We start from the raw sequence: 139,577 nt of genomic DNA on the forward strand, positions 1-139,577 counted from the left end.
AGTATTTTTTAATGATGTTGTAAATTTTTTATTTTTTTAAAAAATGTTTATGATGATTAAAAATATACATGAAAAAACAAAGAAAAGTAAAAAAAGTAAAATATACATTCAGGACATATTTTCGGATTATAAACTAAATTTGATAGTTTATGTATTATATGCTATTTAATATCTAAAAAATATTTAATAATGACTTAAAATATTTATCTAAGGATTTAAAAGGAGGGGTTGAGATTAATTTCTTAAAAATATATAATAAAATTTGATTATTTATTTAATGATGAAATATTAGTATTTTATAAATTAAATTTGATAGTTTATATATGATTTGTTATTTATATTTTAATTATTTTAATTTTAAATTAATTTAAATCAGTGTTTTAATAAGAGAAATTATTTATATATAAATTTTAACAAGAGAAATTATTTATTATAGTAATAAATTTTTAATTTTAAATTAATTTAAATCAGTGTTTTAATAAGAGAAATTATTTATATATAAATTTTAACAAGAGAAATTATTTATTATAGTAATAAATATTACAATTTTATAATTATATCTCTAAATTTTAATAGAAATTATTTATTTAATTTTAAAGTGTATAAAATCTGCATAATTTAAACAAATTTTAGATCCCAAAATTTATATTTTACCGTAAAACCCTTGCCCCTCTCTCTTCCTCCCTCACTTTTCTCCCCCCGATTTCTCTCTCTCCTCCCTCTCCTTCAGCGTACGCGGTACGCTCTCCCCACCCAATTCCTCCACTGCCCAGTCCGGAGCCGCCGTGCGCCGGTGAGTCTCACCGCCCCTTCCACCGGCACCACCTCATTCCGGCGAGTCCCTCCACACCGGTCTCCCTCTCTCACGCTCTCTCTTCCTCTCTCTCGGTAGTGCACAGCCCGAATGGGCTTAATGTTGCTGCGCCGCCGTGCGCCGTCCTCCGATGCCACCACCTCCACGGTAGCCTCCCCTGCCACCAGCCATCCTCCTCCAGCGAGTTCGGCCTCCGTCTCCCTGCCGTTTGCCCCGAGGAAGTCCACCTCTCTCTTGCACGGGTTCTCCACACCCACGGCGGAGCTCCACCTCCTCTGGCCACCGCACCACCACCGGGACCTCCTTTGGCCACCGACCACCTCTCGTAGCCATCCCCACGTCCAGCCGAGCCACCGTGCATCCTCACCTCTCTCACGCTCTCTCCCTCTCACACACGGCCAGTTTCGCCTCCACCACCGTGATTTGTCTGGTGATTTTTTTATTTTGTGGTAATTTTGTGGTGAATTTGCTGTATTTTGTGGTATTTTTGTGATGAATTTGCTGTGATTTTGTGGGGATTTTGTCGTGATTTTGCTTTGAGGATGCAGAGAGAGGGAGGCGGTCTTGCCTTGGTTTTGCCGTGCTTTTGTGATCACTTTGTATGTATTTTTGTGATCACTTTGTTGTGATTTTACCGTGATTTTGCCGTGATTTTACTTTGAGGACGCAGAGAGAGCGACGCGGTCTTGCTTGATTTTGCTGTGGTTTTGGTTTTGCGTTTTTGCGTGATTTTGGTTTTGGACGGTACTATTCACTACTGTTCATCTTATAGACACTTTTAAGTAATAGGAAAATATAAATCGAGCAAGTTGTAAGATCATTAGGTTCATAGACAGATCCTGGTGACTATGACTTCCCCCAAGTCAAAACCTTTATCCCTTGCACTTGCTTGCCCTACAAATAATATTAATTCTTTTTTAACCCAAAGACGTCGTCTCTGCTTGTTAATTAAAAAAGTCAGAAATGGTGCTAACAAATTTATTTTATTTTATTTTATTTTAAATTGATTAATGACTATGATGTAATTGGTTGAATTTACAACACCTTTTTTATGACCACTTGACAAGTTCCATTTTTTAGTCAATTATTTTATAGCCGCCTCTGTTTTACTGAATTAGAGATCAAGTGGTTCACAAAAAAAGACTTTTCAAAATTAAAGCTAAAGAAACCATCTTTTATATATATTAAATATATATATATATATATATATATATCTCAACAAATTATTACCTACGAACATACCCCAATAATACCCGAACTTGGTTTCGTGATCGAAACGGAAAAATCGGCCATCTTTCTCGGATACACGAGTCTGAATCTCCATTAACATTAGATCCCTTTGCTCAGTGGCAGAAGCAGCAGTTTTTCTGAGATTGACTCTTGAGATTCAAAACTCATAAAAACATAATTATATATAACATTAGATTTCGATAATTTATAATATACACGTAAAAATAATTTTTTAAATATATATTTTAAATTTTTTACGATATTGTTTCATGAAATAATATTAATAAATTATTAGTTTTGTAATGAAATACTTAGAATTTATTTATTTTATACAAACTGTCGAGTGAACTTTTAAAATGTTATATTTCATTCTAGTATGTTAGCTAATATATTAAGTTTCATGTAAATTCTATATATTTTCGTATCATATTAAGCATATAATACTATAATAGAGACCTTAAATAAATTTTTTCTTGCTCAATAAAGTCTAGAGGATAAAATCTCTCAACTATTTTTCATATAGATTACTAATCTTAAATTATTTTTCTTGTATTTTTATTCTAGATTCCATATTAAGAAGCCTAATATTATGTAATAAAAAATTTTGAGATCCATATTAATAAGTTTCTTATTTCTCTTAAACTTAATTTTGATTTAATTTTGGTGAGACCACATTCTTAAAAATAAACAATATTTAAAAATTATACAAAATTTTGAAACTATAGAAAAAAAGTTGAAGAGACATTTATAAGTATATTAGAATTTTATTAAATTTTACAGAGTATATAAAAATTATAAATTTTTTGAGAGAACTAATTCTGTATATATTATAAAATTATGATTAAAAAATATAATATATTTTAATTTTTCAAAACATTTTGGGGGCCATGACCCCACTTAGATAAACGTAGGTCTGCCACTGCCTCTGCTTTTAAATGCGTGTTAGTACAAAATGTTGACCACAAATGTACTCAGCTTGGAACATCCAACATTTTTTTTATTCCATTGACCTCTTAGAGCATTAGTAATGAGTTCAATAAAATTAAAATTTAACCAAGGTTTAATTAAGGTGCACAATAAATTACTGTAATAGATTTAATAAATAAATAGTAATTATAATTTAAGATTATTTGGCTGGCCAAAGAGGCTGGCTAAATATTATTTTCATAATAAAATAAGTATATCTTATTGCTACTTTGGTCTCCCGCTCAAGAGAAAAGGTGAAAAAGATGAAAAATTCGTGCTGCTTTCCTCTATGTGAAACTTCTGCGCGCAGTTGCAACGCTTCTAATAAAAAAAGTTTCAAAAAATAATATGAAATTGGATTTAATATGTTAATGTAAATTGTGATTTGTGATTTGGAAAAAGTTCAAAAAATATATCAATTAAAGAATATGGTCCTTGTAAAAAAAAGATCGTTAAAAAATTATATCCGTTAAGGAATAATTTGAATGTTAGAAAATTAATATGTAATTTTTTAATAACGAATAAATATTCAAATTATAATTAAAATAAATAAAAAGTTTAAAATCAATATTTTAACAGAATAGTAATAGATTTGTTGAGCCTGTTATTTGATGTTGTTGAAAAGTAGTTAACTAAATTTATAAAAGTAAATTTCCTAATCAAATTTTAGTTAAAGTTTGTTGAGCCCACTACTAATACTCTTAAAGCAAAGTAATGGGATAATAAAGAATTCAAAATGGGCCGACCGGTTGTTGAGCACAATTTATATCCCGGCCCATTTATTGTGCAGTCTGGACCTGAGCTTATTAGAGAGGGCCTGCTCCGACCTTTTCTCAAAAACTAGGTTTCAGCTCAACCCCGAAAGATTTGCTTATCTTTTTCTTTTTAATTTTTAATAACGTTGGACACAGTCTAGAGAATGCAAATCTTTTATAATCTTTAAAAAGAAAGTAGAATTCTATAATTAAATAAATAATTTTTCAAGTAGATTTCATATTTATTTATTTTTTTAAAAAAATAAATATAAATTACACACCTTAAATATCAATTTTTTTGAACACTTCCTACTCACGTTGACATTTTATTTTTTAGCTTTTTAGTTTCCTCTTTTCGTTTTTTCGACCCCCTTTTTTGTGACAGACCATATTGACTCATTTTTGTTAATTTTGTTTTCTTAAAACCTAAAACCTTGGACTTGCACACTTGAGCCTGTTTGGATTTAGAGATGGTTTGATCTCATCTCATTATTACAATTTTTTTAAATACTTACAAAAAAAATATAATAAACAATTCAATTTTTTAAAATTCTAAAATAATAATATTAAAAAATAATATTTTATTCAACATATCTAAAATTATCACATCTCATCTCACTATCCAAACCAGCTTCTTCGAATACGAGAAACTTTCATAAATTTCTGAGCTCACAATATTTTAATCGTGAAATCTTACTTTGAGGGATGATACGAAAATGAAATACGAAAGGACATGTTATAACAGTTATCAAAGATGAAGAGGACAAGAAACATTCACAGGTATCAGAGCGAAACCATACAATATTTTGGCAGGCAGTTTTGTTTTCAGAGATGGGATAAATAAGAGGAGCCCAAGGATAGATGCAAATTGGTAAAATAAGATATCAAAAACGCCAAAATTCCAACGACCCATATTAACAAAAGCCAAAAAAAAAGACATTGAAAAGTAACAACATTCAGGTTGAAGTTGATAGCACGGATTTTCCGGACGGCTTTGTTTCCAAGAGACATTTTTTGTCCATTTTCTGATAGGAATTACCTGTTCTAGAATATGTTTTCTCAAAATCACATGTCGGGGTTACATTTTACAATTGTGTTGGAATCTGATTCTGAATGGGCAGATTCACGTGTGGAGCATTACCCACTTGCCTAAGCCCATTCCTTTACCCGTCTTAAGTTTCGTCTTGAAAAATAAATAGCTGCTTTGGAAATGGGGGCATTTAATTTGAGTAGTATTGCTAATAAACAAAAAAGAAAAAAAGAAAACAAATCTCGTAAATAAAAGGAAACCTACATTTTACATAGCAAGAGTTTAGTACAAATAATAAAAGGCCAAATTCCTCCATCAAAATCACTCCAGGTCCTCTGCTCGCTCATACAAGAACCAGCATCATACCATTCACAATTTCAGTCATTGAGGGCAATAACTCTACTGTTACAAGGAAACATAAACAACTAAGAGCTGGGGCATCAGTCAGCAGTTAGTAAAAGCCTTCATCATCTATCACTCCTTTTTGTCTTTGAACACCAAAGCACGAAGAGAAAATCAAGAACTGCCAATAGGACCACTTAGTTCTTGCATCACACTTTCCATGGATGGCCGTTGGTTACTAAATTCATGGGTGCAAAGCACTGCGATTCTCCCAAGTTTTGCTGCTTCTGATTCAGAGAACTTCCCTTCAAGGTTCATGTCAACAAAATCTTCAAATTTGCATGATTCTGCCCCATGGCGAATTGACTGGGTGATTATACGCTTTCCGGCAAGGATTTGAAATATGATCATACCAAATGCATATACATCGCTCTTTTCGGTGAAGCGACCGGTGGTTGTGTATTCTGGAGCCAAGTATCCCATGGCTGCACTGACTTTGAGCATGGAGAAGACAACATCATCTGCAAGGAGTTTGTGCAGGCCTGAGTCTGAGAGCAAAGGATTATGCCATCCATCGATGAGCACTTTCTCAGCCGATATATTCTGGTGAACTATAACAGGTTTGTTTCCTCCGTTTCTGTGCAGATACCCAATACCTGACCAAGAAGGGACATCAAATTTGAGAATGCACAATGTAAGCCAAGGCAATGAATCTACCTGTCCCCAGAAATACACAAATAATTCTTGAGCGTAGTTTCGGGAAGCAACACAAATGCAGCCTGGAATATGCTCAAACAAGCTGGTGATTGTGCCAATTCTATGGAGTTCTTTGCTAAAACTTTGAACTTGTTTTAAAATCAGATAGTATCAATGATTCAATTCCTATTAAATGTAATTATGTTTCAAATAGCTTAAACAAATATTGTAAAACTTAAAAGCACCATTTTAAATTAAACTATAATTACTGCTCTATGAAACACCCACATCCAAGCTTTTAATTGCATTTCAAAACCAGAGTTCGTTACTTGTGGATAAAGAAATTCCGAATGTACAGCAAGAATCAAACAAGCATAAGATGTTCCCCGTGTGTGTGTGTGTGTGTGTGTGTGTGTGTGTGTGTGTGACAGCAAATAATAATTTCATCAAGCAGGAAGCCAGAGCTAGAATAACCTTTGGCAACACCATTGATGATAGATACTCTGGCAGACCATTCAAGAACCTTCCCACTGCCATCCTTAACATCAAGATACTCTGATAGACTGCCATTTGGGACAAAATCGTAGATAAGAAAACACTCTCCCCTGCCTTTTGAACAGCAGAAGCCTCTCAACCTAACAAGATTTTCATGTTTCAATGAGGTCAATATCTTCAGCCCCTTCAAGAATTCAGCTTCATCAGACTTGCAGCTTGTCTTGGCAATGCACTTTATAGCAACAACAGACCCATCTCTAAGTGTCCCCTTGTAGATAGCGGAGAAATTGCTCTTCCCCAACAAATTGGCCTCAGAGAAACACTGGGTTGCACGTTCCACATCCTCTAAATTGAACATAAAGCTTTCAAGAACTTCCTGAGAGAATCCACTTCGACCTTTCGACAGAGGGTCCCATCCATTACAGTATTCAAGACTTATTAGAGGAGACGCGCTCTTCCTACAAACTTCCTTAACCTGGTCAGTACTAAGCCGGCTATCTGAAGTGTCAAAGGTACTTCCAATTTTCTGCTTTTGTCTTCGGTACCATGCAAATGTGAATAGTCCACTAACAGCCACAGCAATAATAAGCCCAATCACCCCCAAAACTATACCAACTTGTGGGGATTTTGATGGTTTTGAACACAGGTTTTTGCTGCAATCAGACGTTAAGGGCGCTGACACCGGGAGAGTTTTTGTAGAAACACTGCCAGGTTCAAATGGTTCTGGTCTATTTGTGTTTAGACCGTCAGTAGGTTTGCAAACATTTAAGTCAGAAAACCCAATGCCGCATAGTCCTGGATTGTTCTTGTACTGGAATCCGCCATTCAGTTTCTTCAGAGCTGAGTTTTTATCCACAACGCCATTCAAATAAAGATAAACATTTTCGACCACCTTGATTTTCCAAGAAAACATAAATACGGAAAGCACAAGAGCATGTCAGAGAGAGATCTTATTACCTGGAGGGACGATGCCTGAAAGAGAGTTGTTTTGTACGTTCAGAACTTCCAGAATGGGAGCATTAACTAATCTTACTGGAATTGAACCAAAAAACCCATTGAAGCTCAAATCCAACCTCGTTAACATCTTCAAATCACCCAAACTTGCAGGAATTGCACCGGTTATTTGATTATACTGTAAAGCAAGAACACTAAGCCTCCACAAATTTCCTAGCTGTGTTGGTATGCTCCCAGTCAACTTGTTGTAACACAGCTGCAAAACTGCAAACAAAGTAAAAAACAGGTTGAGATTTTGCCAGTTACAATTATTTGTATAGTTTTGGGGGAAAACCATGAGATGGAGAGTGCGCTGAACAAGATATTCACCGCACCCAGTTTCTAGTTTAATCTCGAGTCTCCAAAATTTAGAGTACATAAAAAATGACCCAGGACATGCAAATGCCAGATCAGGTAAAATTCAACGCAGGGAATCAAACGAGATAAAAAAAAAAAATACCAAATTGTGAAAGAAGATAAAGAATAAGAAAAGATTGAAGCTTTCAATGCACAAAGCTAGACCTCTAAATTCCCAAGCTTAAGAATACCCAAATATGGCATGCTGAGGAAACAGAGCGGTGTCGAATAATTAACTGCAGGCCAGTGAAGATGCTGAAGAAAATCCAAATAAACTGAAGACTAAACAGTTTTTCACGGCATTCAATTCCCTACATGATGAGTGAATAAATGTTGGCACTGGATAAAACGACAAAGGAATGTAACAAAAAATGTAGAAGAATGTAGCTTTCCCTCGAAAAACATAAAGGGCCATAACCAAAAAATGCAAATTTCCTTCAAGAATCACGCCAGGCTCCGAATGGGAATGTAAACATTTGAAAATAAAAATAAAAAACCAACCTTGAAGATTAGACATGTTGCCAATCTCGTGAGGAATCTCCCCGGAGAGATTATTCACATTGAGATACAAATCATTTAGCTGGGTCAACCGGGAAATCTCCTTTGGTATTTTTCCAGTCAGAGCATTGAAGTGCAAGTACAGCCCAGTCAAGCTCTTGAGCTCGGCCAAGGCTGCAGGTATTGTACCAGAGAGGCCCTTCCCTTGCAAAGAGATATTGGCCACAAGACCTTGCTCGTCGCAAGCCACGCCTTCGAAAGAGCCACTGCAGGGGTCAGTATTTGGGGACCATGAAGTCAGGAACTGGTGTTGAGGGTCTAGAGAGGCCTTGATGGCCATGAGAGTGGGAAGCTCGGTGAGTGAGGAAATGGTCGGAGAGGAAAAGAGGAAGAGGATGGAGAGAGGGAAGAGGAGGCTGAAGGAAGGAGGCATGATTGTTTTGAGGGAAAGTGGGATGGAAAAGTGTGAGAATGTTCGACAGGCTTGTAGAAACTGATGGAATTTTTTCTGGGGAAAAGTGAAAGAGAACTTGAAGTATTTGAGAAAGTCCGGAGACTTTCTAGTCCTACCTTTCTTTTTTTGGGGGGGAGACGTTGGGTTTCAAATTTTGGAAGTCAAGAGTAGCATCGTAGAGAGAACTCAAATCTCAGAAGAACGAGAGAGACATGTTTGGTTTGGAGGAAACTGGAAGAAGATGGGAGGGAAAGTGTGGTTGCGCCTTTCTATTTTCTTGTTTTTTTAGTGCTTTGCAGGGTGCGTGGGGAAATGTGTAGGATTTGAAGTGAACGTGGAGTGAGTTTTTCTCGTGGGTTGAGTGAAAGTTGTGAAACTGAAGGAGGAGGCTCCCAATCCCATCGCAAGGGAAATAAAACTAAAACTAAAGAAGACAAAATGAAGAGCCGGTGAAAGGTTGATCAGTAGTAGGTGGTGTGCTTACTGTTTACTGCTTGCTGGGATTCACCGGCACAACTCTTCTCAGTTTTTACGGTGTAAATATCGACAAACTTTTTTTCTTTTTATTTTCCGGATCCAAGGATTTATCCGTACGAGCGGTGCTATCGCTCAGAATACACCGTTACATCTTATCGTTTTTTAAAATTTTTTTTATTCATATTTTTTTATTATTTTAAAATATTTTAAAAAAATAAAAAAATAAATACACTCACTTCCGTAATTATTAAATAAAAAATATTAAAATATATAAAATATAAAAATGAGAAGAAAAATAAAATAGACAAAATAGTATTTTTCTCCTCAAATAATTAATTTATTTTGTAATTTTTTCCAAAAAAATCAAACCTATCACTCTATTTTCCAATTTCGTTAGAATTTACTCGCGATTCACATATCACATTTCATTTTTTCATTTTTTTCTCACTTATCAAATATATGGCATGTGAATAATAAATAAATAAAATTAATTAATTTTAAAAAATAAAACAAAAAAAAAATTTTAAAAAAAATTTATAATATATAAAGATGATAAATAACAAAACTCTTATCTTAAATAAAAGTAAAATTACAAAACGGTAACATGGAAGGAAGGTCAGCTACTAAAATATAAATTCCAAATCTTGTGATAATATTGCAAAGGATGCAAATTGTTTCAATGAAAATATCAGCGAATTAATACTCTACATTCTTATTAGAGTTTTGTTATATAATCTCCACCACACTTCATATTTTATATTTTTTAAAATTTTTAAAATTTTTTTAAAATTTTTTGAATTTATTCTTTTTAAATTATTTTAAATTTTTTATTCATTATTTATTATTCATATAATAAAAATTAAAAATAATTTATAGTGTTAATAAGTTGCAAAGATTTTTTATTGTATTATTTCTCCCCTTCCCAAAGTAGTAATTTTTGAAACGAAACTCGTGAAAAGAAAAAAAAAATCAGAAGAAAAAGGTTTAAATGAGGACAGAGGAGCATGACAATATATATATATATATGATACAATTTCCTCGATAACTCTGCACATTTTCAAAAACGTAGTTTGATGGTTGGTGGTAATCAATTTTAGATCTGTTTTTATGTAACCTTTTGAGATCTGTATGGATAAGAACATTAATAACGTACTAAAGAACAAGAATTTGAGAAAATTAAGTAAATGTGAGTTGGTGAAAGCTTCGTAAAAAGGTCTATGCTATTTTCGATACATATCCATCAAGTGCAAACATCTCCTGCTGGAAGTTTTTTTTTTTTTTTCCTCAAATTTTAAGGTTAGTTTTGAATAGTGAGTTGAAATGAGATGAATTAAAATAAAAATTAAAAGTTGAATAAAATATTTTTTTTATAATATAATTATTATTTTGTGATTTGAAAAAATTAAATTACTTATTTTATTTTATGTGAAAATTTATAAAAGTTCTCGTTTGTATTCACAGTCCATCTCAATTATTCTCAATTTATTTTATTACTATTCACAATCCATCTCAATTCATTTCAACTCATATTCGAATCCAAACGACATAAGGTTGAGAGTGTTTTTCAATCCAAACTTAGCCGGCCTCGTTTGTTTTCAGGAAACTTCTTAACTCATTTCATTTCATCTAATTATTACAACTTCTCCACATTCTCATACAAAATAAAATAAACAATTCAACATTTTCAAATCCTAAAATAAAAATAATATTAAAAAATATATTCTAACAATATTTTATTTAACTTTTAATTTTTATTTCAATTCATCTCATCTTATCTATAAAAACAAACGAGGCTAAATTTGAATTTTATAATTTTTTGGACAATAATCCACCACCAACTATATCACAATTCAATTACTACTACCCATTGAAACATTAATATTTTTGTACTTTAATTCGAAATTTATGTCCTTGTAACATTTCAAAATAAATAAAATAATAAACTTTGTTAGTTGCAAACAACTCGTAGTATAGTTGTTCTTCTATCATTTTCCTAATTTTTTTTTTTAAGGGGATGATGCTACTCGTTTCTTAGCACCACTCACAGTGCAACCCCATGATTTTTTATTTTTTAAGGTAGATGATATTATAATTTTAAAATGATAAATTTACAGTAATTAAAAAAAAACAGATAAATATAAGACTCATATAAAAGGTTATTATTTTAATAGTTGATTTTTTTTTTTCAAAATAAACGTGTGAGCGTTGTTATTTTAATTATACATAACATTATCCTTATTTTAATTATTCAATTTGATATAATACAATATAAATTATATAATCAACATGGGTTTGAAGAGTACTATTTATCTCACTCCTGGCAAACTTCTTTCACCAAATCAATCTGCTGCAGTGCTGTATTGGGTGGTCACATCCCTCAAGTCTTTCGTGATAAAATAGCATCATTAGTTATAGCTCATTATCAAACTCCGTACCACCATATTTCCCTGTAAACCCCTTATTCCTTTTGAAAAAAAAAAAGGTCTGAACTCAATTCGTAGCATGAGGATCATAAAATCATTTTGTCTTTGGGAATTACAAACAAACGTGATAATAAGCGGCCAAATAGATCATGAATAAGGAGAAAATTTGAATAAAAAGAGACCAGAGAGAGTCATAGGCGATGGCTGTAAATTTTCATTTTCAAATCCAACATGATGCAATTCCCAGATCATCGTGATGTTGCTTTTCACAGCTAACTTTAACGTGAAGGAATGGAGGGAGGAAAAAGGTCATGTACTGGCCCATACCATGATGGTATGATTAGATTCACTGGGAACTCAATCAACTGGAAAAAGTTTGTTGAAAAAATTAAATTAAATGCTTTGTCGTGCACCAGTACATGAGTCACTCTCCCTTCCATTTATTTCAGAAAAAGTATATTTACAGTGTTTAAGACATGTTAAATTTAAAAAATAAAATAAAATAAAATTTGAATTTTAAAGGTAAATTATTATCACGTTAATGGCAGATTAATATGATTAATCATTATTAATAATTACAAAATATATAGTGATCGAGTAGTATTATCAGGGGACCAAACTGCAGAATGAATCACGAGACAACCCGACACGTTAATGTTGTTTAGTCTTTCCCTCCACGGAGAGAGAGAAGATCACAGATATAGATAAACATATAAACATAACAGTACGTTCAAACATGTGAGGTGTTCTTGCTGAATAACACATGATATGCAGCAGAGAAAAAGACGAAGAATAGTACCTGTACTACTACTTCATCTTTGTATACAGGAATGGTCAAGTCTTGTGATCTTTTTTGAACATATTTGCATGGCCCATTAACCATCCTTGAGCAACATGTGAACTTTTTTCTGTTTTTTCCATGTTTTTCTTTAAATAAAAACAAGTAAATTACTAAGGTAGGTAGCTCCATCATCCATGTGAACTCGATCGCTTTTATATATGTTTGCTGGCCTGTCTTTTGGTTGCAAGGACGAAGAAGGAATCCTTATGAAGGATCAGGCTCATCAGTGGCATCTGTGAAACATTTTAGGATTGTTTTCAATAGTTAGACGAGATGATTTAAATAAAAAATATATTTTTTAATATTATTAATATTTTAAAAAATTAAAAAATTAATTATATTTTATATAAAAATTTTAAAAAATTATAAATATAAAATGAAATGAAACGAAAGGAATTAAATTTGAAAGGATTTATATATTCAAACGCTGTGAATGCATGGGACTGATTTTGTGGTGGGCTCATTCACTCTGTTTTGTACTTCATTTTCATATTTAATGGATGACACCAGGACACTAGCTAGCTAGGGTTATCAATGGAATCCAGACCCTGCAGGTCCTCTGTCTTACTGTTTGGTTCAATGATTGTGCAAGTATAAAGCTTTTTCGCAACAGTTAAAATCAATCAGAGTCTCGTATAAAAATCAAGCAATTAATATCATTTTTGTTTTTTTGGTAAATTCACTGAAGTAAGAGTTATCTTCGAACCTGCTATAATAAGTTAATAACGATCTGAGCTAAATTCAAAAGTCCTGGTTCTAATAGATAACTTGTGTGCTAGAGGATCTTGCAGCCCAAAATACGCAGGGAAATTTACCCTTTTCTCTTTATCTTTTCAGTAGGAGAAATCTGAGGGTACATGGATTTCCTGTTTTAATCATTCCAAAACTTGTTATAACTACAATGGAAGGGTTATCATGCAACCTTTTGTCTGAAGGAAGTCAGATACTCTAACATCCTTGCTGGATTGCTCATTTGCTTATAAAATCATTTTATTTTATTTCATTTTATTATTATAATTTTTATGAATTTTCATATAAAATATAATAAATAATTTAATTTTTAATAAAATATTTCATTTTATTTCCACTTAAACTGCATAACCAAATTATAACGAGACTAAAGGATGCTTGATTCTCTTCTACAAACAAACCATGAGAGTGAGACAGAATGCACTATGAAGTTTGTCTAAATTTAATATAATTGTTCGGAGACCCAACTTCCACTCACTTTTATTGTATTTGAAAATATCTCTTTCATTCTCTGGCCTTTCCATGATGCCTACTATTTGTGCATGAATGAACAGAAAAAATCCCATTTAATTTCTGTGGGGGTACGTACGTAGTCTTAAGGACTTTGCTACAAGTGTCAAATCTGCCAATCTATAATCTGTTGAATATTCTGACTTATCTATATAACAAGTGATGAGCTATTTTCCGTCAAATCAGCATGAAAAGAAAACAGTAGATTTGCCATTACAATGAAAACAGCAAGCAATACCATCGAGGAGGTGGAAGAATCACGTGCTTTCTTTATCCACCATTACACTTTTTTCCGAGCTCCTTGCAGAGGGACAGGATATCCCCACTTTTGACAGCACCTTTCTTCGCAAAGACAACGAATAAGTACGTACGTAGCACAGATCAACCAAGCATCGGCAATTACAGAAAATTTCGAGACAATTCCTTCCTAATACTCCCTACGGTTCGATTATTGTTTGTTATAAATAAACTGGCAACATAAGATGGATTCAGTCCAGTAAAGTAAAATTTCTCATTGGGTTTAATTATTATTATTATTAATTTTTTTTCCTGAAAAAGCCATTTCTATACTCTAAATCGATTAAGATTTCTTACAATTTTCTTTTAAATTTGTGTATACAATGTGAGAACCTAAAATATATCTGATAACATTATTTGTTATTATTATTATTATTATTCTGATAAATTTATCGTATAGCTTTCAGATCGAATAAAAAAAAAATTGTTGTAATATCTAAGTTACTTAGACCATGTTAGATAGTGAAAGTATTTTATCTCATCTCATTATTATCACTTTTACAAATTTTTTTTAAATTTAAAAATAATAATAATATTAAAAAATAATAATTTATTTAATTTAAAAATTTTTTTTTAAACTATCTATTTCATAAACAGGCCTTAGTACATACCTGCGGAAGGTTAGAGGTTGGGCCAAGGTGTGGATCGAAACGATGTTGCGACTCTAATAAGAAGGGAGCTGGTTGTGCAATGGCCTTATGAGTTAGGAACAGTAACTGGACCTATACATCCAATGGCCCAAGAGGCAGCCGAACAATACTCATTGGGCCAAGTACCATATACAAAGCCCAAAGACTCCTTTGCAAATTATCTAAAACAAATAAAAACCCTAGCCTCCTGAGTCCTGTGTCTTACTTTCTTCCACCTAGGGTTTCTCTTGTCTTAGAGCACGAGAGAGAGAGGCACCGCGACAGTGACGGACAGAGACTCTCATTGTTGTAACCATGGGTCGCATGCACAGTAGAGGGTTCGTTCGTTCTTATTTGGTTTCCGTTAATCCTATGATGAACTCTTGTAAAACCTCTTTGTATAACTGTCGAGTTGATTGATTTTTTTTTTTCTCTAATTCCGGTTATTTTATTTTTATTTTTTATCAGTAAGGGTATTTCGGCTTCTGCTCTTCCGTACAAGAGGACTTCACCGAGCTGGCTGAAGATCTCTTATCAGGATGTAAGTGGACCCCTGTCCCTTTGATTTATCTGTGATAATGTGATTGGATTAAAAAGGATTTCCGTGTGATCGCTGAGAATGAGCAAGTACAAGTATTTGTACAAGGCCTTATTGGGTTGAGCTCTTTAGATTTAATTTCTGGGTACTTGATTTCCATTAATACGATAATAGCTGAAGATAATGTCAGTTTGGTTGACAAGAAAATGCAGTGACAAATTTGCTTCTTGTTAAACTATGACATTTTTTATTTACTCAATTTCATTAAATTAACAAATTTGCCCCATCCTATTGTATTATGCTCTCTGCGTTGAGACTAAAGATGTATGTTATTCTCTTACAATATGAAGATTTATTTGAAGTTCTTCATTGTTTAGCTGAATTTGTTTTGCCGTAATGGTTATCAAAGTGTTAAATTATGGCATTTCTATGCCACTTGTTATGTCATAATTATATCACGAGATATCGGAGGAATATAAAACAACTCATGTTATAAGAATGACTCGCATCAATTTCTTCTTTTAAGAGTGATTTGGACAAATTTCTTTCCCCTTGGAAATACTTTCTAATGTAACACAATGAGATACTTAAAGAAAATGTAACACAGATAATTGTTAACAAAAAACTCTGTAATTTACAAAACTCAAGTAATAGAATCTGTTTTCTACCACGGGGTACATTTTGAAATGCTAGCAAATGTTCTGAGGGTTGGTGAGAATGTCCCAGGCTTGTTGATACTTTGTGGCTTAAACTGCTGTCAGCTCATGTTGAGTGTAAGAGATCATTAATTTATTGTATTACATTTTATGCATATCGGCTCTGTTCTGATTCTTCAGGTTGAGGAAAACATCTGCAAGTTTGCCAAGAAGGGTCTGTCACCATCTCAAATTGGTGTCATTCTTCGTGATTCTCATGGGATTGCTCAGGTGAAGAGTGTTACAGGGAGCAAGATTTTGCGGATATTGAAGGCCCATGGTGTGTAGATTTTCAATGCTGTTCTGGTGTGTGTTCTGCTTTTAGAATGGAAGAGAAATGTTCGGTTTTACATTATTATTTTTTCCATATTTTCAGGACTTGCTCCTGAAATTCCTGAGGATCTGTACCACCTCATCAAGAAAGCAGTCTCCATTCGCAAGCATTTGGAGAGAAACAGGAAGGATAAAGATTCTAAGTTTAGGTTGATTCTGGTTGAGAGCAGGATCCATCGCCTAGCTCGCTACTACAAGAAGACAAAGAAGCTGCCACCTGTATGGAAATAGTAAGTATCTGTACCTTTTCCCGATTCATATGACCATCTTATTAGAGAAGCTCAATGTTCTTAAATATAAATGCTGAAAAGGCTGTAGAGTTGTAGAGAATTGTTCAGGCAGAGGCATTATTGATGGCCAGCAATGTGTATGCCTTGATCTGTTGCACATGTTATTCCTGAGCAAAAGTTCTAGTTTCTATTACACAGATTTCTTGTAGTTGATTGATTGTGCATTAATGCTTCTGCATTCAATTTATTTATCTATGGACTATGCTATTTTAGTTTCTGAAACACTATTTGCATGTGCGAGACAAATGTTTTGAGCATTGTGTGAGGAAGTTGCTGAATTAATGGAGTCAAGAATGAATGGTTGTAGCGATTAGAGTATATGGTCTTTCAATTCTTTGAAATGATTTAGTCAGAATTGGTTGTAATGCTTGACGATTTTCTGAATCTTTTCTTTCTCCCTTCAGTTTATTTTGAATTGCAAGGATGATCAGTTGCTTACTTGAACATAAACTTCTTTTCCTTCGTGTACTTTCGTTTTCAATTTAATGTTATATTTCTGTTATGTGCTTCAGTTTGCAAGAGTATGTTATTACTTTCTTCTTACTTATAAAAGATGTTATTTGCTGGTTATTTTGGCAGTGAATCTACCACCGCTAGTACTCTTGTGGCTTAGGGGAAATATGGTTGGTAAAAAGTTTTGAATGCTGCTCCCATGAATGTGCTCTTTGGATGAGGAACTCAGTTTTCGGTTTTTCAGTTTCTTATGTTTTATCAGATTTTGATTAAGGAACTTTCTTCAGATAATTGTTATGGTTGAACAATTTGGCAGTTGAGTGCGTTTGAGTAATGTCTTGTACTCTTGTTCTTTCTTCTTTCTTGAAAAAGTACATCATTATAGAGGAACCCATTTCGGATAAGCAGATTTGCTAGATTAAGGGGAGCACTGGGCATCAAAGACTCGAAAGGATTCTGTTGTTTCAATTTGACTACCGATTGCCACTTAACTTTGGCTCGTTTTCTCGTTCTATTATATGCGTTGTGGTGTCATGTTGCGGAGTGGCATTCGAGATGATTTAACAGGCTGTTGAATCCGACGATGTAAGAAGAGGCTGTTAAATTGATTTTTAGTAGCGGCTGACCGCACGCCGTTTGGATGGGTTTTGGGTGCGCTGACGGTGATTAATTGTTTTTGTGATTTAAAAATAATGTCTGACTTAAGAAAATAATTTTCCAATTTGAGAATACAAACCCCACCACCTCTGGATTCGCATGAAAAGAGGATTTCTATCTGGAGTTTACCAACTTTTTTGTTTCAGAATGAAGAATCGATCTCAAAAAAATCAGATGTGTTGCTATTTTGGTGAAGTATTGTTTGTTTTTACTGCTTGGCAAAATTTTCAATATTTTCTCCTCAACCAAACAGGGTGTCTGGACTGTTTTATTCTTGTGCGTAAGAGATATCCATAGGGCATGGTGGGACTGGCGAGGACAAGATTGAAGCTCTAGTTAAGCTATTACAATGAGCGTTTGAATATGAAACACCCAATTAATGCATTTGCAAGATAAAGATAATAGACACATGCAGACTTTGAAATATCTATAACCACGTGCGTAAATATTTGAGACAATCGTGTAGGCTCAATTTTAAGAAGGAATACTTCTACTTGTTATCATCACTTACCATATATATATATTTTTCTATAATAAATATGTAATGTATAAATGATAAATTGAATTTTAATAATAATAAAATAAAATAAAATAAGAAATAATATTTAAATATTTAAAATGTGTAGGGTAAATGTTTAAGAAAGAGAGTTTGCCACTGCTAATATTTTAACTGCGTTTTAAAGAGGCAGTAGCGTGTCTTTCATCTCTCTACTGGTGCAAACTGAGCCTTTGGATCTTATTTTTTTGATTACACGAGTCTTTTCATCTCTCTACTAACCGGTGCAAACCGGTCCGAGGAAAACTGGAGCAGAGCCGTCTCCGTATCTTTTTTCACCCATTTCTTCGCTGGTGCATCAAGATTCGGAAATTGTTCCCCTCTCTCTCTCTCTCTCTCTGTGGTATGTCACTCTCTCTGTCTCAATCACTACTTTCTCTCGTATCACTTCTAACATATTTGTAGCTATATATTTAACTTGGAAAATTTTTTAATGCCCTGAAAGTGATTTTTTCCCCCTTAAATTATGCTATGAATCTATCCCCTTGAGATCACAGACGAAAATGCACGCGCAAATTCCAACACCCAGAAGTACTTGAGGATCTGCTCAAGAAAACTTCATAATAGGATGGAGGAAATGCATATCTTCACTCGAATATAAAAAAAAAAACCCAATGTATTTGTCTCGGCATGCTGTAATCTTTTCGTAATATGGCTCTTCGGAGTCATCCTCTTCATTTGCTAAGAAATAACGGAGAAGTTGATTAATTTTAGGCTGTATTAGCCAAGGGTATCCGTTAACTTGATCTGATGCTCCATGAGAGTGCTCGGTTCAGCGAGTTGAGGCTTTTAATTTGATCTGGAATAAAATTTTGGATTCTGGGTAAACGTAGAATTCATAAGTATAGATGCAGTGGTGGGTTAGTTTGTGATTTGAAAACATAACGAAATTTCTTTGTTTTTGAGGGGAGGATTATAAAGGGGTTCTTTTAAACTTTTAAGTGACTCTTATAAGCTAGCAGAAAGTTTCACTAGTCCAATCTGGCAATTTGTTCGTGGAGTTTGTTGCACTTCACCCTTATTGATTTGATTTTTATCTCTTCCATTATGTTATCAAGGTAAGTATTTTCTTAATTATTACTCCGTTAATCGTGCAGTCCTAACAAAGCACAAGGTCACTGTTACAGCAAACGAGCACCTTAAATTAACAGATCTTTAAGACAGCAAGTCTCTAGGGAGGTTTGTTAGCCATGAGAAGATGCAGTGGGTGGCGTCGTTTTCTCTTTTGTCTTCCTCTCATTTTCTTCCTTCCTCATTTGTTTTCTGGTGATTTTTCCTCCCTCTACTATTCCTTTTCAGTTTACATGTTTGCAGAGCCTTGAGTTTTTTATTTTAATATTAGATCGGCATAAATGAACTTAGTTATCTTTCTGCCTTTCGAGTTAAACCTTTTACTCCCTCTTTCAGTAATGGAATTGCATCAGAAGAAAAATAGCAAGAAATCTGATCATCTGGTTCTAGGGCCTGCTGCTGGACAAGGCTTGCCCAATCGTTTGCAATGTGAAGGTTCTTGCAGTCCCTGTCTTTAATAATATAGGGGTTTGTAACATACCCTCGCATTTTGTTGATCTTATATGTATGAATATCGTTGAAGCGCCATCATGTCAATGGTTTTGTAGATGATATCAATCTGATTTTATTTGCATTTGAGCTTTACTTTTTTGACCTGTTATGTATAATTAATTGTCTGATCAGCTAGTTGGTGATAATCCTCATTAAAACACGCCCTTCATACACCCAATCCAATACTACCTTGACGTTTTAGGAAACCTGCTGATGCTTGGAATTTGATCTGGCTTGTTGCAGATTTGACTGAGATATAATCATGACCTGTGCAGCTTACATTTGGAACTTGTTTTGGACATGCACACAAAACTAAGTGGGTCTTTTCAATATTAACAATATGGTATACATGACTTGTGAACACTTTTAATGTCGTTATCTTGAGCTGTTTGTTCTTTACACAGGATAAAGATAATGTTCTTATTAAAAAAAGAGTTGCATAGAAATAATGTAATGATCATATCTGTTTCCTTCTAAGAATTGTAAATTCATGTAGGTTTGGTCTCAAAATACGTTGTAATGTTATTTAAACTTAAGAAAATCTTGCTTTCAATTCCTATATTTAGTTCACTGCTTTTATGTTGTAGGGTCTTATGCATGTTTCACGCTTGATTTATGTTGCAGGAATTAAAGCTCTCAACAAGACCGACTCTTCAACTTCCCATATATCCATAGGCAGAGAAACTATTGCTTTTGTCACTGTTTTTGCCATTCATAATTCTTCCCCAAATACTCATGTAGATGATAGATCATCAAACTTGGTTACTGTTGGGAATTCTTCATATAATAAGGTGGAGAGGTCAATGGCCATATTGAATGTCTTCATTAACTTTATTCAGGTAATTTCCTGGTAAAATATTAGCAATATCATTTTACATGCGCGTATTCAAATGCTTCCAAAAAACATTACAAAGTTCAGTTGAAGCTTTAGTATTTTAATTAGTTTTTAGTCCCTTTACATATTGTATCTTCAGGTGAGAATGCCCCAGAGCAGCATTATTATTCTTACCGACCTGGTATCTGACCTTCGCATGCACAGAAATATGGTCACCGTTCTTCCCATTCAAAATGAATATTCGCGAGACAAGTTGATGCTTCAACGAATCAGGTCTTACATTGTAAGTGCACACTGCATTTACTCTTCAAAATCAATATTTGCGAGACAAGTTGATGCTTCAAAATGAATAGCTACGCTTCCTGAGTATTGTTCCACGTCTTCTAAAAATAAAATCCTGAACTTTCTATGTTTTCCCTGTGCTTAAGTGCTCTTTATATCCTATAACTCTGTACCCATGCTTATGGTCACTTTGTGTTTCCTATGATTTTTTGCATTTTCTCTCAATTTATCAGCCTCACGACCTTATTAAAGATATATGTTTTTACACAAAACAATTTCAAATCAAAAGAGATGATTGTTTACTATATCCAATGTGTAGTTTTACATGTTCTGCCTTTCTTTCTTTTGTGCCTTTTTTCATTTTGAAATTCAGGCTTTTCTAGAAACAAGGCTTGAGGAGCTTTCTCATATGGAAGGGCACATCAGTCATTACATCTTCACTGACTCGGATATAGCAGTGGTTGATGATCTAGGACAGATATTTCAGGATTATTCAAATTTTCATCTGGCTCTCACCTTCCGGAACAACAAAGCACAACCTTTAAATTCAGGATTTATAGCAGTGAGGGGAACCTCAGATGGGATTTTAAGGTGCATTAATTGAATTATCTTTGTCTACTTTTTATTTTTATGATCATTTTGGTTGGTTGCGACTAAGCGAAGAAAAAGCACATAAACAAATCTGGACCTTGTTAAATAATTTGAATCAGTTGCATAGATTGTGTTCCGCCATTCTTCTCTCAACAATGATCATATTGATTATTTGGGAAAAAAAGCTGTTTTAGTTGCGATCTTACTGCTGAGAAAATAAAAGAAAGTAAAGCTGGTGTATCTGGGGTAGGGAGGGTCTGATGACCATACTCTATTTGCATATTGTCAGTTGTGCCCTTCATGTGGGAGGACTACCTCTTGCATCTCATGTATGACATCTGCAACATTTCTTTTGAGATCTCTGCCAGTACCATTTATGGTGACTGTTATTATTTTTTAATTTATTGTTTTTTGCTGTCCCGTTGACAGACTAATTTTTTTTTTTACAAGTGACCCGTCGACAGACTATACCCACGCTGTTGTTGGTTTCATCTTTTTCCTTTGTTTCTCTCCATCTTTTTTCTTTCATTTTTCTCACCTTTTCTTGGCAACAGTAAGAGGAAATTAAGATGTGAAGTTGGATGCAGGGCAAAGCTTTTTCTACAAAAAGTACTGGAAGTTTACGGTTCAAAGTACATGAGTGCCTCCAGAATGCTTGGGGACCAGTTAGCACTTGCATGGGTTATTATGTCTGACCCTTCCTTTGACAGAAGAAAATTTACCAAAGCGCAAGTTTTTCTAGAGAAAATTGGCGGTGCCTCAGTTCTATTTTTACCTTGTGCTATATACAATTGGACACCACCAGAAGGTGCAGGTCAATTTCATGGCATGCCCCTGGATGTTAAGGTATGTTGTGATATAACCACTTATGATCTTGATGACCAGATAAATAGTATATTTTTACTCAGATTGAGTCCTGCAAGAGCAAATTGGAAAAAAAAAAAAAAAAAAGACAAGAGATGCCGAAGCTGTTAAACACGATTTTATCTCATATCTACCTACTGGATGCAGGTTGTTCATTTCAAAGGATCGAGGAAACGGCTAATGCTCGAATCTTGGAACTTTTTCAGTTCGTACGGTAACATATCAAATATGTTATGTCTCATCTTAAGTAGTGGGAGAACAAAGTATGACTTTTAAAGCATGATTTTAAAGGATTTAGATTGGTGGAACAACCAATTGCACTCGAGTTTGGAACTGAGGTGGTGCTAAATCTACCATCTAGCCTGCTTCATCCATCCACCCATGGTATAATTTCAGTTTTGCCGGCAGCAAATGGAGCTTTAATGATAGAGAAGCTCAAGATTATGGATAATGATTTCCTGTTACCAACGTATTTTCCTTTTACATCTTGAACACTTATTTTTTATTCAAGGCATATATATTTTGGAACCAATTCGTGAAGATGTTGCGTGGTCAAAGAAGGCTTGCTATATATTTTATATGCCATAGCTAAGGTTGTGTTACGAACGAAGTTTTTGGTATTAAAAGCGCCGATTACAAAATTTCTCTTCCTGCCGTTTGCAATCTGGAAAACCGCAAACTGCATCGCGTCTAGTTAACCATCGGGTCAAAAAGAGGAAACTGAAGCAGACCATCTGCAATTTCAAATTTACAGACTTCATTAGACATTTTGAAGTAACGAAAGGCCTAAATAAAGTAAAGTACTGCAATTGATGTACCAAGCCGTGTTCACAGACGCAACAACCCGAAGGTAAAAAGCTTCACAGAGCCAAATTGCCCCCGATGAGAACCACATCTAAAAATGCTTAAAAAAGTTGGGACTGAGATGTAGGAGCTCTTCCACAAGGAAGAACCCCTCCAAAAATAGGCGTATGCCGCTATCTGCGGCGCGCACACGGTATTCTTTAGTAAAAGGCGAAAGAATAGTTCGCTTTGAGCTCACCGCGCGGCTGCGTGGTTTGTAGAAGCATTGTGCTTCTCCTTTAATAGTTGTTTGGCATGCGGAGAGCCGGTTACTCTTTCCAGTGTGGGACTCGTAATTATACAAGAGTGTGCTTCGCTTTGCACCGCCAATGCCTCTAGACTATCACTACCGTTAAATATCTCTACCCTTGGATCTAACGGCTGCAGTTGCGTGAAGTTTGATAATTCTGAATAGGTTGGTGGAATCACTTTGGGCCCATAGGCTACAAACCTAAAGTTCAACCACAGGAACAAAGCCCAATCTCCAACGATGATGGCTATATTTTGAAATATCCTTCTTCGAAATAATGAGAAATGCGGTTTTGATGCAGAATATATACATACATATATATATATATATATGTGGTATAAACTATAAACCGTTTGTTTCATGGCTTTTTTCGTTATAATTTTTTTTCCTTCTTTTCCCGTTAAAAGTGATTCGAACTTATTAATGTAGCGATGTCTCATTTTAAAATAGCTCTGTAGCTTATAATGACAAATACCTTTCTTTCCGGTCTCTGTTTTTGGGTTAAACAGCATTACTATTTTACTAAAAATCTTTGGCTTCTCTGGTTATCTATGCATGAAAACATATTACTGTTCCTTTGAACAGAAGTAATGTCAGGCTGGGGAAGGAATTAGCGAGTAATAAAAAGAGATAAAGTGGCAAATATGACGAGCATAATAAATCACAGATAAAGAAAATAATAGCCAAATCACTTGAAACTCTTTCCAGCCCCAGACTTACCGATACCTACCAAGTCTTGATTACTTTGATCGTCTCTGCTGCAGACTCTTCAATCAGGGATGAGGAAGACTGCCTCTTTTTCAATTAGCAAATTTGGGTTGATTTTGGAGGAAGTTTCTTGGAACAAGAGAGAATAAAAAAAGAAAATGCCCTCAATGGGTAACTGGTTATATATACCAATATATGTTCACCATGGAACTTACCTGCTTAGGCGACTGGTAAAATCCTCCAAGATACTGTTTTTGGTGAGACTTACCAACAGACTCTGACTATGGGTAGTGTTACCCTAAAGTTTCATTTTTCTGAAAATATAAGACTTGCAAAGCAATCTCTTACACTACAAGTCTACAACTAGGGATAATCATCAAAAGAGAAAACTGCACGCTACAGTGCATCAAGATCTGTTGTAAAAGACATCAATTAGATAATGAGCAACATGCCTCACACCAAACACAAGTTTTCTGAACATGAAGTTAATGCCTATCCAATGAAGAAACGGGTATTATATTAATTTATATGGATACTGCATCAAACTTAGAATCCCATTGGAAAAATAGCAGCGTGGTTCGAAATGCCAAGTACACTATGGATAAAAATGTTCTTTAGAAATCTCTGCAAGAGTCATGAAATTGAAGCTCAAATCAAGGCATCTCTATTTATGGTGTAACTTGGGAGAGAGTAACAATTCCAGCTTTAGACATAGAAATAATTATTTTCCCCACAATTCTCAAGTCAGCTTTAAAAAAAGCCTCGCCTCTAATATAAAAGTTACTCAGAACTAAGTAATCAATCTGTAGGGATATAAACACAGTAAACATTAGCCATATCAAGATGCAGCTAAGTAATGACCTACCAATGATACATTAAATAAAGTTCAAACTATCGTGTGAATCTTATTAAATTGCACAAAAAATTATACATGTCTGCTAATCAGCATATGCTCTATCAGCCATGAATTCTACAATGCCGAAGCTACAGAAATTACCTAGGCGAGAAGAAAAAGATGGTCCTAATTTTCTTTGATACAGCTTAGGAGTCCCAGCAAACAATGTACCCCAGCCACAAAACTTCTCAATGTAGGACACTAGGTTCCTCATTATATGGCATCATTAAGATTTACAAAAAGAAGATAATCGTACGCCGAACATTGAAATGCTAAAAAACAATCATAAGAATCATGATGAACAGAATTAAAGGATCCTACCACAATCAAAAGAATTTGTCAGCCGGTGGCCATTTTACCACCAGAATGATAATTGAGATACCATCTCACAAACTTCTTCAAACCTGTCTGCAGATCTGTAGTGGGCTTATAACCAAGTTCCCTTTGAGCCAGGCTGATATTGGCGTGAGTAAACTGAACATCCCCATTTCGTGGCAGCTTCATACTATGTCTCTTGGCCTTCACTTTCAAGAGCCGCTCCAAAATGCTCACAAGATCTGAAACCGGCACAGGTGAAGTATTCCCCAAATTGAAAATCCGCAATTGAGCCGGGCCCCTCTTCTTCCCACCACTCCCAGTGCTCTTCTCCGCGGTATCCAATGCTGCTAAACACCCTTTCACAATGTCATCGATATAGGTAAAGTCCCTAGCGACCGTGCCATGATTAGGCGCTTCAAAGATCGGAATTGGCTTCCCCCTCAATATATCCCTCGTGAAAAAGAAGTACGCCATATCCGGTCTCCCCCACGGACCATAAACCGTGAAAAATCTCAACCCAGTAAGCGAAAGGCCATAGATATGATTGTAAGTATGTGCGATTTCTTCACCGGCCTTCTTAGTAGCCGCATACAGGCTAGCAGGCTGGTCAGTTCGGTCTCTTTCCGAAAATGGCACCTTAGTATTAAGTCCATAAACCGAACTGGACGATGCCCACACTATCGCGGGTTGTGGGTTAGCGGATTTACAAACCTCTAAAAGATTAACAAGGCCAGCAATGTTACTATGCACGTAAGAGCTAGGATTTTCCATGGCATACCTCACTCCAGCTTGAGCAGCCAAATGCATCACATGAGTAAATGCCACAACTTCGAAAAGCTTACTCAATAGCGCTGAATCATTGATGTCTCCTTCAACAATGAACACGCCGGTGCGCTCCAAATGCACTTGGCGTGCTCGTTTCAATGAGGAATCGTAATAGTTGTTGAAATTATCGAGACCGAGCACGCCGTCTCCACGGCGCTTGAGAGCAGTGGAGACATGGGTTCCGACGAACCCAGCAGCTCCCGTGACGAGCACCGATATGCCGTTACGGGAGCGAACTCGGGCGGAAGAGCGGGCCCGTTTTTCCCAGGCGGGTCCGCCCCAGTTGTAGGTCCGGGAGGAGCGGCGAGAAGGATCGGACGGTAAAGAAGAAGGTGAAGGGGTTCGGAAGAAGAAGAGCAAGATCAAGCCCAAGAACACAAAGGACCAGAAGGTGAGCTTGGTAAGCGATGAGTGCCAGCGATGTCTGTGAATGAACATGGATTTGTCCATCTTGAGTTTCCCTGGAGTTGAGGGAATGTTGTTGAGGTGGGACATTTTCTCAGGAAAATGTGGGAAAATGCCCCAGATAAACGGAGGCTCTTGGTGATCTTGGGATTTGGGTTGGGAATGTATTAGGGTTCGAGGAAGGATTCCCGTGGCGATGGTGTTCAAGATAAAGCAAGTGAGGGGGTGGGGGAGGGGAAGAGCTTTGGTTTGCTTGGTATTGGTGTTCCTTTCCAGCTCTTTTTTCTGCGTATGGAGGGGAGGGGAATCTTTCTGGTTTCTTGGAGGGATGGGCTGCTGTGTCGGTGGTGGTCTTTGATTTTGCGGATGCTTGCGGTGAGAAAGGTCAAGAACTTGAGTTGGATCAAACACCAAGTAGAGAGAAAGGTCAAAGTAATGGAGGATGATGGGAAGAGATCAATACCTCATTGACTCGTATAGGATCATAATTTTAACTCCGAGGAGGAAAAGAACACCAAAAGCTTTCTCCAACGGTGAAGTATTTGTGAAGTGTGGTGGGACTCAGAGAATCAAAGGAGATGCTATTTATTAGATGAAATTAGAGGCTAATTACGAAGGGGTTTTCGGGGTAATTACTCTCCGACTTTTCCAGTCTCCTTTTTTCCAATTGTTTTCATATACAGCTTTCCCCAGGCATTGGAAGATGTGAGAGACCGACTCCCGGGCCTTTGAAACTTCGAATTTGTCCAAGTAAATTCCCCATCTTATGATGACATCATCAAAGTGCACGAATTCTTTTCAGAATAATTTCTTACAACCTCTCAATACTCTACATTCAACATTTTTATTATTTTTTTAATTTATCAAATATTTATTATATTAATAATTTAAAAAAATTAAAAAAAATTTAAAAAAAAAATTAAAAATAATATAAAATGTAGAGTTTGATAGAAGTTGTGTAACAAAACTCTTCTTTACAATCGGTTTTAAGTTTTTTTTCTTTTATTTTTCCATTTACATAATGATTAGTGAAATACGGATAGAAATGCACGATAAACTTAAGCTGAAATGGAAAGGAAGCACAAGCAAAGCAGCATGTGATGTGGGTATGAAAGCTTTTTGGGACTCAAAATGAAGAGTGATATTGAAGAAACTATAACCCAAGGTTCAAAGTTGTGCCCCTCACGGCTCACATAGACCCACCATATGCTCATCGTTAACGTGTTCCACTGTCCTTGTGAGGAATGATATATAAGTCCTAAATGCACAATTTTTGCACAAATTCTTCACAAAAAAATATCCCATCATAAAAAAGTGTGAAAAATCCATATTTTCTTTATAGGGCCTACATTTTTACAAAAAGTTTGTACAAGACTTATACATTTGAGACTTATACTTAATATTATTCTATTCTTATAATCCAAAATGTTGCAGGTCGAAGGAATATTATCCTAAATTTTCAAGAAAAAAACATATTTCTCATAAAAATATCTGGATTTTTAAATTTTATAAATTCACAACTTATTTTTCATCCATATTCCATGAAGATAAATGTTATTTGCAGTTATAAGATATGTAAATCACATGCATTCATTTTGAAAAAAATGAATAAATCTGAGACTCATATGAAAAAATCAAATGGACTACACTTTATTTTAAAGAAATTGCACGGACTTGCACATTTTAAAACTGTATATAACATTATTCTAATCCTAAGTTATTCTTATTATGATTATTATTTCATTTATAATTAATTTTTAAATTCTATTAATTTAAGTTAATGTGGCAATTAAGCCAAAAATATACCTAAAGTAAGATCGGAGGCATTGACCGTATAAAATTCAAATAACAAATCTGGAGGCTTTTAGAAACTACAACTGGTATCAAACTTTCCTCTTCTTTGCTTCAAATTCTCAGTTGCCAATTGCGTCGTTGTACCTTTGAAAGAGCCAATGAATGTACTAATAATAGTTATTTGTTCAACAATCTGGCATCGAGTTCAATGCTTTGGGTGTTGATGCAAGTTCCACCTGGATAAACGATTTTATAGATCCATATCTCATAAATTATAGGTTCGAACACCGAATATTCCACAATCATACTCAGTCTCCTAAAATAATAGATCCATAGTTTACGTTACAGTCGTACAAACAAGCTCAATTACCCAAAAACAAACTAGTTATTGGAATCTTGACTTACAAATATAAATCATAAAAAATACGAAGAAATATAGAAAAATAAGGGGAGTTAGCTCCCTGCTTCTTTTTGTTATGGCTGATGGGCACATTTTTATTTAGAAGAGTTGTTCAATGCTTTGTAAACCTCTGGAGGACTTCAAAGTAGTCTGGGAATGTTTTCTTGGTGCAACCTGGGTCGTTGATGGTGACACTAACATCTCCACAGGCAGCAAGTGAGAATGCCATGGCCATTCTGTGATCATCATATGTGTCTATAGCTGTCACGTTGAGTTTTTCCGGGGGCGTGATCACACAGTAATCTGGTCCTTCTTCAACTGTCGCTCCCAGCTGAAATATCAACCCCATGTGTTAATGCAAGGATGAAGTTTAAGGTGCAGGGATTTCAAATGTACAGAAGCCCACAAGAAACTTTTACCTTCCTGAGTTCTGTGCAGACGGCCACCATCCGTTCTGTCTCTTTTACTCTCCAACTTGCCACTGGAAAATAAGCACGCCAAGAGATCAAAGGGGTTGTTTCAAACAAAAATGTAAATCTCAGAAATGTGTATAACCTAGACCTAGAAACAATATAATGTAATATGAAACCAGCTTAAAATAGATACAAATTAGGTCATTGCAAGTTCCATCTACTGGAGAGGAGATTTCAAGATGCTGTGCATTTACCTACACCGCCACTAACAACTAGAGACTAAAACTCATTTTCTCATGCCCCACAGTAAAAAGACCAGCATACCATCTCTTATGGCAGTGGGTCCATCAGCAAAAAGGGCAACTACAGCAAGAGTCATGGCAACATCTGGCATTTTGTTCATATTGACATCGACAGCTCGTAAGTGCTTTCTTCTGGGAGAATCTCGTGGTGGTCCAGTGACGGTGACACTGTTCTCCGTCCAGGTAACTTCAGCACCCATCTTCTCAAGAACTTCAGCGAATTTGACATCTCCCTTAATTAAGGAAAAGTACAGTAAGAACATAATGAAATTTGGCCTATCTAAATTTAACACATACATTAGCTAAACTCATCCAAGGCATAGCAATAGATCGCGTTTAAAAGAATTTTCTTCTTTTAAAAAAATAAGTCGAAAAGCTTGGCACAATATAAAAAAGTAGTATTGGCATAAGTAATTACCTGCAAACTGCTTGTCCCACAACCTTCAACAGTAACAGTTCCCCCAGTGATTGCTGCACCAGCTAGGAAGTAACTAGCACTTGAAGCGTCACCTTCGACATAAGCATTTCCAGGAGACCTAATAATATCATAAAATTATCTCAGACCAACCAGCTTTCACAAACTTTTGCAATTCTATGCTAGAGAAACCTACTTGTACTTTTGACCACCTCGGATCAAGAACCGATCCCAGCTATCAGTATGTTCTACTGTGACTCCAAATCGTTCCATCAACTTCAAAGTCATCTCAACATATGGAATGGAAATCAGTTTGTCAACTATCTGAATTTCCACATCTCCCAAAGCCAAAGGAGAAGTCATAAGCAAAGCAGTCAAGTATTGACTACTAATTGACCCAGAGAGCTTCACCTGCAAATGAAGACACGAAACATAAACTAACATTGGTAAAGTTGGCTCAATCTTTGCAAACAACGATCCGGAGGCTTATAACATTTTCCTTGACACAATAAACTAGAAGGTATAGTCAATGGCAGGAGCTAGAATTTCAGGCATTATATTTGAGTAAAAATTTCAAGTTTCAATATCAAGGCTACATTTAAGAAAAAGTAAATCAGACACACGAAAAACGCTATCAACATCTTTGTTTCCAGAAATTGCAAGAATTGGAGAATATCTGTTATTTTCCAAGGAAAGCCAAAGGATGGCAGGTGGGTGAGCTGAAATATATACTTGAAATCAGTTTTCTCATTTTTAATTCTATAGGTTCAATTCTTTCATATTTCTGTACATAAATAACGGATGCCTAGGAGCTTCAAAAGGCTTTCAAGCAGCAATAGGCCACAACTCACCCAGCAGGTTACAAACTCATTTAAGTCCATTCTTCCAAGATAAAGGCAAAATCACCAGTTGAAATATCACCATAGTCATGCAGCCTAATGTTTCTTGACTCAGCATTATGTCTATCGCAGGACAGCATGATACTAGTTGGTGTCTAATGGTAACATTCCTCTTTCCACACAAAAGGTGCAATGACTAGTTGAAATCTCACAGTACTTCTGCATAATCATGTCTCTTGCATCAGCACATCAAACTTTAAAGCTGGATTGCCACAATTATTTTTATACCTCTAGCTGTAAATATTGATACCAGACTTGAGAAGACCTTTGGGAATGACAATGTTTTCTCCAGTATCCCACATAAAAAGGGGTAAAAGGGAATGTCGACAGTATATTGAAAAACATTAAAGTACCAAGTACACAAAATATTTTCTTATACGAATTGCACACATTATAAGAAAAATAATCTCACCTTACCCCCTGGAAGCCCCCCCTTTCCAATCACTCTCACAGGAGGACAGTTTGTGCCAAGAAAACAATCAGCATCAGCACCAAGCTGCTTAAGACCAGAAACCAAATCCCCAATTGGTCTCTCTCTCATTCGGGGCACCCCATCAAGTACGTAACTGAAATGTATTGAATAGTATAAAAGGGTCAGTGTAGGGTACAATAACATCAAATGGCACAAAATATATAACTAGAGGCTGCAGAATAATTTTGTGGATTCAAGGAGAACACTCAAGGTAGTGCACTTATTTTACAGAATTTATTCAAAAGCGAGCCTTTAATAGCTCAATAAATAGTCACATGCCATCAAAATGAAATAAGATAAGAAAAAAACTCCAATAGATCCAAATAATGATACTCGCGTCTGCAATAATCAAATTCAACAAAGGCTTAGAATCTATTCCAGATGGTTGCCACCATACAGGAGTCCTAAATTCTTGTGGATATGCCAACTCTACAGCATAGACAATATTGTATGAACATGATACACTGCTTAAGTTATATTCAAGAATTAGAATGTTCAAAAAGCAAAATCAGACAGACCTTGAATTTCCACCAGCAGCAACAACTGCAGCTGTCAGTGGACGCATTGCTGTTCCTGCATTTCCAAGGAAAAGTTGAATTTCATCCCTCGATTCTTTGCCCACTGGAAATAAACCACCGCAGCCTTCCACAATTGCTCTTTTAGCTGCCTTGTCCTCTTCGACACTTAGCCCAAGGGTTCTCAATGCACCGAGCATGTAATGAATATCATCACTATCTAACAAGTTGTCTACAACAGTTGTTCCCTGGAGAGTAAACAAAAATAATTATTAATGACTGCCAGCAGACTGCACTGAGTAAATAATTAGAATAAGAATCAATTTACAATCAATAACTCGATGCAACTAATTTTTTTTTACCTAAATAGCTACCAAAAAGAAATAATGAAAACAAAGATTGGTTCAAGCTTTGGAGGAAATGGCCCGACTTTATAGACCTTCCTAGGAAAATAATAATGTATTTATAACCCAAGTCTATAAAGGGAATAACAGGAGGTGAAATACTCTAAAACCCTTAAACTCGCAACACCGACATTTTATCGTGTGTAAGCTCAATCTATATACTAAGAAGTTAAATTAGTCCAGAACAAGGGAAAAAGGCCTAAAGAATTCTCCTCTTTCCTCGCTCCTTTTCAGATCCAACAGGAAATTGTTGCAAAGTACAAGTACACAACCAATATATCGAAACAAAGACCTATCTTCAAACCAGAAAAATAAGTCATTTCAGTCCCAAGTAAAATCCACATACCCGAAGTCTCATCGACATTCACAAATTAGATTCGTCCAAAATTCTTATATTAGGCTCACAAGCCATGAGAATGAGATGCACAAGTAACTAACTAACGGAGATGCAAATAATTTTTTTAAATTTCCAGCAATTTCTCCTAACGAATATATATAGCCCAAACCATATTCCTCCACTGCGAAGCGAGAGAAACTAGAGCTACCCACAAGACCGCACCGGTTGTATACCTCAGAGAGAGCAGCCAGGAGCAGAATCCGGTTTGACAGCGACTTGGACCCCGGCAACTTGATAGTACCGGAGATCTCTTGGATGGGTTGCAAGACGATCTCTGGCGCCGTAGACGGCTTTTCTGTTGTGGCAACCGAAGCTGAGACCATAACTGTACCAACTCTACCAGTACTAATCAAGCACGCATTCTTGTGCTTCAAAGTCAAAGAATTTTTGGAGCCGCCCAAGAACTGTGACCTGAAAGTTAGAGAATCCACAGATTTGGGTTTGTGGGATTTAGAATTATTGAGAAAAACTTGGGTGTTATGAGATCGCCCATTGCAGATTCTGCTAACTTGAGCCATTTCTCTCCCTCTCTCTCCCTCGTACTCCTAACTTTCTCAAATGGGATTTGCGGGAATTGGAAGATGGGGGGCTTTTGTTGGCGATGGTTGTTGTTAGACTGACTCTCTATCTGAAGTGGGAGGTTTACCAACCCGACTCTGCCACCAGAAAATGGAAAATGGAGAGAGAGTGATGAAATTATTTGGTCGAAAAATAGTCTAATATAAGGGAAAAAAAAATGTTTATGCCCGATTTATTATTATAATCTTTTTAAATTTTTATATAAAATATAATAAATAATTTAATTTTTATAATTTTTAAAATAATAATAATATTTTATTTAACTTTTAATTTTTATCTCAATTCATATTATTTCAAACTCACTATTCAAATCAAACTTTCTATAAATTTTATACTACTTACAAATTTTATGCAGTTATAAATATTAGATATAAATATTTTAAATTAAAAATATGTAAGCTGATTAACATAATCTCCAATTTTTGAAATTGAGATATAGAGTTTCAAACCCCTTTCTTAAATGTAAAAAATAAATATAAATTCACCGAGCCTATTTTTAAATCTTTAAAATATTTTATCGTCTTCTAAAAGTAAATCATGAAGAACATCTCTTCTAAAAATAATGAATATCCTTGTCTTGTGCCAAGACCGATTGCAGGTTGTGCTTGAAACACGTGGTGGTTGTAACTAGTATTGTGTTTTTCTTTTTCTTGGCTTTCAAATGGACTATGGAGAAAGGTATAATTATCGATGGGGGTTGTTGGGAGATTTCTCCGGTTGGGGTTGGTAGTGGTGGTGGCTGCTCCAAATTGCAGTGTCACTTTCTCGCACCAAACCCCTTGATGGGACCCAATTTGTATTATTCACCAATCAAGTCTAATACAGGAAGACCTATAATTTTTTTTAATATTATTTATAAAAGTGATTAGAAATATGATACTTTAATTAGGAAATAAAAATATTATTATTTTAAAATTTGTATATAATTGTAATGAATCTCACAGTAAATAATATATTTATATATTGACTTATATACAGTATATTTTTACTTTTTAGTACCTAGAAAGTAAGATCCACGGTGTCTCTTAATATGAAATGAAACTTAAGTTATTTTGAAAATACCTTTTGTTTAGATAGTAAAAATATTTTATTTTTATTTTTATTTTTTTAAATATATATAATATAATAAATAATTTAATTTTTTAAAATTTTAAAATAATAATAATATTATAAAATAATAATCTAATAATATTTTATTTAACTTTTAACTTTCATGTAATATTATCTCATCTCATCTTACTATTTAAATCATATTAAAAATTATTCTCATCAGTCATTATTCACTACGCCACATCCACATTCTATTAGAAAAAAAAAATTATAAGTGTAAAGTGTGAAAATGAATAGTAACTCGTGCATAGAATTTTTCGAATCTCAATCCAAGATTTCCCACCTCAGACATCCCTATGATAAACAATTAAATTTGGCGTAGAGTGTACTTATGGGTGTTGAAAGCTTCCCAAGATCCATCCATGTAACATAGACCCCGGTGTGATACTAGAAACAAGGGATTAAATAGCAATCAATATTAGGGATGGACAGAACATTGGTCAAGCAAAACCGGCCGTTGAATACTGAAATCGGTCAAAACTAGTAGAGAACCATATAAAACGATGTTATTTAATTTAAATAAGTTATACTGAGTCGCTTCATTAATTCGAGTAAGAAAAAAAATTCAAAATGACTTCGTTAATAAACCAAACAACCCCATTTTGGTTAGGGCTAAAATTGAAGAGCTCAGCTAGCTATATATCAGTCGGTATTCTTTACGCATAGTGATTATTTTTTTATTTATTTTTATCTAACTTAATATACTAAATGTGTTGAATATGCAACTAAATAAACTGATGTAAATAATTTTTCAAAGCCTTAAACCCATCTATCTCTATCTGATCTTTGGCTCTTATCTCTCCCTCCACAGATCGAAGGTCCCACAAGCTGCTCCTCGTATCTTGTTGTCCTCGTCACGACCTCGATAAGTTTGAATATTAAGGTTTAATATTTTTTACTCCCAAGCTATTTCCATTGGCCATCTCTTGTCGTTGTTGTGGATGGTCCAAACTGATGAGTATTAACATAATATATTTTATAATATATATTTTTAAATGAGAGTGTTTTTATAAAATATTTTACTAAATTATTTTTTATTTTAAAATATAATGATATAATATGTTGTGAAAAATAATATAGATTTATAATTTTTTTTATTTAAAATAGGCGATCGGTCGGTATCAATTATCACAATCACTCAAAATATAAAGTTCATGATTTATATGCTTGAAAACTAAATATTGCGTCTCCAAATTATTACATTTCATTAATTTGTACCCTAAATTATAATGAGTGATAATTTGTCTCTTAAGTTCTCAGAACTATCAAATTTTAATAATTTTAATATGAAAATTAAGAAAAAACAATTACTCAATCGATTCAATAGTTCATGATTTGAGAGGCTTTTAGATGCAGGATAGACTTGGGCCTCCAGATCCAAGTCCAATTAAAAGAAACCCATCTTATCCACGTCCATCAATCATACACGGGCTGAATTTCATTCAACCGGTTCAACCAGGCCAGTCTTCTCAAACCGCCCGTTCCCAGGCCAAGGTTTCGAATTCCTCTTCCCAGCACTAGGTTTTAGTTTTCGTAATTCGTCTTCCTCGAATCCATGGAGTCTCTTTCTAGATTTCACAATTGTCACCAAACTCTATACCTCTCTCGCAGTCACCGCCGTTCATCATTCCCTGAACCCATCTCATATCTCTTCCTCAAAATCCCATCATCATCATCCGTCAGATCTGCATCATCATCGCCATCGCCATCATCGTCATGGCCGGAGCCAAAACTCGCACTCTCTCAGACACTCATGTCCCTCGTCAGAATCACCTTCCCGACCATGGCCTCCACAGCCACGGCAGCATTGCTCTTCACTCTAATGCGATTCGACCCCAAGACCCTCGTTGCTCCAGCGTCCACCCTAGAACCCAGCGGAGAGAGCAGCGGTATGATTATTAGGTACTTTGACCTTAAGGTAAAGATGAAAGTTGTAGACTACGTGATTGAGGTGAAACCCGACGACCAGGCTTGGCACTTGCTGAAATTCCAGATTCGTGGCTATAGTCAAGAGCTCGACTCCGCTAGATATGGGTTCCAAAAAATATTGGCAAAAGACTTGTTATGCCACAAGGCCCATTCTTGCAACATTAGGGGGTGTTTGGAAATGGTTAATGAACTCAAGGACTTGTCCACGGAAATCGAGGCGGCCATGGAAAATTGCACCAACAATGATATCAAGTATTATCTGAGGGATTTCAAGGACTTGGTTGCCCGAGTGAAGGATTCGAAGGGGCAGGTGTTTGGGGCATTGACATATTTTCAGGAGCTGGACCAGGAGGAAGACAACGAGTCATAGCAGAAAGCACTTGTCTCGATGCTTTATGGTTTGTGAGGACTTCATTGCTTTTGTTTACGTTTGGTTAATGCCTTTATTCACATTCAAACAAATTATAGTTGGCATTCAAACAAATTAGAGAGAGGTCTGAGGTGGAGTAGTTTTTTGTGAGTTGTTCACCCGCATCTCTCAATTTCTGTGGTAGATGATAGTTAGAGGTTGGTGAATTTGTCTATACTAGTTACTTGGGAGCGGAAATAGTTACATTTCCGCTTTTCTCTTTATCTAAGGGCATATCTGTAGATCGAAAGAGTTTAACGAGTTAATATGTTATCAAAGCACACTTGATCATTTGGAAGTTTACCTTCCCAGCTTTGGTTGCCTCTGCCTTCTTACCTTTTTTACTTTCCTTTTTCTTTTAAATTAAGTTATACATCCCCGTGTGCCTATCGTTCAATTCCGTGTTATCATTTCCATCGTAATTCATTGAATTATTACGAGTTTGTCGTTCTTACAAAATGCAAGCACTTGAACTACTATGAAGCCATTTTTTCAAAGTTGTGGGTGCAACGAAATGGGGGTGGAAGAGTGGGTTTATCAAGATCATTAAAAAAAGGTTGTGGAGGAAGTTTGAATAAGGATTAGATTCTATGTGATGAGTTGGTGGGAACGAGGTCAGTACCTGGGCTGGAAAAGCACTCTGCTTAGGGCTAACTGGTATTTGATTCAAGGGTAAGCTAAGCCTGCCATTGATAATAGTTTCCACATGAAAAGTAGTAATGCCTATGCGAGGAGCATAATTTGGCTATGTTACTCGTTGTTGAGCATCTTGGAAGAGACATGCATTTGCAGCTAAACAAAGTTTGCCTGGATGGTAGTTTCCCTTTGTGTGGCCATGCTAAACCAGATGACCTCCATTCAGGTAAACTATCCCTTGTAGGATGAAATTCTGAGTTAAAGAAAAATATCTTTATCTATCCTGCTGAAATCCTAGATTGTATACTACGTTTTTATGAGATCCAATCCAACCTAGGTGTACTATCAGACAGATTGTGGCATCACTACACAATCTTGCTGAAAGTTATAAAATGTGAAACAACTGAATGTCAATGTCAATGAATAGTAATATCATATCTTCATTTAAATTAATTTCTTGGGTGGACCCATATTTCACATGATGTATTTTAATCTTTTAGTGCCTGGTGAAACACCTTGGTCTTTTAATTTCATGGCTTGTTCAAACACCACCACTAGCATCATCTTTACCAACAAATCTACTCATATCAAAAGCTCATAATCTGCACTCCGGATGATAATTGTAATTCTAGGCTCTAGCTCATATAAACAAATGAGAAAAGGCAAAGCATTTGTTTTAGGTAATAACAGTACAATAGGTAGGCCCGATAGTGTATAAAGTAACTTGGAAGTATTTATAGAAGTTGTTACCCACAGAAAGAAGTTCGCATAGGAGTTTGTTTTAAGAAGCTAAAATAGTGCTGGAAGTGAGAGTTTCCGTTCAAGTACACTGCTTGCTGTGGCTTCCCATCAAGAACTTGGAAGTTTAATCATTCCTTGATGCACTGCAAGATCAATGCTTCCAGCATACCAAACATATTGGTTCAAAAGCAACATGTTGATATATTAAGCGAGTGCTATAAAGTGAATTTTAAATTTGAATGATGAACGACTTCCCGTTGTTGCTATGTTTTTGTTTTTCCGTTTTCGGCTCTAAACCTCAAATCTATGGACGCGGCATGTCGTTATTTGGGCCTGGGCGCCTTTCGCTTGATCGAGGGGCCTTTGATTTGGGCTTCGGGCTTAAGTTGTTCTGTCCAATAGCAATTAATCCAGAGGGTGTTCAATTAACTGGATCCCGAATGAAATGGAGAGTTGGGCTTACATTATTTGTTGTTGAAGTTAACTTTTCAAATGCTCATAATAAAACACAACTTTTTTTTTTCTTTTTACTGTAATTAATTCACAAATCCATATCTAATCTAACCATTTGGAAATCTTGTTGAATACTTTGCTTCGTAACTATAATCGAAGCGACCAATCATCCGTGAATGGTTGGTGAACAGCTACCGATGCAACCCCTCTTCTGTTCCAGCTCACAGGATTCAGTGAATCGTTATTATTCTTGCTTTTACTTATATACTCAATAAAGATTTTTTTTTTTTTTTTTGGGTTTCAAACAACCGATCCCCGCATTAAATTGATGTCAGAATAAAGAATTGAATATAGGGAATGCTAAATATAGTCGTAGAGTGTGTAAATATCGTGCAATCTTTTTTAAAAAAAGTACAATCTATTATTAAAAGAATTGTGCTACCCATAAGTCTCACATCCTGCAGACTCACTTAGAAACATGTCATTTAGAATTATTTTTGTTACGTGGGTAAAAAAGTAAAATGACATATTTTTAAATGGGTGTGTAGGGTGTGAGACTTATGTCTAAAATTTTTCTTCATGTAGATTCCTTATTAACTCACTTTTTTCAAAATAATTATGCAGCGTTTACACACTTTACGATTATAAATATCATTTCTCATTAAATATTATTGTCGAAGTTCGTTGTTACCTAAATTTGTGAAGAGGCAAATTATTTTCCTCTGATACCCATGTAACTAACAACTTGACCAAGAAGTAGGCATGCGTATCTAACCATATTGGAAGTACCCAACAACATTGTCACCAAATCGTTCTCAACCTAATATTGCTTGCTTATCAAATAATATTGTATATCACCTTGAATTTCGTGATCCCACATGAATAGAGACTTAGTACCCAAATTGAGAGAGAGAGAGAGTATGTTGGATCTGCTGAATATGCTAATATACTCCTTATAGTGAGTGATATTTTCTACAAACAAACAATTACAAACTCAGCCGTCAAATGCCCCCCGTGGGGTGAGGGAGGGGTGTAGATATTGGAGGAAAGGTACGCACTTTCTGTAACTTTTTGGTGTATTTGGCAGAAGAAGCATTTGATCGTGGATCACAATATGTATAGGTAAGGCAGAGGACTGGATCTTATACAACAACCACAAACTTAGCAATAGATCAACATCTTCCCTTCCCCTTCCCACTGGTGGACCCCATGAACACAAAAAAAAGTTTTTGCACTGCTCCAAACTCCAAAGTTCATCGGACATTAAAACTCCAATCCATGACTGGGTAGGTCCCATTCCATTCATTGAAGGGAGTGGATTGCCATACTCTTCTTGAATGGATTGAAACGATTGTCCGATTCGATTTATCCATGACGTTCTCATGGCGGGGCACAAAAACCCTTTTCAACAACCCATCCACGTATTCACTTATTCAACTTCGTTGATAACAACCATTTGTCTATTTAAAACAGTTGTTCCCAAATTTACCAATCAACCATAGAGGAAGTGATTTTGTTTCTATGGCCAATTTGAAAATCCTTGACCGGCTATTTGAGGAAAAATAACTGTCATAAGCAAATTGATAAATGATTCCAGATCCTCCCACACAACATACGATCCAGTTACTTCAAAATGTAAAAACAACTAAAAATCAAGACGTCAATATATGATCATGACCCTCTTTAAAATCAACCACATAAGATTGCAAAACTCAAGACAGGTCCAAGAGTTTGTTACAAATTCACGAAAAATCGCAAACTCTATACTCTCTCTCGTTTAATCTATGTGCTCCATTGAGAAACCATTGAGAAACCATTACAAAAGATGAAAATTTAATCTTGCCTTTTATTGTAGAGACTGTCAGGAAACAGATCTCCCGGGAATGGCCATAGCCTCCTCACGGTAATTACCAACTCAAACCAAATTGCCAAACAGCAAGTTTTCGTGACATAAGACTAACAACCAAGCCTAGATAAGTTCTTTAGCCGCTGCAATAACAGCTTCGGCAGTAAGACCAAACTCTTTGTATATTCTCCCAGCCGGCGCACTTGCCCCAAACCGGTCAATTCCTATTGCCTTGCCTTTGCTACCAATAATCTTCTCCCACCCAAATGTTGATCCAGCTTCAATGCTAACCCTAGCTGACACAGCTGCTGGCAAAACACTTTCCTTGTAGGCATCTGATTGCTCATTAAAGAGCTCCCAAGAAACAAAGGAAACAACTCTAACAGCTTTCCCTTCCTTTCTCAGTTCCTCAGCAGCCTTGGCCGCAATTTCCAGTTCAGAACCAGTTCCGATCAAAATAACATCTGGCTTGTTACCCGAAGAATTGTCGGTAATGGTATAGCCACCCTTTTCAACTCCTTCCACGGAAGTACCAGGAAGTTGGCGAAGCTTTTGCCGAGAGAGGGCAAGAATAGAGGGTCTCTTCCTGTTAAGGACTGCAACCTTGTATGCTCCAGCAGTCTCATTTCCATCTGCTGGGCGGAGCATCAATATATTGGGCATTGCCCGGAAACTTGCCAGGTGCTCTATTGGCTGATGGGTTGGGCCATCTTCTCCAAGCCCAATTGAATCATGGGTCATAACATAGATAACTCCAGCTTCGGATAAGGCAGAAATCCTGATAGCTGCTCTCATGTAGTCGGTGAAAACAAAGAAAGTAGCACAGTATGGAATCAGCCCAGGGCTGTGAAGGGCAATGCCATTGCAAATGGCTCCCATGCCATGCTCTCTAACACCAAACCTAACGTTGCGTTCTTCTGGAGTGTTCTTTTGGAAGTTTCCAAACATTTTCAGCAATGTCATGTTGGAAGAAGCAAGGTCAGCACTGCCACCAAGAAGACCAGGGAGAACCTTTGCAAGGGCATTAAGGCATTGCTGAGACAGATTTCTGGTTGCATCGGCAGGGCTCTCTGGAGTATATGTCTGGGAAAGAGAAACCAAAAAAAAGAAAAAAACATATAAGATAATCTATGCCATCCATACGCGACTCTTCTTTGTGAATATGGGCTAGTCTATATGACCACCAACTGGAGTTAACAGCTAATAGACTCTTTGAAAAATAGAAGCTAATTACGTAATCAGATGTGGCGTAGAATACTTTTCAGAGTAACATTCATGCTCATTTTAGAATGATGAAGTGTAAGGAAGCAGAGCAATCAAAATGATCAATTGTTACTTACAGGAAGTGCTTTATCCCATCCAGCAGGTAGTTCACCACCAATGATAGATTTGAGCTCTGCGTATTCCTCCTTGTACTTCTTACCATATTCAGCAAACTTGGCATTCCATGCAGCTTCAAGAGCAGCACCTTCGGGGACATGGCGGCTCCAATGCCTGAGAAGAGCCAAAAAAATTGAGTGATACCAAATCAACCCTAGTGGCATGTCAAACAATTTTTTTTTTGTTTTTTGATAGTGGTATGACAAACAATGATAAATACATCCCTATGCATTCTCACTTTTTAATGTCCTCAGGCACATGAAATGGTTCAAATGGCCATCCAAGGTTCTTCCTGGTAGCATCAACTTCCTTGGCACCTAGTGCACTCCCATGTACACTGTATGAGTTTGCCTTGTTTGGAGACCCATAACCAATAGTTGTCGTCACCTGTGAACATCAAATGAAAAAGGGAGTCGAGCACATCAAACTCTATCACTTGGCTTGAAGATGTTCTTTTAAGGACCTTCAATAAAGAACGACTTCAATGCATCACCAGATAGCTGACACCTAAATTCTGCATGCTTCTATAGATTGCTAAGGAAAAGGGCGTGAGAGCCAATAAGAATCATCATATCAGGAATATCTAACCTTGATCAAAGTGGGCTTGTCTTTTACAGCCTTTGCTTCCTCAATGGCAGCACGAATTTCATCATAGCCAGTGTTACCATTCTTCACCCAGATAACGTGCCAACCAAGACCCTCAAAACGGGTCTCAACAGTCTCAGTGAATGAAATTGCTGTGTCACCATCAATAGAGATGTGGTTGTCATCATAGAAAGCAATCAACTTCCCGAGTCCCCAGTGTCCGGCAAGGGAGCAAGCTTCATTTGAAATCCCCTCCATTTGGCAACCATCTCCCACTATAGCGTATCTAGAGAAGACAAACACCGATACGTCAGAAGCAAACAAGATAGAGGACTTTAACTTTATACACGAACATTTAAAAAAAAAAAAATTGCTACAAGATCGAGATAGTTATTATTACGTGTAATGATCAACGATCTCATTGTCGGGTTTGTTGAAACGAGCAGCCAAGTGCTTCTCTGCAAGAGCCAAACCGACAGCATTGGCAATACCCTGGCCAAGAGGACCTGTTTAGAGTAAAAGAACAAAATAGAGATAGATTAAACAGCTAAGACAACGCTACTCAAATGAACAAATAGAATAATTGATCAACTAGATAAAATTTGGAAATAAGCGTCTAACCTGTAGTGACTTCACAACCAGGTGTCTCAAAGTTCTCTGGGTGTCCGGGGGTTTTGCTTCCCCATTGACGGAATTCCTTCAAGTCCTCTTCCTGACAGTGGATCCCAAGTATTTCATTTAGAAAATAGAATAAAAATTTAATCTCACCTACACAGGACATAAGTGATGCAAGAATAACAATAATCAGGATATAATTTTACAAAAAAAAAATTCTATCAATAACACGCAAAATAACTGCCAACTTAAAAGTATATCAAATTAAAAAGACAGAAAATAAATTCAGCAAACAGACTGGCGGCAGGCTAATCCCCTTTTTGTGACGAACCCAACATGCAAAAGTATTCATAAAACCTTGTCACACAAACATATGATCAAGCCAAATCCAGAGAGAGAGAGAGAGAGCGAGATTCCCACCAATTTCATGAGAGATCCAAAACACAAGGTGAAGAGAGCAATAAATAAATCACCTTGACACTGTCGTAGCCGGCTAGGTGAAGCAGAGCGTACTGGAGCATGCAGCCATGGCCAGCGGAGAGAACGAAGCGGTCGCGGTTGAACCAGTAGGGGTTCTTGGGATTGTACCTCATGATCTCGTCATACAAGATATGGCCTATTGGGGCGCAGCCCATGGGCAACCCCGGGTGACCCGAGTTCGCCTTCTCCACGGCATCGATGGCCAGGAACCGGATCGTGTTGACGGACTTCTCCACCAACGAGATCTCGGTAGTCTTGACGGCAGTGGGGGTCTCAGCGACGGAGGCTCGTATCTGGCGGTTCGATTCGGCGACTCGTCGGCGGCGGTGGAGGACTCGGGTCGATGGCTTTGACTGTGAGGATTTGAGGCCGGAGAAGGTGGGGATAGAGTGTGTGGACAGGGAGACCACGCGGTCGGATGATGATGGGTTGGAGCCATGGTGGTGAGAAATGGCTCGGGCTAGGAGGGCCTGGGATAGCGTCAGAGATGAAGTGGAAGCCATAGCTGCAACCACAGACAGAGAGAGAGAGAGAGGGAGAGAGTGAGTGAGGGAGGGGCACTAATGGAGAGCTTGAGATACTTAATGGGAGAGACTAGGGGACGGACGGGTGAGTTATGGACTTTTACACCATCTAATAGAATTTTGACACGTAAGTATTTTCAAGTGAACAATAATAGAACTACAAACATGTAAGTAAATCTCCTTTTCCTTTTTCTCCCTTTCCTCTTGTCTCTCTCTCTCTTCTTTCTAGTGCGCTCTCTCTCCTCGCTCTGCCATTGCTAAGGTTTTTTTTGCTCTGAGGGCTGCGAGAAGAACACAGCAGTGCAAATTTGTTAATTTTTTTTCTCTTATTGCTGGGAATAGAACATAGCAACTTTATATATAGCTTCTTTGAGGAAGAAAAAGAAGATGGTTAATTCCGTGACGATGGGTTTGGGCATTTGTTGGTGCTTCAATATTTTTGGGTTTTTGTTGTCTATCCATAAACGTTTTCAAATTCATAAAGAAAAGCACAAAAATTTGGATGCAGATGCCAAAAAAAATCAGTCGCCATAGAAAAAAACAGAGAAAGGGAGGAGAGAGAGAGAGAGAAAGAGAACGAGGGGGTGGGGGGGAGAAAGAGAGTGGGATTTGCCTGTGAGTGGTTCTATTTTTCTTCTCTTAAAATGCTCACGTGTAAATTTTTGATTGGAGGGTGTAGAATTCCTTTATTCACCTAATCCTATTTGAAGTTAATCTCATACTTAATTATCTGTGAGAGAGAGGGGATTATCTCGTCTATACGTCAGAAAATGATGACAGGTAGGGAGAACTGACCGTTAGATTCAGAAGGGAAGACATCAGATCCGTTGACTGTGGGTAGGAAGTGCTGTGGCAATCATTTTCCGTTCTGTTTTGCTGACTTCTTTTTAATATTCTTTTTACAAAGAGCATACCCATTTCTTAGAGTGGCGTATTAGTTTTTGAAAAATTTTGTTCTTGAACGGGTGTGGAGTATAAACTATTGTTGTTGATGGAGCAGAATTTAATTTATAAAAAAAGTTATAGATTTAAGTTTTGTAAATTTATAGATATATATAGTGTGTTCTAACTTCTAAAGAATAAATGACTCATTTTTAAAACATTCTATTCTATTCATAAACTAGCTTAATTTTTTTTTGTAAATTTAAACCAAATACTTTAATGGAACCTTTATTAAAAATAAAAATAAATTTATCCGGATTCATGGATGTATTTTTCATTTGATTTATTAAATGGTTTTAGAGCTATAAATTTTAGAGATGTAGGAATATTCAAGACAAGAATATTAGAATATGCTACTTCTTTGGCAGCACTGCAATTTCAACACTAGGAATGACTGGGGTCGCATTTTTAGACATGGCACTCAAAGAAACTTGACTCTCAAATGGGTCTTTCTTTTTATGTATGTTTTTTAAAATATAGCATGAGGAAGGATTCGCCCACCTGATTCTACAATGATTTTCAGATCCACTAACAGTAGCGGCAATAAGTCGTTGTCGGTATTATTGTCAAGAGAATAGGCTGTTCGGGAAGCTGGAATGAAATATATTGTTCACTATGGCATTTCTAAATTTGCATTTCTATGGACGAAAGCAGATTAAGATGGTGGCTTCTCTTCTTAATTCTTATCGAAGGGTTGATTTTTGGGTCCCAGAAATAGGATATTCCGCCAATAGAAATAAATAGTGCAGCCTTGGACTTTGACAATCCATTCCGAGGTGGGCTCGTGTTGGTTGCAACGTTTTTTTATGAGCGGAGAAGAAATAATGGGGTATATAAAAGTAAAGTAAAATGATAACAGTATTTTTATATAAAAACAAAAATCTATATTTCACCACACGAAAAGTAGAAATTTTATATAAAATTAATACGAGATACCATCCATATCCGTTTAAATTCATCAATAATTGCTTCAAAGTTATATGATTTTATATATATATATATATATATAAAAAAAAAAAGACAGCCGACATATAGATAAACCCCAATTATTTTATCTGCAAACAGATAATGTAAATGAGGTGGGTTGTTGGAAAGATAGAAGTGGGTCATGAAGTTTGGTGGTGGGATTGGTGTAGAATAATATATCATATCATTATTTGCCATGTGTTGAAAATTTGGTCCAAAACAATATCAAAGATTTGTCATTCAAACTACAAACCCCATGGTCACCGGCACATCTACATTTATTTAGTTTTGATGTGTGTGCCACAGATGGCAAGTCATCTAATTGGATGGCTTTCTTCACAGATGTATGGCATCTAATTTGTTAGACAAAGTCTGAAGATCTCAAATTAATTATATTCCTTGATTTTCGGAGAGGGAAAGTAGCACATGCCCAAATTACATAACAAATATCAGGATCGATCGTTCTGTACATTTGGATACGTTAGTAATTACATCATGATCCTGTTTGTTAGTAATTACTAATTCAACATCATAAAATATCCGTTACGATACCAAATGCATGACTTTAGCTTAAAAGAAAATTTCTATTTATAAGTTGAGTGAACAACTCATCTAATAAAATATTTACATATCATAATTTGATTTAGATGAAAATTTTTAAAATTTGAATTTTACAAATAAAATCTCACTATTTAAATAATGTGAATAATATATTCTATATACCAACTTAAGAATAAAATAACTCAATGACAAAATAACACCATTCATAATAGAGAATGAACGACTAAGATCATAAGAGTATTGAAATAATATGATAGTTTTTGAGGCGTTTTCAACACTCTTACCTAAATATAAGAAAACCGATGATTAAAAATCTGGCCGATCACTTCATACTGCAAGACAAAGGACATGTATAGATAGTGAAAAATTTTGAAAAAAAAATAATTAGAAAAACACTTGTTTTTATTAGGTCTTCTTAAAAATGGATAAGAAAAATGAAAAATTGTTAGCGTAAATTTTTTTCGAGATATATTTTACATTGAGATGTGTGAAATTAGATAATTAAATTAGATAATTTGTTGGGATAAAATCCTCTTACACGCTACTCGTTCGCTTTGTGGAAGGAAGAGTCGTAAACCAGGTAGTCACTTCAGTTTTCTTAATTCAAATATCGACTGCCTTCCTCAATAATGCTCTATTTTTTTATTAATTTATATACTAAGGTTTTGGTCAGTCACGCAACTTAGAATTCACGTTTTCATAATCGCTTTATTTCTTTAATTTAACACCTGAGTTGGGCCCCAAATGGGCTTATTTATTTATGTGCTAGAAAAGTTTGAATTCAATTATAAAAAGCACTTGACTTTTAGGGTAACACTCGACTCTTCGGTTGGATAACTTCTTAAACAACCATTAGTTATTCAAGAGGCCATTAACAAAACAAATAGATATGTTGGCTGGCTATAATTTGTTCAGAATCATTTAGAGAAAACTTACCGTGATGCTGATGCTAGGCAGTCTTTTAGCTCGTATCCCACCCAATCTGTGTCACATCATTCTGATTCGCTTACAGGTCGAAGCAGAATTCCTAATGCCTTTACTGGTCACAGAATACGGTGCTGATGCTGATCTGAGGGAGGGTGACTTGTCAATGTACGCATATCTTTCGTTTCCATTCCAATACAAAATGACTCGATTTGTGCAAGAATGTGACCAGCTATCACCTGCTCGGCAAGATGAAATGAAATCTTAGGAGTGACCATGTGATTGTGGTGAAGTATGTTGCTGACCGCAAACTAGGAATTTCAGGTGGGGTTGTGGAAACTAAATTGGATTAAACTTACCCAATGCTAGAGTTAACTGAAATGAACCTTCTATATACTTCGTGGTCACCTGATTCAGTAAAACAACCTGCCGGAAAGAGCAGAAGATATTAGAATAAGAAGAGTAGTGGAGGTCAGATATCGTGGGTAAAACCGGTGAACCTGAACAACACAAGTTGGTTTTATTGCATTCAAATCTCTACCTGAATTGGCATATCATGTTTGTCACAAGTTTGCAATGTAGAAATCCTACAAGAGACCAAATTAATTCTTACCGCCAAACCATGCTCCTTTGCAAGCTTCATCAACTTTAAAGCTATTCCGCTTAGTAATCTAGTCCTGAGGGCCATGTCATCGAAATCTTGTCGGAAGTGGAAAGTAACACTATCAACAATAACAACCTTAACCTGGATAAGATTTTTATATTATAAGATTTACAATCCAAGTACTCACATACATATTTGTATATATCCACATAAGTGCAGATAAATTTATACACAAAGGTGCATATAAGCAAACAACGCTCAAAGCGGGAGACAAACTTTATTAGCAAATGAGAAGCCTCGTATACTTTAATACTTTATAACCAACGAGTGCATGTACTAGAGGGAATTTTTGTTGTATACAATTTATTTTTAATTTTTGGGGGGAAAGGGAGGGAGAGAAAAAAAAATTATACTATACCTACATCTTTATGCTCTGAGATGAACTTGTCTAAGTAATTTGTAAGAGCAATTTGCTCAGTGTAACTGCAGACACGGAAATAAAATATGTTTTCCAAAATATTGTTGGGGTGCATTTTAAGTTGGCCAGCTTGAAAATCCTTCCGCAAAAGGCCATTACATTCTGTCATGTCTTCTATGCATGCTTCAGCAATTTGTAAAACGCGTTCCACCATAAAGCTGCCTTCTGTATCTAAGATTACAGCAAAAACAACAAGAGCAGTTGGACACCAATGTCAAGTGGTCAGTGAGGAATGGTAATGGAGTTGAGGAACTTACCTATATATATTGCCTTTGCACCTAGGCCACCATAATCAACTGGGATTTGAACATTGACAGCAAGTTGAATCCTGAAAATCTAAGTAATTGTTGGAAGTCCAAGAAAATTACACGAGGAAAGAAATAGAATGACGACCCATACCCTAGCTGTGTTTTACCCATGCCTGGAACTCCACCTAAACAATAAAAGTAATAAATCTATCATTTCCTTACCATCACAACACTTTCTGAGTATTTACGCTCATAAGAAAAGTACCAAAAGCATATGAATCAATGATCATAAAGCATAGCGTGCATTGTAAAGTATATATATACATATATTTACTCTCCTCAAATAGGGAACAACATTTAGGGGATTCCTGTGAGAAAAAAGAAAAACTAACCAATTTCAGTAACTTCTTTGCAGTTTATTCCCCCACCAAGGATGTTATCTAGATCCAAACAAGATGTCGTAATGCGGGGAAACATCTCATCCTCATGGAGCATATCCCAAGCAGTTTGTGCACCTGCAAAAGGCAGGAGCTAATAAAATAACAAACTGGGTCAATGTGACTTAAATAACAAAATTGCTCCAACCAAATTACAGGACTGCATTGATGATTTCAAGAAATGTTTTTTTTTTTTTAAATCTTATTCTTTCTTTCTTTTGCGTAGTAGAAAGATCAACAGCAAGTTAAGGTAACTTCCCTTCCAAAAGTACAACAAATGGCATGTCACCAAACGTATGGCCAACTAGATTATGCACATGAGAGAGGACAACAGGTCCCGTATTAATTGAACAAACTAATCAGATAGTATAGAATTTTCGAAAAACAAGTCAGTTTGCCAGAGATGGCGGCTGTAAACAGCTTTCTTTTTTGTTTTTGTAATCAACTACAGGTTTGATGGCTATAATTGCATAAGGTGCAGAAATCAATATTGATATGCTAGCATGCCATCCTATACAGCCAAGGATCCAGCATAGAGAGTATCTTTGGGCAGAACCACGATATTGTGAGATTGCATTAGGTCTCTCGTGAGATCTCCCTTCAGATTCTCTCAAAAGATTCTTCATTCTTTGAAATGAAAAACAGAAGGAATCATATATCATAGAGATAATATATACCATTAACAATGGCACGACCTCCTTCTGGCTCATCCAACCTACTACCAAGCGATGCAACCTTCAAAATTTCAGCAGCTTCATTATCTGAGATTCTTAGATCTGTTCAAGGATAATTGTTGTCAGGATACTCCAATCCAACAAAATTAAGAAATTGAAGAAGCAGATTCAGGTGAGGAAAAAAAAAATTGATGTGATATATGGAACCTAGCGAAAAAGGTAAAGGAAAATGCTAGTTGGCCCCTTGGATTTGCCCCCTAGGTTTAACAGCTAGTGCATTTTTTTAAAAATGTTTAAAGAAGTCACTACTAGTGAATTTGTACATTTTTTTCTTTTTTAAATGGTTAAAAAATGTTTAAAAAAAAAACTAGTGGTCAGCCCAGCAGTAAGAGCTGGGCGGCCGAGTAGCATTGTCCAAAGGTAAAATAGCAACAACCGTCGGGGTAATTCTAAAATGCATTCGCTGAGAAAATGTACTCCTATTTGAACAAAAACCAGTCAGGTGTTATAGTCTTGGGAGGAAAAGTTGAAGTATCCAAGAAGTTGATGGAACTGCAATTCCAGGTTCCAATTCCATTAACCGTGCTCTCTTCTCTTCAAAACCCTTACTCGTGGGGGAGGAATCAAACTACTAAAACCAAAACCACTTTAAGCAATGCCAATGTGATTCGATCAAATCAAGTCTATTAACAAGATTTAAAGATATATTTATGATAGGAAAATACTGGCAAACTATTATAATCAGACCTAGAACGATGAAGCGAATCTTCGATCAAGAAACTCAGAGAGTAATTACATCGAACACTTCTCGAGGTGCATTATAAGAGAGCAAAGATGACTGAAACGTAGGACGAAAAAGTTTTGATACAAAGTCTGCGGAAAGATCGTCATGAACAGGTCTCCAGTTTGCAAAAAAATAACGCGAAAAAAAAGGAAGATGTGAATGGTGGGTACCTAGAGCAAGGTCGGAGGGAGAGAGCGAAGAAAGCGAAGACAGAGTGGTATAGCCTGCCGATATCAGTTTGCCTCTCTGTGACGCTGAGATGGGCAGCCTTCCCACTTCCATTTACTCTACGCAAGCGCCGCCGAGAGAGAGACTGCTTTCTTGAATGGAAAATTGGAAATTCGGGAAGCGGTAAGGGAAAGCAGTAGTGCTTGAAATTTTCCATATATCTTGATCGAGTTTTTGCGGGAGGAAGGAAAAAGGGTGGGTTAATTAAGGCCCAAATTGGAAAAAGGGGTATCATTCAGGGGGACCACTAGAATAGTATAATGGGCTAATCTGCTCCGGTGGGCTAAGCCCAAATTGAGAAAAAACATTTAAAAACAGAATGTCAAGTTTCTTATGTCATTATTATTATTATTTTATTATTGTCAACTTAGCAACGTATCAGATGTAATAACTAACCATTGTGATGATGCAAAAAAATTGCACAACAGGTCGGAATAAAAAAAAGAGTTATTACTGGTCTATTGAGTCGATTGGGCCTTAAACAGTATTATTTGGAGTCCCCAACAGTGTTCCAGTGCAACTGCACGGTAGCGATGTGTACATCCATGATACACATATTTACGTGATTCGGCATGTTACTTACGTCCATGGGCATTTGAGGAGAAAAATTTCAATATAATTATACTCGTTTACAGTCTCTTATGGCCTTTCATTTCTTATTGTACAAAAAAAGTAAGAATTCTTCTTATTGGAGTCGTTGTCTTCCTCAAGAAGTTGCTAAAGAATAATAAGAATAAGAAGATTTTATCGAGGGCGAGAGTCTTTTTGTCATCTGGTAGCAAGTTTTTTATATATCTCCTTGTTGCCTGTGCCAGTATGTAATGATAAGTATGACCTCTTTGCGTGTGTCAGCTTCATTCTCTTCCTACTTTCCCTTTGACCCATCTAACACTTACATGCTCACATATTCCTTTGTCTCTTTCTTGTTTGTATTCTTGTCTCTAATGGTGGCCTAAGTCCAACTATAGGTTATGGTATTTTATCCCTTACTTTGTGTCCGTTTATGATATCTGAATGTTCCCAACTTTCTTTGCGATCTTGTGTCAACCGATTTGAAATCTTTCAGCACTTGTCAGTGTATTGAACATTAGTTTTTCTGTTCTTACGCATGTTTCCGACCAAGCTTATTTTCAGAAGTTTGAGTTGTTTAGTGTTTGGGGTTCAACTCATTTACTTTGGCATGTAGAAGGTTTAAATTGAGTAGTCTACATATCGATATGCCTTCAGCAAAGTATTGTTTCTTATTTAATCAATCCTCTCAGTTTTCAGTTAAACTTGCTTTTCATGTGCAAGACAGGTTATTTTGCTGATATATGCGAGGGTGGTTAAACTTGGTACTCTTGGAAGATCCATTTGTGTTAAAAATGGTGTCTGATTTGAATTTTGGTTATGCTGTTCAGATTCTCCTTCAAAGAGAGGCTTCACTTCCTAAATTATTATTTTGTTATATACTACATTCTCATCAATTTTTCCTTTATTTTACTGATGTGGTATCACCCATAACTTTTTATTAAAGTATTATTCTAAAAATAGTTTATATAATTTTATTGTACTAAAAAACCAAACCCTTATTTTCCAAAAATAACACCTGGTCGAAATGTTGACGACTCTCCTCCCTCATTTCTGTTTGCGATGCAACCTTCTTCTATCCATTAATCATTGACTTTATTTTAATACGAGTATATTATATATTAAAACTCAATTGTTTAGGTGTCATTTGGATATTGAGTTAAGACAAGATGAGTTGAGATAAAAGTTGAAAGTTGAATAAAATATTATTATAAAATTATTTTTTAATTTTATTATTATTTTAAAAATTGAAAGAGTTAAATTATTTATTATATTTTATATAGAAATTTAAAAAAATTGTAATGACAAGATGAGATGAGATGAAACACTTTCACTATCTAAACGGGGCCTAAATGTGTGTTGGAGCTTACCTATTTCAAAGTAGGTTTGAACAATAACGGGAGTCAAACCTCAAAGAGATTTTGAAGTTTGAATAGTGAGTTGAGATATAAATTAAAAATTGAATAAAATAATATTAAAATAATATTTTTTAATATTATTATTATTTTAAAATTTGAAAAAATTGAATTGTTTATTATATTTTGCGTAAAAATTTAAAAAAATTGTAATGATTAAATGAGATAAGATAAGTTGAGATCAACTCTCAATCCAAACAGAACCTAAGTTCAAAACAAAACATTAACAGTGTAATTGAAATCGATGAGTCACCACTTAGAGAATGTCGTCCAATCAAGTAGAAAGTTGTCCAAGAGTACCAAACTGGACCAACCATTTTTTTATCCAGACACTCTTATTTTTTAGGCAAGACTAGAAAAAACATCAACGAAGTTTCCCATGTCTGGACCCCCTTTACCAAATCAAAAATGCAAGATACAATCGACTCATACAGTCGTGCGTAAATGGTGCTTATGTGGAAAAAGCAAAACGCACTGTTTCGTTTAACAAAAACACCAAAATCGCATCGTTTGAGGCAACCCCCACCTCAGTTTCCCCCTCTGCATTTCTTCTTTCGTTTACAGATTTTGAAACCAGGTGATTACTGTAGGAGGAGAATAAAAACACCCAGAAGAAAACAAAAATTAAGAACAAATCCAAAGAGAATGAATAAACATTGAAAAGAAAAGAGTAATCACTATCTGTAGGAACTTCAAAAAAAAAATCACAGTCTGTATGATATCCAATACTAATTCCAACGAAGAAGTGTAGCAATCAAACGACATAAGGACATTCAAATAATGAGAAATGGCAAACGGAAGAGAGATTTCAAAGTCCAAAAATGCTCATTTGAAGTCTAGAAATGGCGTCTTGCTAATTTGAAGCCAAAGACCCACACGAGGAAGATGATGGCGTTGAATGGGTGAGCACAGATCCACTTGAAGACCACAACACCACACAAGTAAACGATTTGAGAGGAACAACACCACGAAGCAAGCTGAAGACGAGATTGATGGAAGCTTTTGACCATAGCACCAAAGCGGGAATCCATTTCCTTACAAAATAGAGTTTTGTTCAGTTTTTCGTTTTTTATTTTTTATTTATAATAAATATCAGTTGGCGTGGCATTATGCAACGTCAGCCGGTACCGTTTGTATGGGTCAACTGTACATAGCAGTTTTGCAAGTAACTCTTTGCTAAGTCTTGATCATGAAACGAGCCTTTTCTTTCACATAAAATAAAAACATTCAGCAATCCCAACTGCAACAAACTCAAAAACAATAATTCTTCATTGAACCGAGGTCGAATATGTTGCCTCACTCAAAGTCTCTCTTACCCCCTCATTTATAAGCTACTGTGGCCCGCTTCTCCAGAATGCAGATAGAGGAAACTGTGAGACCAAGGACTCCATAACTCTTGCAGGAACTGTTTTGTTTGTCGCCGCCATTTCCTTTAAATCTACCTGAGTATCAAAATCCCGCCAGAACTTAATGACATGGAGAGACTCTTCTTCTGTTGATCTTTGGACGACAATTCTAGCAGCATATCCCTTCTGTCTCATTTGAAGACAAATCTCTGAGGGATTGTTAGCTGTAAGCGTGACCACGTACAACCAACCCTTATCCGACAATAGATTGTCTGCAATTGGCAAAATCTTATCGATAACAATCCGGCCATTCTCTCCGCCCGCCCAAGCAGAGGCAATTCCTTCACGACCAACTTCATCTTCAGGGGTTGGCACATATGGTGGATTCACAACCATTACATCAACCAATCCGGCCAGACGCTTCTCCAGTCCTGATGCAATGTCTGTTGTGATCAACTCTGAATGAACACCATGTGCTTCTAGGGTCTCACGGGTCACCCTCACTGCATGAGGGTTAATATCAGTAGCAATATAGTGGACCCCAGAAGCCTCCTGTCCAAGCATAAGAGCTAAAGATGTAATAATATACCCACTTCCAGAACCCACTTCCATGCACAACGTTGGATGATGCTCTATAAGGTTGTTTCTGTCAGACAGAAGTGCATCAACTAGTGCAAATGAATCATCACACGGTTCGTAAACCTCACGATGTGAACTAACGAGGCGGATTTGGGCTGTTCTGAAGGACATCTTGTCAAGATCCTGGCATAACGGAATACTTTCCAATAAGGCAAAGAGAAAAAGAAATCTAAGTATTGAGAACGGCTTTTCCAAGTTCGACCATTGGCGCTAACACTGTCCTACTCCTACCTCTTACTGTTTAACTTCGTTGGCAAAGTGATTTGTGCGGGCTCTAGTTCTAGGTTGCCGTGTTACATATCGAAATGAACGAAAAAAAAATAAAACATAGTTTTATTCTAAGCCAAAGCTACGAACTTCGAATGTAACAAACGAAAAATAGTATGAGATGCAAATCATATAGGGTGCTCAGATTGTTCATAATCGATTGAAAGTAAACTCTGAACTAAGCCGAGATAGAAAAATCAACAGAGCAGAAAGCAAAAGGAATGGTTTAATTGGGATTCGAAAAATGAAAGTATAAATAAATAAATACCTCCGTGTCCTTCTTCCGTTTCTGCGAGAAAACCCCCAAATTTTTATGATCTTGGAAGGGTAGAGCTCATCTGGGTTCAAGACTGGTTTCGCTGTCCCGACGCGTCCAGTCCCGTCCCGGCCAGACGAATTGTTTGCCGGCGTTCTCTCTCTCGAGCTTGGAACTTGGGGCCCAGCTCCCTGCAGGGGTTGACTGTATATTACACGCAAAAGAGAACCAATCCTCGTTTTATGTCGGGAAACGAATTTGTAGTCACGGAGTCAAGTGGTGGAGGCGATTTTCACTTGCCTTTAAAAATTATACTTTATCATTTTTTATTACATATTTTAAATAAATTTTAATTCAGAGATTGATTTACGAAATCATTATGAATGTGTCATGTTAACGTGTTAAAGCATGATTGTTTTTGAGTTGATTGGAGGTTTGGATGAGGAATTTGGTGGAGGGCCACGTTAGCTACATGGTAAAGCACTCACTCTCGGGCACGCGTAATTGCGAACCATTTATTTTTGAGTCGAGGCCTAATACGGCTTTGACTCGCCCTCATATGATGTTCACCTAAGCACACGGATCGTGACAAATTTGAACCTTTCTTCCAAGCATAAATATGATTGCAGTACAAAATTAGATCAATCTGAACCGTCCAAAGGAATCATTAAATAATTTTCTACAGAAGAACCACCGAATGTAACTTAAACATATACTACATTTTCATAGAAGTCATAAAGTGGATACTTGTATGCAATATTTATGGTGGACAAGAGCCACATCCACATACATGGAAATGTGCATTTTAATACTGCAATAGGTCAGATATCTCTAATCACCATCATAAGCTCAGTTCAGTGACAGCATGCCAGCTCTTACGACATATATATAGAGCTTAATCCAAAGATATAGCTCCGCTTATGGAGTTGTATCGAGGAGTGAACAGAAAGAGGAAATGCAAGCTACCGTTGCTGTTGCAGTGATGCTTGAATGATTGATGTAAGAGACGGGTGCATCCTGGCCCTTCTCAAGGAGCGAGCTTCACTTCTTCCTTCAGCATATTCCTCCCCCAAAGGCCACCTTGGTCGCAAATCATACTGATTCATACAGCACATAACCAAAAATCAGTTATTTGAAGAAACAATGAGGGTGCTACCTTCTATTTGAGTTGAAGCTATTAATAAACTGCACACGTCACTGCAAATTTCAGTTAAGTTAGTTTACTCTCCACTGCACAATTTATTTGAAGTCTTTGAACATATACAATTGGAGTAATTGAATTCCACGTGCTTTAAACCATTGGAAAAATATGAACTACCCATTTTCAAAATTCTTCATATCTGCAACATAGATCCTATGTACCATCGCAAGCCTTAGCATTCATTATTTTCTGAAAACAATACACCAAAGAAAGGCATCCAAGAAAACAAGAGGGGAACACAACAAATGAGAGCTAGTCACAGCTATTTAGAAGTTTAAAGCAAACCACAAGATCCTCAGGTTCATCTGCAGGAGGTGGCGGATCAAATCTGCCCATGCGTAAGTGCTCAATGCCTGTCCAAGCTACCATTACACCTAGTCAAATGAAAATTAAGTGTTGAGACAGGTGGCTTCCGTTTTTGTTTTATATAATTAGGCGAGGGAAGTGAGGAACAACAGGGAGATAGTGAAGTTCTTGTCAAAAGAAAAATCTAGTTACTTCTGTACAATTAAGAAAACACAAACAGCAGAAAACATTTTGCATATAATAATAGAATTGAACCTCAAATGACATTAATTTCACAACATAGAACATTTATTTGATTGTAGGAGCTATGTACATGAAGAGTTATAACTTATGCAGTTCAGAAACTCATACACATATAAATATATTTTATGGACACATGCATGCATGATGTCTTTTACAACTTTTAGGTATTTAACAAGATGACATTCCAAACAGAACATAATAAATTTGAGAGAGGTATATGATTTGTCCCATCACAACTTTTTTATCAATAAATCCGTGGTTTATAATTTTTTTTTTTTTCATTAAAATATAAAAAAAGCAGGACATCCACTGGTGCCTTTCATATCACTACAGTTAGCTAGCTCCAACTAAAATGCTTTCAATTTTGCATATTACAATCATGCCAACACGATGTTAACATGCCAAGGTCCTTATTTTATTAGAGGTGGCAAACCCACAAGCTGAGCACACAGAAATATGACTTACCATTGTCAGTACAAAGGTTGGGAGGAGGGCACACAAGTTGCAAGTTGTTTTTCTTGACAACCTGATCAAGTCGAGCCCTAACATACAAATTAGATGCAACACCTCCAGCGACAACCTGTATGAGGCAGATTAAAAGATGAATGTTGGCCCTCCATTACTAGTATTGAAATTAACAGGAGGTAGAATTGATTTGAAAAATGCAGTTCAATTCACCAAATGTTTTATAGAAGGCTCAATATTCAATGCCCATTCAATTGCTCGTTCACACCTTTCCTCTAGATGTAATACTGCAACTCGCTGCATGGAAAAAACTCAAAACAAATCAAGAAATACATGGGACATTTTTTTATAGGTAAAAGAAAAACAGAGACATATTAAAATGTAATGGATGCTTTATTCACCAAAACCAAGTTTATTTATATTAACCTGAAAAGAGGCAGCGATATCAGCTCGAGAACTTCTATCATGGCTACTTGCACAAGAAATGGGAATTTCAGCATTGCTGCAAATAGCCCATACACATCATTAGGTGAAGCGATTGAAAGAGAAAAAATGTTAAATTTAAATCACTCAGCTGTTTGCCTACTTCTTTACTTCATGGCAGGTTGAGGTGATGTGAATGCATTAACCATGGCATGAGAACACTGGAGAAAATGTGAATTAGGCCACTCCTTTGTGGTCTAAACTCCTGTATTTTTATTTATTTTTATAAGTCTAAACTCCTGTATTTAGATTACTTTGTTAACAAACTCAATTTAGTACAGCAATAATTTTTTTTTTTATCAGTAATTTAGTACAGCCATAATTCATAACTCATTGGCCATAAACTAAATACATTTTTTTTTGTAAGTAAACGATTGTATTATAAGAATAGGCATAGCCCAAGTACACAAGGGTGACCATAAACTAAATACTAAATGTAATTCCTGCAGTGAAAATTTTTATTTGAAATATTTTGAGAGCTTCAAGTGTGAGAAAGGGCTAAAAAGTTTGGTATAATTCAGGAAGAACCAAAGAGCAAGCACGGATGAGAATTCATGCATTGTCTATATACTTTCTGCATCTAATCAATTCTGTATTAGGCAGCAATTGCGCAACTTAATTTTATTTAGCAGGAAACTACAAATGTTTTTGTGCTTTAGTTATCAACCTTACCTACTTCGTCTTCTATCCTAAATATGAGCATCTGATAATTTCCAAATCTCCCTTTGTATTTAAAATTACAGCAGTCTTAAAAATTCAAGAGGAAGAATATAAACCAAATAGAATTCATCAAGCAGAAAAAGAAGAAGACTGCGTTCCAATATCATTTCTGCCTCTTTCAACACATTTTACATACATATGCTTGGATTCAATTGCAAGCCTCACTTGAGTCTTCAGACCAGCATAGGAGAAGTTGCAATCTTTATGTTGTTTCATTGGAATCTAAAAAGATAAAATAGTGCAAATCAGGACACACATTCTGCCAAAAATGATTATAATGAAGGGACAAAGTAGTCCTAAAATTACGTACTGAGAATTTGATTGATTCTGCATCACCTTCATGAGCAAGCTCCTCTATAGCTGGCCCACCACTCCTCCTCATATCAAGACCAAGCCATTTTGCTGTTTTGTCATATGCCTCACCAATTGCATCATCTATTGTGGTCCCAAGTTGTACGTATTGACCAAGATCTCTAGCAAGGATAAGTAGGTTGTGTCCTCCTAAAAAATAGAGAAGTGCATACAACAATTAATATAGATTTCTTCACGCAAGAAACCATGGGGATCAAGGAAGCCAACGAGGGCAAAACCATTTCAACAGTTAAAAGAATGAAGGATTATCACAACAATGCTCCAGCTGAATTATTTTTTAATCATTCTTTTTCTTTGCAAATATTCTTTATTTTAGAAACTGAGGTGTCTAGAATGAAATGTTTGCCCTTCCTTCTGGTTTATAGGAAATTGCGCCTTTCACATTCACCTAAAATGTTGGTACTCCTTTTTGAAGCATCACGGTTTGTCCTGGAACATATAGACCTTATACATGATGTCTGGCAGTGCCAAATTTGCTCACAACTCAATTCTTCCTAGTGCATGAACTTAAGCTGGCTTCATATGAAGCACATCATGAGCATTCAAATCATTTATATTTTAGATATATAAGAGACTTGTTAATACACATCCAAAATAGGAAAGAAGTACAAATTCTAACCTGAAATAAGCAGGGCCATGAAAGGAAATTGCAGATTTCTTTCGATTAACCTAGAAAAGAGAAGACCAATTCAGATGCAGAAAGCAAGCTATCTTGCATTCATGAGTGCATATAAAAATACTGAGTGCATATAAAAGTACACACACATCAGCCTTTTTTCTTTTAAAAAATGCAACAATAGATAGCAACTAAGTTGTATTTTAAAATGTAACATGTTCACACTAACCTACAAAAAGGTTAACATATTCTGAATTGTCAAGATGTTACTCTATTACCTGGCCACTAGAGCATGAGCCTCCATGTGATGTACACCAATTATTGGTAAATTAAAGCTACCGGCAGTCTTCCGAGCTTTTCGCACACCAACTACATTGCAATTTCACAAAATAACTCTAAGCAACCAACAGAAATTCTGCAGTTGTCTCAAAATTCTGCAGATTATTCTCAAGCAGCTACTGTAAAATTTGCAACACCAACCATTACTTCAAACAGGGACCTACAACAATTTCCACTACAATTTCCACTCATCTGTAATTCCTTCATTGGTCTGTGCCAGTGTATTGAGCATGAGAATCTCTAACCAAATCCCATGTGTGGGCCAAGATTGAACATAAAGTTGGGAAAAAAAATATAAAATTTCTACCATCAAATACTCAACTTAAATACTGGATATCTTTTTCAATTAATCTAAGATTTTTAACATAAGTCTTCCTTTTCTAGTGAGATTCACACTTACTATACCATCAAGCAGATTTTAGCATAAAGACATTCTACACCTCAGAATTAGAGGATGATGCCAGTACCCAACTATATGGCATCTAACGTGAGAGACAATTCTTGGGGGAACTAACATACACAGAGAGATATCACTCAAATTACCACGAAGGCAAAGGCTTAAACCAGGACCAATAGTAACAGCAACAGCTGATAGATCCGTCTCACTTACATTAGCTTTATCAAGTGTTTCTTGCACAACCTGCAATTAATAATCCCAAACTTAGGCCAACACCATCATTAACACATTTATTTAACCTAGGTTCCAAGAATCTGAATATTTTTTTTTACAGCAGTACTTTCACTGTGACTGACTCACAGCAATGCAGCATGAAACTGAGTTCTTTTTTTAAATATTTAGTATGACATGGACAAAAGTATCAGCATCTGGCATGCAAGAGATTCGTACTATAAGGAAAAGATGTTATGCAGATGAGACACCTTATCAATTACTTGCAAGTGTGCTTCTTCTGCCATTTTAGGAGCAACACCTCCATATCGAGCAAGCAGATCTGCCTTGATGTAATTAAGACTTAAAATTAGATAATGACACAGACAATACACAACTTGAGTCATATTCGAAAAACCAATAATCTTGAGAAAATCTCAATATAACAATAAATTTAGAGAGAATTTTGGGCCTTGGCCATTCCAAGAAATAGATAAAGAATAAAAAAATACTCGAAGATGCTACTAGCACAATCGATTCGGCAAAACAAAAATATAAATCCAATTCTACAGCGAACAAATAAAATTCTTATGTAATTAAATCTGATAAAGATGAAACGCTATACCTGGGAGGACACTACTTGGCTGAGAATCTCGCCACTGCTCCTCACCTAAAACACCCGAAAAAAACCACAACCCATTGTAAAGACACCACAAAGCCAAAAACAGTAAAATGCCCATTACAAAGCCACAATAAAAGAAGCAAAATTTGGGTTACTTACAACGGCTGCGGCGGTGTCGTCGCAGCTGGTTTCAATGCCGAGAACAAGTAAATCGTCGTCTGGTCCTGGGATTTTGGGGTGGGGTTTCGGGGAGCTCGGGTTGGGATTTTTGGGAGTCGAAAGATGGGCTGAGAAGGAGTTGGACGAGGAACTGAGAGGTGCCCATTGGGGTCTGGATTGTTGCCTACAACGGGGTTTTAGGGCTCTGAGAGTGGTTAGTGCATAGGTAAGCGATGGTCTGGGTACGAGGTTTAGGCGGGAAAGCGTTGAAGAAGCTGCCATTTCCCCCAGAGAGAGAGAGAGAGAGAGAGAGAGATTTTTGTGGAGCGCACAGACAATCGCATCCTCAATGATTAGCGAATGTTAAATAACATTTTTTATAAATGTGAAAAAAATTTTACTTTTGACAATTTCGTTATCATAAATCTTTACATTAAAATAATTATTTTTTAATTAAATCGTGCTATGCAGAAATTTATATTCTATACACCACTTAAAAATATAATAATAAAAAAATAAAATCATATATTTTTAAATAATACGCAAGAGTGTGAAGCTTTCGTCTATAATTTTTCTTTTTCATTATATGATAATAAAATAATATAAAATGAATTTAATTTTGATTATTCACATCAAATTTTCATATTAAATTATTCATTTATTTACTATGTAGTAATAAATAATTAATAATTAAAAAAATATTTAATTTTTTAATTATTAATTTATTTTATTTTATCATATTTTTATCTATTATTATATGTTAATTAATAATTATATTCTAATTAAATTATAGATTACAAAGTTATATTTTTTTAATTGTAATTTTTAAATAACAAAAAAGTCAGATATACAAAGCCCCAAAAAGAAAAAAGGAAAAAGTAATTGATGAGAGAAACAATAAAGAAAAATAAATGATAAAATATATATTTGGTATATCTACAGTAATTAGTAAATTTGAAAATAATTTTGGTGTTTACCGTATTAGAGCATCCTCAATGAATTAGCCAAAATTAAATGACACTTTTGATGAATGTAAGATGAATTTAACTTTTAGTTATTTCATTTACATAAGTTTTTACATTGGAATAGTTATTTTTTTTATTATATAATAATAAAATAATATAAGATGAATTTAGTTTTGACTATTCATATCAAATATTCACATTAAATTATCTATTTATTTATTATATAATTAAAAAATCTTTATTTTAATTATTATTTTATTTTACTTTACCATATTTTCTTAATTATTCATTTATTTTATTTTATCATATTAGTAAACCCTACAGTAATGTTACAACTCCACATTGAGGAATAACTTTCTGGTTTATTGAGAGGGAAGTGACAGTTGTGAGAAAGAAAGAAAGATAAAAAAAATTATAAAAAATATGGATTTGATGTAGCTATAGTTACCTCCACGTTTATAAATAATTTTAAAAGTCACTGTAGCTAAACTATTATTGAGATGAAATTTAACTAATTCAATATAGGCTGAATTTTATCCTAATAGCTATCAATATCTATTTTTTTGACATTTGACTGATCCATTAATACTGCTCTTATATCTATCCCTATATTTGCTATTTTAAACGTTAAAATGGGCACCGTGTCGAATTGCCCCGTAAAAGCTTTTCCCTTTTCTTTTCGTTCTTTATTTTCCCTTGGATTTTCGTACATGTCAAAGTCGATTTTTGTGTTGATACAACACCTGGGGTATGATCTAACAAGCGCCCCCACCCCTTCTAAGTCAAGAAACTATTAAAATTTAATAAATTATGATCCCACCTGGGCCGTTGATTCAGATTTAAATGTTAAAACTTGTTCTTTTCGGCTCAAGTTATAGTACATATTTAATATAATCTCGTTTAAGGGACAAAAAATTAATTAACCTATAGTACATACGGATTTTGCAGAATGTCTTACCAAGAGGCTAATCATTATTTTAACGCAAATCAATTTTGGCAAATGGACTGAACCCATATTATCGAAAGAAACATTGTTCTTGTTCACTTCTAGTTTTGATGCAAACCCAGACAAAGAAATTAGCAAAATAGTCGTTCCAATCCTTTTTTTCTGAAACCAAAGGATGAAGAAACGTTTGGTATGCTGGAAGCTACCATTGACAGGAAGACACATGATTTCTCATTTTGATATCTTCGCGGCAAGTTCTCTCACTAGCTTGGCAGCTACCATTGCAGTCATGCCGTCAACGGTATCACGCTGCGGGTTCAATTCAACCACATCTCCACCAACAACATTACCCTGGAGATTGTGGAGAATGTTGAGAACATCGCGGAATGAGAGACCTCCTGGCTCAATATGTGACACTCCGGGAGCAAATGCCGGATCAAGACTATCCACATCTATTGACACATACACTCCTTTTACACCTTCTCCTAGTTTCTGTCAAAGAAATATTAAGCAATTGAAATGAAGAATACATTCAATTTACAGCACATAATTATCTTATTGGTACCATGTGAACCTGTTAAAGACCAAAAATATCATCATATATTCTGAACTTGGATTGAGAAGTATATCACACACACACAAAGGAGGGAAAAAATTAAAAAGGTCCAACCTGGAAGGAAGGGAGGCTGTTTGGGAAAAAAATGGAAAAAGTTAACATGAGATTTGACGTACCAACTTTTTAGATAACAAATGCATGTGGTTATTGCTTTCTATCAACTTTTTTCAAAAAACAAAATTAGTTATTGATTTCTAGAAACTGTTTCAGTATTTTGCCATCCCTTGTGAAATTCAATTCACCAATGATCAGAAGCATCTCCAACAGCATCAAAGTAGATTCATATTATACAATTCAAGGCTCTAACAGGATTCATGTAGTGGTTAAGACTTTGTGGAGTTAATAGGATTTTTAATTGACTAGCACCGACCCAATATTGGCTATATATTAGTACTGTCCCTGTTATCATGTTATGCACTCTTGAGCTCATAGCTGAATGTAAACTGATAGGTCACATACACAGCAGTATAGCACGACACCTATATGGTATTATTATGACTGCTGCAAGGAAAAGTTCCTAAATTTTCTGTGAAGCATATATCTACATTGTTAAGTTACAGATTTTTATGCATTTCACAAATTAATATATCTATATATATCTTCAGTCAAATGAGGAGAAAAGGACAAAAACAAACATGAGAGAGAGAGAGACCAGGTTTTCCAAAAAGTGGCGATCTTTTGAAAAGGTTCTCATTTCAAATTGCTCCACTCCAAATCTTTTGCCTTGCTCACGCCCTTCAGCCGTTATTGATCTAATGCCAGCCTGAGAAGTCAACATTCAATTTCATTACTCCCTATGTCGAATCAGGTTGATTACTTACATTTGAGGAACTTTTCTTACATAAGCCATAACAAACGTGGCTGGTTTAATAAAGAAGATAGAGAGAAAAAGCTGAAGTGCATATGCAAGTCAGCTACCATAGCAGTAAACTTTGCAGAGCTAAACAAGTGAATTGAGACAAGGTCAATATGCCTCTAGGCTCAAAATTAAAATCCATGCGCTAAGGTGCAAGATAGTTATGAGTCATGACTTTCAAACGTCAGGATGTCACATTAAATTAGCCAGTCATCTGATTATTTGCGTCAATATAAAGTAGCTGAGGATACAAGTCTACTTTTGTAACATAATGAGCAAAGTTTACCTGCAAAAGCCGTCGAGCATAACCACCCTCCATAATTCGGGCAAAAGAAGAAGCATGTGAATATTTGTTTCCTTCAAAGGCATCATAGATATCCGGATGAGCATCTAGATGAAGAATATCAACAGGACCCCCGAGCTTCTCAGATACTGCTCTGATAACGGGAAAAGATATTGAATGGTCACCACCTAAAACTAATGGGCGCAGGGGCTCCTGAAAGAACATGGAAATAGCATAAAGACTGGAGTTCACCGATTCAAACCAAAAGGAAGCTACCAGTTGGCAACATATATTGACTGGACAGTAAGATCTATGCCAAACACTATCATAAAACAGACTTAATCAGAGAAGCTTTCAAGGGAACAGAGCTATTTGGTCAAAGCAAGAATTGTAAAACGAGCACCATATCATGCTGATTATCATTTTAGCTCGCCTCTATTCATTATTTTTTTATTTTAGATAGGTGAATCCAATTTAGTAAGCCATACAAGAAAAAAATACAAGCCTTCACACTCCACTTCTCTTTTATGTGGGAAGGAGATGCCATTTGTTCCAAAGGCATTGGAAAAGAAATCAGAACTTTTGGCACCAACATATTCTTATCATTACTAAGCTGTCTGATAACTCTTCAATTCAGAATTTTCCAGGCATTTAGCTCAGTTCAATTCGAAAATCAGTTAGAGCCAAGATTAGTCTGACCGATATGTTTTTGCTTGGACTTCAAAAGATTTTCTCTGAGAACAATTGCCCAGAATCCCCAGGATATTTATTACATAAGTAAAAGAGAGAGAGGTCTTTTGGTTGAAGACAAATAATTTTCAGATAGGTTTGAGGAAAAAAGAATAACCATTATAAACACCTAAGGCCTAGGAGTGAAAATTGAAGATAAATATTTAATTGAATCTCTTAGATGGAGGTAGAATCTTATAGAAAGGACAGCACACCTCTTCCATAACTAGCTTGACAGACTCACTTATGACATTCATCAATCTGTCATCATCGATGCCACAATCTCGAATTTCTTGAACGGGGACATCGCCGACATCAGTTAGCACCCGTGGGTCATTTAATTCTTTCCCTGCATTTCCCAGTATCAATCTCACTGTGAATATGTGTACTCTTGCACCAAATTATAAACCAAGCAGAAAAGCATTCACAAACATTAATTTGCAAATATTTCAGCCAGCTTTTAGTGGTCCTACTCATCCATAGAAGTATCCCAAGGATACAAAGAGGAGGAAAAAGGTGAATCACATGGTGCTTCTGCCTACTGACTGAGGCATAATTTTAGGGTTCACTTGGGTTTTACTTTAGTGCATGCTTCTAAATATAACTGAATGATCAGACATTACAAGCGACCATCAATCTTATCTTACAAATAAATGTTCAGAGCTCCAATGTTATACGAGAAGATCTTGGTCCCATCCTGTGATTTAGAGATCCCGTATGAACACAAATCACAACTTCAAACAATGCAAATAGTTCAATTAATGTCTATCAGCCTCATGCAGGATATATGCATGATGCAGACATACGGTAGTCAATTACTCAAGTAGGATTTCCAAATTGTTAGTCCAGAGGCAAACTACTGCAGATACCTTCTTCAGTTGTTGAGTTTGTGCTATCACACCAGATGGCCTCTCGTATGCGAGGAGGTGCAAATGCAGGCCCCTGAAGAAATGATGAGTTATGTCCTAGAGGTACTCCAAGAAGAGATGCTGATGCAACAGCACCTCCTAAAGCACGAACAAGCTCTCCCTGTAGAAAACCAATATCAAGCTTTATTTTTTTGATAAGTAAAAATATTATATATATAAATCAATAGGAGTAACCAAGTACACTGGACGTATACAAGAAAACACCTAGCCCATACAAGAGAGCCACTAATGACCTAAAAATCCCATGAAACCTACCCAAAATACACCAAGCCCGAATTGGACACACCTCCCCAACCCCAACCCCAACTCCAACTCCTTGTTTCCATAAAACTAATCCTCTACCCGAACATCCCACAACGAGATCGTCTTCACAATACCCTCCCTTTATTTGAGCTACCTCCATTAGCATCGTAGTTGATTGAACATAGAAGACGCTTTAACTCTCTGCTTTTCTTAAACTGTGATTTGGTTTCAAGCGCGTGACTCGCCTCAATCGCAGTGAGTAGAGCTTTAAATTGATCTTCATATTCTCTCTGTTCTCCGTATGAAAGCCCTAAGATTTGCTTAAGTCCGTTAACTTTATTCAGGACCCAATCTGATGGTGAACCCGCTATATCGTTTAACAGAGGGATAGAAACCAAGAGAACGGCATTATCTCAAGCCACCGTACCCAACTGCGCTCCCGATTCCAAACCTTCCCCCACATGAGGCACCAACGACAAACCACTAGTGTCCATTGTTTCTGCCACCATTACAGGTTCCTCCCCTCCACAAACATTGCTTAACTTTGCACCACCCCCCAACGATCCTTGTCGTGTCGCTTTGTCTGGCCCTACTGTTCCCTCCGTAACACAAGAAGGGGAAGCACTACCTTTTGTAACCCCGTTTGCATCTTCCAAAAGAGGTTTCACTGTTTCTTCCAAAATATTCGAGACCCTCGAGGGTCCCCCGTCTTCAACTAAGGATGAACCCTGGACAGAAGTACCAACCCCATTTGCATGTGGTAATTGAGGTCCTACAGCTCCCTCAGGAGGCATAGTGACACTGGCATGGACAAAGATGCCAATGTCCAACGACCCTATCTGTGACGGCGTTGAAACGCCCTTTGCTAGCACACTTGTCAAACCCGAAGGATCTACCCCCCGACCTCCCTCATCCATGCTCGGCCCACCGCCAAAACCCACGACTAAGTCCAGCCCCTTATCCACTTTAATCATCAGATCTCTCACATACTCCATAACTCCCTTCAATCAATATCAGGCTTTATATACTGTTCCTTTTTGCAAATCCAAATTTAGATCATCTTATATACAATTATGATATAAAATTACACAAAACAATGTATTGACAAAGTCTGCAATGACAATATAAAAGTCCCCTTAACAAAAATCAAGATATACCTTAAGCTTCGCCCTCTCACGAATAAGTGTAAGGGAAGCATCAATAACACGATTTTGGCCCTTTTCTAGTAAAGCGGCAGATACATTTGCAGAATTTAGTTTATGCAAGTAATGAATTCCTCTCCGCCCTATGGTTGACATGTCTGTAAAACAATTATTAAACAAAAAACACTTATCAAAAAATAATTAAACAAAAAAACACTTAGGTCTTGTTTGACGTTGAGATGAGAATATGAAAAATCTGTGAATAGTAGTGAAAAGATGTTTTATAGGGTTTTGAGAAAGGATAAAGAATAAGTTTAATACAATATTATCAAATTAAAATATTGTTAGAATATAAATTTTTAATATTATTTTTGTTTTGAGATTTGAAAAAATTGAATTGTTTTTTGTGTTTTGTTTGGAAATTTAGGAAAATTGTAATGATTAAGTAATGATTAAATAAAAAAGTTAAAAATTAAAAAGTGTTTATGTTGAGTGTTGAGATGAGATTCGATTTCTCATCTCAACTCAATGTCCAAACCATCCATTTTTCTTCTGATTCACACACAGACCAAAGCAAAAAAATTGTTGAACCGATAACAAGTTGATGAACCTGAATATACTATGGAAATAGCATTTGTTAAGTTATACTAACTTCATTCTTGCTAAAGAACAAGATAAGGATCCGTTTGGCAACACAACTATTCTCAGATATTTCCTTCTCAAACATCACTAAACACAAAACATTTTTTCAATTTCAAATCTTCAAATTTTTCATCTAATCATTACCTAATCATTACAAATTTTCCAAATTTCTAAAAAAGACATAAAAAACAATACAAATTTTTCAAATTTCAAAACAAAAATTATATTAAAAAATAATATTCAAACAATTTTTTTTAACTTTATAATAATTTTATTCAATTTTTCTCTCATTTTTCAAAACCCAATAAAACATCTTAATTCAAATCATTTAACTACTATTCACATATATATTGAGATATTCTAAGTATCCTAACGGGCCTTATACAGCAAAAACAAAAACAAAAACAAAATCACCACAAATACAAAAGGACTCTAAAGTTGTGTAGAAAAAGGATCTAATTGGCACTAAGTTTCTTGTAAAACATGTCAAAGGACAGCCTGACTTGATATTGCAAGTTACTTGGATAGAAGTACCACGATTGAACCAAGAACTAATAATAGAAAAACTAAATATGTTGTTCATTAATAAACTTTTTCAGAGCCAGTAGAAGTACATAGATGAAGGTATTGTGTCATGTGGCGAAACAATTCAAAACTATCATTGTCGGATTCATTAATATTAACAGGCACAAATTATCTAGCAGACCCCAGAAAAGACGTTACAAGTCTAGACGACAAGGCATGTTAACAGGGCTCTGTGCAACCTGGTAATGCCCGAAAAAAGTTTTCCAATCCATAGTTTGGTAAATAGATCAATTAAGCAGTTTATGTCGAAGTGCATTTATGTTAATATTTCAACCTTCCAGAGGGGGGGAAACTGTAAATCACAAAGCAAATGACATGAGATTCTTCGGGGAAATGAATTAAAAAAATTCTCTCCCACTTTTTTTGGCATTTAAAAATATCATCTATATCTCCAACCACCTCAGTAATTTCAAACATCTAACAACAACTGTACCCGAAAAAAACAGACTAAAACTATAGCTTCGCCGACGGCTAATCTCAAATTACAGTAAATCTGTCTAGTAGATAATAATTGTTTCTTTTAAGTGACCTATAAAAGAAATTGTTTCTTAAGTGAGGTTAGGTTCATTCTTTATCAAAAGCCAAGGCAACACATGCAATTCCTCCGAGATTTTCCAACTATCCAGACAGACTTGAAAATTTACAAGCTGAATAAAAAAGAGCAATAGCATCTTGTACCTTACCTTGGTGCTTGGGAGTGAGGGCAAGTGAGAGTAAGAGGGCCAGTGGCCGAGTCCAAAGGGAAACGACTAAAGTTGAGGTGGTAGAGGAAATTAGGGTTCGGAGCTTGCATTTAAAAGGAAGAAACAGCCATGCAGCTTTTTGCAGGTTCGAGCCAAGACCGTACGTTACTGCTCTTAGATTTGAAAGGATATTTGGGCACTACATCGTGACAAAAATAAAAAGACGAGTTTGTCCTTGTTTTTGCTGATAAACTGGAAAGAAAACAATAACAGCCATTTTATCCAGCTGGCAAGGTTTAATTGTATTTAATACTACTTTTTCTCGAATATTTTTAAAAATAAAAAATAAAAAAATAAGAAATTAGTTTTAAAATAAAAAACAACCAGAAGGGACGGGAATAATTAGCTTGGTATATTTAATAATTTTCGAGCAAAGGGTAGTTATGTAGATTAACCTAAAGAAAAAGGGCGGGGGTGGTGACAGTGGGTGGGTGGGCGGGCGGGCGTGGAGAATGACAATAATTATTAATGAAGCTGTTCAGAACATTTTGAGGTGCGGAGTCAGCATGAGCGAATGGTCACGGGGACGACGTTTCCCAAAATCCAAACAAAAGTCCAAGAAGTTGAAACCAGCGCACATGCTCTTCTGACTGCTTTTCGCGTCGTCGAGTACATCCACCACCTTGGTTCCAATAAAACAACAACCAATGTACGTCCAAATTCATAGTCTCCATCTTTTTGTGGGCCTAATTTTTGGTCTTCCATGCGTTTATCCATTTGGGCTTTTATTAGTTTTCTCATGTTCAGATGGTCCCCCAACATTGACCCACAATGGCTCTGACCCAAGTTTTCCATATGGGCCAGAAATTGGTTTTCTAGCAGTTTTACTCAAGTTGGACCCATAAAATCTCTGACCCAATACGATTATTTCCTGCAAATTTTATATTTTTCCTTCCGAACCATGCTTGATGCTCTTTTTTTACTACTCCCTTTTTAATCATTTTAGAATAAGAGAAATACTACTTATCAATCATCTTCACACAACACAATAATATATGATTTATCATTTTTATTCTTCTATTTAAATACATATATTTACACATCAATATGTATGTGTTTAAATAAAATGATAAAAATAACAAATCATATATTTATGTGTTGTAGAGGATGATAAATATAATTTTTTATTACAATATAACCATCAATTACCTATTAGGGTGTGGGGGAAAGAGTTGGCTCTAGGTAACTATCCATTACCCAGAGGCAGTTGCGTGGAAAGAGATGCGCCATCTCCAGTGGCTAAGATGATATTGTTGGTAAGATCTAAGAGCTTAAATCATTTCTCGTTACCTATAAAATAAAAATACAATATTGGAATCAAAATCACATGCAAGTGATTGGTATTTATTGATCATGAATACCTACTATCTCTATATGAGCTTGGCTCTTTCCTTCCTCATAAATAGGAATTGAAATATCAACAAATCCTTGGGGTTTGTTGGAATTCCTTCTCCGCAATTGATAGCTTCCTATTTCCTCTATTACTGGCCTCGAACCCTCATTTTTCTTGATTTGCTTAGCTAAAAACTCTTATAGGACAATACTTGTTATGCCCTAAAGCTTTTCTCTGAGGAATATTGGCTCTCTGCTATAAACCTCAACGTGCAGCACACATTGGAAATCAATAATCATAATATTTTGGGTGATGTATTTTTCCTTTATGAATAATTAAACTTGAGATAGCATGCATGATTGTTTGTTGTTTACCATGACTTTTTTTGTGTATGCTAGGTGTCTGCAGTTCCTTAATTTCTTATGATGAAATCTCTTTGCAGACAAGAGAGATGAGGATCAAATTATTTTTCAGTAGCACATTTTAGAACGACTAAATGAAAGCTTATTAGCGATTCTAAATGCGGAATTAAACACTTAAAATAATCGAAAACTAAAGTGCCAAATAAATCGTACCTCCAACCATTGGTGCTTACTCACACTCTCTCATTGTTTCTCTCTTCGTTTTGGCAGTTTCAAAACTCTACTCACTCTATTTAGATGATGTAAGATTGAAGGAGATTGAGCGATTGAGTTTTGGGACAAAACCATAGTATTTATAGCCAAGCTTCCATCAAGCTTTTGGTGGCTATGTGTCAAGTGTTTCATAACTTCAGTTGATCATAGGGAACGTTCCAACTGCTCTATGAACGTGGTGGAGACTCGAAGGGAAGTTGTAGACCACTTCAAGAGCTCCTAACAAAAATAGGAGCTTGAGACCCGTTCCTACGAACGGTTCTTCATGAGAAACAGTCATGAGCATGTTCATGGCCACGACAGAGAGCTAACATTCTCTCACTTGGCCTATACTTCTAATCTAATCTTAAACCCATCGATAATCTGTATTAAGTAATAAATACATGAATCATGGCGATAAGTCCTCTAATGACGAGTATTACCTTCCATGTATTACTATGTATTTATTTCTTAAATATTAGAATTTATGTGGCAACAATTTCTTAATTAATCAACCATATGTTTATTCTTAATCCTACATAGATGAATTCTTTCAAAATTAAATTAAGGTACACATAAATATGAGAAAAACATCACAATAATTAAAAATTTCATTAAAATAACATTTTCCATATAATGAAGAACTACATAATAGAACCAAGGAACAAAGTCTCATATTAACTATATGATTCTTAAATTTCAACGGTGGCATGCCCTTAGTCAAAAGATCAGTGATCACCAACTCAGTGCTGACGTGCTTTATGAGCACTTTCTTTTCTTTAACATGTTCTCTTGCGGCTAAATACTTAATGTTGATATGTTTACTTCGACTCTCACTTTTGTTGTTCTTAGCCATAAAAACAGCAACTGAATTATCACAATACATTCTCAATTACCCAGAGATATAATTCATAATTTTAAGTTCATAAATGAAACTCTGAAGCCATATACCATGTGAAGTAATATCAAAACAAGAGACAAACTCGGCTTCCATATTGGAAGTGGCAGTCAAGGTATACTTGGCACTCATCCATGATACAATTCCACCGGCCATCATAAAAATATATCATGATGTTGATTTGCGTGAATCAACATAGCTAACAAAATTTGAATCTGAATAGTCAATTACTTATAGATTGTTCGTTCGTTCTATACATAAGCATGTAGTTTTTGGTCATTTGAATGTACCTCATAACTCTCTTTGCAACTCTCAATTGGTCTAACCCTGGATCACTCTGATTTTGGCCCAACATTCCCACAACAAATGCAATTTCAGGTCTTGTGCAGACCTGAGCATACATTAGGCTTTCGACAGTAGAAACATATGGACTATTCTTCATTTGTTCCATTTCAAAGTCATTCTTCGGGCATTGGTTCAGATTGAGTATTCACCCTTCACAATGAGAGTTACACTTGGCAAGCAATCATTCATTTGAAATCTCTTTAAAACTTTATTAATATGAATTTCATAAGACATGCCCAATATGCCTCAAAATCTGTTTCTATGGATCTTAATGCCAATGACATAATATGTCTCACCCAAATCCTTCATATCAAAATTTTTATAGAGGAATTGTTTCACCTCATGCAGCAAACATTTATCATTAGTTGTTAGCAAATATCATCCACATATAAAACAAGAAAACATATTTTACTCTCACTAACCTTCTGGTATATATATTGATCCATAATATTTTCTATAAACTCGAATAAATAAATTATATTATGAAATTTCAAATATCATTGGTGAGATACTTGTTTTAAACCATATATGAATTTATTGACCTTGCAAACCAATTGTTCACCATCACTAGAGGGGAATCCTCCAAGTTGTTTCATGTAAACCTCATCGTCTATATCTCCATTGAAAAATATTGTTTTCACATCCATTTGTTATAATTCCAAATTAAAATGGGCTACTAATTCCCAAAATAATGCGCAATAAATATTTATTAGATACGTGAGAGAAAGTCTATGTGTAATAATTCCTTATTTATGAGTGAATCATTTAGCAACGAGTCTTGCCTTGTATCTCTTCATATAGTCCAATGGGTCTTTTTTTGTCTTGAAGATCCATTTACATCCAATGAATTTTACACCATTAGGCAACTCAATAAGATCACAAATTTCGTTACTCTTCATAGAATTCATCTTTTCCTTCATGACAGTGTACTATAATTCTGATTCTTTGCAACTCATGACTTGTGAAAATGATTCGGGATCATTTTCGACTCCAATATTGTAATAAGATTATTGCAGATACACAACATAATCATCAGGATTGTTGTTTTCTTTGATCTAATATATATTCTTAATGTTGTACAATCATCTTCCTGAGAAATATGTGGTTCAACTTGTTGTTCAAAAGTTATTGGCAACTCTTGAACTGCTCGATCTACTGGAATGTTGTCAGCCGCTTGTGAAACTTTAACGATTGGTTATTCAACACCAATTTATACTTGAGGGGTATTGTGAACAATAATCAATCTATCACTTGAAGTGAAAGGTTGAGATTCTGAATGATCATTCTCGTAAAATTATGTTCCTGGTGATCGCTCTCATTAATCAAGTCATTTTCAAGAAATTTTGCATTTATTGATTCTACAATTCTAGTGCTATGAGATGGATAATAGAATCTATAACATTTAGAGCTTTTAGCATATCCAATAAAATACCCAATAATAATCATTAGGTCCAGCTTATTCTCTTGTAGATTATAAATTCTTACTTCAAACGGATATCCCAAAACACGCATATGTTGCAAACTCAGTTTCCAACATTTCCATAATTCAAATGGCGTTTTAGGAATAATTTTGGTTAGAACTCAGTTTAATATATACACTGTCGTCTTAAGTGCTTCAGCTATAAGGATTTAGGAAGATTGGAGCTGCTTAGCATACTCTACACCATGTCCAATAATGTTCGATTTCTTCTTTCTACTACACCATTCTGGTCCGGTGAACTAGACATGGTGTATTGGACAACAATCTCATGCTCTTGAATAAATTTTACAAATGACACAGGTGCTTGTCCATCATCTGTGTATCTATCATAATATTCTTCATATTTATCTGATCTCACGATCTTAATTTGTTTGCCGCATTGTTTATCAACTTCAAACTTAAAGATATTGAAGGCATCTAATGCTTCGTTCTTATTATGAAACATGTAGAGATACATATATTATCAGTAATCATCTATAAAAGAGACCATGTGAATCCATGTCTAGACTACATATATCAATATGTATGATCTCTGATATGTCTAAACTCCCATTGACATCAGTTGGTCTGCTTTCCATATATGTAGGCCACACTAAATGAAAGCTTATAAACGATTCTAAATGCAGAATTAAACACATAAAAGAATAAGAAATTGAAATGCCCAATAAATCGTACCTCCGGCCATTGATGCTTACTTATACTCTCTCATTGTTTCTTTCTTCATTTTGGCACTTCCAAAATTCTACTCACTCTATTTAAATGGTGTAAGACTGAAGGGTATTGAACGATTGAGTTTGGAGACCAAATTGGAGTATATATAACCAAACTTCCATCAAGCATTCCATAGCTTCAAGTGTTCCATAAAGTATTTCGGTGGCTATATGTCAAGTGTTCCATAGCTTCAGTTGATCGTGGGGAACGTTATAACTGCTTTATAAACGTGGTGGAGATTTGGAGAGAAGTTGTGGACTACTTCAAGAACTCACAAGAAAAAGGAGAGCTTGAGACCTGTTCCTACGAATGATTCTCTGTGAGAAATGGTCATGGCCTGTTCATGGCCACGACCAAAGAGCTAACACTAAAATCTTAAAATGTGCAAAATTTGAATGTTTGTGTGATATTTTTATTGTGCCATCACTGAGAAAGATCTCCAGTTGCCTCACCATGAGTTCCTTTTGGTTTAGTGCAAGTCTCGATTTTAAATCTCAACACAAAATGCGCCGTTTCGATATATGTGTGGTATGCCAAGTAGGTGGGTGTGTGCAAGGGTGATTTCGTCCATATTTTTTTATATATATATAAAGAAATAATAGTTGTAGTTGTGAATGTATAAATACTGCACAATCATTTTTAAAAAATTGAATAAATATACGACTCACAAAAAAAAAAAAATTTTTTAATAATGAAATATATATTTTTTTAAAATAATTATATAATACTTATATATTTTAATACGTACGTAATATAACTCATGCATATAAATCTTTCCACATATTGCTTTTTTTCTATTTTAAGATTATTTAGATAATGGAAAAAATCCGAGTAAGGATATATTATATTTTAGATTATCAAAAGATTACAAAGTACGTGTGGCTCCTTCTTGGAACTGATCTTGCAGTTTTTTTTAATTAATTTATTAATTTATAGTATTAAAATAATTTTTAATTTTTAAATGATACATAGTAGATCCTCATTAACGATGACGTGATATTTTAATGAATTTATAATTTTATTCGGGTAGTGCTACTATATTTTTTCAATTTATTTATTTAGTGTGTTTTTAATGTAAATTATATATATTTTTTAATTATAAGTATTTTTTAAATATATTTAAAAAATAATAAAATAATAAAATATCAATATATTAATAAATAATTTTCTTAATTATAAAATAATAATAATAATAATTTTTTATTTTTTATTTTTACACTACATTATTCTTTTATTTTATACTGATCCCATACGCAAGGTAGTTGATCACCAGAGATGCCTCTGGTTCCTTCTAGCGCCAGGAGGTTCTCTCTCTCTCTGAAATCTCAGGGCTTCCCCTTCCTTCCTTCAACCTCCATACTCCCTGGAGAAACTGTTATCCCCACAACCATGTCCTTTTCTTCTTCTTCTTCTTCTTCTTCTTCTTCTTCCAAGGCCATTGACACTTCCAAAGAAGACCTACACCAAGAAAATCTCTCTCAGGTGCTCAAATACCACCAGCAGACCAAGCACTCCTACGACAGGTATGCCCGAGGTCCCCATGGCCTGGACTGGGCCAACCAACCCAACCCTTTTCGGCGCTATCTCTCTGCTCCTCTCCTTCCCCTTCTTCACTTCCCCACCAAGACCGAACCCCAAAACCCAAACCAAACCTATAAACCATCACCCTCCGATTCCCCTCTCTACTCCTCTATATTCCTCTCTCTCCCTCCTCCAAAACCCATTTCCCATTCCACCATTTCCCAATTATTCTACGACTCCCTTGCTCTCTCCGCTTGGAAAACCACTGGATACTCCACTTGGTCCCTCCGAGTCAATCCCAGTAGCGGAAATTTGCACCCAACCGAAGCATATATAATTTCCCCGCCAATCGATTCCCTGTCCAGCTCACCTTTCGTTGCGCATTATGCTCCCAAAGAGCATTCTTTGGAGCTCGGACGAAATTCCATCGGGCTTCTTCCCCAAATTCTTTCCCGAGAACTCGTTTCTTATTGGCCTTTCCTCCATTTTCTGGCGCGAGGCCTGGAAGTATGGTGAGCGCGCTTTTCGGTATTGCAATCACGATATTGGCCACGCTATCGCCGCGGTGGCGATGGCTGCGGCGGGCCTCGGCTGGGATGTGAAGCTTCTAGATGGACTGGGATACCAGGAACTGAAGAAGGTCATGGGGCTTGAATGTTTCCCAGAATTCAAATACCCCTCTAAGCCCGTCAGAGGTAAGTTTCGGGAGATTGAATTCGAGCACCCAGATTGCTTGCTCCTAGTTTTTCCTAACGGAATCGGTCAAGAATTTGATGTGAATTATAAAGAGTTGAGTTCTTCGATTTTGGAGTTCTCTAAATTGGAGTGGAAGGGGAAGCCCAATTCCCTTAGTGAAGAGCATGTGTGTTGGGATATAATATACCGAACCGCTGAGGCGGTGAAAAAACCATTAACAATGGGAGATAGGGTTGCGATTGATCCATTTGAGAGTTGTGGAGATTCAAGTGAAGGTTCTTATAAAGGTTTAACGGTTAGGGAAGTTGCAAGGAAGCGTAGAAGTGCGGTTGACATGGATAGAGTTACAGTAATTCAAAGAGATACATTCTATAAGATACTGTTACATTGCCTTCCTTCGGGCTGTGCAAATGGAGAGAAGCAAAGGAGAGAGTTAGCTTTGCCATTCCGGGCTCTTCCATGGGATGCTGAGGTGCATGCCGTTTTGTTTGTTCATAGGGTGGCAGGGTTACCCAAGGGGTTGTATTTCTTGGTGAGGAACGAGGACCATTTTGACGAGCTTAAGAAATCTACGAGTTCTAATTTCGCTTGGGTGAAACCAGAGGGGTGCCCTCATAATCTCCCTCTGTATGAACTTGAGAGATCTTTGTATGACACACTCGCAAAACAGGTCTCGTGCCATCAGGTGTGTCTCATTTAAATGGTTTTCTCATGTTGAAAGTTTCATATCTTGGTAGAAATGCTCAGAGACTGCACTATATAATTCGTAAATGGACATATATATATATATATATATATTAATAATAATACCCGTAGGGAGTCAATATGAAGAATAAACCTGTTTCTTAATGAACGCTTGCTTGACAATGAGATTTGCCTTTTGGCATGTTTGCTGGTGGCTTAAAATTGTTGCACCTATGTGCAGGACATTGCTAGTCATGGCTGCTTTAGCCTTGGTATGGTGGCTCGGTTTGACTCTACTTTGCGGGACAAAAACGCTTGGATGTACCCTCGATTGTTTTGGGAAACTGGAGTTCTTGGGCAGGTGTTGTACCTTGAATCACATGCAGTTGGCATCTCTGCAACTGGAATTGGTTGTTACTTTGATGATCCTGGTAAGTTCTTTTTCCTCAATGGTATTGTGGCACAGGATTTGGAATCTGGTTGCAACCGTTCATAGTAATGAATCTGCACAGAGTTCATGCAGAAAACAGATAAATGTTCTGCATCTAGACTGAGTTATACCAAAGGTCCAAAGCCAATACTAAGTTATGCCTAGAACATCAATATGTAGCTTCTTTGGTTTATTCAAAAATCAAGAACCTTGGCGATATCCCTAGATAGAAGCATCTGGCATTGTTTATGAAAGAGGAAGATCTATCTGAAAGCCTAACATCTTTCAACATAAACAATGAGCCTGTTCGATCTTTTATGTGATATTACATTTATAAAAGATGAACATTATTTTTTGATAAGTATAAAAGATGAACATTTTTCCAACTCCCTGGCGGGATTTATCTCAACATTAATGTGTGTTAAAAGCTAATATCACACAGATGATTCAAAATTTAAAAGATCTCAAAGATGTTCTAATGTTGTCTCTGAAACTGTCATGCTAGTCTTGACAAATTACATGTCCAAGAAGTGTAATCATGAAAAATTTTCTTTTTATGTTGTTTTGCAGTGCATAAAATCCTTGGGTTGAAAGGATCAAACTTTCAGAGTCTATATCATTTCACTGTAGGAGGCCCTGTCCTGGACAAGCGGATTATGAGCCTACCAGCATATCCAGGCCCTACAATTGATGCATAGTTTGCAGGGTTTTATTTATGCTCGGATAATATTCAAGACTTCTGTGGACTCACCCTTATAATTGATACATAGTACAAATATGCACATCAAAGAGTTTTTACTTTGATAGGTAACTCTCCATTTGGCTTGGGTTTTTGTATGAGACCTTGCCTGTGGTTATTGGTTAACACCTTAACATTACTGTAAATTGTGTCTGTTATTCGAATGGTTTTAGCTGCATGGTATTTGATGTAAAGTCTAATCCGGCTGTATCCTTCCCATTTCTACTCAGTTCAAAACTTGATAATAATATTCATAATATACTACATCATGTTGCCAATGTCATCCAGATTCCCACTCTGACTGACAATTTGAAATACAATTCTGACTATTTATGGATTCAGTTATGGAATTTGTGGTTTACACGCAGAATGCAACTCGAGTTATACATGAGAGGAACGTGATATGATAATGCAGGTTAAAGCAACACCTAGTGGTGGACGGAGGAGTTGGTTTTCAACTTTTCACAAACTCGATTCAAGGTTCAAATGGCCGCATGGGCTATCAAAATTCATCAAACGTTCTTGGAAATCTCAGATTTCATGTCTAAATTGTTTAACCAGTTGCAGGAAAGTGATCGAAAAGGTATGGAACAGATGGAGAGGCAAATGCCACTTTACCCAGTGTTTGGGATGGCTATCTTGATGTTGTCAATGGAGGAGCCAACGGGTGAGAAATCTGAAATTAGACTAATTTGACCATCGGGGCCCGCAAGATCACGCTCGGTCTTGAGACACCCAAGCATTTTCGCGTGGTGGGAAAAGAAAATCATAAATGGTTCTGATAACATGTTCAACAAGAGTCGAAGGTTTTCCTTGTCAGTATCAAATATATGTAATCGAACCCAAAACTGAATCATTACAAGTGAACTATATGACTGAATAAAAAAAAAAACACTTCCCAGAATATTGTTTATCAAATTCTTGACTTCATATTCTAATTTCTAATTTAACAATCCACCACGTTAAACAGGATTTGCCTTTCTTTAAGACTTCGTTTGGATTGAGAAGTGATCTCATTATTATAATTTTTTTAAATTTTTATACAAAATATAATAAACAATTCAATTTTTTTAAATATTAAAATAATAATAATATTAAAAAATAATATTTTATTCAACTCGTCTAAAATTATATTAACTCATCTTATCTCATCTCTCAATCCAAATAGGGGCTAAGGACTGAAATGAACAAAAATGCCCGGAAACTCTTTTTATTTTTGCAAGTAAAATGCCTTGAAAGCTTATAACTTTGGTAAATTGTAACCGCGTGCAAGTGTAGCAAGTAAAAGCCAGTATCCTGCAAACACAACCAGCAATAACTAATCCGCTGACTAACTAAGTGCACAGCTTGATCTTTTTTCTTTAACTTCCTTATTTCTGCAAGAGACCAATCAAATGCTTGTGAGAAATATGAATTATGTTCAAACCCAGCAATGTAAGGCCACCTCGATATCTTCACATCGCAACAGATTTTTAGGTCCTGATGGCTGGTAGAATTCCACCAAGTGCAAAGCAATAATTTTCACTTCCAGAAAAATGCCAACAGAATCCAGTATAAGGCAGGCAAAGGGAGCAGACTTCTTTTCGTAAGTTCAACTGATTTATCCAAGGCCATAATTTGTTGATGAATTCATCACGCTGATCCTTAATGCCTTATCCCATGAGCAAAATGATCCTCACTTTCTGTATGCAGCTTTAAACTCGCAACATTACCACCACAGGTGCAGTCATATCCCAACCCATGCTTTCCAAGCACTCCACCATGCTTGGCCAGAAAGTACAGTCAACAGCATTCGAAGAGCCAAGTGCTAAAAGATTATGTGGAACAAATCTATTTCAAAAGTAAAGGGATTACTTGACCCAAATATGTCATCCATTCCATATTTAAATGAATCCAAGAAGAGACCTAGTGAAAGGCCAGCCTTCCAATAGTTAAACATGGTGATCAGGCTCTTAATCTTGCTCACTAAAGGAAGAGAAGCCCTATACATGAGGGCCCCAATGCCCTCAACAACAACCACAGCCAAGGCAGCAGATAAAATATCCCAGTCTCCTGTTTGCCCAATAACAGTAGCAAATGCAGTTGCACAGTAAAATCCAACCAAGAAAAACAGTAATTTCGTGGGAAGATCTTTCCTTATCTCCTGAATTCTTGCACCTATCTTGGTTTGAATAGTTCGGATGGCCCTTATTAAACGGGTTCCGCCATTGGGGCTATTTGCAGGAGAAGGATCAAATCCACTGCTATCCACATTACTTCCAATAGACCAGGTCATCCTTCTGAACAGATCACACAGAGTTCTAAAGTTATAAGCAAAGACAATTTAATTAATTTGCAATCTCTGCCATAAAGTGGAAAAAGCTTTTCCCAAGAAGAAACATCACATGCTATCTTTTGAAGAAAAAAACAAGATTTTCTTCAGATAATAATAAAAAAAGAAAGTAACAAGAAAAAGAAGAGGAGAAAATGGATGTAATTTAGGCCTTGTTTGTTTTCCAAAAACATCTCATCTCATCTCACCTCATCATTACAACTTTCCCAAATCCCCACACAAAATAAAATAAACAATTCAACTTTTTCAAATCCCAAAACAACAATAATATTAAAAAATATATTCTACCAATATTTTATTCAACTTTTTAATTTTAATCTCAACTCATCTCATCTCATCTCTGAAAACAAACGAGCCCTTAGTCTTCCACGAACTAGGAGTTTTTAACATGGACATTTGGATTTGATAGAGCAGTAAGTTGAAAACCAAATCAACAGGCATATAAAATAATGAGATTCTAATGCAAACAAAGCAATGGCCAATGATGCAAACAACGTTCACCAATTTTTTTTTTATGTCGGGAAACCTCTCCAAGGTAGGGCCTTTTGGACCCACCCTTGTAGAGTAAACCCCGGTCCCGTGCACCACACAACGTTCACCAAATTTAATGCGTATGATACCATTATGCCCCACTGCCTTTCTACAAAGACATTGAACCATGCATTGGTATCCCGTGAAATATTTCACCAAATCCTAACAGCACTAACTACTGAAAGCATCAAATTTGAAGACCAGTTGCCATAGAGACTTACTTGGAATTTTCGACCATAGATGGATGGGCTACATGATAGAAACTGCACTTAGAGTGGAGTTTCTGACCAAGTGCAGTAGTTTGATGGAGGCTTGACGCAAAGCAAACAATTGCAACTCTTGAGCCGACAGCTTGCTTTGAAAATTGAAGCTTAACATTTCTTTGATAGTTGGGCAAAGTGAACGAAATGGCCATTAACATGAAAAGAAAACCTACAATAAACCATTTTCTATATATTATAAAGACCGTAGAGAAAATAAATATAACTGCAGCCACAAAGAAACTATTAACTCTGTATTACAGAAAACATTATTGTATTCTTTCTTATTCTTCCTACCCTCAAGTCTAATGATTCCTCTTAGTTTTCATTAATTTTTAGAATAAATATAGTGCATCTCCCTTTTTCCATTATTTCTTTGATATCTGGGAGATTTGCACAGCTATTCCTTGTTGGGTTTTTTCCACTAATCTGGCAAAATTACACAAAACAAACCATAAACATAAAAACAGAAACCTAAGAAACGGCCCCAAAGAGACCGGCAAAAAGCAAGGGAGTAAACTCGGTCGTAACAAATAGCGAATGGGTTTATTCGAAAATCATTCAGATAATAAAGGCCAATATGGATTGCTGAATCTGGATAATGGGTATATTACAAATAATGTGGTTAGCAAAACTCAGAGAGGGGGGAAAAATAGGTATTCTTACAATACAAAATTCAGGGCCAGTTGAGTTCTGAGATTCGACTTTGCGTTTCCTCTCCTTCCTCTGCTATGGATAAATCGTGTACGTTAAGGAGAGATTCTCGTTACTGGCCTTATTAAGGGAGAACTGGGTGTTTCCATGGAAGATTAGATAGGGATACGGATTACGGACTCCACTCTGCTTTTGGCTATATAAACTGTAGATCGTTTAGATACCAAAATGAAATCCTTTATGCTTATGGTCTGTGTGCTGGTCGTATCTCCTACATTTTGCTGCAATAATGCTACTTGACGATACCAAAGTTTTTGTTCGACGGTGGCTGCTACATATAAAAAAAATATATATAAAAAAAATTTATAAATTAATATGATTTTATAGAATTTGTTATATTTTTTTTTATAATTTTACATATTATATCAAAACACATCAATTTATAAATTTATTTTTATATAATATTTATATAACTAAAATGGTAAATATGTGTCATTGTATATTAAACATATAAAAAATAAGTAAAAAGAATTTAAATTTTTAAAATTTTTCTTTTTTATATTTTGGGATGCCTTTTAATTTAAATATATTTTTATTTTATTTTTTTCAATCAATCACATGGCACTATGTGGTTGTGACGCTTCAAGAGGACCATTGAGCAGTAAATTTTTAGATAGACCAGGTAACAATACTTTCAGCTGCTATTTAAATTTGTGTCTTGAATTTCATTTTGTACTGGTCAGTATGGTAGAAATATGTAGTTTCAATTAGGACCCGTTTGTTTTCAGAGATGAGATGAGATGAGTTGAGATTAAAGTTAAAAAGTTGAATAAAATATTGTTAAAATATATTTTTTAATATTATTGTTGTTTTGGGATTTGAAAAAGTTGAATTGTTTATTTTATTTTGTGTGGAGATTTGAAAAAATTGTAATGATGAGGTGAGATAAGATGAGATGAGATGAGATGTTTTTGGAAAACAAACAAGGCTAAGTAGCTGATACATAAAAGAACCTTATTTTGTACTAGGCATAATTTCGGCCGTACTAGCCGATATATCATATTTCGGCTTTTACTCTTCTTTTTTTTTTTCTAATTTTCCAAACAGTAAACTTATTTTTTATCTTCAATTTAAATCAGATTATTTATAATTTATATATAATTTATTTATATATAAATTATTATTTTAAAATATAATTTATATATATTTATATATACAATTTATTTATATATAAATTATTTCGAAACCGTATCCGAAATAGTCACCGAAATATTGATTCAAATACTTGTGTTTCGGCCGAGTTGCTAGTTGTTCTCTTATGTGTTGCCATTTAATATATATATATATAATTAAAAATTATTAAATAATTTCAAAATATAGATGGCATATTACTTTTATCTTATTATAATATATCATATTAATTAAAATTATTTATATAAATATCAATTTTAATTAACATGACGTCTTGTAATATAATAAGAATACCATAGTTAGGTATTCTAAAAATATTTAATAATTAATGATGAGATTATTATTTAAAAAAAAATGCGATGATGAGCAATTAAATTATTATGATATATGATGGTGTTTTCCTTGATCCTTAAAATTCAAAATAATCATGAATAATAATGAATTCCCCACTACATAGTTCTTTCTTCCTCCAAAAGTTAAGAACAATGGATCGTTGCATATATTTATTTAAGAATAATATGACGTGCTCATTTAATTTATCTGTTTAAATGTTCTTTTAAGGGAGATATATAAAATAAAGTTTATAGGAAATAAAAATTAATCTAATTGCAAATTTATTATTTGTTAATTCTGGAGCTCATTTAAGATACCTTATAAATTAATTATTTTTCATTTTGAATTTAAAAAGAACAAAAATGTAATATTAGCACATATACACCACACACACACATGTTTTTTTTTTCAAAGAAGAGGACAACATCATAATTTTATTGATTAGTCCTCACTTATAACGGATGAATATCTTATACAAAAATGAGCAAGGAGATTCCAGAAATCTCAAAACTGGATTCCTAAAAAAAACATAATCTTTAATAAAAACTAGTTACAATTGAGAACAAAATAAAATAAACTTAATGATGCAACATGAGAGTTATTGTATGATCCAAATAAAATATACCAATCATGTGTTTATATAATTCATAAAGGGAGAAAAAACTGTATTGCCCATTGCACCGAATGAAACTAGGCTATCATGTAATGCATTGTCTTATCTATATACATGAAATATATCAAAATGGAAATCACTTTTTAAACGAAGATTGCCATCCCACGTATTGAAATAGGACTAAGGAGCAACAAATTATTATTTAACCAATTAACAATAAGAATATAGTCTGAGTTCTACAATAAGATCGGTAATACAAAGTTGATAATATAATTTTTTTTCTTAGATTTGTAAAAATTGATTTTTATTTTATTTTGTTTGATTATTTAAGAAAGTTATAATAATTAGGTAATATTTAGATAAAAAAATTAAAAATTTGAAATTAAAAAATATTTATACTTATAGTGTTTAATATTGAGATGAGATATGATAAGAGTATCTTGATATCCCAACCTGACCGAACAATGAAAGAACTATGAGAACGTAGAACTCCCTTACAACATGCAAGACTAGGGTTGCTTTTGGAAGTGCCATCTATGTTTAACTTAAACATACAAAGAGAGGACGAATCCATTTGACTAAAATTGATATTCTGGATCTAATCGATTCGTGAGGATAGGGAGATGGAACGTGTCCAAGATGGTAACACAAAGCTGGGCACAATAGCTTTCGGTTTGGGCACATACACATATACACATAACAATATTATAAATTAGACTATCATTAAATTATACACCATTTAAGTAATATAATTTAATTTTAAAAAATAGATTTTAAAGCTCTACTCGACATGCATTGTTTGTAATTATTGGTTATAACTCAATGTATTTTGGCGTCTAATGAAATATATATTTTAATTAAAGATTAATTATATTAAAGTTAAGATTTAAATAAAAAATTCATTTTTTTATAAAGTGATACCTTATATTGGATGTTGTTAATAGAAGTTGAGAAATAATACGAGAGGGTCTTCGGGCCGGACGGGTGTTTAAGTGGAATTTACTTCAATGAGACACAGCCACGTTGCTCCTTAAATTTTATTATCATAGATACAACTGCAGCGGATAAAACGAAATGCGGAGCAACGTAGTCACACAGCTGAAGCTCGTCTCCATCATGGAGATTTCCCTCAAGCTCTCTTGCTGTCATCAAGCCTGTCGGCCTTTCAATGGGACTGCAAATTTATTAAGACAAACCCAAATCACTTGGACAATTGAAGAAAACCAAATGACCAGGATGAGAAGGGATGCCATTTCTCCCATTCTACCCATATAATACCCCTCGTTCACTCTCTTCACAAACCAAAACATAAATGCCCAACCACCCAATAATAAAGTCCCAGTAATCTCCCACAACGAATCCAACTCTATTTGATGAATTTCATTTCTTCCGGCTTAATTTCTCACAAAGCGAGAAGAGAGAGAGAGCCTTTGTTGAGGAGAGAGAGACCGACAGAAAATCCAGGTTGGAGAGAGAGAGAGAGAGATTGCTTAGAGCGAGGAGAAATAGAGCTTGCAAAGAAAGATAGAGAGAGTTTGTCGAGTGAGGAGACTCAGGACTCAGGACTCAGGACTCAGGAGAGAGAGTTTGCTGAGAGCAGGAGAGGTAGAGAGGGACAGAAAAAAATTTGAGTATCTGACCGGTTTTAAGGTAAATTTATGAAATCACTTACGTGTCTATCTCTAATTTAAGGGTGTAAATCTTACATTTACACCTCATCCGATTTGAAGCTTTTTTCAAATTAAAAACAGCAAAGTCTATAGGCTTCCCCATTTGAGTTTTGGGGTTTTCAATTTATCAGAGGCGAGTCTTAACGGAGCTTCGGCTATTCACAGCTCTGCTTGTCCTTGCTCCTTCGCCGAGTTCTCTGGGACCCTGGGTCGGTAGATTTCTACTTCTATCTCCCTTTGCTTCCCGAGAATAATCGAGAGAAATATTTTATACGAGTCGGGCCCAATCAATCTACCGATTGAGTCGATTCGAAATCCTCGATGAATTAAATTGTATGTTATTCTGTATAGGAAGATACATTACGCCGCGAGTGATTAAATTATATATTTAAGTTTGTTTCTTTGTTTGCGAAACTTTAGCTGCAGGGTATTATGCTTGCTGGGGCAATCCTGGACCTCATTTGCGGTCTTTGTAGGTAGGCAGCTCATGCCCTTTTCTTTCTTCTTCTTCTTCTTTTTTTTTTGCTAGTTTACTGGTTTCGTATCACACAAATAAAGCGATAAATGGAGATTTTTTGGCGTATTGGGTATTTACATGAGATACGCTTTTACTTGTGATTTCCTTCTGAGATTTTCTATGTTACCTGTCCTTGGTGTTCATTTGTCCCTTAAAGTTTTTGCTTTATTTTTTTTTGTTTTAACAAAATTAATCTTAGCATTAGCGGTGACTTGGCTTTTCTTGAGACTGATTTACTTTGAGCCGTTTTTCTGTTAAGAAGGATTCTTTAGTATCAATTGCAAACATGGAATTTGTTGGTGACTCAAATACTAAGATCATTGGAATCTACCTCTGGAGCATTATGGATTATTGTTACACAGTGCATTAAGATCTGGCTGCTCGTGCAGCCAGATTTTTCGGAATTTTTTTTAAACTTATCTTTCTACGTGAACCAGGTAACAAAAGTCCTTCTGGAGCCATATCAAAAATAGAAGCATAGTTCCGTGTGAATTCCCAAACTATGTGAATTTCTTTGAAATGATCTTTTTATGTAGCTGCAGTATGCTTTTGTTTTATAATCCTTTTGATTTTCAGCAGATGCCAATAGCAACACTCATGTGGGAAATTGCAGGTTGTCTAGCACCGGTGTTCGCTCTGAAGGAAGCCTATTCAGCTACCTTGTCATTGGAATTAGCTATGCTACCCACTGGAGCAAAAGATTCCCAACTCCGTGAGAGCAGCAACCAGAAGGTCCACCCACAACCCATGGAAGAGGCCACGAATCAGAATCCTGAAGCTATGGAATCCCTTATATCCAAGATTTTTACAAACATCTCCTCCCTGAAGTCAGCTTACATCCAGCTTCAAGCTGCTCACACTCCCTATGACCCTGATAAAATCCAAGTTGCCGATAAACTTGTAATTTCTGAGCTGAAGAACCTGTCTGAACTCAAGCACTTGTACAGGGAGAAAAACCCCAAACCAGTATGTGTTTCTCCACAGGACTCTCGTTTAGCTGCAGAGATCCAAGAACAACAGAGCCTGCTGAAAACCTATGAGGTTATGGTGAAGAAATTTCAGTCTGAAATTCAGAATAAAGATTCTGAGGTTCTTCAGTTACAGCAGCAGATTGAGGAGGCAAACCAGAGGCGGGCGAAACTGGAAAAGAATCTTAAGCTTAGGGGCTTGTCAACAAAAGAATCAGAAGGTTCTGCAGATGAAAATGGATTTTTCCCTGTAGATCTAACCCCTGATCTCTTTGCATCTGCTGTAGAAGCTGCTTTCAAAGCCATTCATGATTTTTCTAAGCCATTGATAAATATGATGAAAGCAGCTGGATGGGATCTTGATGCTGCAGCAAACTCAATTGAACCTGATGTCATTTATGCAAAAAGAGCCCATAAAAAATATGCGTTTGAGTCCCATATCTGCCAAAGAATGTTCAGTGGCTTTCAGCAGGCAAGCTTCTCTATCAAATCAGACAATCTTATGGTCAATAAAGACAGCTTCTTCCACCAATTTCTTGCTCTAAGGGAGATGGATCCAGTGGACATGCTAGGCCAAAATCCAGATTCCATTTTTGGAAAATTTTGCAGGAGCAAGTACCTACTGGTGGTTCACCCAAAGATGGAGGCTTCGTTCTTTGGAAATTTAGATCAGCGAAATTATGTAATGGGGGGTGGGCATCCAAGGACTCCATTTTACCAGGCTTTTCTAAAACTGGCGAAGTCAATCTGGCTTTTGCATAGGCTAGCCTATTCGTTTGATCCCAATGTCAAGGTCTTTCAGGTTAAGAGAGGGACTGAATTCTCTGAGGTTTATATGGAAAGTGTGGTGAAGAATTTGATACTGGATGAAAGTGATCAAAAGCCCAAGGTTGGACTAATGGTGATGCCTGGTTTTTGGATTGGGGGTAGTGTGATCCAGAGTCAAGTTTATCTCTCGGGTATGAAGGTTGCCGAATGACTTGGCATGTGTATGCAAATCTTCGTCCAGATGAGTGTGGTATGTATGTTTGATGTGTTGCTTTTCCTATACTGTATTTTGTCTCTGTATCTTATGTAATAGTAATAACTGGTTTGGAGATGAATAGCTTTTAATTACCTGTCCAAGGGTTCACTCTCTCTCTCTCTCCGTCTCCTGGCTCCCTCTCTGTGTGCATGTGCGTGTTGGATTGGGTTCTCCCCCTCTCCCTCTCCCTCTCCCTCTCCCTCTCCCTCTGTGTGGGGGTACGTGTTGGGCTGGGTGTTTGGTGCATTTAATAGCAGATAGGCAATTAATACCATGAGTTCATAACTTGTCTGGCATATTTGCACCCCAGTGGAAATCTCATGGCACCATTCGAGCTTGCAGAATCTTGGAAGCAATTGGGCTAGCTGATTGATTTTTTTCTGGTATACAAGTTTTTGTAAAAATGGAAAGTGCCCTACCTTTTAGTGCGGTTTGAACCATAAAGAATTGCCATTTTAGGGCCCATAGAAGACCCCAAATCTCTGAATATATATGCCTTCAATTATCATTGCCACTAGTCTTCCTTATGGTTGCATTGCATGGCTTATGTGCTACTTAGCTTATGTATAATGGTAAGAGTTTAGTTTTTCCTTTCAATGTTATCTTCCTACGGCCAACCCATCCTAGCTTATTCAAGCTCTGATTAACGGATATGATTAGAGATTCAAGATTGCAAGATCCTTTTTTAAGTTATACTTAAAGAGAGAGAGAGATTAATTTAACTCTCTTTTGAATAGTTCCAATAATTGCACCAACGGAAAAGTGGACCTTGATTGAGTTTGCAGGTATTTTGTGCTGGAAGATCACTCTTAGTCCCACATGATTGAGGAGTTGTCACCACTTGCTATATAATTTCAGACTCAATATTTTATAATCCATGTCTCTAGATTCTCAACATTAATATTACAACTGCGTTGACTGAACAATTTTCATTTGTAATACTTTCTGTGGACAAGTACCGTGGGCATCGCGGGCACTTTCAAGTGGATTCATCTAACAGTTTAGAGGAATAATAACAAAACATGATGACCTCTCCTTCTAGTTCTTGTTCAAAAGTCAACACAATTTACAAAAAGCAACAAAAAACAAGTTTCCTTCATTTCACGTTAAGCATTAGGGGAACGTGTTCGTGTAATATTCGTGATTATCATCTTCTCAAGTTGGAAAGTCGTACAACGAATTATAAGTAAAATATAATTACAGACATTTGAGTAGTATTTTCCCACGTGCCTTGTCAGTGATGTCGAGGATGGGTATGATCAAGGCAAGTCCAGCTAATTAAAGCGTCTTCACTCCTAAGATACCATGCAATGCATGCTTGATGCTTTTAATTTCAACGATCAGTTGCAAATAAGATAATACTATTTCATTTTGTGATCTTATCCCAATACTCCATTATTCGTGCTTAATGCACGTAAACTGCACGTTATAAACTTACAGTCCTACATAAAAGCTTCCCAAAACCCATGTCATTTCCTCAACTAAAATGGCACAACTTGACTTTTCTTTGCTGCTTTTCTTTTTCTGTCTCTTTTCTATGTCTGTCATGGCGGAATCAGCCTTTGCTAGACGTTCCCGATCAAGAGCGTACATCGAGGCCTCATGCCGCACCACCCGCTATCCTACTCTTTGTATCAAATACCTCTGTGGTTATGCTAATGCTAACATACAAAGTCCAGAGCAATTGGCTCACCTAGCTTTGTCTGTGAGCCTCTACCGTGCTTTGAATACAAAAGCATACATGTTGAAAGCGGCCAAAGAACTCGAGGCAAGCAAGGCCAAGGGATACCAAGCTGTGAAAGATTGCTTGGCGGAAATCAACGATAGTGTGGAACAAATTAGCCAATCTATCATAGAGCTCCGTCGCTTGGGGCATGAACCAGTAGGAGATGATTTCTTTTGGCACATAAGTAACGTTGAGACTTGGGTTAGTGCTGCCTTAACCGATGTAAGCACTTGTTTAGATGAGTTGCCGGGACGTAATATGAGTAAGTTGAAGGCCACGATCAAGGGAAAAGTCTTGAATGTGGTGCAGGCTACTAGTAATGCTTTAGCCTTGTTTCATCGATATGCGGCAAGGTATAGAGTTGCTCGGGCCAAGAAGCCTTGAGGACTTTTGTGGATGCATGTAAAAAACGGGCTTATGTTGTTCTTGTAATATAGTTATGAATATACTTAATCAAGGCATGTAAATTTTTTTAAATATTTATATTTGTTTATTTTTTAGTATTGTATTTTTTATATTTTTATATTTAAAAAAATAAAAAAAAATACTGTAAAAAAATTTTAAAATACTTTAACACTATCGTACAAAAGCTAGGTGAGTTTTCTCTATGAATGTAACAATGTCATTTTGGAGAATACAGGCTCTAAGACAAGTATTTGATTTTTAAGGATAAATGATTAATTTATAAATAAATTAAAAAATATTATAAATTAAGATGACTTTGATATGTTATATTAAATTATAAAAGATTTTTTTTTATTAATCTAATAATATATTACATTGAATCTATTTAATTCTTATAAATATATTATTATTAAAATATTTTAAAAAATATTATATCAATAACAAAATGATATATGGGCCATATCATGAAGTGTTTGTATTTAAAAATAAAATGAGAGGAATTAAAATGATTTATAAATAATAATAAAATTTAAGAGTTAAGAATTATAAATAATAATGAAAGCTCCATCCAAACAGTTTCTGAGATCAAACAAGTAGCATTGTTATTCTATTTTTTAGCCAACGAAGACCCAACGCCTGTATAAAAACCGACGAAGAGAAAATATCATTACGAATAGAGCAAATACGGTACACGAGTCTCTCTGTTATCTGCAGATATTTTTTCTTCCTCTCCGATCAGATATGAACTGTCTTCAGAATCTTCCGAGGTCTGCTTCAACATTTCTTACACTCTCTGATTTTGTTTTCCTTTTAATTATCTTACCAGTTAATTTTCTTCCTAATGTAATATTATTTATTTTTCGAATTTCAGTGCCCCTGCCTTGCCTCTGCAAAGCTTCAAAAGCCATCAGCGAAATCCTTACTCCCTTGTCAACGCACTGGTGCACTCATCTTCTACTCTCTTCGTGTGCTTATAAGTAGATGGATGTATTTATATGAGTGTGTTTATGTATATATTCATGCGTGTACGTAATTTGACAAGATTTTAGGATTTAATGCAGGGAGTGATGAGTAGTGCTGGTCTACAACTACGACGAAGCATGGCGCTCAAGGTAACATGAGAAACCGTAGCTTCTGAATATATTTTCCGAGTTTTGATTTTGTGATCTGTATGCCTTCTATTATTGCTTGGACTTTTACTCCTTTTTCCCCTTTTTGGTTTGAGATATAGATGACGTTGTTTAACGTGGTATGAGTTATTTTTGCAAGTCTTGTATTTCTTATTTGAAATATATTGGGCATCTCTGATGTGGTCGAATATTCCGTGGTTTCCGTCTGTAAATATGTTTGCATATGATGTAATCTTCTAAAATTCATTATCTTATTCTTTTCGAACATTTTGTCCACACACACGCGCCCACACACTATATAGATAAAGAGCAATGCATTCTTTTATTGTGCTTTACAGTTAGCTAATCCTGATGCTGATTCCGATGGGGCCAAAATTCGAAATTTCCAAAGAATTAATATTTTGTTTTCCCTGGATACTTATCCATTATATAGTGCATCTACAACAGTCTGCAGCCTTCATAACATGGTAAGTTTTATGGTGTAATACACGGCAAGCCAATAAAATCATGTTTACTTTGGAGTCTGCCAGGGGGATTAACAATCCATTGTACATTTTTTTTGCCCTGTATAACTTGGGACACAAATCCCTGTGGTATATGGAGCATTTAAGGGGTTAGTCTTATTTGAAGCTTCTATAGGCTTCTTGGTTAGAAGAAGGTTGCGTTCTTTAAATGGAAATTAGTTTCCGCTTTACTTTCTTTATTTCAAAGGAGGCAAATAAGGCTGGAAATACGAAAAAAAAAAAATACTGTAGAAATATGGCTTTTGCGATAACAGTATCGAATTGTCCATCCTGCATCACAATTTGCTACAATAGTAGCGACTCGTGCAAGGAAACTTCAAAATGCTCATTTGAATCAGTCATGTATTGGCGTTGCTTTGTCTCAATTGTTGCAGGTAGTTGTTATAAGCTCGTATCTATGGTTTTAAGAACATAATTTGCATTTCAGCGAGAAAGTAATGATTTTGAGATTTCAGTCACCATGTTGCTTGATTTCATTCAAGCTTTTCATAGAGAAGAAAATTGGCATGTTTGTTTGTAGGCAATTTCGGGACCCACGTCCAGTGCTGAGGCAAGTGGTGCCAATTTGAAGGAGGAAAAGTCCGAGATATACAGTAACAATATGACAGAAGCTATGGGTGCTGGTACGTTCAGTTCGGTTTGGTCTTTTTTCTAGCTTTAGCATGAGGCCGTGAAGGAGAACTTGGTCAGCATATATTGTCTTTACATGTTAGAGGCTGCTTAATGATTTTGCACGCTAGAAGTTTTGGGCTAGGGTTGCTGAAAAATTTGACACCAGATGAACATACTTTTTGTGATCAGTGGAATCATGCTCGGGTTGTCTTAAGATATCCTGACAGTCTAGGTGTAACGCCCCAATGGAAGACCCAAACCACATGGCCTATATTCCAAAAGGACTAGTCAATGATACAATTGAAGTCCCATTGAAATCTTATAAAGAGCAAGAACTGCTCATTTTCAAGCAATATGGAATCTCATACACTACTTACCCTTATCCTTATCATATGAGATATTACAATCTCCCCCACTTAAATTCCCGACGTCCTCATCGGGTCAGTCCATCGTAGGTGACACGGCTCAAGTCTCACATTTCTGAAATGAATAGGCTCTGATACCATTTGTAATGCCCCAATGGAAGATCCAAACCGCATGACCTATACTCCAAAAGGACTAGTCAATGATATAATTGGATTCCCATTGAAACCTTATAAAAAGCAAGAAATTCTCATTCTCAAGTAACGTGTGATCTCATACATCACCTACCCTTATCCTTATCATATGGGGTATCACACTAGGTGCATATGATCTTCATGGCTAAGCTACAGATTGGCTTAACCTTGGGATTCCTGCTCTCTCTCTCTCTCTCTCTCTCCGAGTCTCTAGCACACCTCATCATTTCTTTCTAACACAGTCTGCTACAGTCTTGACCTATAGGCATGAATTAGGAATGAACTACAACTTCATTAGTCCGGACTTGATTGTGGGATCATGCCTACAGGTGATCCTTCTTCTTAAATTTCACAATGTGAATAGATTCTGCCTTTTATCATAAGACTATATCATTTTTGCATCTTCCCACTGCTAATTGACAGACTCCTGAAGATGTTGACAAGCTTCGTAGTATTGGAGTGAAAACCATTTTTTGCTTGCAGCAAGATCCAGACTTGGAGTATCCAAAACAATTTTCTTGCTAAATTCCCATTTGAGCTTATAATTGTTTTCTTTATCTTCTTTTTACATGGGATGTTTATTGCTAAATTTGTAACGATCGAGTGCGAGGTAGCCTCTGGCAAGTTTGATTAAGCAAGAAAACATGCTTTGAATTCCTTCACTAGCGCATCCAGATATTTTGGGGTTGACATCAATGCCATTCGAGATTATGCTAAGACGTACGATGACATCACACACTTGCGTGCTGAGATAAGGTTAGTTGTGGCGAGATAGTAGTCATACCCATAATATGTTGATCGTCATTGTGCTGATATTTGCCTTCTTTTAGCTCAAAACTGATATTATTTGTTGAGCTGTCCAAAATGGATATAGTGCAATGTGCTGGCTTGGTGTTAAAACATTTATTAAAGAACATGGATGATGACAAAATTTGCTAGATTGTTTAGTTTCTACACACATTACCAGAATAATTGATTATGTTAATTCATGCCCTGTATGTGTGTGCAACAGTGCATGTAGCAAATTATTACTTTTTGAGCACTTTGTGTACATGTGTGTGCACATGCAAGCACATCTACAGTGGCCTAATGTTTGATGTGGCAGGGACTTTGATGCATTTGATTTACGGAAACGGCTTCCAGCTGTTGTTAGCAAATTAGACAAGGCCATAAATCGAAATGGAGGCGTAACATATATACATTGCACTGCTGGAATTGGAAGAGCTCCTGCAGTTGCTGTATGTCAGTTTCATTCCTTATTTATGATTTCATTCTGACCAGTTTTTCTTCTTCAGCTCTAGTCTCTATCATATTCTAGAATGATTGTTGATGTTAAGGGGTGCTTCTAACGTTAAATTTTAAATACTCACAATCATATTCATTAAGGGATACTCATATTAAATCATATTCATACTGGTCTATGATTGATTTTTCATTCCTAACATTCTGAAAAATGGTTTTGGATTTCAGTTGGCATACATGTTCTGGGTTCAGGACTATAGACTTGGTGAAGCTCACCAATTGCTGCTGGTAAATGCTTCTTTATTTGATTTATTTTAAAATCTTTTGTGCATCTTTTAGCTGCAACAAACGTGTATGCACTTACGCCAAGAATATTACAAACTTTAAGTTAATAAGTTCAATTGCGGAAATCTGAAGGCATGAGAAGAAGTCTGTGCATGTTAGATTTAGTAACCAAACTCAACAACTTTTGAGTTGATGAAGGTTTTTATTGAGTTATTGATGTCAGTAACTTCATTAATTATCCGGAAGTTTTCTGGACTTGTAAGTTCTGTATTATCAAAAAGACAATACCTTTTCAAGAATCTGATGTTAATTACTATTGAAGATTAATGATAAAAAGGGCCAAGGGTCAAAGGCCCATAGTCTATCTTCACCATGTTTCTGAAATATCTCATTGTTTCTTACTTACAGAGCAAACGCTCATGCTCCCCAAACCTGGATGCTATAAAAAGTACGACTGCTGATATTGTGAGTCATGTTTCTTTTCTCATATATTATTGGGTGCAGTGGTAACCCTAAATCTTATTGTCTGGCTTTCTCCTCCCATATCTGGACGTTTTGCCTTGTCATTGTTCTTATCAAACAGCTCACTTGCTTTAGGTTGGATTTTCACTTGATACGGTTTTTTGCAGTGCTGGCCAAATGAATGCAAATCTTAAAGTAGATTCTGCACTATTCATTTTCAATAATTTTAAACATTTTTCTTAATTCAAATCTTTTATTTTTGCTTGTGATGTTTACATGCTCATTCATCTTAAAAGCTTACAGGCCTCAGGAAGAAGCTTGTCACTCTGACGTGGGAAGATCTTAATTACTCAACAGTAGAGGTTTCTGGACTTGATATTGGATGGGGCCAGGTAATGATCATCTACTTACAATCAGCTTTGTGATTTCAACAGTTCTCTTGAATGCTTTATCAAAGCATTAAAAAATGACTCGTGTAGCTTGTCACTTGTGGCAATTGTAAAAATTTGGAAAATACAGAGTTTTCTCAACCTGTGAGTGACTCACACCTGGATGTCACTCTTTTAAGAACATGAAATGACATTTTGGCTCATTGCAATTACACGAAGGGCACTTATTGAGAGAATTGATGTATTTGCAAGACATTTTGGACTTTTAAGAAGTTAGATGAGTTGATGTCAGTTAATAGCTGACTTCTAGCCCAGCATGCATCAAATGGTGCTGGTGTCCTCCCAGTCTGGGCAACCGGTAAAGCTTATCTGGTATTAAGGTACAGATTTTCATTTATTCTGTCTAGCCAATAGGAAAGATAAATGGAGAAAGGTCTTGTACGAAGCCCTCAGGATGTGCATTGGACTCATCATCTGTTCCATGTTAAAGTTTGTAGGATTACAAATCCATGCTTTTTTTATTCATCCTTTTGTCTTGTGAACCTTTGCAGAGAATACCTTTGAAATTTGATGAGGAACAGGGTTTGTGGATTCTTAGGAGGGAATTGCCAGTAAGTGTGTTGCATTATGGACCTTATTTCTGTTCATATACAAGTGAAAACTTCCCAAGTCCTCATCTTTACGTTCTTGCCTTCTTGACTCAAATTTCTCATGTTGACAATTGTTGTGCTTTCTACTGACTAAGACTTCATTCATCAAACTTTACTGCTTTTCCATTTTAATTTCAGATTTTTAGGAAATAATGCTGTGATCATCCAGCAATACACATGTTTAACTTTAAGAATCAATAGCTATGGAATGACACCATTATGATATTGGTGCCCAAGAAAATAAAAGCACCTAGAATTGCACTTGTATTGTATCGGTTTAACCTCTGCCGATGTTGTATGTCTCTGATACACGCCCTTCGAAAGACACTATCTTTTTGTGAACAGATCGTGTTAATCATATTGGAGACTTCAATGAAACAAATATATTTTTATCATGGACACAAAAAGGTTCAGGATGCTTTCTGGAGATGTCACAAACTCATTCCTGGATACTCCAGAAAGGATCTCTTCTAGCTCTCAATATAAAATGCTGCACTGCACCGAACAGTTTCTAGGAATGGAAATCCATGTGAATGAGCAATAAATGTACTAACTAGTGCTTTATCAGGAAGGACGCTACGAGTACAAATACATCGTGGATGGTGAATGGACGTTCAATAAGCATGAGCTTGTAACCTCCGTCGACAAAGATGACCACATCAACAATTATGTTGAAGTAAGGTTCAAAATTTATAGCATGACACCTAAAAAGTAAAAAAAGAAAAAAAGAGAAGGAGAGAACGTTTTCTACCTCAAAGGGGGGAAAGTTAGTTATACAACAATAATCCCAATTGAGATCTCCTTGCTCACATTTTTTTTTTCTGTCCTGTGGGTTGCTAAGAGACCTTTTCCGTTGAAGGGAGTTGAAGTAATTGGTAATGAAAATATAATGATTGATTACTTAGCTGTGGAAGTGGATTTTCTTTTGTAAATAACCTCTTGTGTGAGAAAAGAAAGCGATGACTGTTGGCATATCAGGCAAAATTTAGTTGGTGGGTAATTTATGTTCAGTATTTTCTAGTTTGAGTTGATATTGATCCTTGGAGCTTATTCATGATCCAACCCTGGTAGGGCAGATTAGGTTTTGGACAGTCTTCATTCTCAAATCCCTGCATGATGCATGAGAAGTTAGTATAGTGCTGCTTTTTTTTTTTTTATAAGTTAGTATAGTGCTTCTTCAGTAGTGCTCTCGGTTTCTCCCCATTGCAGGTTCTTGATGATAATCCAGATAGTCTTAGTGCAGTCCTGAGGAAGAGATTGACTGGTGATGATCCTGGTCTCACAAAGGATGAACGACTGAAAGTAAGACAGTTTCTTGAAGCTTTTCCTGATGATGAGCAGTAGATGGTGAAGGTAGATTCAAGTGGTCGGTATAACATAAATGTACGAATTGTTACTAATAACAGCATGAATACCCTCTGTCTCACAATAAATAAAAGTTTGAAGATAATATATTTTAGTAAATGAAAATAGCTTTGGGCATGTCATTTGTGTGCAGGGTGGAAGTATCTCTCGCAATCAAAGATTATCCTGTTAATGTTGTTTCATTAAAATATCGTAAGAGATATTTGATTCGAAAAAAAAAAAGGTCGATTTTCAGATTCAATATTGTTTATTTTCTAAGCAAAACAAATGGCACTTAAAAAAAAAAAAAATCATTTTAAGAAATAAATAATTGCGTGGTAGTTGGTCTAAATAATGAATTTCATTTTTTTTTCTTAAAAAAAAAGATCTTGAAAATCATTTGAATTGCCAGTCCAACATGTTTCGAAAATGAAGAATATTATCTATCAATTATTATTTATTTCTATATTTTATATTTATAATTTTTTATTTTTATAGGATATGAAATATTTTTTTATAAGATGTAGGATATGTGATAATAAATAGTGACAAATGAAAATAACTTTTCTTTCAAAATACATGGGAATAAGTTAAGTTGTTATAGTTGGAAGCTGCTAAGTTATCATGCCTATTTTGTTTCTGACTTTATTCTATTAGTGAACTGGGACCTAAAAAGTAAAAAATAAGATTTGTAAATATTTTTTTTTCCAAAGATAAAACAAACAAACTCAATAATAATAACGATAAAATAAAATGCCGCACAACGTTCGAGCTTGTTTCCAATTGACGCGTGGGAAAGCGCAGCAAACGAGAATAAAAAAAAAAATTAGGAAGGTTACTGTGAGTTCATGCACGTTGGCGAACTCCTCCTCCACCTTCATTCTTCAGTTGCCTACTCTTACACAGTTACACTTCGTCTGTCAACTTTCTCTTCCAATTTGCGTCGCTAACCTTCTAAGTTTCCATCATTTTCCCGAGAAAGTCCCGCATGGGCCGCAACACATCTCCACCCGAGTCCCTCGACAATGGAGGCGGTCTTGCTGGCTCCGGCAATGATCTGGGGTTCCACTCGATCCGCGACCGTTTTCCTCTCAAACGAAACCTTAGCCATTACCGCAACCGAGCCAAGGCTGACTCGGATCACTCGCCGCTTCACCGCGGCCGATCTCACTACAGCCGCTTCAACCGCAAGGGCTTACTCTCGCTGAAGGGAAAGTCGGCGTTCTACTCCGTGGTGATCCTCGCGGTGTTCCTGTTCGCGATGGCGTCCATGGTGTTGCAGAGCTCGATCACGTCGGTGTTCAGGCAGGGTAGCGAGAGAGGGAGGTCACTGAGGGAGGGATTGAGGTTTGGGAGCACGTTGAAGTTCGTGCCGGCTATGGTTTCTCGGAGAGATAGGCTCGATCCATTGCGATCGAAGCCGAGGATTGGGGTTAGGGCACCGAGACTCGCTCTTGTAAGTTCTGTTTTGAATGTTATTTTCATTTATATTTGGCGTTGAGATTGTTTGCATTCTTTGAGGCTAATTTTGTTTACTTCATTGGAACTCGCAAAGTTCACTTAAAAGCGCAATGCAGTCACTAATTTGTTTAAGCATTTATATGAATGGAAATGATAGACAGCTAGTCGTGGCTTCAGTCCTAGAGCGGAATTTGGTTATTTAGTGCATTGGAATTTCAAAATCCGCATTGATGCTGAGTTTATTTTCTGTAAAAACTGAAGACTAGGGAAAACATTGAAATTTTAACTTCATGTCTCATGATGTTATGGTTCTTAAAGTATCAACCGGACGGCGTGTATTTTCCAAAATTATGATCTTCCAAGCAAAGCGGTATGTACTTATTTGCTAGTTAGGAGATGTGAACATTGTAAAGACCGCATTGTAAAGACCGCTTGGGCTCTTAGGAGTTCAATAATTGGATGCAGTTACAGTGAGCAGAAAAATGGCACATTATTCTGCAGAGAACACAAAATGACAAAGCGAATTTGACACCATATATTAGTGTTGAAGTGATCAATTCCATAGAAAAAATTAACCAAAAAGTTAATATTTTTCTCCTTTGACTGAATATCAAATTTGATGGCAAGCCAATTGAAATAAAAACTTACTCACTATTAGCATGCTCTTTTAAAGGCCATTAGAGTAAAGCATGATCCTTGAGATGATGCTTAGATGCAATTAAAAAATGATGGTAGACAGTTTGGCTGTCTTCCAAGACAATGCCACATGCTCCCCTAATTGCACGAGGCTTGGTGACTAGAGAGAGCTTACTTTGTGAGACTAGTAAAAACTAATCTAACTAAAATTTGAAGTCAATTTAAATCCTCCATAACCTGATTTTCCTGTTTACAGCAGAGGTTAACTGGATCTAATGTTCCAGTGATATATTTTTTGAATGGAAGTGGAAAGTCATGAAGGTTTTTGGAAGTTTGAGCAAATTTTAAAGTGTTTTCTATTGGCAATGTATCTGCTAGTGGAACAATGGATATTTGTTATTAGCCCAAGGGGTTGGCCTAAATGGTGAAGGCCTTGGTCTTGGGGTATCACTCTCTTAAAGATCCAAGGTTCAACACCTCATGGGTGCAAACAATCATTTGGGGCCACACTCCCTAGTGAAAAGTTAGCGATTTAACCAATTCCGTGTAGAGAAGCTTCTGAGGGTGCAGTGCACGGGACTTACTCTGCAGGGGTGGGTCTGAAGGGTCCTGCCTTGGAGAGGTTCCCCAACATAAAAACAAAAACAATGGATATTTGTTATATTTAAATAGAGTTCTTCTACTTAGCAGCTTTACACCACACACCTGCTAATGTGAGCCCTTATTTTTTATCTTTTTATTTTTATTTTCTCAGCAGGTGTGTGGTGTAGGGCTGCTGAGTAGAAATTTTCATTTAAATAGTATTGTTACTTGACCTCCATACTTGTCAATAAAAACCCAAATATTTTTTTTTATAAGTAAGAAATTTATTAAAAACCACATAATTAGGCATATCCCAAGTACACAAGAAGTATACAAGAGAAAACACCTAAGTGGAGGTCAAGTGACAATATTATGCCTAATTAATGCTATAGGCATAGCCTGATATATATATATTTTTTTATAAGTAATAAAAACCCTGATATGATAGCACTATTTCTTCAAGTTTTAAATTATGGAACTAGCCTATGCCTATGGTCTCTGTGGTTGTAATGCTATCTCTTATAGAAGACCTCGGTGAACTAATTAACTCAATTTCTTGCCAAGTGCATTGGTATCAATGTGGAGGCCACTTCATTGATAATAAAAGTTCATGCTATCTCTTATTTGATTTGTTTTGTTTCCCGCATTAGAATGGTTTGCACTTTCTTTGGATGATTGTCAGATTCTAGGAAACATGAAGAAAAGTCCACAATCATTGATGTTGATTACAGTGATGAAGAATTTACAGAAATTGGGATATCTGCTTAAGGTGAGTGGCTCTTACATTTCTGTGAAATATCTATTACCACTGTTGTAGGTAGTCGCCATTGTTTCTCCATTTTATGAGAAAAAGCAGGTTGAAACTTGAAATGCTTATTTAATGTGGTGATGCAGTTGGGTATAAAAGGGCATTTTGATACAAGTTCATGCATTGCTCCTCATGGAAACATGTCATTTATAATAAAACTGGGGCACCTAGCTTTTTAAAGTGCTGACCAGTATTTTGAACTGCCGGTTCTGAAAAGCTTATGCATTCTCACAATGCTTATCCAACAGATTTTTGCACTGGATGATGGAAAAGCACGTTCAATGTGGGAGCAAATAGGTGGCCGGCTTTCAATATTAGGTCCTGAGCAATATGGCCATATAGATTGGTCAATGTATGTCTGGTTTTTATTCTTTTGGGGGGGTGGGGTTATGCATTCTTGTTTCTTTTTTTGGTGGTGGGGGAAGGGGGGAACTGTATTTTAAGTGCAATTTATTCTTAATCAGACTTTTTTCTATTATTTTTAACTAGTCTACTTGTGTATGGATTACTGAAGATCTTTTCTTTTCTACAGTTTTGAAGGCATCATTGTTGTTTCTCTTGAAGCGAAAGAGGCCATTTCGGGGTTTGTTGAGCATCTCCATGTAGCTCACTAAGGCTTATAACCATGATTGAAAGTAGTTTTCTTTCATGACACATTGTATTATGCTTGATGTGCTTTGGCAATATACCATTTGCTTTTGCAGACATCTCTCTCTCTCTCTCTCTCTCTCTTTCCAGTTTTATAGAAACAAAAGAAATATAGCTAGTGTTACTTTAGTTTGAGATGTTATAATTAGTGAGTTTTATCTGCATGCCAGCCTTATGCAGGAGCCTTTTTGTTCAGTACCACTTGTATGGATAATTCAAGAAGATACACTTGCAAATCGTCTTTCAGCATATGAGGAAATGGGCTGGAAGTATCTTGTTTCCCATTGGAAAACTGCTTTTAGTAGAGCTAGTGTCGTTGTGTTTCCAGAGTTCACTCTGCCGGTAATCTGTGAACTAATGTACACAATATCTTCCTACCATACTTTGTTTCTGAAGGGATTTGAGTTGGACTGTCAATTTCCGCTTCTCAATTTTGTTCCTTCTTGTATCAGATGTTATATAGTGTTCTTGATGCTGGGAACTTCTTTGTGATTCCTGGATCACCAGTAGACGTCTGGGCTGCTGAAAGCTACAGCAATACCCACTCCAAATACCAATTAAGGAAGAACAACGGATTTAGTACAGATGATATGCTGGTCGTAGTTATTGGAAGCTCCTTCTTCTACACTGACATATCATGGGAATATGCTGTAGCAATGCATGCCATAGGACCACTGCTAATAAAATATGCAAAGAGGACAGATTTGGGAGGCTTCTTTAAATTTGTGTTTCTATGTGGTAATTCCACCGATGGATATGATGATGCTTTACAGGTAGTCAGTTGCTTATTGGTGCATTGTGATAGATTATGCTCTTTCTGCTATTAATATCATACTTTTACCTTCCAACATAATGGCTGGCAAATGTCTGATAAATTAAATGATTGCATCATAATGTCGTAAAGAAGTAAGGCTTAACTTTTAAAATGGATGAGATGCATTCCAACTAGCTTATGAAATCATCACAATTTAAATGCAATTTTGTCCTTAAATGTACTTTCTAGTTCAAGTGATTTGGTTGTAATGTTTGTCATGAACTGCAAAACTAAAAAGCTTGATCTTTCCTTTTTTCAAAGCTTAATGAAGAATATTGGATTCATTTGGTTATACAAACTCACCATTTGCAGTTCCTTAATAAACTTACACTTGTGCACATTCACAAATATTATTATTTTCTTTTGTGTTATGAGAAATATATTAGAAAGGAAAGTAATTTATTGAAGCTTTAGAAAGATGAAGATGGTTTATTGTTACATTGCATATAGTAAATCTTTTTATGTGTTCAACTCAGCCCATGATGCTTGAGTATCTTCTCTATGCATTGTGAATTGGTTATTTATTTATTTATTTTTTTTGTGTAGGATGTGGCTTCACGTCTAGGACTTCTTCCTGGTTCTGTAAGGCACTATAGCTTGAATAGTGATGTGAACAGTGTGTTATTAATGGCTGATATTGTTCTCTATGGTTCCGACCAAGATGTACAAAATTTTCCTTCTTTGCTTATCCGAGCCATGACCTTTAGAATCCCCGTTATTGCACCTGATTATCCCATCTTCAAAAAATACGTGAGTTCATGCTAGTTATTTTTCACACGGTTCAATGATCGCTTTAGTTTGTGGGGGATGTCTTCAGTTCTCTTTCTTACATTTGCAAAGTGGTCTTTGAATTTACAGGTTGTTGATGGGGTTCATGGCTTATTGTTTCCAAAGCATAACCCTGATGCTTTGATGAGGGCTTTCTCCCTCCTGATTTTGAGTGGAAAACTCTCTAAGTTCGCTCAAGCAGTTGCTTCCTCTGGAAGACTGCTTGCTAAGAATATGCTGGCATCAGAATGCATAACTGGTTATGGGAGGTTACTGGAAAATGTACTCTATTTCCCATCAGATGCCATGCTGCCAGGTCCTATTTCTCAGCTTCAGCAGGGGGCATGGGAGTGGAATCTGTTCAGGGGGGAAATAAAACTCAAAAATGGGGCCAAGCAAAACTGTGACGAGAAGGCTACTTCAATGGGGATGTTTAGTGTTGTTCATGCCCTTGAAGAAGAGTTCATCAATTTTACTAAGTTACCAACCTACGCTGAGAACGGAACTGAGATTCTGCCACAAGATATCCCCACTAAACTTGATTGGGATGTTTTGAGAGAAATAGAAATTTCTGAAGAAAATGAGAGGGTAGAAATGGAGGAGGTATGACATTCTGTTATAATTACTGTGCCTTTCATGTTCTCCTCTCCGCCCCCCTCTCACTTCAAATATTCTGTATTTGAAGTCATTTTGTCCTTTTATTTTAAAGACAGCTGAAACAGAGTTATTTTCTTGATCTATAGCTCGACGAAAGAATGGAGAGAAACCTTGGTGATTGGGATGAGATTTATCGTAAAGCTCGAAAATCTGAAAAACTCAAGTTTGAAGCAAATGAAAGGGATGAGGGAGAGCTTGAGAGGATGGGTCAGCGGGTGTGCATTTATGAGATTTACAGTGGAGCTGGGTCCTGGCCATTCTTGCACCATGGTTCTTTGTACCGTGGTTTAAGCCTTGTGAGTTCCTTTATCTTTATGTTAATATATTTTTACTGGTCAATGTTCCTGTTTTCTTTTTCCTCCTGCTATCTCTTCCTGGAGATCCAATCATTTTTATACAAATAATTCTTGATACTGCAGTTTTCATTTGTATCTATAGTTTTGATATGTTGATTTTGTTTATCATGCAAGTGCTCTAGTTTGTATGGTTTGATGAAACCTGCTTGTTTGTTATTTTCTTTCAAATATAAGCTAAACTTGAAAACGGTAATTTGTTTTGAAGGACTTATTTCATACTCATTTATATTCAAATTATCTAACATTGAATCTGGCAGTCTTCAAGAGCACGGAGGTTGAGATCAGATGATATTGATGCAGTTGGGCGACTTCCCATTTTGAATGACTCTTACTATAAGAATATTCTCTGTGAGGCTGGGGGAATGTTCTCTATTGCAAATAGGGTGGATAACATTCACGGAAGACCTTGGATTGGATTCCAATCTTGGCGTGCTGCTGGTAGGAAGGTATTTGGTGTGTTGGCTGAGTTTACTTTTAAGTATTTAATTTTTCCTAGTTATGTGCATGAAATAATTTTTGGCATCAGAAGTGACCCTTTCAAGTTTCAACAGAAGAAAAAGACTTTTGTAGGGAAAAAAAATTAAAATATTTTTTCAAAAATGCTGCTGAACCTTGGTATATTCTGCTTGAAATTTTTTCACTTCCGACTTCTTTTTATAATCTGCAATTATTGCTCAGCCCCCATTTCCTTAAGCAGGCTTCACTGTCCTTAAAAGCTGAGAAGGTTTTGGAAGAAACAATACAAGAGAACACTAAAGGAGATGTAATATACTTTTGGGCGCGCATGGACATGGATAGAGTCACTGGAAGCAATGATGCACTCACGTTTTGGTCCATGTGTGACATGTTAAATGGAGGACACTGCAGGCATGTTTTGAGCATTAGTTGTAATGTTATTGTTACGCACAGATAAGTCTAGAAGTTCTCTGTTCTGCTCATGTCTATATCATTGTGCGGGAAGGGTGTGGCTATGTACATCTTCTTGTATTTATGTAGGTGATCTTTCTAATAGTGAAAGTAACGACTGCTGTACTACTTATAAAAAAAATGACTGCTGTACTTGGAACCAATTTGATAGAATGGTTTGAGTTGCCATTGGAGTTGATAAAGGTGCAGACTCTTGGACCATTAAATACTACAGTAGTTCTAAGCATGCATGGAAAAGACAGGTTCCACGTTCGCTTTTATAGTACTCAGTTTGAGTATGAAAGGTTGCCCTTTCCTCAAGCCCATTGTGATTGGACTAGTAATTTTGGTTATTGTGTACCCCAATTGTGGGTGTGTGTGTGTGTGTGTTTATCAAGATGAATGTTATTTTGGATTTAACTCTGTTTAAATTAAAATGCTTATAGGTCTGCTTTTGAAGATGCATTCCGCCAGATGTATGCATTGCCACTGTATCTAGAAGCTCTTCCACCCATGCCAGAAGATGGTGGCCACTGGTCTGCTTTGCATAGCTGGGTGATGCCAACCCCTTCCTTTCTGGAGTTCATAATGTTTTCACGGTAATTTGCGGAGAATCTTATTTTGTGACATTTGGCCTTTACAGTTTTTAATTTTATTTTCACATGGCACATTATTGCATTGGAGGCACTCATGGTCAATTGTAGACGAAACCTAGTGAAAATTTCTCATTGAACTGCAGGATGTTTGCTGATTCTCTTGATGCCTTGCACATCAATTCCAGTAAAATCAGTATGTGCTTACTGGGATCTTCAGAGCTTGAGGCAAGTAGGATGGGTATGGATTTGGTTGATTTTCAGGTCCCAGTGGGAGCTTTATTGCCCTAACTTTTGCTTGTTTAATTATCAAAACAGAAAAGGCACTGTTACTGTCGTGTATTGGAACTCCTGGTCAATGTTTGGGCTTATCATAGTGCCAGGAAGATGGTTTACATAGATCCACACGTTGGTTCACTGGAGGAGCAGCACCCAGTTGAACAACGAAAGGGATTCATGTGGGCAAAATACTTTAATTTTACGTTGTTGAAGAGTATGGATGAGGAATTAGCAGAGGCGGCAGACGATGAAGACCATCCACGCAACATGTGGTTGTGGCCATTGACAGGGGAAGTGCATTGGCAAGGGATATATGAAAGGGAGAGGGAAGAAAGATATAGGCTAAAGATGGACAAGAAGCGAAAAACAAAAGAGAAACTGTTCAAAAGGATGAAGCATGGTTACAAGCAGAAGCCACTTGGAAAATAGAAAGCATATTATCTGAACCGCTCATGCTACTTTAGCAACACTCGACTCCTAAAATGGTCACTGAACCCATTTTTCGCAGCTTGCAAACTGGAAAACGCCCTTGCAGATTGAGGAAAAGCATAATTCTTTCTAACAGCATCGAGGTTGTTCATAACAAAAATGGCAGTTCGAGTTTTTCTCGGTTTTTATTAAACACACATACACTAGTGAACTGGAGGGGAGAAATAAGGAACTTCCCAGAAAGAGCAGCTCGCTAGCCTTCTGAGGCCTTTTTCCTCGGTCATTTCAAGCAGCACCATGAACATTGGGTTTTGAGAAGTACCCAACATCCCTTGAACTTTTTTGTTTTGTTTTTTTGTTTCAATTTTAGAATATTCAATTTAGAGAGTAAAAAGCTGCATTTCTTTCGTTAATGTATATTCATTCTAATTTCTACGAAGGCAATGACAATTTTGATAAGAACAACAGTGACTGCTTTAATTTATGCTTTGAGCTGGTTATGTTTGGTTCCTCAACTCATCTCAACTCATCATTACAATTTTTTTAAATTCCAACACAAAATATAATAAACAATTCAATTTTTTTAAATCTTAAAATAATAATAATATTAAAAAATAATATTCTAACAATATTTTATCATCTCAACTCAACTCACTTCAACATCCAAACGCAACCTTAAACTCATTTATAGTTTTCCCGCACAACGACAGTGTGCGGGGTTATATTTGTATTGTGTACGGTAGGTGTCTAACATGGGTTTAAAGAGTGAGATTTATTATTATAAAATTAATTTTTTTTTATGTAAATTTTATATTTTATTTATTTTTTTCAAATTAATTATGCGATAGTTATACAAATCACGGTTACAAATATTTTTTCTCTTTTTGTAAATAGAAGTTCCTAAGTGAGGATGACTACTACTACTACGATTTCTAGCTGTCTCTCTCCCTCTCATATCTCTAAACCACCAACAAATATCAATATCCAGTAGTAACAAGTTGACCGATTTCAATTTCATGTGGGTGGGTTTTGTCCCTTTTTAGCTTGAGATGGATGGTAGTTGGTTTTTCCCCCAACCACTTCTTCCTCTTGTGCATTGCATACTCGTACCTTTTTTTTTTTTTTTTTGAATGCCATACGCATTCATGAGTATGTCATGACATATGCAAACAATGATGCTAGATACATAACTCCAAATAAACAAATATTCTTTGTAAAAAGATAGATACCACTAAAAAATAATAGTTTTTTTACATTTTTTGAGATGAGGTTGACTTTTTTATAAATGAACTATGCGAAACTTATCCATTTGAGGCTTATACAAATTATTTTTTTATATGCAAATCATGGAATGAATCTAGCAAATATGCAGAGCGCAGATGCAAAAAGTGCAAAATTCTGCATTAGTTTGTGACGCGCTCTATTCTGCAAAATTCATCATCATCATAGGTAAAATGCAAATCCGAGCTTCTCAACGCCATAACCCAAGTTGGGCTGATAATGCGAATGTCAATTGGGCTAAACTAAATCTCATTCAAGCCCAATATAAGCAGCCCACTTTCCTTCTTTATCCCCCAAACTCCCGCGCTCCTTCTCTTGACCAATAGGAGTGCAGAGTGCTTATGGGTTCCAGGACGAACCTCTCTACCATCTTACTGTGCTGGCAGTAGGGTTTTTAAAAACCCCCCCAACGATAAAGCCTAATCTCTCTCTTCTCTCTGTCGTGTCCAGGTGATGCTCCGACTCTCATGCACATTGCTTCAATTCCGTTATCATTTCCTTTTTTTTCCCTTTTTTTCAGTTGAAACCAATTTGTGAGTGAATTAATTTTTTTCGTTGCTTTCGATTGCTGGGTTTTCTATCTTTTACCTCATTTTGTGGTGGATTGTTCATGTATGTGGTCCTTATAACTTGTTTTTTTATTGTATTTCTGTCTGGAATTGATCTTGTCACTCCCAAGCTCTATACTTTTGCTTGATTCTGTCACCATATCCTCAAATTTTTCTGCCGCAAGTAAACTTCCAAGCATTGGAATCATTACATTATTGCTTTGATTTTTGGGTTTTCTTTTATTAGTACCTCTGTTGTTTTGGGTCGAATCCTGTATGGGATTCAACCACTGTACGCGACTATGCTTTTTAATTCCACATGATGGTTACCAATGTTGACCTATAAGAATTTCGTCTCGTAGCGTTTCCATTTCAATGATAATTGGTTACAAGGAGGCCATGCACAGGGCCTTATAAAACTCTACCATAAATTTTCACGAATGTAAATTTCCCATGTTGGTTTTGTTTAGAAGATCCTTCTTGTCTGATTTCTGGTACTTTAGCTTACGCATGCTCGGAATGGAAGATTTTTAGAACAAGAATTCTCTGATGTTCTTTGTGTTACTTTTAGGTTTGCATTCTAAAGGTGGTGAGCTTCTAAACATTATGTATGCTGTGAAGGGTGGCTGGGTTGGTCAAACGTTTGCCCTGGCTAGAAGGAATGACTCTGAAGGGAGGAAGTCTCGGATTCGGCGTTCAAAGGAGGAAAGGAAGGCAATGGTTGAATCCTTTATAAAGAAGTAATTGCATTACAGCTTTCCTTTATTCATAAATTATCTATAAAAAAGTTGTGGTTTTATTTGAGTCACTGATATTAGATGCCCTGCTTAGGTAGTGTAAAGGCATTTTCTAATCATACCTATCATCCCTGATCATTCCCACATAGTAAGCCAGCTTGGGGAATTTTGGGAAATTAGGTTTCAGTGGATTAGTTGGTACTTTTATTATGTTTACGTATAAAAAAAAAGTTGGTACTTTTATTATGTTTAACTAACATCAAATTATATAGATATATCTTATAGAAAACTATCTGGATACATAAACACAAAATGCTGCGATTTGTTCACTTTACATTCATGTGCAGTTTGAATGAAAACTTTTAATATCATGTGAGAAGCTATAAACTATTGTCATTAACTTATGGGATAAAGCCTGTGACTCTACTCTCCTGGCTTATTTATATAGTGAGTTGATGCATGCAATGCAAAGACATTAGCAACTCCATTGTAGTGACAAAGCCCATTTTAAGTTAATTGGAAGGCCTAGGGTTGGCTCAAGTGGTAAAAGCCTTGGTCTTGGTGGTATGCTCCCTCCAAGGTCCAAGGTTCGAATTCCACTAGGTGCAAACAATCTCTAGTAGCCATCGGACTGAGGGATTTTTCTCTTCAATAACCCGAGGTGCACTTGCGAAAAACTCCTTACCAAGGGCTTGTGCACCCCCGGGATTAGTCGGGATGCTGTTCTAGGGCACATGGTGCCAATAAAAACAAAAAAAAAAAGTTATTTTGAATCGATTCATAATGTGGTGTGTTATATAACTAAATGGAAAATTGCCTATTATATTAGTCTATAATTGATTACCAATTAAAAAAGATATTAGTCTATAATCAATTGTTTTGTGGTACTACTTGTATATATATAAAAAAAATGTTTTGTGGTACTAATTTCATTAGGTGTATATCTGGTCAAACATATACATTTTTTTCTTTTAGAAGGATTATTTGTAAGCTAAAGGTGCAATACCTTTGCCAACCCCTTTAACGTCCTGGTTGCCATATTCTCATGAAAATGGATTTTTGAAACCTTAATATACCATTTATTTGGAAATCTTGCTTTCAGATATCAGAAGTCAAACAGTGGGAATTTCCCATCACTTAATCTCACACACAAGGAAGTCGGTGGGTCTTTCTACACAGTGCGGGAGATTGTTAGAGACATAATCCAGGAAAATAGAGTGCTGGGCCCTGCTAAGTTGAGTCCTGAGGAACAGGGCAGTGATCTGTTCTTGGAACAACGGAGCAATGATCATTTCTTGGTACAAGACCCATTGTGTTCAATTGCCACTGAACCTCAAACTTTGTTTTTAAAATCCAATGAAACTCATCTTATATTTAATCATCAGCAGGGAACAAGTGAAGAACTGGTATTAGGTTCTGATGGGCATAATACTGGACCTGACCATCAGGTGTTTGAAAATGGGCAAATTGTAAATGGAAACCAGGTAAAATTGACAAACCGAAAATCTGATGGACTGCCTTATTTAGAGTTGCAAGTAAGTGAACTCACAGGAGCAGAGAAACATCTTGAGGAAGAATGGGCAGCATCAATGGAAAAATTGACTCTTACAACTGCAGAGGAAGAGCAAGTCTTAGTCTCTGATGGGAATGTATCAGAATATCAGGTGCCTGACAATGAGCAAAGCGTCAATTCTGCCAAACTGACATGTACTGAGTACCAAGTCAATAAACCTTCAGAATCAGAGGGGAATATTGAGGAAAAACTGTCAGCACCTGAGGCAAAAGTAAATCCCATAGCAGCGGATGTCATGGTAGAAGTGTTTCCATTACTGCCTATCACTGTAACAGTCGATAACTTGAATGGAAGTAGTTTAGGAGAAGCAAGAGATTTGAATAATCCTTTGGAAGAACAAGAGATTGAAAAGGTGGAGTTGGAACCAGGCAATGGTAGTTTTCTATCTGATGGAATGAATTCCGTGAAGAGTTCTAATTTGGGGGATGATAAATCAGTGGCAAACCTTTCAAGTTTAGTGGACAAGGAAGTAGTAGAAGACCTTGTAGAGCCATCATTTGAAGACTCAAATTGCTCAGCCCCTGGAGAAGGCATTAAGGATGATGGTCATGATGTCAAAGTGTTTGAAGCTGAAGTATATCGCAATGATGTTGGAACACCTCAACCGCTTGAGAAAGGCCAGGAACTTGCTGAAGCTGAGGTGAGTTTCTTGTTGAAACTTGTGTGTCTGTGCATGCAAATGCATGTGAACATTTTCAGAATGAGAACTGCTACAGACACAAAGTGACTACACAAAGTAAACCCATAAACTGATGTGACTTCATGGAATCCGTTATATCTACTTTATAATCTGACATACCACATCAAGTCACATCAGTTTGTGGGTTTACTTTTGTGGATAAAGTATTTTCCTTTCAGAATTCTCTGTTTAGAAATTTTATTGTTGGTGAATGAAGTCAGATTTTCTAATAATTGTTTACTTTCTATTGGGTATATAAATGAAACATGACTGGGGAAAAAGTATAATGTTTTCGGCACACTCTGAGAACGTAGCATATAAATTGCCAGCTGTTGGTATTATGATCAAAATTGATTCATTGGTATTCTTTTGCTGAAACTAATTTATTCAGTTAGTGGTGATGCACCTAAGTAGTTTGCTAGCTATGTATAGCTCATAAAAAACATTTGCTGGCAGAACTTATGTCGGGAATTGTTGCCACTTGCCACTGTTCTTTTGCAGGCCTTAAGTGCTCCAAATAACGTCCATACCAATATTCTCAATGGCACTTATACTGGCAGTAGTAGTGGTGAGGTAAACGTCCCCAGGATGAGTGTGAACCAACCTAAAGCTGATGTTCAGTGCAGTGGCAACTCCCAGAAAGGAAGCAACCCGACGTTAGATAGAATAAATCTGTAAGTATCTCTAGTTAGTAACTCCATCCCGAATTCGGCACTTAATTTGTGATGCTCTATCATTCACAAATTTGGAGCATTTACGTTGGTTCATGTTGAGCTCATTTATAATTCTTTTGCTCTGTTTATTTGTGCAGTGAATCTTGGAAAACAACCAGAAGATCCGGAAAACCAGAAAAAAATCCGCTTCTGGACACTATTAAAGCATTTGTAGTCGCCTTTATAAAATTTTGGACCGAGTAAAATGCTTGGAGACTGCTTTATGGATATAGAGAACTATATACCAGCCAGATAGTGGCTGATGTCTTGGGGTAGTTCTTATGTTAAATTGCGTGGTTGTTTCTTCTTCCTCTTTTTGGGAGGGTCTAGTTGGAGGTACTTGCATGGACACTCAAGGACATGTCTCTCTCTCTCTCTCTCTCCCATGCTCTGCTCCCTTGTACTCTTGCTTGTGAATTCTTAAGTGAGATCAGCATGTTAATCTTTTCCGTACCATATAGACAGAGATATCCTTGAAGAGACACAAAAATTATTGACTGAAAGATGAATAAAAATATCAAGTCATGAGTCTTGACAAGAAAGAAAAGAGGGATTCGAATCTCGGCATAAAAATCCATACAACGAAGTATATATATATTGCCTATTGGATCAGTTACATTCCAAAAAAAGTAAAAGGGCCTTTTTTTTATAATTCATCTTACATTATATTATTTTTATTCTATTACTAGTTTATCATGTAGAAAAAAATTATTTTAAATATATATATAGAAAAAAATTATAAATATTTTTAAATATAAATACTAAATCTATATTAAAAAGAAATATAGAGTTGTGGAGAGGTTTAACTTTTACACGAAGGAATTAAAGTCGAACTAATTACTAGCTGGGTAGAGATTGAATAAGATATAAGATAGATGAGTTGTGTGATATATGTACTTATAGTTTTATTTATAATATTCATTTTGTTAGTTTTTTTTTTAAATTTAAAATTTTATAATTTTTAACATATCAATAACTATATGTAGAGAAGTAAATTTTTCTTAAATACATTTAATATTATATATATATATATATAATCAATTTAACTTAAATGTAATTTCGAGAAAGCTAAGGGAAAAAGAAACGGTTTATTAAATGCACATTAATTAGTACTTCAACCTGTCTGTACGTGGCTTTTAAAGTAAGATCAGACCACTTGTGTTTTGTGCCCTTTGCAGTTCTACTTAGAAAGAAGCTCACGTTGTGGCCGTGACTTTCGCGGTACTTATTATGCCTTTCTTTTAGCTGTTGTAATTATTGTCTTTATAAATTCAGTAGATACACATTAATTAACATGAAGTTTTTTATAAATTCAGTAGATACACATTAATCACCAGATACTTCATACCTTCAATGTTATGGCCATTTTACTTTTACTCAATGCCATGGTCTATACGTACTACTGCATGCTTTGTAATTGGTGGAAATATATACATATATATATTTATAATATTGAAATTATCCATGATATTAATTAATCTCTAAAAAATTATATAAGTAACTAGGTGTAATCTCATCAATGTTCAATTGCCTTGTGTCCTCATCCAAGCTGGCCAGATTTTTAGCGCACTAATCTTGCATAGCCGTAAATTAAATTAGAGCGAATTTTATATTAATTTAATTTATAAATAATTCTACATACAATCATGATATTAATAAATATTTATTTATCTAATTCCATAATTCGAGAACTAATAATTCAATTGCTAAATTAACTTTAGTATCTACTGAATTAACTATGGAGGCTTTATGTACCATCGACTCCATGCACGTACGGGCCCAGAGGTTTTATTTTGAGTACAAAAACTTTGAAACAAACCAATTAATATTAACTTTGGTGAAGTTAAGGATCAGGTGATGCCAGCTTTCTAAACGTTAATGATTTGATCCAACAGTATTCTATTTATCGCTCATAAATATGTATCTACCAATAAATTAATTAATAGGCTAGCTAGCTAGGAGTTTGTACCCCCGTATTGCTACTCCAGAATCCAGATCATCAAAATATTAGTACTACTGGCTAGCTCGCACATGTACGTGTTTTGAAAGAGCATGCAGAAGAAGATGGTTGATGGCAGATGGCCCCCCTCCATAGGTGAGTACTCACCTATATAGGCTAGCTCACGATCATGATGCGACAGTACGGCCGACTCACCTAATGATTATAATATATGTTTCCTTTCTTTGACAATGAAATTAAAAGTTGTACGTACATGCGTGCATGATGATACTAGTGTACATGTAAATTAATGTGAACGTACGTACATATATATATATATATTGTAATATAAATTTGAAAGATGAGATGAGAATTTTATATTTTATTTTAAAGTTTAAAATATTATATTTTAATATTATTATTATTTTAAAATTTAAAAAATATGTATTGAGATTTGAAAAAGTTAAATTATTTATTATATTTTGTATAGAGATTTAAAAAATGTGTAATGATAAGATGAGATGAGATGAGAATTTTGTATTTTATCTTGTGTCCCAAACCTGCCCTAAATGCTCTAAAAAATTTGTTGGATGAGTAGTACTTCTCATCATATTGCATGGTATGAACGGCCCATATATTTATATATATATATATATATATATATATATATATATATATATTAATAATCCTTAAAAACAACGTCGTAAAAGTATTCATGTCTAATATAAAATTAGAGGTCACATTTTGAAAATTTAACATGAAATTAAGTTGCTATATATAGCAGAACATGACGAAGGCGCGCGGCCGTGGCCAGTACTCATGTGTTCCATGCATCATCATCTTCTAATATTACATACATAAAATAATCGATTTAAATAAGTCCAAGTAGTACTGCTCGATCGGAAGAATAATACAGCTGGATGGAGAACATGTAATATATGTTCATTAGGCTAACAAGCAAAGAACATGGAATAAAATCTCCTGATCTGTAGAACTGTCTGCTTTATGAATGAATTTATGAATATCATACGTCTTTTCATGGTCGACTAGTACTTTATAATTATGCTGATCTACAATTGAACTGAAACATTTTTTTTCCAAGGCATGTGATACATATGCTACCTTTTTAATTACAATGGCAAATTAAATAGTCGTAAATTAATAATCACCTAAACTTCTGATCCAGTCAAACATCAACATGAACAAAATATTTTGATCTCTTCGATGATCTTTTTCGTTCTGTTCTGACAAATAATATTTCTAGTTTTAAGATTTGTAAGTCTCGCGTATTCTCTTTAAAAAAATAAATAAATTAGATATTCACGTGAAAAAATTATTATTTTTAATAATAGTTTTTATCTTTTTTTAAAAAAGAATATGCAGTATAAATATTATAACTTGTTAAAAAACTTTTTTTTTTCCTTCCTTTGGATCTGGCCGCCGGTTAAAAGAATGCAAAAATAATAAGATTGAGAGAATTATTAAAGAGTAATACTAGATACAAATCCTAAATAAATAAGTCTCATATAAATCTTTTGTAAAATAATAAGTCTCGTTAATAAAAAATAATTTTTTTTACATATTTTTAAGATATAATCTATTTCTTTTTATAAAAATTTATATAAAATTTATCTGTTTATAATTTATACAAATCATTTCTTATTATTAAAATGGAAGAGAGAAGAAGAGGTTATAGTTGTTAAGAAACCTTGAGATGAGGAATAAAGTGGTGGTTAACGAGGTAAGATTTGGAATGTCGTTGTGATCTGGCTCGCCTACAAAGCTTATTGCTTTGAAGTTCACGCTACCGTTACCTCGTAGTGCACGGAGTTCCGACACAATCATGTTGTACGTCTCAAGATGATAATAATAATTAACAAGAAAAAGTCGTTTATGACAATTTTTTTTTTTAATAGTGATTTACTTGTTCGTTGAAAAAATAAAAAGAATAATTTTTTTAAAGAAAAAAATAAAAATAAAAATAAAAATAGTGCATGCAGAAGGTGTAATGCCGTGGGTGGGGACAATGGTTGCTTCATAGTATTCCTTCCATGCTAATATTATGAATATTAAAAAGGAAGAAAATGGAGATTTGACCTTCGATAATTAAGGTGATGATTAGCGGTGAAAACCAAGCAAAGGTGGTAGGGGTTGGGTTGGTTACCATCAGACACTTCACGTGCAAAGATTCATTTTCGATAATGGTTTGGTATCTATTTGGTAAACCCAATCCCAAACCAACTTTCTCCCTTGCTATTTTTCAATTATTTATATATGTATATATATATATATATAGAGAGAGAGAGAGAGAGAGAGATCTGGTAGATGGGCGTATTGAAGGCTCTAACATGGTATCCTATGCATGGAGATGTGCCGTTTTCCAGATAGATCATTACTACCTCCACTCTCATCTTATGGGATTGAATGTCACCCTCCAATTAATTCAATTATAAAATCATCTATATAAGGATCGTCATTTCATTTATTCTATATATACTTGTTGCTTAATTTCCTTAATCATGAAATTAAATTTATAATATTATGTAAGTTATTAGAGTGCCCCACCTTGCTTGTTTACGTGAGAAACTTACATGCAATTTTTAGTAATTGTTATTCATAGATCATATGCTAGTAATTACGAGAGTAAATCTCTTATCTAATTTATTTACATGGATAAAAGTATTAATAATTGTTATTTTATATATTTTTTCTTGTAATATGTCTATAACCCAATCATTTTTTTAATATATTTTTTATTTTAATTTAAAATGTTGAAGGAGCAAATTACGCTGGTGTGGACACACGGTCCTTGGGATCGCGTGGGGTGGAATGTAGTGGCTGCAAAGTTAATACCTTTTGCCTCTAACGTAAGTTTTACGTTCCACATGACTCAACCCAGAAAAGCAAAAGGCCCACTAATCCAGATCGTGCAAGGCCTTGTTTTTTATCCCCTGCGGTCGTGCTCACTTATTCTTGAAAACGTAGCATTGCCACGTAGTTAACTACTTTTGTCTCATTAATTACAATCTGCCTAAACATTTCACTTAATTATTATAACAGTTTTATCATTATAAATTATTTAAAATATGTGTAATATTCTATTTTACATGTCGATAAGTGAATTTGAAAATTATTTTTTTTTATTAAGAAATCTTGCTATCTCGATATGTTTTGGACACAATTCTCACTCCACGAATGACTAATTACTTGGTTTTATATTCTGTTAATTTTTTTCACTTATCTGTAATTTTCCTTACTTTAATAGCTTTTTTTTTTTTTCAATTTAAGTACTATGATTTAATTTTTTTTTTTCATCGACACCAAGTATTTGAAACAAACATCTCGACTAATCTTGAGATTACATAGTTCCTAAAATTTATATTTAGTGAAAAAATTATAGAATATGGTTGAATAGTGGAGATCAATATTATTAATTTTATAACTTCATGCAACATGCAATCTATCTCGTTAGTTGGTTGGTTGGATCTTTATCATAAGAGTAATGATATAAGCTCTAAATAGATAAGTTTACGCATGCTATTTTTTTAAAAGTGATGAATCTCACTAAAAAGAATATGTTTTTTTTTTTTAATTTTTCATAGTGGAATACACTTTCAGGAACGGACCGTGTCGAATTTATCTATTTGAAACTTGTAAAAATCATTAGTCTTATCAAAATTCACAAGGCCGATCAAGTCTAAATATTGTAGCTCCAACATAGATCGACCAACATTAATGTGCGGAGAGTATAGCCGGTCGATAGCAAAACAATGCAATAAAAAACCTTTAACTCACTTAATTGCTCTATAATTAATAGCAAATTAGCTGGCAAAGCAACATACCATAATAATAAAAAAATTAAAAAAGAAAGAAATTGGACATAATTATAAGTTAATTACCATGAAAAAATATGGTAAAACAATAAGTAGTACAAACCAAAACATGACAAATTTTTTTTTTTTTTTTTTGACATGATGACAAAGTTTATTATTAATGACAGAGTGAAAATTACAAGATATATACAAAAAATGCCAAAAGTAAGTACTATAGTGGACGGGCATATATAGCTAAGCCAAACCCCACAGCTGCCGAGCTGCTTCCTACCATTAATTGTTACTTGTAAAAATGCCAAATCATACCCGCCGGGTCCAAGCTCACTGTTAATATATATATCGATCGGTCACACACCCACCCCCACAGCTAGCAGCTCATTTCCCTTGCAAGCATACTATACTCGAAATAAAAGAATCACCAACGTCGATCTCTCTCTCTCTCTCTCTGACTATTGCCTTATAACGCACGCCTTCCAACTCTTTTTCCTACATAAATAGCTTATAGCCCACACCTCTCATCTCCATTTCCAGTCCTTCCAACAAGCGCACAAAAAAAAAAAAAAAAAATAGACGACGAAGACGATCGGCGACCATGTCCACCGATCTAGAATTCTTACACGACTTGTCGAAAATACCACGACTCACGGTGGAGACTAAAACGACGGCACAAGCATCCAACGATATCGCCGACGATATTGGTACTGGCGTACTCGTTGAACCAGAAAAGGAGGACGACAACGAGTGCTGCCGGACCCCGACATCCAAGGAACATAGAATTCCCGTGATCTTAGATTGTCCCCCGGCGCCTCGGAAACCCAGAAGGGTACCCTCGTGCAAAAGAAAACTATCCGAGCTAAAGTTCTTCGAGATCGTGAACCCTGAAGAGGTCGATGCGTTTTTCAGATCGAGCTTTGAGAACGTATCTGCTATTACGTCCGTCAAGAGGCGGAGCAGGTGCCCATGTAAATGATCTCGCACGCTGCCTGCCAAGGTTGAAAATTTTACACGACTATTCATGTTTATTTATTTATTTTTCTTTTCTTTAATTTGTTGTTTTCGATATATAATTTGTAAGCTGTCTGGATATGGCCGGATGCTACGTACGTTCATATATCCCACTCTGTACGAGATTGGATTTAAGGGTCCTTGTAAGTGTCTGAAATCTCGGACAATTTGGGATCTGAACCTTGGTTATAAATCAATGAATTCACATCCGAATGAATTTCTAAGTTGCACTTGAGTTATTTGTGCTTGTTTGTTTTTTTAGTTGGATATATTCTTATCACATTTTTTTTTTTTTGTAATATTTGGCTAGATTTTTACGAATTGGCATCGTTAGAGACGAGTTGAAAATTGAATAAAATATTATTAAAATATAATTTTTTAAATTATTTTTATTTTAAGATTCGAAAAAACTAAATTATTTATTACATTTTGTGCGTAAGTTTAAAAAAATTGTAATGATTAAACAAAATAAAATAATTTGTAAAAATAAACGAGCTAGGCCTAAAGAGATTAGAAAGGTTATAAATATATATACTGAAAGTTGTTTTGTAGAGAAAGATCAGCTGATGATTTGGTACATATAGATGAGGGGTTGCTTGCTCTTGTTATTTTATTATTTTCTTAAGGAAAATGATGAATTTCGATGTGCATTATTTCACTGGTTGTTGGTTAAGATGGTTGATCCGTCTCGCGTTTGAAATACTAATGTTGAGTGATTGACACGGCTTTGGATTCATCAACTTGATTTTCAAACAAAGAGAGAGAGGTTTGCACGTATTGATATCTACAAAATAATGCATCGCTATTATTATTTAAAAAAAAACCAACACCATGATGCAACGTGCTATGTCATGCAGTACTACTGATATTTTTCATTATATATATATATATGCATTATCCTAATGAATATTAGATATGTATATATATATATATATATCAGCAATTAAATTTTATTAGAAATTATAATAATTCACCTGACCCTAGGAATTTTTAATTTACCAAATAATTAATAGGATTATTTTAACTGGTTTTATAGCAAGATCACAACTGAAATATGGAATTGACCAATTGGGTAACTTTTAGGATTAATTTATATAATATGCATAATGGTACTATGTCCGTACGTCTCTGCCTAATTAACAGTAATTTTTAAGTAATGATCTCAGAATACATACGTACACTTACTAATATATTGATCTCATTATATATATAAATATATATGATATGTTATATCATAAAAAATTAGTTGCTTTATAAGTAATTCTAATGACATTTTCTTCTGATCATAAGATAGGAATATTTTATATTATATAGTACCACGTCATTTATAATATTCCAAAATAACTTATTAATTTTCTAATATTTAACACGGTCAATTTAGTTTATTGCAGGAGAAGGCAGGAGCTCAATCAAAGGGCCTGCATCCGGCCTTCATGAAGTACCAAAGGAAAAAAGGGCAATCATGATCTAGTCAATATGATCTAGATAATTAATGTGTGTTCTGGAAATCTTTTAGAATAGCATCTAATATTCTTAATAATATTTAATAACATCCCTCAACCACCCAAATCGGGCCAGATCCACTGTTCTCTCCACTACTTAAATTTTCCACCGTCAGGATGGTGAAAATTAGTTAATTACTACGTGACCATAATGTAATTAGACACATATATGCATGCAATATTTTATATAGTCCAAAACGTTACCCTCATGTTTAATTTGTACCACATTAGAATCCAAATCGATCTGTACATGGTCTATACATCCAAAATAGATCCTATTACAAGTAGTTCATCTGATCTAGTACTAGTTCATGAATTCAGATTTGAGTATCTATACATTCAAAATAGATCCTATTAAAATTAGTTGTTTATGAATTTAAATCATGCCTGACCAAAATTAGAGGAAAATAAAAAGTAAAAACCACAAGATTAATGTGTTTATATACATGAAAAGCACTTGATTTTCATTCCTATCTATTAGAAATATAATAATATTTCATATAATATATGAACCTAGATATCGCACATATGGGCCATGGCTCATTTAAGAGCTGATATACCTCTATATATGTGCGAATATACAAAAGCTACCGCGCGCATATATATATATATATAAATAATAATAATTTCATTAAAATAATCAGGTAATACAGGACTTATCAGACTGTGTCACAGACATAATATCGAGGACAATCCTCAATCCATACAGACTCATTTTCTGAACTTATACCAATTTTTGCAGCATTGTGAGCAGCCTGATTGCTGCATCTTCTAGTAAAGGCTAAAGCATAATTTCCATCCAACTTGAGTAGAAAATAAAACCTGTATGTCCTCAATCAGTTGGCCCTCCGAAGAAAAATCATCAGTGTTCCCATTAACCCCATCAACCACTTGTTTAGCATCGCCCTCATATAGCACCTGGTTGATATTAAATAGCGAATAAAAGCTCAGGCCCCTTCCCGAGCCAAATCAGTCGGCAAACAATTGAAACTGATGGATGGAAAATTAAGGCCATGCAACAGCTCGTTCATGTATATAGAATACATTTAATTAAAATTTTTTTGGCCAGTTATGTGGTTGGCTTCATTTTTACGTGTCTTTGACGCATCGCAAAAGTGGGTTTAGACCAAAATAAGGAAGATTAGTCATCGTCGACCAGGAATATTAATCACAAGGCTTTGGGACTTGGGAGAGAGCGTAGATCATAAGCCACTCTTCGTATCTTAATTTTGACGGAATAAATAAAATAAAGAACATGATGCATGTAGGCTGACTGCACGAGAGAGAGAGAGAGAGAGATGTTATAAAAAGATGGTAATTAAGCATTAAACAAACACCCAAGAGAAAGAAAGAGGAGATGGTAAGAATAAGATTAAAAGTGGGATTGCTACTTTTAGATGGTCTTAAAAGCTTGGTGGAAACACTATCCAATCACAAGCTTAGGAAGCGTCAATGTCAAGGAGGGGATCGATGAGGAAAACCAATATAAGGACAATATCTGAAAGCGCTGTAGTACTACTCTTACTAAAGTATCACTCTTCTTTTCTCCTTTTTATACCAAATACTTGATCTTATAATTTACCGTGAATTATATGATATATATGTATATAGATACACACGCACACATAGAGACTTCAGGGCCGCTGGCTTGGTTTTGTTTTTTCAGAAATATTTGTAGAAAAAACTGTTCTTGGCATTCGATTTGGGGATGCAGGATTCATGGAGTAGATCAGACTTTAGATCAGTACCTGGACACCAACAATCTCCATATGCGCGAGATCGAGATGTATCTACGATAAGGCCGCCTGGGTACTCTGCCGTCCAAAACGTGATGTGAAAGCTGTTTGTTAATCTTTTTAGTAGATATATTATATCTGATCCTTTCAAGTTCCACCGTCTCTTTTACGTGTTGTTTTCTTTACTGCTACCGAAAGGGAAAAAAAGAAATATTAATTTGAAATGTCACGAAAATATGGAAAGGGGACAACAAAGTAAAAGGGGAGATTAATACAAGCCAGATTAGAACAACGAAGGTAAAAGAAAATCACGGAAAAGTTAGAAAAGGGATCCCAACAACTAGCATTTCGCACTCGGAACGGCCTTTTTGTCTCGTGAGCTAAGAGAGAAGCTAGCTAGCGTACTTTTTATCCGTTGAGCTAGTGTATGAGAATTGTTCTTAGAGAAACAGTATGTTTGAAGCAGGAATCTAAATATTTCTCGGGAACCGAGGTTTTTAACCTTTGTACTTCATGTCATGGAAATCATACCGCGGGCCAGAAAACAGAATTTTCTGGCCGGGATTTGGAATAGCTCATTGGCTAATTGCAGGAAAGTGTGATGTGGAAGTTCTTGTAACTAATTGGTTTTAGATCAAGATTAAAGAAACAAGGCCATATATATGGAGATTATGAAACGAGACCATCCAATTAACTTGCTTGCTTCATTCCTTATCTTGAACTTTCTTTTTTTTTTTTTGAAAAATAATAAACTCATCAACGAGATCATTAGTCAATCTTTATTTTTTCCTTTTCATAGTACTATTAGAAGGCAGCCTATAGAGAGAGGGAAAGAGAGGGTGCAATATTCCATCTAGTCTCTCGTATCGAAATTAACGGTGTTATCTGACCCAGACCCATATATATACAATACGTACTGAGGTCATGAGTAGTGTCCTTTTTTGTGGGAGATCAGGTACGTGCATGCATCAGAAACTGCAGTGGTACTAGCGGTGTGATCAGGTATTTATATGCTTGAAATGATTTGTACAGATTAGAAATAGATAAATCGAAAAAGCACTTATAAAAAAGTAGATTTTAAAAAAATAAAAAATAAAAAAATTATTCTATATTAATGGGACTTTTTTTTTTTTTTTTTTATAAATGACTAGCTTGTATGAAATTTATATATTTAAATCTTTTAACTAGCATTATTCTTTATATATATCATGTTATGTTATGAAGATGTAACACATAATTTAATTTAGTGATTCGAGGTATACAAAATATCGATCTCTGCCAAAACACGAAGGGTCCTCTTCTTGTCTCCACATGACGGGTTAATAGGTAATTGCCTCGCAAGTTTGAGGTTAAACGTACAGTACTACTTACTCATGTCCTAAAACGTACAGCCTTATAAATTCCTATGTCTCATTCATTGGTAAATTAAGATTCAATATTCATATGATCTTTCGCTGCTAACACTCGATCGAGTACCACAACGTTCAGCAGTAACAGCACAACAGTGTTTTATATGTAGTACGTTTTGTTGGCACATACCGTTACATTTGACACTCATATATATACCCAACATGCATGGCATCTTCCCAACATCTTTCAAAAAGCTGACGGCACAGGATACCGAGACTGACAAAACAAGAAAACAGAAGACACACGTGATGTACCTCGTGATCATTAATCTTATAAATATATATATATAAATAAATTTTAGATATAAATTCTACATATTTTTTTAAATAATAAACAGAGTATGCAAAATATAAAGTTTTTATACTCTTATTTCTTAAATACAAAAAAATAAAATACATATTTTTTAAATAGTATGCAGAGTATAAAGTTTCTATATAGCAAGACTCATATATATATAAATTTTTTTTATCAACTACTATTTACTACCTCACACTCCACACTCTATTAAAAACATCTTCACATCCTATGAAAAAATCCTCCACTACAACATAATATGGTTTTTGCGGCTGAAACTTTTCCGGCGTTGAATGTGTTAGACGAAGCATGTGGAGTCCATTTTCTTACGACGACCAATATTCTGACGCTATAGATAAAATTTTGCAGTGAAAATGGAGACGCTGCAAAATTTTGACCGCCAAAATTTTTTAACATTGGGTTTTCTGCTTGTTACGGCTATGTTTAGGCGTTGCAACAAAATTCGCTTAACCACATTCTGTTGCAGCAATTGTTCTCACTATAAAAACATGGGAAATATATAATCCCCTGTTTTCCTTCTCTCCCAACCCGATGACCTACACGTCTGTGTTTCAAAACACAAAGGTCCCCCACGCCGACCCTTCCCACGCCATTGTGTCACCGCCTCACCTAGCAACTCTCTCTCTCTCTCTCTCACACACACACACAATTTGCAACACAGATCAAACCAATCTGGACAGATTGACCTTTAACTCTGGCTGAGATTTTCTCAAACCTATAATTTTGCCTCCGCAACAATAAGGTATACATATATATATATATATATATATTTCAGCCACTCATCTCTGTAGAATCGATGATTCTATTGTCTTAGAGATGTTTGGTGGGATGCCTTTAGTCTGCGAATTTCACCCCTTTCTCCTTATCTCTTGCCCTACTCCTAGTAAGGACGTGGTTCTTGCATAATATTGTGTTATGTTTGGTTGAGTTATTTCCATTAGATGAATAAACAAATTCCCTGCTATTGATTTGTATATTTCGTATGGTTGAAACAGATATTCTTCTCTCTTGAATTTACTCTCTGTTTTAAATTTTTGTAGTTGAAATTAGTGAGCATTTTACTAAAAAACATAACATGGTAAATTAGTGACCATGACCAGTAGATTTAAGCCAACTATATTCACATGTGGCTTGGTGCACATTGAGATTGAACTGTTAATTATCAAATCTTTGTTCAAAGAACACCAAGCTTCAATACTTGTTTGGCAAATGCTAATTTACTTGTTATTGTTGGCTTTAGTAATTGTGTGTTAGATAAAATATTACAACCAAACATCCTTTTTCATTCTTTAAGGTAAGTTATGATTCCAAACAACAACACATTCATGATATAAGGTTGTTACTTGAACCAAGGCTGATTTCTATAGTTCGTTGATTTAAGAGTAATTTTGCAAAATTACTCACAATTGCATCTAAAGAAAATCTTGCAAATCAAACCTTGTGCCCTCTCAACAAATTCACCCACTGCCACACATTCGATCATACTTAAATATGTCTTTCAATCTTGGATACCTAGTAGGTGGTTGAAAAAGCATTCACTTTACCAGTGTACATGCGCATACATTACCCTTACATACTTTAAACATTCTTCCCTGCCTTCACATTGTGTTTGGGCATGGTTTGACATTACCAATTCTATGAAAATACTAGGCAAATGCAAAACTTGCTATTTGCAACCAAAACTCGCTTATTTGCATTGAATGCAAAACCATTTATGAATTCATTTGCATCGGGACTATTGGATTTATTTTCGCTATAAATGTTTCAATTCTATACAATTATTTGCGTCCAAAAGAATTCGATGCAAGTAAATCTATTATTCCCCGCGAGGAAGGAAATTTATTGCGATTGAAAACAAATGGTGGAAACTGTGGGATGATGTAGGGATTTATGGGAAAAAAAGTTGCGCTGGAAGTACAATAATTTTTTTCGTCACTAATAAATTGTTACGGTGCCAAATAGGGGACGTTAATGGACATATATTTTTTTTTTATCCAAACATGATTTTTACGTCGATCACCAGCATTATACTTGCGGCGACGAAAACTGACACAATTACCAAAAAAAATTTGAGGCGCTTGATATGCCGCTGTGAAAGAGCTTTTGAGGTGGATTACTATTGGCCATCTAGTGGCGAAATGTGGCCAACGTAAAAAAACGTATAGCGGCGAAATTTTCTCTATTGGCGGTGTATTGTTTCGCCAGAAATGGTAGTAAGTCTTGTAGTGCCCACATCTTATGAAAGAACTATAAATGTGGGTTGTGAGAGTGAATAGTGACTGATCTATAGAATTCCTCCATATATATAAGGAGCTGAGCTACCGAATGGCGTAGGACAAACGCATATATGGTCCTCGCATGAATAAATTCATGATCGATCTCAAGTGTTTTAAATTTTAATAAGGTGCTGGGAGTGGAAATCATGAGCCTAGAGACAATATCACCACCTGCTGAAACTAAGCAGCCTCGCCCTAACATCAACATAACATAATTATTACGGAGGACATGATGGGGTAGGGCCCAAAAAGACGTTGTCTACCAGTCGAAATTGATAAACATTAGTGTAAAAAGTATTAACATCTTGACTTTATTTTATAATTATAATAATCTAACTCTTTTTTTTTTTTTTTTGGGCCTACGTATACAGTGGTTGTAGTTAACGGTTTTTAAAGTTTTACTCGAAAAAGTCGGAGGAGTTTAGGCTTCAATTATCGATGGGCTACCAGCTTCCAATTACCAAAATTTAAAAAGATCCATATAAGAAAAGCCCAAGAACGGGCGTCGTACTGCACGTAACGAGAGCCGCCAAACATGAAAAACGACCTTACGTTTTGCTGCTCAAAGAAGTGGTGGTGTCGTATGGGAATTACAACCATATATGCCTGGTATTGCATAATTGCCTGTCATAGCTGCGTGTGCTCATTTTTTAGGAACAGCTGAAAAACTTTAAGAAAATGACTTAACTAGCAGTTAACGACTATATTGAAACCATATAAATGACTGTCCAATGTTTCACAGTTTTTAGAATTGCAGTTCTTCGATCTATTTTAGTCATAGTGTTTGAAAAGAGAGATACAACATGTAAACTCTATCGCATTAAATGCCATTAGCGAACAATATAAACATTAAATATAAATATAGAATCTTATTTTATTTCTCTCTCTAAATAATAAATAATATTTAGAATAAAACAGTACTCAAATATAGATACCAATACCACCCAAAAATGTCAGAAGTACTGATATGATCTTATCTAGCCGGGCCAGTTAATATTATTCACGAGAAACTTACAATTTGATGACTACTTATATTCGAGAAGAAATTAAAGGACAGCTATTTTGAAAGATATATATAGTATCTTCTATATATAAAAGCGTGAATCGAAAAAGTAACAGTATTTTTCATCTGACTTTTTCTAGGGATGATCAGCAGCGCCCGCTACTTTGTTCCCGTTCGCCCCGCCCCTACCCCACATGGAGGAACCCAGCAAGGGCGGGGGTTGGGTTGATCTCAGTGGGGCCTCATCCCGCACCCTCTTATATTTATAATAAAAAAATTATTTTTATTTATATAAATATAATGTATATGATATATGTAATTTGTTAAAAATTAAAATTGAATTCAAGTTAATGAATTATCTTAATTTCTTAGGCCAACTTTTATATAAACTATCAAAATAATATAATAATCATATTGAACTAAAATGAAATTTGGTGCTTGCGGCAAAAGTGGGAGGCCCAAAGCTGCTTAATGGCGGTCTAAAAAAAAAACAGATTTTAATGATTTTTGTTTTTATGATTCTTGGGCTCTGATGGGGGGAACGAGGGACAATTTGAATCTTAAGCTCTGTTTTTGCTAAGGGGAAGGAAACTGGACATGAGAGTATTTATTCATGGTATTTTATTACTTCAACCTAGCGTAAACAGAAATGAAGGCGAAAAAAAAATAAGCTTTATTGGAACGATGATTGCTTTACGCTTTCTTTGTGGTCTAAGGGTCTTTATGCTTTGGAACTTGACCCAGTAAAGGGGAGAGAGAGAGACAGACGTTTGTGAGAGATGTTGAGGGTGTCGGCGCAGGTCCCAGGAGGCGAGGAAGGGAAAAGAGAGAATAAGAAAAAAAACTTCTAGGGCTTTGGTGGATTGGCTTAAACGGCATCGTGTGGAATGGGGTGAGGGGGGCTGGGCTTGTGATTTTAAGTTTTGGGCTTTGTATGTGAAAAATAGACCATTTTATAAATTAATTTATATGAAAAATTTATCACAAATTAGGGTTGTTTATCCGCATCTGGATCCGGATCCGGAACAAACTGAATCCATATTCGGATTTTAAAAACGGGCAGATATTCGCTTGAATAAGCCGGATTGAAACCTGAGCGGATATCAGGATTTGGATCCCGGATATCCGGTTTCAAACCAGAAATCTGGATTTTATATTTTATTTTGAGTTTTTGTTTTAAAAAAAATGTTTTTACCATTTTTAAAAAGATTTTTTTCTCAAGAAAAAACTTTTTAACACTTTTTAAAAGGCTTTTTAATCCAAATTTGGACTCGTATATCCAGATTTTATATCATTTTTTTTAAATAAGTATATTTTTAAGACTTTTAAAATGCTTTTTTAAATAAATAAAAAAACTCGTTAACACTTTTTAAAAGGCTTTTTTACAGGCTTTTATGTTTATTATTTTTTATAGTGAATTTTTTTGGCATTTTTTTAACTTTTTTGTATTGCCTATTCAAATTTTTATAAAACAAAATAAATAATAATAGACATTAACATACACAATACATTACATTGTTGTTTACAAGGAACAAATAGTGAGAAATTTAAAAGCAACAGCAAAGAATTGTGGAAGAACATTTAAAATCGAGCCCCCTATCTTCTTCATTGTAAGCTGTGGGAAACAAAGAACTAGAAATCAAGAAATTTGTAAAAAGAATCATATCCCAACTGATATGCATATATATTAAAGAAAAAATGAGATGGTGAGAAAGAACAATAAGCACAATGGCAGGCCATAGAAGATGCAAAATCAAGAAATTAGTAAAAAAATCATATCCCAACTGATATGCATATAATATTAGAGAAAAAATGAGATAGTGATGGTGGGTTCAAATTGATTATGGGTTCAAGGGATTCCATTCCCGCGAGTTCATATCAGATAGTGAGAAAGCATAATAAGCACAATGACAAGCCATTGAAGATGCATAACACAATCTTTCTCTTCATCTTTCACATCCCACCATTGTCTTCTCTAAAGCTCATCTTAGAGAAATAGAAAGAGAAATAATGGTGTAAAAAAATGTAGTTCATAATTTGAGTCATGTGGACAATTTTCTCATGAACTCCACACAAAATAATCATCTTAGTAGGTCCTAAAATTCACTTATTGAGAAAGGAAATGAGAAAAGACATGTACTTGAATGAGACTAGAGACCAAGTGAGGCCTATTAAACTGGAGTATGCATTGGGGTTTCTTATTAGATTTCTCCAGACCTAGATCCAAACCAAAAATGAAAATCCAGATATAATCTATTCATATCTACATTTAAAATGCGAGAAATGCTCACATAGATATGGACTTAAATAAAAATGTAAACTCAGATCTAATCTATCCATATCTACATCTAAAAAGCGAGAGAATTCACATGGATATGAACTCAAACAAAAATGTAAACCAAGATCTGGGAGAAGCTGCACTGTGAGAGAATGAGTAACCAGATTCCATGGCATTTGAAACCCATTTGTCCCAAGTTTTCTTAGTAACCAAACATGAACGAACTAAATTGAGAGAGAGAGAGGGAAACCATGTGGATCTTATTTTGTAGTCTTTGGCAAAGACGATGGTGAGAGAGCGAAGCCTCTGAGTGAGGATAACGATTATGCAGAGCCTTTGAGGAAGAATCGAACCACGGTCCCTGCTACTCACTAGAGGCGATAAATCTCGTTTAGGGATGCTAAAGTTTGGGAGAGAGAGAGAGAGAGAGAGAGAGAGAGAGAGAGTCTTGATCTCATAATCCAATGACAGGAGTCGCTTATATTTAAAAGAAAACCATCCAGTTACGGATATTCGGTTTAAAAATTGGATCCGTAATAGGATCCGGGCAGGTATAAGATTTTTCTACCCACTTGGATTGATCTGGATTTTCGAGTTTCGGACCGGACAAGGAAAAATGGGGCCCCGTTCTACACCCTTATCACAAATGGCTTATTCTTTTTTTTTTTTTCCTTGCAAATTGATACTAACTTTCAGTAAAAGTTTTATTTAAAAAAAATTAACTCATGAATAATTAAGATTTAATGTTGGGCAGCATTTCATTTTCTTTATTTTTGTACTCTGTGAATAATGAATCGAATTGTTATATTTCAGTATGAATCTGTAGTTGGTTATATAGTTTTTCTTTTCCCATTTCGTAATGATTTTTCCTTATTCATTTATTAAGATATATAATTTTGAAAGTTAAATTTTTTCTTCATTCTCCTATGAAATGAATGTTTGTTTATTAACCTCAAATTAATATTAACGATGTTTGAAGCAAATTTACAGTTTCGATTGTACTATAGGTTGCTTTATTATTTTTTTATTTTTTTAGTATAAAGGACGGGTCCTTACATTATAATTACATGGTCAAATTATTTAACACTTAGTACTGTAATTTGAATATTTAAAATTGACACGTTATATGTTTATTCTATAAATAATCAATATACATACAACATATGCATTCGACTCAAACTGTTAAGAGTAATAATAATAATAGGTGAGTTTGTATAATTATAAATTTTCACAAGGAATTAAATTATAACTTGTTAATAATTTAAAAATATAATATGTCATTATTAATATTTTACTTCCCATAAGTGTGCGGGTGTAAAATCAATTAATGTTTTCTATTTTTATTATTTTTTACAACTAGCTTCTTTGTTTTCGTGTAAAAGATGGGCTTTACATTATAATTATATGGTCAGATTATTTAACACTTAGTACTATATATAGTTTACTTTATTAAAATTGATACATTACGTATTTATTCTAGAAATAACTAATATATAACATACACATTCGATTCTAGCTAACTGTTAAGAGTAATAATAATAGGAGAAACAATATAATTATAAATTTTTAGAAATAAATAAATTATAACTTGTTGGATAATCTAAATAAATAATATGTAATTATTTTTATTATTATTGTACTTTGAGAAGTGTGACAATGTAAAATCAATTAATGTTTTTCATTTTTATTATTTCTTTTATATTCATGATTTAGTAACGTCTAAATAAATGAATGTTATGAAAAATTTTGAAGTTAAGATGATATGGTTTGAAAAGTTTATAAACTGGTTGTCGAGTTGTGCAATGATGAAATTGTTGTTTCATGTACTAGTGAATAACATTGTGTAGAACATATTAATATATTCTAGGACATATCTGATCTTTTCATTTCCTGAAAAGTTATATAACATTGATTTTTTTTTTCATAAACATATTTATAAAGAAATGTTTAAAAATGACTAAGGAATTGTCTTTTCATAAGAAAGATGATATTAAAAAAAAAAAATGTTGTTCAATAATCTGTTAGCATAGTCCGTAATCTAAAAACGTCGTCTTTTCCTGTAACCATATGAATTGTCCCTCATTTTTTTTTATATGGAAATAAAACGAAATTATCATCAACATTAACTTTAACTTTCAAAATGTAATAGAGCATTCTAATTAGATTAGTCAAAATTAAAAGATATTTTTTATGAATATAAGAAAAATTTGACTTTTAGCAATTCCATTCACATAAATCTCCACATTGAAATAATTATTTTTTCATTATATAATAATAAAATAATATAAAATGAATTTGATTTTAGTTATTTACATCAAATCTTCACATTAGATTATATATTTATTCATTATATAGTAATGAATAACTAATAATTTCAAAAATATTTAATTTTTTAATTATTAATTTATTTTATTTTATCATATTTTACTATTCTACCTATTATATATTAATTAATAATCATATTCTTATTAAATTAATATATCACTAACTCAAATTAATATATCAATTGTGGTAAAATATGTGATAAAAAGAAAGGGAGAGAGAAATAATTAATAAAATATGTATTTTATACATGTATAGTAACTTTCAAATTTAGAAAATTTTTTGAAAGTCACTGTAGCTTTGGCTAATCCAATGTGAATATATTTTACTCTCTAATTGTTAAATACTCATTAGATTTAACTTTTAACTAATTCAATGAGAGTGCTCTTAACTTTAACTATTTTCTAATTTGTAATAAAGTTTTAGTATTAGAATTTGCATTATTAATTTAGACTTTCATTAAATTTTAAATTTAAGCGTCTTTTTGGATTAAAATTTCTAAATAAATCTAGATATTTGTTAAATCTGGATCTATCACTTCTGTTAACTTTATATTAAGTTTACTTTAATTTGCATAAATCAATGACTTCTATTAATTTTGTATAGATTTTTTATTTTTATTTTTATTTTTTCATTCTAATTTTTTTCAATTTTATTTCTCATATTTTTTGCAACTGGCCGTACACGTTGCATGCCCTTACTTATATATAGACTAGTAAAGGGCAAACAAGTGCATTGCACGTGTGCCCAATTGTGAAAATATAAAAAATATTTTTAAAAATAACATTTATGAAATCTAAAAATATGTAATAATAAGAAATAGGTTAATATGTATAATTATAAAATGTAATAATTTTGTCTATATTTTAATTTTCTCATTGATTATAAAAATAATCACATACAAACCCGTAAGAAACTAATAAGAAATCAATCATGTGATTAGTAGTTTGTAGTTTGGATTTCACCATATCTGTTTATATGAGAATTTTATTTTACAGCTTTTAGGGATGACAATATGTAGTTTGTTGTTCTAGTTTTTAGTCTAATTTTTTAACTTGCATATGTAGCAACTATCTCATAAACACTTTGCAGTTTTCATTTTAGCATGTGTTTAGATGAGAATTTTATTTTACAACTTTTAAGGATGACCATATGAATTTTAATTCTTCTACTTCTTAGTCTGTAGTTTTTTAACGTGCATGTGTAGGAACTATCTGATAAACATTAATATTAGCATATATGTTTAGATAAGAAGCTTATTTTACAGCTTTTAAGGATTGATCATATGTAGTTTATTTTACAACTTATACACGGTTTAGCTAATTTGTAGTTTGTAATTTTTTAATTTGGATGTGTAAGAACCACATGATAAAAATAGATAGAATATATGATGTAATTGAAAACAAAATGAATAGAGGCGTATTAGTTTCAATATAATTTAAAGCTAATGAAAAATTAACTGATAAGAAAAGCCAAAGAATTACATATGCTGTTAATTTTCGTAACTAAAAAAACATCCATCATATATGTTCAGATGGTAATTTTGTTCTTCCAGTTTAGTCTAGTTTTTGAACTTTCATGTCTACCAACCATGTGATAAATGGTCTGCAGTTTGCAATTTTTTCTAATTTACGTATATAAACATGCCATAAGAGCAGATATGGCATATGACATAATTGAAAGCAAAAACATACAGACCACATCAGTTTCATTATACATAAAAACAAAGGAAAAATTAACTGAAGAGAAGAAAGAGAACTACATACCTAGTTATCTTTGAAATTTCAATCCCAGGAATAAATCTAACAGCCCTGAGCCACTAAATGTTTGTGCGATGTGAATAAGAGGATGTTGATTTTAAACGTGAGAGAATTAGTAGGAAGAAGAACGTAAGAGCAAATGGAAGTAAAGATGAGGAGAATTACTCTTATAGGAAACGCAAAGCGGTGCAAGTGATAGAAGAGTAAAGAAAAAATTAAAATTATTCGATTTTTCTGATCCAAATTGCAATTGGTCCAAGCGGTGGTAGATGAGAGTGAAAAAAAAAAAAATTTATCCAATGTCTACAAATCCGAGAATGACAAATGCCAAACGTTCCAAGAGGCGACTGTTGACGAGGATGGGAAAATTTATTATCTAATTCCTGCTAATCTGAAAACAACAAAAAACAAATGGTGGAAGTGGTGCGAGACGGGGGGAGAACAAACTTATCCGAAGGTTAAAATATATTCTAGAACCTCGCTGGTGTATTTTCGTTAAAAAAAAAAAAAAACTATTCGATGCAAAACAGTTTTACAAGCGAACCTAAGTAAACCGTAATTTAATAAAAATAGGGAAAAAAACCTAACACAAAACGTTAGGGAAATTGAATTAAAAAGCAGGGGTAAAATCGGTAAAAAAAAATGGACGAAGGCAGCAAGCTAAGGATATGAACGGAAAAGAAATAAATAAGAAGGGCAAAAATGAAAAATATGGGTGGATGACTGCTGAAGCCAATGATATAAGAGGAAAACAAATAGAAATTGAAGGATAAAAAAGAAAGAAAGAAAAAAACGGAATTCAAGACGTCATGGCAAAATGAACTGAAAAACAGGGACAAAATGGGAAGAATATAGTGGACGACACCAGCTTATAGCCGCTTATTACATATAAGATATATAGATATTGGAGAATATTGTTCTAATTTGAAATGAATGGTAGAAAAAAATTAATCCTCAAGGTTACACGTAAGCTTGCCTCTTCGCTGCTATGAGGGGCCAATTAATTAATTAAGGATATATCAATTTTGATTGGAGGAAAAGGCCGGTGGTCACAACTTCCTGTCCATTTTGATCAGTCAATACATGATATATATCTAGACTAACCAGACACGCCATTTTTGTACAGTCCAATCGTTTTATATTTTATAAATATTTTCATCTTATTATTATAATTTTTAAAATTTTTTATGCAAAATAAAATAAAAAATTTAATTTTTTCAAATCTTAAAATAAAAATAATATTAAAAAATATTTTTTAATAATATTTTATTCAATTTTTAACTTTTATCTTAATTAATTTCATCTCATTTGCGAATAGAAACCAGACCAAACAATATGGTAGAAAAGAAAAATAGTTACTGAAATTTTTTTATAACGAAAGAGATCAATTCCAGATCAATAATTAGGTTGGTTCTTTTTATTATTATTATTATTTTTATAGATTAATGTAGAGTATTCAAGAATGCATGGATTAGATTAGCTCTTATTATTATTATTATTATTATTATTATTATTATTTAGAATGTCTCTTGTTGGTGGGCTTCACATCATGAATATATATAATTCTTAAAAAAAAAAAAAACGGAAATATGTAGTGGGTTTTATCGCGAGATCGATCATGAAGGCAACTCACTTTATAAGTCAAGACAATAATGTGAGATGGAAAGCAACTACTCTAATCAAGACAATAATATATTGACTAATGAGGATGATTCTATATAAAGTATTTATCGACATTTTATATCATAAATATGGGACTAACAGTACTATATGCTTCCTCCATATATATACTTCATAATTAATTTGGATTTGCTTTAAATATATGCTGATTATCTCAATCAATGCACATGATTTTATATATACATATATAAAAGGAAATAAGTATACTATATTATTATTTGAAATATTCAAAATAATTTATTTTATTTAATTAATAAAATCTAGCATTTAGAGTTACAACAGCTAGCCATTGAGTTTTTGTCGCCAACGCGTTACATTATCTCAGGGTGAGAAGCAAAAGCAAGCCCGGCCACTCGGCGAGAGAGAGAGAGATGGGTTTCACAGAGAAACAAGAAGCTTTGGTGAAAGAATCCTGGGAGGTTTTGAAGCAAAATATTCCCGAGAACAGCCTCCGTTTCTTCACCCTGTAAGTAGAGTACTGATCTAGAGAGATCAAAGATATATAGTATTTTAATTTTTTTTTAAATTTTTTTAATGAAGCCCATTATATACATATATATATATATATATAACAATATTGTATGATTAATGATGAACCAGAATCCTAGAGATCGCACCGGCTGTCAAGAACATGTTCTCCTTTCTGAAAGACTCGGATGAAATACCACAAAATAATCCTAAGCTCAAAGCCCACGCTGTAAAGGTCTTCAAGATGGTGAGTATTTTTTAAGGGTCGTCGTTGTGGTAGAAACTTATTTCTTTGTCTGATAAAATATTTCAACAACCATATGACATGATTAAACTTTTATCATGCGAGTCAGCAATTCAACTGAGGGAGAAAGGAGAGGTGGTGGTGGCTGATACAACCTTAAAGTACTATTTGGGTTCCGTCCATATCGAGAAAGGAGTCATCGATCCTCATTTCCAGGTATTCTCATCATTAACTCTGTTAGTGGATCGAGGAATTGAATATTTGAGTGTTGATTATATATATATGAATTTTGGGATGGATGGATGGATTTAATTAGGTGGTGAAAGAAGCGCTAATTATAACAGTGAAAGAGGCATGCAGTAGGAGAGAAATGGAGTGATGAAATGGACAGTGCGTGGGGGGAAGCCTACGATCAGTTGGCTGCAGCCATCAAGACTGAGATGAAACAAGAATTAGAAGCTGCTCGCAAATCTAGTTCAGATTATTAAACTACTACCATGGTACTTTGCTACTGTCTTAATTAGATATAATTACCAGCTGCTAGCTGCTTCTTGTGTTTGTTTCCCTCAATTTTCTCTTTGCAAGTTATTTATATATAAGGACATTCTGACTATTAATTCAGTGGTACTGTCACTTCGACTATTAATTCTGACAAAATTCTATTCCATAATGGACGTTAAATAAGAACAATAACTTCCAACCACTAAATGTATAATTTTTTTAGGAGTTATTAGTGGGATGAGAGGAATACTAGATAAGGCCCATTAAACAGAAAGTTATCCTTAATAAATTCGTAAAAGAAAAATAATATACGACTGGCCGTCTTCACTAAATTAAAGGCATGAATCATAAGCCCCATTTGGATTATAAGATATTCTTATTTCATTTCATCTCTCGACATTTAAACATCATAAATATAAATATTTTTTAATTTTTAATTTTTAAGTTTTTTATTTAATCATTACAACTTTTTTAAACTTCTAAATAAAAAAAAATAATATTTGCAGTCATAGAATACGTAATCGCTGTGAAAAAAATGAGTAAACACAAGAATCACATGAAAAAATTAATTTTTTTAATAGTAGATCACATTCTTTTTTAAAACGATTGTGCGGCGCTTGCATACTCTACGACTGTATATAATATTACTAAAAGAAAATCAACTTTTTTCAAATCAATAAAAATAATTTTAAAAAATTATATTATAACAATATCTTAACTTATAAAATTCTGAGTGGTGCTACTATGTCGCTCAGAGAAGCTTGCTGCAACTTACTGCTAGGCGAAAATCACCATTTTATTTTTTTCAATTTTTTTATTCACATTTTTTTATCATTTTAAAAAAATATAAAAAAAATATCAATACACTAATAGGAGAAATTCTATTTGCAATCCCCAAATGGGGATTGCATGTGCAAGCCCTTCATTAAAAATAAAAAAAATATTATTTTAATAAGGATATTATTGTAATTTTGAAAAATTTAAAGATAAAATTAACTAGACTTGTTATGCAGTCTCTAAATAGGGACTGTATGTAGCATTGCTTCACTAATAGTCAATTTCTTAACTATTAAATAAAAAAATTAAAATATATGAGGTGTCAAAATGAGAGAGCAAGTTAAGTGGGCAAAGTAGCATTTTTCTAATATTTTTCTTCAATATTTTCTCTCTTATTTCTCAAAATTTTATAAAATATTTTTATTTAAAAATATTTTATTACTATTTATAAATTTCTCATATCATCTCATCTTATTTAAACATTCAAATGAGGCTTTAGTAAAAAGATAAAAAATCAAAAAATCCCCGAGTTTGGTTGGAACCAAAAGACACGCAGCCTAGCCCTTTTAATTGGTAATTGGTAATTGGTAATTGGGTGTACCAGATGATTAAGATTCCAGATGATTAAGATTAAAATTTTTGTATTATTGTTACTCATCGCACACCACATGTTATATATATTTTAATATTTTATTTTATTTTATTATTAATAAATTAATTAAATTATTTTACTTATCATTAATTCATACATTACATACTTTTAATGAAAAAAAAAAAATGTGATGGACGTAGTATGTGAAAATGCTAAGTAAAATTATTCTAAACTTGTATACGTTGCGGCTTGGGCGGCTCTAATTGTGGCCCTAAAAGAAAGGACCAATTTTATAGTTTTAAACTTTTATCAATGAACTTCCATTTTTTTCTCATTTAATGACAAAACCTAAGAAAATCAGCTCATATAATTGAATTGGATTTATTGTGTGTTTTTTTTTTAAATAACATTGTTTTGACTTAGAGATAGGGGTGGGCAGCGGGACCCCGAACCCTACCTCGCCCTTGTCCGCCTTGCCCCCGCATGGGCTGGACGAGACTCCATGCTGTAGATGCAGGGTCTGGTGGCCTCGCCAGCATCAAGGGATGGAGGAGGCCAGCCTTACTCCAGGTTTCCCCACCCCACATATTTTATATAATATATTATAAATATAATATATATATATATGTATTTATATATAAATAAATAAAACAATTCAGGCACAAAACGCATTGTTATGGTATGGGGGTTA

At 35.0% G+C, this 139,577-nt stretch overlaps 19 protein-coding genes, 1 non-coding gene and 1 pseudogene across 30 annotated transcripts; 11 read left to right on the top strand and 10 right to left on the bottom strand.

Moving 5' to 3' along the window:
- Positions 1-5,037: 5,037 nt before the first annotated feature.
- Positions 5,038-9,061, bottom strand: LOC108981102 (protein NSP-INTERACTING KINASE 2-like). The gene is made up of 4 exons (XM_018952187.2): positions 8,180-9,061; positions 7,286-7,546; positions 6,308-7,168; positions 5,038-5,793 (listed from the first exon to the last, which is right to left on the bottom strand). Exons 1-4 carry the CDS (start codon positions 8,607-8,609, stop codon positions 5,312-5,314), a joined length of 2,034 nt encoding a protein of 677 aa, XP_018807732.2. The 5' UTR covers positions 8,610-9,061; the 3' UTR covers positions 5,038-5,311.
- Positions 9,062-14,739: 5,678 nt separating this feature from the next.
- Positions 14,740-17,357, top strand: LOC108981103 (40S ribosomal protein S13-like). The gene is made up of 5 exons (XM_018952188.2): positions 14,740-14,895; positions 15,026-15,098; positions 15,932-16,070; positions 16,167-16,353; positions 16,993-17,357. The coding sequence occupies exons 1-5, from the start codon at positions 14,873-14,875 to the stop codon at positions 17,024-17,026; spliced, it is 456 nt and encodes a 151-aa protein (XP_018807733.1). The 5' UTR covers positions 14,740-14,872; the 3' UTR covers positions 17,027-17,357.
- An 875-nt stretch (positions 17,358-18,232) lies between these two features.
- LOC108981098 lies at positions 18,233-22,935 on the top strand. 2 transcript variants are annotated; one of them, XM_018952180.2, is made up of 8 exons: positions 18,233-18,422; positions 19,177-19,345; positions 19,487-19,585; positions 20,267-20,481; positions 20,617-20,760; positions 21,133-21,350; positions 21,938-22,196; positions 22,362-22,935. In XM_018952180.2, exons 2-8 carry the CDS (start codon positions 19,270-19,272, stop codon positions 22,488-22,490), a joined length of 1,140 nt encoding a protein of 379 aa, XP_018807725.1. In that variant the 5' UTR covers positions 18,233-18,422; positions 19,177-19,269; the 3' UTR covers positions 22,491-22,935. The 2 variants fall into 2 exon arrangements, with proteins under 2 accessions (XP_018807725.1, XP_018807727.1); XM_018952182.2 differs by lacking the exons at positions 18,233-18,422; positions 19,177-19,345 and adding an exon at positions 19,886-19,958 and having other exon boundaries at positions 19,513-19,585; positions 22,362-22,798.
- A 212-nt stretch (positions 22,936-23,147) lies between these two features.
- LOC118349135 lies at positions 23,148-23,265 on the bottom strand. The gene has a single exon (XR_004802125.1). It is a non-coding gene; the product is annotated as a U5 spliceosomal RNA (small nuclear RNA).
- Positions 23,266-24,887: 1,622 nt separating this feature from the next.
- LOC108981101 (UDP-glucuronate 4-epimerase 3-like) lies at positions 24,888-27,079 on the bottom strand. The gene has a single exon (XM_018952186.2). It carries the CDS (start codon positions 26,546-26,548, stop codon positions 25,250-25,252), a length of 1,299 nt encoding a protein of 432 aa, XP_018807731.1. The 5' UTR covers positions 26,549-27,079; the 3' UTR covers positions 24,888-25,249.
- A 1,410-nt stretch (positions 27,080-28,489) lies between these two features.
- LOC108981100 (3-phosphoshikimate 1-carboxyvinyltransferase 2) lies at positions 28,490-33,192 on the bottom strand. The gene is made up of 8 exons (XM_018952185.2): positions 32,643-33,192; positions 31,672-31,916; positions 31,094-31,247; positions 29,979-30,193; positions 29,786-29,903; positions 29,390-29,600; positions 29,072-29,133; positions 28,490-28,983 (listed from the first exon to the last, which is right to left on the bottom strand). Exons 1-8 carry the CDS (start codon positions 32,985-32,987, stop codon positions 28,765-28,767), a joined length of 1,569 nt encoding a protein of 522 aa, XP_018807730.2. The 5' UTR covers positions 32,988-33,192; the 3' UTR covers positions 28,490-28,764.
- A 2,431-nt stretch (positions 33,193-35,623) lies between these two features.
- LOC109019025 lies at positions 35,624-36,798 on the top strand. The gene has a single exon (XM_019001243.2). The coding sequence runs from the start codon at positions 35,714-35,716 to the stop codon at positions 36,455-36,457; it is 744 nt and encodes a 247-aa protein (XP_018856788.1). The 5' UTR covers positions 35,624-35,713; the 3' UTR covers positions 36,458-36,798.
- Positions 36,799-39,962: 3,164 nt separating this feature from the next.
- Positions 39,963-43,820, bottom strand: LOC109019027 (transketolase, chloroplastic-like). Its single transcript, XM_019001244.2, has 7 exons — positions 43,226-43,820; positions 42,759-42,849; positions 42,538-42,643; positions 42,141-42,423; positions 41,791-41,939; positions 41,513-41,666; positions 39,963-41,255 (listed from the first exon to the last, which is right to left on the bottom strand). Exons 1-7 carry the CDS (start codon positions 43,733-43,735, stop codon positions 40,296-40,298), a joined length of 2,253 nt encoding a protein of 750 aa, XP_018856789.1. The 5' UTR covers positions 43,736-43,820; the 3' UTR covers positions 39,963-40,295.
- Positions 43,821-46,287: 2,467 nt separating this feature from the next.
- LOC109019028 (DNA repair protein RAD51 homolog 3-like) lies at positions 46,288-50,752 on the bottom strand. Of its 3 annotated transcripts, XM_035692237.1 has the most exons (11): positions 50,545-50,649; positions 50,338-50,428; positions 49,594-49,692; positions 48,872-49,010; positions 48,631-48,664; positions 48,489-48,559; positions 48,176-48,402; positions 47,763-47,894; positions 47,509-47,575; positions 47,162-47,388; positions 46,355-46,557 (listed from the first exon to the last, which is right to left on the bottom strand). In XM_035692237.1, the coding sequence occupies exons 3-10, from the start codon at positions 49,624-49,626 to the stop codon at positions 47,213-47,215; spliced, it is 879 nt and encodes a 292-aa protein (XP_035548130.1). In that variant the 5' UTR covers positions 49,627-49,692; positions 50,338-50,428; positions 50,545-50,649; the 3' UTR covers positions 46,355-46,557; positions 47,162-47,212. The 3 variants fall into 3 exon arrangements, with proteins under 3 accessions (XP_018856792.1, XP_035548130.1, XP_035548129.1); XM_019001247.2 differs by lacking the exon at positions 50,338-50,428 and having other exon boundaries at positions 46,288-46,557; positions 48,872-48,994; positions 50,545-50,752; XM_035692236.1 differs by lacking the exon at positions 50,338-50,428 and having other exon boundaries at positions 50,545-50,658.
- A 2,893-nt stretch (positions 50,753-53,645) lies between these two features.
- Positions 53,646-55,371, bottom strand: LOC109007364 (methyltransferase N6AMT1-like). Its single transcript, XM_018987019.2, has 2 exons — positions 55,108-55,371; positions 53,646-54,695 (listed from the first exon to the last, which is right to left on the bottom strand). The coding sequence occupies exon 2, from the start codon at positions 54,681-54,683 to the stop codon at positions 53,919-53,921; it is 765 nt and encodes a 254-aa protein (XP_018842564.1). The 5' UTR covers positions 54,684-54,695; positions 55,108-55,371; the 3' UTR covers positions 53,646-53,918.
- Positions 55,372-55,736: 365 nt separating this feature from the next.
- On the bottom strand, positions 55,737-61,567 carry LOC109007361 (probable tRNA N6-adenosine threonylcarbamoyltransferase, mitochondrial). Its single transcript, XM_018987009.2, has 13 exons — positions 61,229-61,567; positions 61,073-61,117; positions 60,720-60,794; positions 60,384-60,480; positions 59,780-59,870; positions 59,505-59,554; positions 58,824-59,014; positions 58,650-58,735; positions 57,737-57,812; positions 57,524-57,607; positions 57,311-57,425; positions 56,582-56,670; positions 55,737-56,192 (listed from the first exon to the last, which is right to left on the bottom strand). Exons 1-13 carry the CDS (start codon positions 61,508-61,510, stop codon positions 56,058-56,060), a joined length of 1,416 nt encoding a protein of 471 aa, XP_018842554.2. The 5' UTR covers positions 61,511-61,567; the 3' UTR covers positions 55,737-56,057.
- A 1,598-nt stretch (positions 61,568-63,165) lies between these two features.
- LOC109007360 (arginase 1, mitochondrial) lies at positions 63,166-70,063 on the bottom strand. Of its 2 annotated transcripts, none has more exons than XM_035691906.1 (7): positions 69,848-70,063; positions 67,953-68,095; positions 66,493-66,652; positions 65,839-65,972; positions 64,898-65,107; positions 64,408-64,518; positions 63,166-63,631 (listed from the first exon to the last, which is right to left on the bottom strand). In XM_035691906.1, the coding sequence occupies exons 2-7, from the start codon at positions 68,091-68,093 to the stop codon at positions 63,371-63,373; spliced, it is 1,017 nt and encodes a 338-aa protein (XP_035547799.1). In that variant the 5' UTR covers positions 68,094-68,095; positions 69,848-70,063; the 3' UTR covers positions 63,166-63,370. The 2 variants fall into 2 exon arrangements, with proteins under 2 accessions (XP_035547799.1, XP_035547800.1); XM_035691907.1 differs by having other exon boundaries at positions 69,843-70,023.
- Positions 70,064-76,555: 6,492 nt separating this feature from the next.
- On the top strand, positions 76,556-79,641 carry LOC109007366. Its single transcript, XM_018987021.2, is given in 4 exon segments — positions 76,556-77,222; positions 77,224-78,190; positions 78,431-78,620; positions 79,190-79,641. Coding segments are annotated over 4 exon segments (1,944 nt in total). The 5' UTR covers positions 76,556-76,563; the 3' UTR covers positions 79,318-79,641.
- A 945-nt stretch (positions 79,642-80,586) lies between these two features.
- On the bottom strand, positions 80,587-83,447 carry LOC109007367. The gene is made up of 3 exons (XM_035691681.1): positions 83,148-83,447; positions 82,443-82,653; positions 80,587-81,637 (listed from the first exon to the last, which is right to left on the bottom strand). The coding sequence occupies exons 2-3, from the start codon at positions 82,640-82,642 to the stop codon at positions 81,166-81,168; spliced, it is 672 nt and encodes a 223-aa protein (XP_035547574.1). The 5' UTR covers positions 82,643-82,653; positions 83,148-83,447; the 3' UTR covers positions 80,587-81,165.
- A 3,034-nt stretch (positions 83,448-86,481) lies between these two features.
- Positions 86,482-89,558, top strand: LOC108980851 (protein GRAVITROPIC IN THE LIGHT 1-like). 4 transcript variants are annotated; one of them, XM_035692271.1, is made up of 3 exons: positions 86,482-86,922; positions 87,363-87,418; positions 88,073-89,558. In XM_035692271.1, the coding sequence occupies exon 3, from the start codon at positions 88,138-88,140 to the stop codon at positions 89,404-89,406; it is 1,269 nt and encodes a 422-aa protein (XP_035548164.1). In that variant the 5' UTR covers positions 86,482-86,922; positions 87,363-87,418; positions 88,073-88,137; the 3' UTR covers positions 89,407-89,558. The 4 variants fall into 4 exon arrangements, with proteins under 4 accessions (XP_035548164.1, XP_018807425.1, XP_018807426.1 ...); XM_018951880.2 differs by lacking the exon at positions 86,482-86,922 and adding an exon at positions 86,973-87,275; XM_018951881.2 differs by lacking the exon at positions 86,482-86,922 and adding an exon at positions 86,973-87,155.
- Positions 89,559-90,997: 1,439 nt separating this feature from the next.
- Positions 90,998-91,561, top strand: LOC108980847 (pectinesterase inhibitor 9-like). The gene has a single exon (XM_018951873.1). It carries the CDS (start codon positions 90,998-91,000, stop codon positions 91,559-91,561), a length of 564 nt encoding a protein of 187 aa, XP_018807418.1.
- Positions 91,562-92,211: 650 nt separating this feature from the next.
- LOC108980852 (phosphoglucan phosphatase DSP4, amyloplastic-like) lies at positions 92,212-98,918 on the top strand. Of its 2 annotated transcripts, XM_018951883.2 has the most exons (14): positions 92,215-92,349; positions 92,454-92,523; positions 92,644-92,694; positions 93,757-93,859; positions 94,658-94,734; positions 94,829-94,905; positions 95,081-95,161; positions 95,511-95,643; positions 95,876-95,935; positions 96,341-96,397; positions 96,691-96,786; positions 97,335-97,394; positions 98,002-98,109; positions 98,643-98,918. In XM_018951883.2, exons 1-14 carry the CDS (start codon positions 92,324-92,326, stop codon positions 98,775-98,777), a joined length of 1,134 nt encoding a protein of 377 aa, XP_018807428.1. In that variant the 5' UTR covers positions 92,215-92,323; the 3' UTR covers positions 98,778-98,918. The 2 variants fall into 2 exon arrangements, with proteins under 2 accessions (XP_035547563.1, XP_018807428.1); XM_035691670.1 differs by lacking the exon at positions 98,002-98,109 and having other exon boundaries at positions 92,212-92,349.
- Positions 98,919-99,555: 637 nt separating this feature from the next.
- LOC108980849 lies at positions 99,556-108,163 on the top strand. The gene is made up of 14 exons (XM_018951877.2): positions 99,556-100,233; positions 102,139-102,225; positions 102,513-102,616; positions 102,797-102,847; positions 103,083-103,254; positions 103,365-103,685; positions 104,273-104,476; positions 104,585-105,097; positions 105,238-105,447; positions 105,765-105,953; positions 106,205-106,374; positions 106,860-107,012; positions 107,153-107,234; positions 107,325-108,163. The coding sequence occupies exons 1-14, from the start codon at positions 99,766-99,768 to the stop codon at positions 107,712-107,714; spliced, it is 3,114 nt and encodes a 1,037-aa protein (XP_018807422.1). The 5' UTR covers positions 99,556-99,765; the 3' UTR covers positions 107,715-108,163.
- Positions 108,164-109,327: 1,164 nt separating this feature from the next.
- On the top strand, positions 109,328-113,699 carry LOC108980848. Of its 3 annotated transcripts, none has more exons than XM_018951875.2 (6): positions 109,328-109,445; positions 110,115-110,283; positions 111,383-111,578; positions 111,666-112,493; positions 113,034-113,206; positions 113,344-113,699. In XM_018951875.2, the coding sequence occupies exons 2-6, from the start codon at positions 110,150-110,152 to the stop codon at positions 113,447-113,449; spliced, it is 1,437 nt and encodes a 478-aa protein (XP_018807420.2). In that variant the 5' UTR covers positions 109,328-109,445; positions 110,115-110,149; the 3' UTR covers positions 113,450-113,699. The 3 variants fall into 3 exon arrangements, with proteins under 3 accessions (XP_018807420.2, XP_018807421.2, XP_018807419.2); XM_018951876.2 differs by having other exon boundaries at positions 111,669-112,493; XM_018951874.2 differs by having other exon boundaries at positions 111,383-112,493.
- A 5,683-nt stretch (positions 113,700-119,382) lies between these two features.
- On the top strand, positions 119,383-120,252 carry LOC108981948 (cyclin-dependent protein kinase inhibitor SMR1-like). The gene has a single exon (XM_018953204.2). The coding sequence runs from the start codon at positions 119,610-119,612 to the stop codon at positions 119,985-119,987; it is 378 nt and encodes a 125-aa protein (XP_018808749.1). The 5' UTR covers positions 119,383-119,609; the 3' UTR covers positions 119,988-120,252.
- A 16,346-nt stretch (positions 120,253-136,598) lies between these two features.
- LOC109011348 lies at positions 136,599-137,633 on the top strand (annotated as a pseudogene).
- The last annotated feature ends 1,944 nt before the right edge of the window (positions 137,634-139,577 follow it).

The sequence above is a fragment of the Juglans regia genome, chromosome 7 (assembly GCF_001411555.2).
Source record: "Juglans regia cultivar Chandler chromosome 7, Walnut 2.0, whole genome shotgun sequence".
Classification (NCBI taxonomy): domain Eukaryota; kingdom Viridiplantae; phylum Streptophyta; class Magnoliopsida; order Fagales; family Juglandaceae; genus Juglans; species Juglans regia.

What these genes read in the sequence shown, in the direction of transcription:
- LOC108981103 (XM_018952188.2), top strand. Translation starts at nt 14,873, where the DNA reads ATGGGTCGCATGCACAGTAGAGG. An exon ending in GCGGATATTGAAGGCCCATG is followed by an intron (nt 16,071 to 16,166) that starts GTGTGTAGATTT and finishes CCATATTTTCAG; the next exon opens with GACTTGCTCCTGAAATTCCT. An exon ending in CTGCCACCTGTATGGAAATA is followed by an intron (nt 16,354 to 16,992) that starts GTAAGTATCTGT and finishes TTATTTTGGCAG; the next exon opens with TGAATCTACCACCGCTAGTA.
- LOC108981101 (XM_018952186.2), bottom strand. Translation starts at nt 26,548, where the DNA reads ATGTCCCACCTCAACAACATTCCCTCAACTCCAGGGAAACTCAAGATG.
- LOC109019028 (XM_019001247.2), bottom strand. Translation starts at nt 50,656, where the DNA reads ATGGAAGTGGGAAGGCTGCCCATCTCAGCGTCACAGAGAGGCAAACTG. An exon ending in CAAAGAAGTTACTGAAATTG is followed by an intron (nt 48,665 to 48,871) that starts GTTAGTTTTTCT and finishes TTTATTGTTTAG; the next exon opens with GTGGAGTTCCAGGCATGGGT. An exon ending in ATGGGTAAAACACAGCTAGG is followed by an intron (nt 48,560 to 48,630) that starts GTATGGGTCGTC and finishes TTAGATTTTCAG; the next exon opens with GATTCAACTTGCTGTCAATG.
- LOC108981948 (XM_018953204.2), top strand. Translation starts at nt 119,610, where the DNA reads ATGTCCACCGATCTAGAATTCTTACACGACTTGTCGAAAATACCACGA.
- LOC109007367 (XM_035691681.1), bottom strand. Translation starts at nt 82,642, where the DNA reads ATGTTAATGGCCATTTCGTTCACTTTGCCCAACTATCAAAGAAATGTT. An exon ending in TCTATGGTCGAAAATTCCAA is followed by an intron (nt 81,638 to 82,442) that starts GTAAGTCTCTAT and finishes TGATCTGTTCAG; the next exon opens with AAGGATGACCTGGTCTATTG.
- LOC108980852 (XM_018951883.2), top strand. Translation starts at nt 92,324, where the DNA reads ATGAACTGTCTTCAGAATCTTCCGAG. An exon ending in GACAGAAGCTATGGGTGCTG is followed by an intron (nt 93,860 to 94,657) that starts GTACGTTCAGTT and finishes AGTCTGCTACAG; the next exon opens with TCTTGACCTATAGGCATGAA. An exon ending in CACTTGCGTGCTGAGATAAG is followed by an intron (nt 95,162 to 95,510) that starts GTTAGTTGTGGC and finishes TTGATGTGGCAG; the next exon opens with GGACTTTGATGCATTTGATT.
- LOC108981098 (XM_018952180.2), top strand. Translation starts at nt 19,270, where the DNA reads ATGAGAAGATGCAGTGGGTGGCGTCGTTTTCTCTTTTGTCTTCCTCTC. An exon ending in CCTTCCTCATTTGTTTTCTG is followed by an intron (nt 19,346 to 19,486) that starts GTGATTTTTCCT and finishes TCCCTCTTTCAG; the next exon opens with TAATGGAATTGCATCAGAAG. An exon ending in ACCTCAGATGGGATTTTAAG is followed by an intron (nt 21,351 to 21,937) that starts GTGCATTAATTG and finishes AGTTGGATGCAG; the next exon opens with GGCAAAGCTTTTTCTACAAA.
- LOC108980851 (XM_035692271.1), top strand. Translation starts at nt 88,138, where the DNA reads ATGCTACCCACTGGAGCAAAAGATTCCCAACTCCGTGAGAGCAGCAAC.
- LOC109019027 (XM_019001244.2), bottom strand. Translation starts at nt 43,735, where the DNA reads ATGGCTTCCACTTCATCTCTGACGCTATCCCAGGCCCTCCTAGCCCGA. An exon ending in GAGATCGTTGATCATTACAC is followed by an intron (nt 42,424 to 42,537) that starts GTAATAATAACT and finishes TGTCTTCTCTAG; the next exon opens with ATACGCTATAGTGGGAGATG. An exon ending in ACAAGCCCACTTTGATCAAG is followed by an intron (nt 41,940 to 42,140) that starts GTTAGATATTCC and finishes TGATGTTCACAG; the next exon opens with GTGACGACAACTATTGGTTA.
- LOC109019025 (XM_019001243.2), top strand. Translation starts at nt 35,714, where the DNA reads ATGGAGTCTCTTTCTAGATTTCACAATTGTCACCAAACTCTATACCTC.
- LOC109007360 (XM_035691906.1), bottom strand. Translation starts at nt 68,093, where the DNA reads ATGTCAACCATAGGGCGGAGAGGAATTCATTACTTGCATAAACTAAAT. An exon ending in GTGAGAGGGCGAAGCTTAAG is followed by an intron (nt 66,653 to 67,952) that starts GTATATCTTGAT and finishes GGTTTTCTACAG; the next exon opens with GGAGAGCTTGTTCGTGCTTT. An exon ending in ATGCTCGACGGCTTTTGCAG is followed by an intron (nt 64,519 to 64,897) that starts GTAAACTTTGCT and finishes TTGACTTCTCAG; the next exon opens with GCTGGCATTAGATCAATAAC.
- LOC108980848 (XM_018951874.2), top strand. Translation starts at nt 110,150, where the DNA reads ATGTATGCTGTGAAGGGTGGCTGGGTTGGTCAAACGTTTGCCCTGGCT. An exon ending in AGGAACTTGCTGAAGCTGAG is followed by an intron (nt 112,494 to 113,033) that starts GTGAGTTTCTTG and finishes GTTCTTTTGCAG; the next exon opens with GCCTTAAGTGCTCCAAATAA. An exon ending in ACGTTAGATAGAATAAATCT is followed by an intron (nt 113,207 to 113,343) that starts GTAAGTATCTCT and finishes TTATTTGTGCAG; the next exon opens with TGAATCTTGGAAAACAACCA.
- LOC108980847 (XM_018951873.1), top strand. Translation starts at nt 90,998, where the DNA reads ATGGCGGAATCAGCCTTTGCTAGACGTTCCCGATCAAGAGCGTACATC.
- LOC108981102 (XM_018952187.2), bottom strand. Translation starts at nt 8,609, where the DNA reads ATGCCTCCTTCCTTCAGCCTCCTCTTCCCTCTCTCCATCCTCTTCCTC. An exon ending in TTCAGGCATCGTCCCTCCAG is followed by an intron (nt 7,169 to 7,285) that starts GTAATAAGATCT and finishes ATAAAAACTCAG; the next exon opens with CTCTGAAGAAACTGAATGGC. An exon ending in CATCAATGGTGTTGCCAAAG is followed by an intron (nt 5,794 to 6,307) that starts GTTATTCTAGCT and finishes CTTCTTGGTCAG; the next exon opens with GTATTGGGTATCTGCACAGA.
- LOC109007361 (XM_018987009.2), bottom strand. Translation starts at nt 61,510, where the DNA reads ATGGCAGCTTCTTCAACGCTTTCCCGCCTAAACCTCGTACCCAGACCA. An exon ending in CATGGCCCTGCTTATTTCAG is followed by an intron (nt 59,015 to 59,504) that starts GTTAGAATTTGT and finishes TCTATTTTTTAG; the next exon opens with GAGGACACAACCTACTTATC. An exon ending in ATATCGCTGCCTCTTTTCAG is followed by an intron (nt 57,608 to 57,736) that starts GTTAATATAAAT and finishes TTTTCCATGCAG; the next exon opens with CGAGTTGCAGTATTACATCT.
- LOC108980849 (XM_018951877.2), top strand. Translation starts at nt 99,766, where the DNA reads ATGGGCCGCAACACATCTCCACCCGAGTCCCTCGACAATGGAGGCGGT. An exon ending in GATATGATGATGCTTTACAG is followed by an intron (nt 103,686 to 104,272) that starts GTAGTCAGTTGC and finishes TTTTTTGTGTAG; the next exon opens with GATGTGGCTTCACGTCTAGG. An exon ending in GGCGTGCTGCTGGTAGGAAG is followed by an intron (nt 105,954 to 106,204) that starts GTATTTGGTGTG and finishes TTCCTTAAGCAG; the next exon opens with GCTTCACTGTCCTTAAAAGC.
- LOC109007364 (XM_018987019.2), bottom strand. Translation starts at nt 54,683, where the DNA reads ATGTCCTTCAGAACAGCCCAAATCCGCCTCGTTAGTTCACATCGTGAG.
- LOC108981100 (XM_018952185.2), bottom strand. Translation starts at nt 32,987, where the DNA reads ATGGCTCAAGTTAGCAGAATCTGCAATGGGCGATCTCATAACACCCAA. An exon ending in ACCCACTGCCATAAGAGATG is followed by an intron (nt 29,134 to 29,389) that starts GTATGCTGGTCT and finishes CTTATTTTCCAG; the next exon opens with TGGCAAGTTGGAGAGTAAAA. An exon ending in TCTGCACAGAACTCAGGAAG is followed by an intron (nt 28,984 to 29,071) that starts GTAAAAGTTTCT and finishes TTGATATTTCAG; the next exon opens with CTGGGAGCGACAGTTGAAGA.